The sequence below is a fragment of the Ambystoma mexicanum genome, chromosome 1p (assembly GCF_040938575.1).
Source record: "Ambystoma mexicanum isolate Mex_15411 chromosome 1p, UKY_AmexF1_1, whole genome shotgun sequence".
NCBI classification, from domain to species: Eukaryota; Metazoa; Chordata; class Amphibia; order Caudata; family Ambystomatidae; genus Ambystoma; species Ambystoma mexicanum.
In genome coordinates, this window is record NC_090921.1 from 195,295,515 (window position 1) to 195,439,693 (window position 144,179).

Genomic DNA, 144,179 nt, shown 5'->3' on the forward strand with positions numbered 1-144,179 from the left:
TTGTCAAACTCTTTTTTGTTCAGCATATATCTACTGATTATGTTTTACTGTTTGAATATTGCTCACAGGCCTTTAATGCGTTCCTCTCTTTACAATGCACTGCCCTGACATTCTCCTGCTCACCCCTGTTTCTTTCTTTCTCCAGGGTCATGTTGTGGGGGTTGGCACTTGCCCGGGTAACCTGATATGTGTCCTCGCTTCTCAGTCTTAGGTTTCTCGAGCGTTCCGTTCCTGGCATCTCTGTCAGCTGCTGTGGTTGAGGGATTCTGGTGGAAGGGAGCTGTCAGAGCTCCCTGCTGCAATACTCTATGCATTGTTAAACAGGGGTCTGGCACACCACGGGATGGGCGTGTTCATGCCACCATGTCAGAAAGATTTTCAAAGCCTGTCCTCACAATGGCTTTCCCGTTGTCTGCTTTGCTGGTCCTGCGGTGTCTTGAGTTGGCATTTTTCACTCTTCAAACTGCTACAGGTTTTGTTGCTTTCTCCAGCAAGGAATGCAGGGAAGCAGCCAGACCATGTTGCTCTAAATGGTCTTGTAAATTGGGCTAAAAAATTAGACAGCATGGCCTGAGGGGCCTAGCCACTTCCTCGGTTGGAGTCGGTCATGGTTACTGAATGTATGGGAAACCCGTCACCATGGCCAGGGTCTTTTCACCCCCGATGTCATTGTAGGTATACACATATCTTCCTTTTTATTATATGTAAAATATTGCAGGCTTTGAGAACTCACAATGTTTTTAGGCAATGCGTAGTGAGATAAAACCATTTGCCAAGGATCACACATTTTGGTTAAGCAGCGTGCTACAAGCCCTTGTTTTACGGCTGGCCTCTTGGTGAATGTTGTTATGTTATGTTACATGTATTTATACAGCTTACTTATGCCCGAAGGCATCTTGGTGGTAAACAGTCGATGTGAAGCAGTGATTAGGCAGAGTAGAACATAAAAAAGGATGATCTTCAAGAACCGCTGAAAAGCCAGATGGTCAGTAATAGCACGGAGAGGCCAGGGCAGCTGATTCGACGCCCTCGCGGCTACAACGAAAAAGGCACACCCACCAATCCGTGACCGTCGGACCAGAGGTACTGATAGTAGAAGGGAATACTGAGAATGGAGAGGGCAAGAAGGAACATAGTGGACACATTTTTCCTCAAGGTACTCTGCTCAGAACTTGTAGAAGGCTCGATGTACCAGGCACATTGATTAAACAAAATCAGTTTCTCAATCGGAAGCCAGTGCTGCTGTTTCAACAGAGGTGACATATGTGCACATGGAGGGGGGCGCAACGTTGCCCTGGCCACTGCATTTTGTCACATCTGGATGCGATTTACCAGGTAACATGGTTGTCCATAGTACAATGATTTGCAATAATCGGCTGTACTAAGAACAATTTCAGCTACTACTTGGGCATGGAGATTGCAGGGAATAAAAGGGAGAACCTTTTTTCAGATTGCGCAACTTGAAATGGCCAGATTTGCAGACTGCACCAACTTGCTCCACCATAGAAAGGGAAGCTGAAAACTTCATCCCCAAGTTTCTCACCAAGAGGGATGGAAGAGGGAACGGGCCAAGAGAGACCGACCAAAACTCTGGAGTCTAAAAGGAGAGAGGGCAAGTCGTCCCTACCACAAGGACCTCAGTCTTGCTGCCATTGAGTTTTAGCGAGTTACTAGCCATCCAGGTGCCCAGATCCTGTAAAACAGCTTCTAAGCTGGGAGGCAGTTTCAGGGCGTGAGAGATCAAGGGGAACCAGGATCTGCGTGTCGTCCACATAGGAATAGAAGTGGAAACCATGGAACAGGATAAGAAGCAAAAGTCAGCGAATGTAAATGTTAAACAGAATAGGCGACAGGGCAGAGCCCTGTGGGACTCTGCAGAACAGGGGGATAGATTTGAGCAAAAAGGAGGCAGAAAGACAAATTGAGACTGATCAGCCAGGAAGGCAGTAAACCAGTGCAGTACTTGGTCGCCCAGGCCAGCGCTCGTCAAATGTGTCGAACGCTGCCGACAGGTCTAGCAGGAGAAGAGCTCCCACCCCGCCCTGATCAACTAGGCGGGTGAAATCATCAAACACAGAGTTGAGTACTGACTCGGTTCCTCTCCCCGGCTGAAAGCCGGACTGAAATATGTCAAAGAACCTTGAAGTTTCCAAAAAGGTTGACAGAAGGGGAGAGACCAGAGCTTCGACAACTTCTTCAGAGAAGGGAGAAGAGAGATGGGCCGGATGTTAGCAGGTATGCCAAGGTCTAGGGAAGGCTTCTTCAGAAGGGGTAGCACACGGGCATGCTTCAGTGTGCTGGAATGAACCCCTCTTGGAAAGACAGATTCACTGCTGTGGTAATATGTGAAATATATTGTCGTGATACATCGCATGACCCAACTAACCACATTTAAGCAGCATGGAAAAGAGAACAAAATGACTGGCTGCAAGAATAACATATGCCCAAGTACTTTTGCCCCCATAGCAAAAAATCCAAAGCTGTCATCCATGAATACTAGTCAAGAACACTACACAAAGTCATGGCCATAACAATGCACACAGCGATACAATAATTCCATATTACCCACAATCAAAACACATCATGTGCAAACTCTTTTCCAGATATAATATGCAGCACCAACAGTTAAAAGAGAATCAGCAGCATAGATGGCAGCCCAAAATTGATCAGAGACATCCATAACTAGGTGGCAAGGACATGTTGTAAGTATGTGCCTAGCCGTTTCAATTTCATGTTTTTAGAAACGGCACGTTCTATCTTCATAAGGTATAACCAACCATGCCCCAACATAATCACTACAGGGTAAAATGTTGAAACAAAGGAATATAATAAATCGATAAAATCATAATTACAGGGTTTCAATAAATATTCTCGCAGTTTTCCTGTAACTATTCCCTGAGTGGTAGAAAGTGCAAAATGTGTCTTTGTACATAAACGTTATGATATGATATGATATGATAGTTTATTTATATAGTGCCTATACACAATGTGTTTCAAAGCGCTTCAAGGAGGGAGGGGACAAAGAAAAATACAGTTACATTCAGTAAAAGTCCTTGAAACAATACAGAATGTGAAAATAACTATCGTAATAGGCCTGTCGACATTTCTGATAGTGCAAGTGCATAGAACAAGTAAGGCAAGAAGTAATGGATAGGCAGGAGAACAAAGCAAGCAGTAACATTACTATGTCTGACAACAATTTACGCAGTGCAGGTGGTAACAAGAGGCGGGGTGGGAGGGGGGTGGAAGGGGACGGAGGGGGGAGGGAGAACAAGGCACGCTACTGAGCAAAAATGTCAGTGACAAATTTGAAAAGCAGGGGAGGGGGGGAGGGAGAGAACAAGGGGGGGCAGACAAGCTGCTATCAAGAGTCACGGAACAGATGATAGGAGTAAGTGCTAACAGGGGGAAGACTGAGAGGAGGGAAAATATAGAAGGGGGGGAGGAAGAAGGAAGTGGAAGAGGATGGAAGTGAGGAGGGGGAAGGGAAGGGGGCAGGAAGGGGGATGAAATGCAGAGCAAAAGAGGGGGGGCAAGCAGGGCGAGGGCACACAGACACTCAAGGAGGGGCGGGGGGCGCACAGACACTACGGCGGAGCGGGGGGGCACACAGGCACTCACGGCGGGGCGCGGGGGGCAACAGACCCTCAAGGAGGGGCAGGGGGGCACACAGACACTCACGGCGGGGCAGGGGGGCACACAGACACTCACGGAGGGGCGGGGGGCACACAGCCACTCAAGGCAGGGTAGGGGGGCACACAGACACTCAAGGCAGGGCAGGGGGGCACACAGACACTCACGGAGGGGCAGGGGGGCACACAGACACTACGGTGGGGCGGGGGGGCACACAGACACTACGGTGGGGTGGGGGGGCACACAGACACTACGGTGGGGCGGGGGGGCACACAGACACTACGGTGGGGCGGGGAGGCACACAGACACTACGGTGGGGCGGGGGGGCACACAGACACTACGGTGGGGCGGGGGGGCACACAGACACTATAGTGGGGTGGGGGGGCACACAGACACTACGGTGGGGCGGGGGGACACACAGACACTACGGTGGGGTGGGGGGGGCACACAGACACTACGGTGGGGCGGGGGGGCACACAGACACTACGGTGGGGCGGGGGGGCACACAGACACTCACGGAGGTGCCGGCAATCCGGCGTACCGCGGTGGACAGCGGTAGACAGGGCCTTAGGAGTGGGCCTTGTGAGGAGGGCCGGCCAAGCCTGCCGGCATCCTCATTGGCCCAGATGTAGTGGGCCAGGGCCAGTCCCAGGCCACCAGCAGCAGGATGGAAGGCACTCCGGTGCCCAACAAAGAAAGAAAGAGCCATCTTGGAATGGCCGTGCCTCGAGAACCCAGTGAGGCAAAAACACACAACAACAGACAAAGCATGCCAGCAATCTGCTATTTAAAGCCAAGAAAGTACATGTGGCTGATGGCAAAGTCACGTAGTCAAATTAGCAGAGTGCTATAAGTATGCTGTGGTGCCATCATGCGCCGATACAATAAGCCCACGGGGGCTTATCTGCAGTTCCGAAAATGCACCGTGTGCATTGCAGGGCCTCAGGATGGAAGAGCGGAGGCATCCAGGTCGCAGCTCCGGTCGCTGTAGATGGAAGAAGTGAGGGGAGAAGGCAGCAAGAGAGATTACAGGGCCAGGAGATGTAGTGGGCCAGGGCCAATCCAAATCATTGGATCGTATCCCATTCTACAGCTTTACTTTTCAATTGCCCATCATAGTCAGGAGGATGGGCTTCATTATTCTGAGGAATAGTTACATTAATATCCTGCAAAAAGTAATGTACATTGAATGTAAGACCAGCATCCAAGAGTTGTAATGGCCATCATGTTTAGCATTGTCTATAATACCAAACAGACATTGTTGAGAGGTTTGAGCATGCATGATTCTAGTGTATCATTTAGTGCAGCAAATCTTCCAAAGGGTCTCATAAGCAAGTAGTCTTAATACTGCTCTCCTTCATATTCACTAAACCATTACAAATATTAGAAATATTTCCCTTTAAGCGTTTCCAAGGCATATAGCACACCAGGGGTGTACTGCTTTTATAGATTTCAAGAAAACCCTCAATGGAATCTGCACCCCTTTTAGCTAAGTGCCTTTTTATCACATTCCATTTGCTGTTCATTTTCCCCAAACGTGCATTTTCACAGAAGGAGAGTACAGGTCTATTTACAATGGGAATACCCAAGCAAGAATAAATATCAACCACCTCCAAAAGTTCTTTATTAACCCTCCAACAGTATGACGATTATTTTTCTTTTTCTGTGAAAGTGCCACAGTTATCATTACCTTCATTGTGTTTATGCTAATGCTATGTTATTCTTAGTAGCATAACTTACAATGTGTCAAGTGACCTCTGTAGGCCTATAGGGGTCTTATCCATTACAACAGCAGCATCCGCATATAGAAGCCACCCATTCCTTATGCCAACAATCTTCAGAGGAAAACTTTGAGTGCCAAACATTGCACAATTCATATCCACCACATAGAGGTTATACAAGACAGGGTCAAACACATAGCCCAGGGACTGTAAGTGATCTACCCCTGTCTAAGCAATCGGAAACAGACGTGACAAATACCCCAGCTTTGGAGTTTCCCCTAGAGCCTTTCTCAGTCAATGCAATCAAAAGCACCAGAGTAATCTATATAACACAGATACAGATTATGCCCAGGGCAATGGAGAGTGTCTGCAATGATGTAATTTAATGTAAAGATATTGTCCAGAGTACTATATCCTGACTTGAAACTGGTCTGCTGATAAGGGAAAAGGATGTTAGTCTTAATGGTAGCCCATGATAATAAAGCTATGATTACTAAAGAGGCATTATTCAATGTTGAAATTTCAACGTTTAACTTTATTAACGAAAAATAACTTCATCGACTATATCATGCAATACAATGCATTCCCATTTCAACCACTGAAGGCATACGCACAGGTTCTTGATTCCGCACATTACAGTCCACCATTTTTAATCATCAGTGTATCCGGATCTGGCTGGATCAAGGAAAAGACATTTGCGTGTCTATCACGGTTTCAGAATTCTTTTTGAGGGGATCCATGGATTTATGATAACTTTTTATGGACATTGTTTGCGGATCGCTAGATTACTTTTTGGAACTTAATTCCATCATGCGTTTGGATGCTTTGTTTTTTGGGGATTCCTTCGATTTTGGAACGCTTTTTCTGGACACTGTTTTTGGATCACTGGATTTCTTTTGGGAACTTGGATTTCATTACGCCTTTGGATGCTATTTTATTTTTCAGGATTAATTGGTTTTGAGATCGTTTTTCGAGGACACTGTTTGAGGATCGCCTTATTTCCATTTTAAAACTACCAATACCGTGGAGGTCAACACGCCCTTGGATTTTCCTGGCCCTATAACTTGGATTATGGATTTTTTAGGGACATGGTTCTTGGGTCGCTGCTTTTATTTTTGGAGCTTTAAAAGCCAAGGATTACACCACACATTTGGATTTTCTGGGGGCAATATCTTGGATTTCCTATTGATTTTCCTAGACATGGCTCTTGGATTGGTGTATTTCTTAGTGCAAACTTTAAAACTCATAGATTTCATTGCATATTTGGATAGATTTTTTGGGATTTCGGAATGATTTTCAGGGACATGGTTCACGGATTGGTGTATTTCTTGGTGTATCATCAAGTATTTGAATCTTTTTTTTTGGGATTCTCTGGATTTCGCATCGATTTTCATGTACATTATTCTTGGATCACTGCATTTCTTCTTGGAAACCGAAAAAATCTTAACTTTTCTAAATGATGCAACACATAGATGTATTTATACAACTCGAATTTTTATGATATTTTAGCAGTTTTGTCTTTAACAACTGTGTTTGCTTGATATTGTAACAACTAGTAACAGACACTTTTTAATATATTTAATTGAACGCAATACTTTGTAGACATGTCAATATGTAGCTATGTCATCTCATAAGTCATTTAATCCATTTTCTGATAGTGTTGTACACATTCTCTAAGCCATCCGATGAATCTCTGTAATTATTTTTAGAAAATTGTACGTTTGCCCCTGGATATGGCCTGTGCAATTTTACCTTCCTGGAATGATTGTTCAATTTGTAATGTTGGATTTAATGTTATGAATGAGTGGTGTAGGCTCTTATGGCATCCGTCTAGAGTGTTATTAGTCTTGGGTGTACAAACAAAACGTGCACTGTCACAGTTCCATAGTTCTCTTGGGAATCTAGTGAGAAGTCTTGTGCCAATTCTATTAAAATGTCCCATCCATTTACTATCAAAGTAATCCAGCAATGGTGCTACTATTTGTTCATTTTTAGTGTATTAATCACTCTGGGTGATAACCTCATAGTAATGCTCAACCTCATCCATTGGTACACATGTCAATGCAACTAGCTGTTTTATATTGTATTCAACTCTGGATCATTAGCATATTTACTTTGAAGGTCAGTCGTTTGCCATTTTTGCAATATTGATTTTGTAAAGTGGAAGAAACACTCTTGTATCTTGATAGATGTTGATGTTCATTTTAACGCTTTCAATGCTTGTATTTCAAAATGTGTCCCTATTGTTTCTGTCTTCATTGGGTATACTGCAGTTAAAATGTAGGTGGAAAATTCTTTGTGCACCTCGCACGTTTTGGAAAGAACCAAAGCATAAATACAGGGTATTTTGGTTTCATTTATTTCTGCTTGCCATCTGTTGCAGTTTTTCATGTTGTCAATACCTTTTTCTGTGCCAAATATCATTATTCTTAGCTCATTTTTTACAATTGTCATGTAATAAAAATTGCTCTTTTTTGTCAGTTGTTTTTAGTTCATCTGGAATTTGCAATTTTCAAAAGACTGAGGGGGTGGCAGATCATTTTGCTTTTGTTGTCTTTTCTGACAAATTCGTGTTGAATTAGTTTTATACTTGGCATTCGGCCTGCAATTTGAAGTGGCATTTTTGGGAATATTTGTTTAGCTACGCTTCCACTTGACGTTTTTTTTTTCAGACAAAACTTTGAATTCTATTTTCTTTTTAATTTCGATTTTGGATTCCTCTGGCAAATGGTTGTGTTCTATCTCATGTAGTACATTTTCATTGTCTGTCATCAACCGTCCCTACATCCATGTGCACGATATTCTGTGCATTTCCAGTTAATCTGCTGTTTCTCTCACGTTCTTTATTAAAAAGTGAAATTTTGTAGACCAACTGTCTCTTACCCGTCTGAGACAGCAACAAATTCCATCTCTTGCTTGTCTGTCATGTAATCTGTAAAGATAACAGCACCCAATTACTATTCCATCTAGAGTTTAAAGTTCTAGAATATTACATTTTGCAGGTTTAAATCAATTTTTTATAGTATTCAAAATATGTGTCCTACCTTTTCGAATCACCTTTGTAATCCTCTTTCACGCAGAGGTCTCTTTTTGAAGAGCATTATCCTGTGACTGATCTATGACATTCACAAGAGAATTTGTAAACATGCTTCGGTTTCTTGGCGTTCTGATGACGGCAAGATTTATTTTGGAACAATATAATCACCTACTCAAGTGTTTGGGTAGGTGCTCTTTGAAAAGGTTACCTTTAATAGTGCACCACTATTGTGTGTTTTCTTTATTTATGCAATGATTAAATCACATATATGCATGTGCCAGTGTGCCTGAACCCTGTATTTAGCTGTCCCCCCTTTTTGTATGCATGTGCCTCATTATGCTCTCCTATTTTGTCTTCCAGCATCTTTGCGTTGCAGCCGCCTGGCAACATGGGATTAGGCTCCATGAATGTGCCCATCTGATTTACCTCACTGCATCTTTGTGTTGCAGTCACCCTGCAACATGGGGTTAGGCTCCAGGAATGTGCTCATCGAATTTGACTTTCTGCATTTTTGTGTCGTGGCCGCCATGCAACATGTGGTTAGGCTCCTTGAATGTGCCCACCTGATTGACTTTACTGCATCTGTGTCACAGCTGCCCTGCAACATGGGATTAGGCTCCATGAATATGCCATCTTGATAGACTTTAATGCATCTTTGCGTCGCAGCCGCCTTGCAACATGGGGTTAGGCTCCTTGAATGTGCCATCTGATTAACTTCACTGCATCGTTATGTTGCAGCCGCCCTGCAACATGTGGTTAGGCTCCAGGAATGTGCCCATCGAATTTGACTTTCTGCATTTTTGTGTCGTAGCCACCTTGCAACATGGGGCTAGGCTCCATGAATGTGCCCACCGGATTGACTTTATTGCATCTGTGTCGCACCCGCCCTGCAACATGGGTTTAGGCTCCATGAATATGCCATTTTGATTGACTTTACTGCATCTTTGTGTTGCAGCTGCCTTGCAACATGGGTTAGGCTCATTGAATGTGCCCATCTAATTAACTTCACTGCATCGTTGTGTTGCAGCCGCCCTGCAACATGGGGTTAGGCTCCATGAATGTGACCATCGCATTTGACTTTCTGTATTTTTTGTGTCGTAGCCACCTTGCAACATGGGGTTAGGCTCCATGATTGTGTCAACTTGAACTCTGGCACTTTTTCCTGTGATGTAACTACCTCTGTATCGCTTTCTATGAAGTAATTACTTCCATCACTTTCTATCCTGTAACCATAAGCACTGCAACCAAGCTCTTAATACCCATGGGTTTGGTGTGCTACAAATAAATAAATAAAGAAATAAATAACCACCATAACATAACATAAAAATGTTGCAGCATGAATCAGACATTGGCAGTAGCTGATAGTCAGAGGGTGAAGAGCGGTTACCTTTTTTAAAAAATAGGTATTAAAATAGACTTCAGCCAGCTACTGGGCATAACCCTACTTTCCCAAGTGGAAGTAAATAGTTTCAGCAGCAAAGTTACCAGTTTTTCAGGGTTGCGTTTAATAATCGGATTAGAAACCCCATTGGGCCCAGGGGCTGTAGTTGATTTAATATTAGCAATTCAAAGGGGGAGTAATCGCACGCCCAGCCATACAAGTGGTCGGGGTATGATGATCTATATTTCCACAAAGCAGACACGGCAAACATATTCTACCCAATCTGGCACAGAAATGGTTTTAACTTCTTTAAGGTCATCAGCAGTGAGATACTGCCTGTAAAGATACCAAAACCTCTTGGTGTCATTCACCCTAAATAACTTAAACATCATCCTTCACTTTGCATTATTAATATTTTGCCTGTATGAGCGATACCAGCTCCTAAAGTTATTTCGGGGAGTAGACACCATTCTTGTCATATCAGCCAAACTCAGATCAGAAAGTGAAATATACAAATGTCGTTCAATTGACGGCAAAAAGCATGAAACTTTAAAAAGAAAAAGTAAAGAACACCAGAAAACTAACCTGGAAGAGGAAATGTTCCAATAACTATGCTGACAAAGTATAAAAGGCGTGCACCTTTTAAACCCAGCAATCTGCTGTGGAATATTTCCTGGGAATCAAAATCCCAATAAGAAAGTGCTTGTGATCTTGTGGGTAAGTGTCTGCACTGTGAACATGACAACATGAGTAGAATACTGGTATTCAAATGCTTGACCTTCCTTGCCTTCCAAAAAAAAACAAAAACACTGGGTTTGCTTCCGCCCTATCAAACAAATGTATGTTGTCCACCCACATGTGTCCTTTACTTGTGCCCTGAAAAGCAGTTACAATCAGTGAAAAATAACTGCACTAGTGTCCGGGATTGCAAACTCACTTGTCACATCATGGGCAAATACCCATGCTTTACTTGCCCTCTCATCATTTCCCCTACTCACCCCCATGTATGGCTTTCAACAATACTGTGCTTTATAAAGAGAAGTTTAAAAACACATATACCACAGTTTCACTCAATTATATAAATCCTTATAGAATATGTTAGGCAGAAAGTGTACGATTGTGGCACTATCCCCCCATCTTGACTGGGAGAATACAAATACCATAATGCAATTCAGCAGAAGGCAAAACAATGGTTTCTGTGTGCAAAACTTTAAAGGACTGACAGTAGTATGGTTTAAAACAATATAATATGGATGCTGTATGTTTTCTTAGTGTGTTATGAATTAATTTAAACAAAAAAACACATAAGATCCGGGACTGTTGACAGTTGCCCATCCATGCAGTAACTGGGATGACCCAGCTTTGCTTGAAAGCGAGGAAGGGCGTTTACACCCTCATGATATGTTACTTTAAATGGTTTTGTAACTCGGGCTGGTTTATTTGGTAGCATGGCCTGAGAGGGCTGGCCTTTTCCTCACTTTGAAGCTAAGCAGGGTCGGTCTCAAATATTGCATGGATGGGAAACCTGTATACCTGTAAACAATATACTTAATGCCATGGGTACAGAACTACTGATACCCTTGGCTATCTGTAATCATTTTAAGACATGTCCCCTGCTCCCACCTGGTCTCTCCCACCCCCGCCTCCCGCTTCCTCTGATTGGGCCATGAGCCCCTGGATGTGATTGCAGCGGGATACACTTGATCGTGCATCTGCTGTTTGTAGGCATTTTGCATCTGTGCCTGAGGTCAGGTTTTGCCATCCTGCAGCCTGTAACCCCTGTTTCTTGCTTTTTCATGACCTTTTCACTCACCTATACTAGCAATGCTGTATTAATTGGCTTCTCTTTAAATCCAAATTCTCAGTACATATTACTCAAGGTACACCTAATAACAAATTTCTTTAAAATAAAACACAAAAAATTGCAGAATTTACAAAAGGTGTGAGAACAAAAGGTGTGAGCTCAAGTACTCTGTTCTATAGTATGTATTACACTCAGGAGGGTTTACAAAAACGTTTAGGCTCATTGCACCCTACACAAATGAGACAACATAGCTGTATGACATGCCAATCAACAGCTCTAACTTTCTCTTTCCTTGTTTATCTCTATCTCATTCTCTGATCTCACCAACACACTCAATGGCCCTCTCATTGGCTCTCTCTGTCCCTCTCTCTCACTCTATGGGGGTGAGAGAGGCATTGCCTGGTTCATGTTTGCTAGAGCTGCCACTGCAACTGCTGTCAGCAGTGTCAGCAGAGAACAAAGAAAGAGTGAAGCGGCTTTAGGGATCTGTGTTGCTTTATGATTTACAAAGTTAAACAATTAAATAATTCCCTTTCATTGTATGCCCTTTCTTCTTGGATAATGCAATCAACCATAATCCAAAAAAGAACATGCTTTACAGGAAATATATGAAGGAAATGCAAACATTAATCCTGCTGGAGATACTTTAGATGCATAAACCTGACTACTCCAGTTTTCTTCCTGCCAACTCAAAACATGTCATTCTGGGTTAAAATCTAGAACGAACTCCAACCTCTCCAGCAAATATCCCAAGCAAGATGAGAATGTGAGGGAAACTCAGGAACAAACGTTAATCCATAGCTTTTAGTAGAGACGTCAATTCACCAAAATGCCAGAGGTAGCGTAAGTGATGTCAAACACCCAATGACATCACACAAAATGATGGCATATTACCTTTGACTCTGATGACATCACATGAACAAACAACACATGAAATTTAACAACAATGCCATCACCTGAAGTGATTGACGGGTGTAAAACAAATACGTAAAATACCAAGTCGGTACTAAACTTGATAAAAGGCATTTGTAAATACCAACACAATTTTAACAAGGGTGGTTGATATGACATGGAGGCTGTCATGTTATGACAGGGTTAGTCACAGAAGAATCAGCATAGGTCAGGGGCACTGCCATGAATATGCCACCACAACCTTATATGCCAATTTACTGCTTTCAGGTCTAGCAATCATATGCAAAGTAAAGACCCACATTGTAAGGTGCTACCATACTACTGTACGGCTTATGTAGCCTCTGTTTTAGGACACTGACATGTCATGTTTGTTATACCCCTACAGCCAAGGCAGGGTTGAAATATGTAAGTTACAACTTTACATAACGAGTTCCTGCTTTCATATGCCAAGTGTATCCATTTTAACTTAAGGCCTCATAGAACAATTAGCAGATTAAGTCAATATCCATCGATTTTAATTCTAATGTTCATAGCAAACAAACTGAAAGGGTACACATGACTTGTTAATTCTTTTCGAAACATACATGGATCATCATCAGGAGGACCAAGAGGCTGATGCACAGAGTTGTGCTCATATATGCCGCTGATCATATATGCCATTGACCATACATGTCTGAAATATATAGTACTCTGATATCTTGCCAAGTTCTGAGAGCAAAACTGCCACTGAGCCCCAAAATCATCAAAACGCTAATAATACACTGAAGATGGCACCATTCAACACACAGTCTATAGTTAAACATGCCATATAGTTAAACATGCCAATAGTCACACATGAACTAGACATCATTTGTCTCACAGAAAAATGGCTTTCCACAACCACTAATCATGCTGCCCAGATGGCTACTCCACATGGGTATAAAATAATTAGATCTGACCGCACTGAGGGATGAGGGGAAGGGGAAGCATTCATTATTAAAGATCTCTTAAATATTCATACACTTTGAATATTCTATCCAATTGTGAATACTCACTGATTAAATAACAGATCAATTATAATAATTCTATTAGCCTATTGACTATATATCGTCAACCAGTTTCTCTACATATTCGAGGAACAATTCTGATCACTTATTGGTGATTGTATTAAGCCTACTACACGCATTATCATTATTGGAGATTTTTGGAAACACGACAAAACTGATTCTCATGTGATATCCTTACTTACTGTTCTCCAAGCCATTGGGTTCACTCAACGTATTGATGTACCCACACACACAGAAAAGGGCACGTTCTGGACTGGGTGTTGACCGCCAACCTCCAGACAACAACTCCAATAGTCATACCCAATGCTTGGACAGATCACTATTTGATCTCCATTAATATCACACTCCCAGCTACATATAGAAAGCCTAATGAATAACCACCACTGAAAATTACAGCAAGAAATCTGAGCAAGTCCTCCCCTGCAGCCTTCACAGATCTTGCCCTTGCATGAATGTTTCATATGACGCAAAGTAAGGAAACTGACATCTTAGTTTGGGACTTCTTGGATCTAACCTCCTAGAGTAGCCCCTATTTCAGGCAAGATAGTCAAGACTGAGGTCACTGGTAAGACTTGGTTCTCTCTTGAGATAATAGAATATAGACAAATGAAGACAACATCTGAGAAGCTATGGAGAAAAAGAACCTGCCCTGACATACTGGACAAATATTGAATACCTACAGTCGATTAATAAAATACAATTTTTTCTGCCAAGAAGAAACATTTCGACAAACGAATACATGAAGCAAAATCAAACAAAAAAGAGCTATTCTGCATCTTAAAAGAACTGGAAGGAAAATTGGGCCCCTTCTCTGTTGATCACAAAAGCAATGTCTGCTGCAAAAAAATCCAGGATGGCTTTTTTACTAAAATCAGAACCCATCAAGATGTGTGTTAGGAAAGGATATCTCCTCTTTGATTACACTCAATTCATTCATCTGTAACCTTTGCCTCCTAGATGACATAACTGTGTGTGACATCACACATCCAGAATCAGTGCTCTTAGAACATCCACTGCTGGTTACTGTCTCCATGTAAACTTGTTATTTGTATGGTTCAGGGTTGAGAGTGTGAAGGAGGTTGAGAAGCCCCAGCTATAGGGTGATGCCAGAAGCCACCTGAGGGTGGGGGTTGTCTTGAAGATGATACTGAATAAACTTTCCTTTCCAACGTTCACCAGGTGTGGTTCCTTTTACTATCAGATGATGAATGCCACCACACATAACAATGCGATTAAACTCTGCCACCATGGTTTGGTTGTGCGTATGGATTCTCCTCCCCTATGCCATGGAGACATCCACATCTAAACTTAGCACCTTCCCCAAATTTTGTCTCACTCCACTTATTGAGGTCAAGCTTCTTAATATTGTTGAGGGACTTAAACCTACAACCGACACTGGTGATGCATGTCCTGCCACCAATATTAAGGAGTCAATTCACTGACTCACGCCATTGATTACAGAGATCATTCATTCCTCTTTTGACTGTTCTAACATTCCTCAGTGTCTAAAGGAAGTATGGATTTCCCCCATACTAAAAAAACAAAATGCTTGATCCAGAAGACATAGGCAACTGTCGCCCAATTACTAATGTGCCTTTTTTTAATCATTATAGTTTTTATTGAAATTCATACATTTCATAAATCAGTGGCATACCTCCTCCTTCATCCACTGCTCCCCATTACCCTCACCCACCACTCCACGGTACGACGTCCTTTCCTCGCGGGATGTTTTTTCACTGGGTTTTTCACCGCAAAAACTCATCACATTTTTTGGGGGTGTTAGAAAAATATATAAATTGGGTATGGGTATTCGGGAATATATAAAAAATTAAAGGGGGTGGGAAGATTGGCGGGGAACCCCCCCAAAAATTAAAAATTAAAACATTTGATGAGTTTTTTCATAAAAACATATGCGGTATGTTAAGCGGCTTCACTTCAACACTACAGCTAAGTCAATGCCTAGTCTGGGATGCTGAGGGAAACCCTTATTGATATATTTTGAGGTCTAGTTCAGTACTCTGGATGACAACCCTTGTATAACACCCCCCTCTTAGAATCCCCCTGACCCCACTGAGCCAAGAAGTAGGTCTGTTTTGCAAATTTAAAAGGTTTATTTGGGAAAAACAACAATATATATCTATCACACTTTTATAATAAATTAATATTGGATATCACACTTAAAATATGACAGTGATCAACAATGGATAACGTTCTACTGGTAAACTGATTTGGGTTACTTAGAAGTAGTATAGAGGATGAGGTAGCTGAAATGCTTTATGGTTTCAAGGAAATGCAAGGTGGAATAAATGCAGTACAGAAAATAAACTGATATGGTTTCACAAGAGATAATATGTTCACTTTTCCCCTGGAGGAAATTCACCCCCCCCTATATGCAATGCAAGGAGATGGAAGTAACACACACAGTCTTCAGGAATACAATCAAATACAATACGGAATTCAGTTCCCCCCCAGCAAGCTTAGAGGAAACAGGTAGAAGTTTGAAACACAGGCCCAAAATGCTTTTAAATGTGATGGCAATGGATGGGAAAATGTGCTAACTGATTTTAATTCCCTCTAGAGATTCAGGGTGAGAGAGAGATGTTTGTTGGTATTAGTTCAGGCTCACTTTAGCAATGCTCACTGAGTTATTACCAGGTTGCAAACGGATTTTAACAAAGGAAAGAATGGAGCTGCTATTTTGACAAGTGGAGAAATTGATCAAAATCGTAAATCGCGATTGCGGTAAAAGTAGAAGGAAGTCGGTTCTAGGCTTGTTGGAAAGCTTAGATTCTAAGCTTTCAGAGGAAAGTTAAATCTTGTTCCTAGGACAAACGGTTCTAGAGATACGGACGATTTAATAAAGGTAGATTTTCAGATTTAAAGTAAAACTCAAAATGACAGGTGACAGCTTGCAGCTGGAGAATCGACAGGTGACAGTTGTGCAGCTTTAAAAAAGACAGATGACACGATTTCTAGGAGGCTGTTCTAATTAGGTTAAAATAGTTTGGATTAGATTATTCTAACTAAGAGATTGGTTCTGCACAGTTCTGCTAGGTGCTCACAATATAAATTTGAAATAGGCCTCGTCACAGATCTGGTCAACACGTCCGGCGGCGGTTCTCTCTGCTCGGCGGGTCAATCGGGCACCGGTTCTGCTCACAGCGATCCGGATCTCTGGTTCTGCTCACAGCGGTCTTGGTCTGGGTCTGGTCTGCGGTTCCGGAAAAAGTTCTTGGCAAAGAATTCAAACAGCTCGCCCGGCTGTTGAATAGTTTGGTTAGGTTTGCTGGATTCTGAAGGCCTGCTGAGAATACTTTTGCTTGCAGTGGGCCTTCTAGGTTCAAAGTTCTGCAGTCTATGTTTAGCTTGGAAGTCTAAGTGTTGGATCTCTGGATGTGAAGTCGTCGGTCCGCATGCTCCGCAGCAAATGGAATTGAATGCCTCTACCTGTCCCAGCAGTCTCTTTTTATGTGTTTAGGAAAGTGGGTGTGTGCATTGGTCATAACTAAAACTGCCCCTCTCACTTATCATTGGCCAATTCCTCCTCTCTCCCTTGATTGGGGGAAGGAAATGGATTGTCATCATGATGAGGTCATGATGAGGTCTGTTCATGGGTCAGAGGTCAGAGGATCCTCCCCTGGTCAATTTGCCCACAAATCTATATTTGATTCAAATACATATTTCCCAGATACACAATTTGTTGAAATTACATGTACACATTATATATTCCTTATGGTCCATGCTTGTCCGCCTCTGATCTTCCTGGGGGCTTGCATTCAAAAATGACAACATTTTGCGCTTTTTGACTGGTTTACCAATATCAGACATTTACCAAAAATTACACACATGTGCGCAAGGAGTATGGACATTAATTGATGAAGTTTCACATTTTTAACATGCAGACATTTGGAGTAAGACCCTATTTTCTGCTAGCAACCCCCCAGAATGCACCACAGGGTCCTAACACCTCTTAAAACGTGCACAGAAAAATCACAAGAATAATGATATTACTTATATAATTCTGACAAGTCAGTACTATGAATTATCCATCTTTTTTTTTTAATTATGCTCTGGCCCAGATGGGTGTGATTTAGGTTCCAAAGCACACATGGGGGAAGCTTCTGTCTGCCCCCGCCTCCAGCTCGGGTGGCTCCCAGAGGCACTTCTCCTCCCACTTCTCCCAAGAGGAAGCCACTTTACGCCCCCCCCAATATAACATTTGCCTGAGTCCAGGACAACCTCCAGCAAGTGCCCCTCCCCTAATCTAATCAGAGAGGTGTCAACTCCTTTTGGTGGGGAAGCAGGATGCAGCTAGGCCTGGGAAGAGTGGCTGAGCAGGTTTCTCCTGTCGGGGGTAGTTGTCAGGCAGAATTCAGCTAAATGTCACTTTAGTTCCCAGTTTAAATCAAACTTACAATTTTTACATATACCTTAAATAATTACTTCCTTCAAGTCATTTCAGAATATAGTTTTACATTGTGTCCACCTCTTAGCAAGTCTTTCCTTGGCCTGGTTTGGGTTCCTCTGTTCAGTTTTACACAAAAGTCTGGTGGTTTTAAAACGCCGGCTTTCTGATAGTGGTGAGTACCGGTATTGCATCCATTTTTGGGATCTGTCTTGAATTACTGCATTTCAATAGAGTGGTCTTTTGCTTGATAGTGTAGGACCCTTGCTTAACATTGTTTTGATGACATCCTTACAGTAGAGTGGTGATGTGGAACCCCCCACAAGAAGGTTGTATCTTTGGAGTGGTCTTGTGCAAACTGCGCAGTTCTCCTGGATTCTGGCGTGAATGTGGACGGCGACAGCTCATCCCCACATCCACCCAGTCTATTGGTTTAGTTTGTTCTGGGATAGAATAATGGGCGGCGACAGCTCATCCCCACATCTACCCAGTCTAAGGATTCAACATGGGTCAAAACCCTTGACAAAACCCCCCCGCCCGACTACGCTTTGATTCAAGTCGAGGGGAAGTCGGGTGCAAAGGAGGTTTTGAGCCCTTGCACTGGTATGTCCACATTATCTTCTTCCAATTCTGTAGATGGCACAGTTCAGCATCTTTTCCTCCACCCCGTTGGACCGATCGGTTCTCCTCGCCGGTCCTGATGGGAATATTGGGCGGTACCCCAGGCCCCTCGGGTCTCTGCTCCCGGTCCCAGGTCGACCACCTTGGTCAGTCTCCATGGTTTCCTCTCTCCTAGAATGATAAAGCAAAAGCGGCAATACACATTCCTAGACATTTTTCCACCACTATTAATGGTGTGGCGAACATGTACATTTTATACATCCGAATGCATTTTGCAGTCTGATTTTAAAAACAATATATAACAGGGAACATTTGCATTACGTTAATATATTTTTGATATGTGGAATATTTTACAGTTTGAACTGACTTACTCTGGAGCGGCCCCCTCTGGTATTGCAGAGGACTGCAACTTAGATCCAGTTGCTGCAGGGTGTGCCTGGGATGGCAACACTTTAACTGATTTATATGTACCCACTTGTCTTCCCCCTCTGCCGAACTGCCTTTGGGGATGCGGATATTGTACGCTACAGGGGAGATCTTGTCTATAATTTCAAACGGTCACTTCCATGTAGGCAAACATTTTCGCTGTTTGGCCTGGTTCCTTTGGAAATTGTATAGATAGACCCGGTCCCCCACAGTATATTCCTTCATGGTGGTCTTCAGGTCATAGTGGGTTTTAATGCTATCAGCTGATCTTTCAAGATTCCGCTGAGCATAGGCAAAAGCATGTAGAAGGTGTTTCCTTAAATTCTCCACATACTCATGAGTTGTGGAGGCATTTATCAGTGTCTGCTCTTGGGTCCTGTAGAGCAGATGCTGGGGAAGCACCATCTTGCGTCCGGTCATCAACTCAAATGGTGACATTTTAGTTGCAGATGAAGGGGTAGATCTGATGGCCATTAGGACCAGAGGTAATCGGATATCCCAACTTGGTCCAGAATCTGCCACAAACTTTTTTAATATGCTCACAATGGTTCGGTTGTATCTCTCCACTGCTCCAGAAGAAGCTGGCCTGTAAGCAATGTGTAGCTTCCTTTTAACCCCCAGTATCTCCCACATCTTTGTCATTACTTCACTGGTGAAGTGGCTACCCCTGTCTGACTCAATCCTTTGAGGTAGACCAAACCGAGAGAAGATGTGGTAAATCATCAGGGCAACTGCATTGCAGTTTGGGGCCGGGAGACATTCCACCCACTTGGTAAAAAAGCATGTAACGGTCAACATGTACTTTTTTCCTCTAGACCAGTGAATTACAGTGCCTACAAAGTCGATTTGCAAAACTGACCATGGCAGTGTCATCCCCCTCTTTTGGAGAGGCGCACGGTGTGTGAGGGATGATGGCTGAAACAGTGCACACACAAGACACCCCTTCAAGTATTGGTCGAGGTCCTTCCCCATGTGTAGCCAGTATGCAATCTCTCTTAAGATCTCAAGTGTTGTGTGAAACCCCCTATGACCGGCGGTGGCTGCATCATGGGCATGACTTAACATCAGGCTTCGGAATGAGGTAGGGACCACCCACTGATCATGGCCAGCTTGGGATTTCCTTACCAACAAACCGTCTTGGATTCGGAACATTTTTGGACATTTCATCAACACTCTTAGGTCCTCCTTCCCAATGTAATCGGTATCCGTCAGGGGAACGTTCTCAGGGTCCTCAATGTGTTGGTAAAACTTACCAATTATTGAATCCCCCTTCTGAGCTGTAATCAAATCAGCATCAGGGGTCTCCTTACTCCATTGTGCAGTTGAAAGATCATTGTGAGCATTTGTCTGGGACCTAGTGATAGCAGTGACCTGGATTTCCCCCAACAGGGACTCTATTTCTATTAGATCCCCTTGGATGGCCCCGGTTTTGGCCAGCTGATCAGCTAAGTCATTTCCAGTTTTGTCTGGTCCCTCTACTTTAGAATGCCCCTTGATCTTTTTCCAGTAGATGGTCATCCCATTCGATGTGACCAGATCATCAATATTTTGGATTAACTTCCCATGTTTCAGGGGTTTGTTATTAGCACATAACAAGCCTCTGGTTTTCCAGTTAACCAGGTGCACCACGAACCCGTTCCGTACATAATCCGAATCTGTGATTATGACCAGTTCATGGAGTTGATGTTGGACAGCAGTGAGGATGGCCTGATGCACAGCCATCAATTCTGCCACCTGACTACTTCGGGGACCAATTTTGTACCCAGCGGAGGGTTCAGGAAACTCCTTCACCCATGCATTCCCTACGCCGGCCACCTGTTCTTTCCCCCCGTTGTTGTCAACATGGTAAGAGCATCCATCCACATAGACAGTGGGCATTCCCTCACACTTGTCTTCTTCAAAGACTTTGTGGGGGGAATAAAGGAATGCCTCCATGTTGTCCTTTATTTTTAGACTTTCGTCCTCGAGACAGTTTTCTCTGGCACAATCATGCAAGTCAGCCAGACCTTGCACGAGGGGACTCTTCTTGTTTTGGCCATATCTGACCTCCACAGGAAAGCCTTGCATTGACAGAATCCAGGAAGTAATTCGGGAATTACTCACATTTCCGGCCCGGATTCTGTCACTGTGGAGATATTGGAGAGGCTGGTGTGGAGTCTCCACTATGATGTGTTCCCCCTGGATAAACAGGCGGTAATTCTTCAATGTGCACACCGTTGCCAGGAGTACCTTCTCACAATCGTTGAATTTTTCCTCCACAGAGGATGAAGTTTTTCTCGCATAGGAGATTACTTTATTGACCTTGTCATGCTTTTGGTATAATACTGCCGTCAAGCACGTATTAGAGAACCCTGTCTCCAGGAAGAACTCCATGTTTCTGACAGGGTAAGCTAGGCAAGTCGCTTGTGAGAGGCTTCTCTTGAGTTGTTTTACTGCCTCGGATTGTTTTGGACCCCATTTACACTTGACCCCCCCCTTCAAGAGATGAATCAGGGGTCTAATGTTCTCTGCGTAGCCTTCAATGAACTTTCTGCTGTAATTAGTCAGTCCAAGGAGGCTCCTTAGTTCCCGCAGAGTTGTGGGGTCTTTCAGTTTCTGAAGTGCTTCCACTTTCTTTTCCTGGGGACAGAGACCCTGAGGAGTAATCTCATGCCCCAAGAAATTAACACGGGTTCTACACCACTGTGCTTTCTGAAAGGAAAGTTTTGCTCCGGTGGCCCTCAACTGCATCAGAACATAACGGATCTCTGCTATGTGTTCCTCCACAGATGAACTTTTGATGAGGACATCATCTACATAAGCCAGGTTACCCCTCGCACCCAGGTCGGGCATGGCCTTATGTAAGAAAATGTTGAATTCATTGCCGGAGTTGAGGTATCCGAAGGGAGTCCGGGTCCAGGTGGACTGCTGGCCCCCAAAGGTAAAAGCCAGTTTGCATTGGTCCTCCCTACTGACAGGCACAGTCCAGTATCCATTGGTCAGGTCTATTGCAGTGAATACTTGTGACCCCTGAATCTGGGCCAGCCCTTGGTCAATGTAGGGCAGAGGCCATCGGGAAGTATGGACCCATTTGTTGAGCTCCCTAAGGTCGGCGCAGAGTCTCCACTGGCCGTTTGGCTTCAATATTCCCAGCACCGGATTATTGAAGGTGCTGTGTACTGGACGGATTATTCCCCGGGACTCAAGGTTCTTAATTATTTCAGTAAGGGACTCCATGGATGCGAGAGGCAAACGATATTGCTTCACAAACACTGGAGTCATCCCAGGGTCCGTGGGAATTGTTGTGGTGTGGATGTCGGTGCGACCACAGTCATATGAGTCTACCGCAAAGAGATCTTGGAAATCCAAGAAAAATTGTTTCAACTTTTGCTTCTGTTCCAGAGTCACGCAGGCATCAGCTAGGTTGACCCTCTCTTCCACCATCTGCCTGAAGCCGGGAAAGACTTCTGGTTTGGCTATCTCAGCGGCCTCCTCCAGCTGGGTGGAGAAGTCCCTGGTCAGAGTGCTGATTTGGACTGGAGGCTTCAGGTGGGAAAGGCAGCCCTCATGGACCTGGAAAATCACCTCATCCCTCCTGAAGTCACAAGTCACATCTTCCTTACCATAAGGGCAGAAGTGTACACCAGGAAGTTCCCCCAATGCAGGGTGAAAATCCTCTCTGGTGTTGTGTTGTCATCACTGTCACTGTCGAAACAGTCCTTTCGGATTGGTCCTAACAGTTCATTTCCTAGATCAATGGAAAAATGTCGGTCATCAACCGCCATTCCAATAATGGTGCCTGCGGCTAGAGTAATACTCTTTAAGTCGCTGTTATCCACCTCTATTGGAATGGTGTCATGTTCTATATTGACTAATGGAGTTGGGTTTACCCCCAACGCTTGCTGTTGGAGAGAAGCATTTAGATGTATGTAAGCATCAGGGTTTTTCAATTTTTGCCTTCTTTTAACTTTCACTTCCAGGGAGAATTGTCGGGTCCTTTCTGGGATGGTGGCTTCCTCTTTGATCTGAATTTCAACTGCATAAGGTAGCAATTGAGCTGACCTTAATGCATTTTCTGGATCATCAAAGCCCATGGGATTATCCGTTAATCGGGACCAAGCTTTGAAGTTTGAAGTCCAAACTAATGGCAAAGGGATTGAGAATGTCACTTCCTAAGTAAATGGCGGCAGTGACGTCTTGCACGACCCAACAATTATGGACTATGCTCTTGTTGCCAATGGAGATTTTGAGCATACACCTGCTTGGCAGGAGATGTTTGGAATTAGGTACTTCCAGGTCCATTTCCCATTTGTCTAGCAGTTTGAATGTGGGAATGGCTGGATCTTTTGGGAGTTGGCGGAACATGGCTTCGCTGATGAAGCTCTTACCGTTGTTTACACACACTCGAGCGAGAACAGAGTCCTTCCCATCATTTAACTGAACAGGGATGAACAACTGCTCTCCAATTTGCTGAATATCAGCCAGGCTCCGAGCTGATTTCACATCTTTCTGGACTATCGGAGGGGGAGTTTCTGATTGTGGATTAGTAAAGAATTTCAGGGTGTTTCCTTCCAGTGTGGAATACCACCTTAAACTGGAAGGAAGGTTGATTTTCAGAAAACGAGAGGACCCCCCATCACCAGTCTGTTGTCCTACTGCTATTACTGTCACGTCTGGAATTTGGTTGTTCTGGAAGTGAAATTCTACTTGGTCAGATTTTTGTTCAACCATGTGGCAGGTGCCGTTTAAACTAACATGGTTGACACTCTGTTTTAATTTTATTGGTCGGCTAATCTGGGTCCAGAGGACCTTGTTTACGCAATCTATTAGGGGTGACAACCTTCTCAGGAGGTCATTCCCTAGTAAACAAGGGGTGCCCTCTGGAGTCACTACTATGACCGGGTGTTTCACCTTGTGCCGCCCAATTTTGATGTCCAAATCTGCAGTCCCCTCGACAGGAATTTTCTTCCCGTCAAAGTTCTGCAGTTGTCCAGGAAGAGAGGTGAGAGGAATACGGTAATTCTCCCCCCTTCCTGCATTTAGTTCATCAAAGGCCCTTTTGGACAGAAGGGTAGCTTGGGATCCAGTGTCCACCAGTGCCAAAATTGTACCCTGCCCCTGTACTTGTACCGGGGCATAATATCTTCCCTCCTTCTCCTCAAGGGGGCACAGATAATGCACATTTTTGGACAACTGGTGGGCTAACTTTCTGGTTTTGGACATTGCTAGCGAAGAGATTTGGGCAGAATTCTGTGGAGAGCCTGGGGAATCTGAAAGAAAAAGTTGGCAACTGGAGATCAGAGCCATTGTGGGTTCCCCTGGTTCCGGTTCTGGGCCGCCCCCCCCTTTTTGGAGGCAGTCACCAGGATGGGTTTGAACCAGGGGATTTCGGTATTGTGGGTTCTGGGATGAGATGATGAGCGGCGGTAGCTCAGTCTCCATATCTCCCCAGTCGGAATTGGCATCCCTTGCGACCCATTTTTCCTTGGGAGGAGTTCCCCCATCTCTGAAGGAGAACATCCTTTTCCCAGGATCTTCTGAGGATCCCTCTCCCTCAAATTGGAAGACCTGTACCTCCTCCACAAAGTGGGTGTGTTTGGGTCCTTTGTTTCTCCTACCCCCCTCCGCCCCTTGGGAGGCAGGCTTTCAGGGGCAGGAGATTTTGTTTCCGGTTCCTGGTTTTCCAGGGGCTGTTTACAAGTTGGGAAGGAAGATTCCTCCAAGGCTTTACACCCCCCTTCCCCTTGTGCCTCCTCCCTGGGAACCGGTGGGTTATTGGGGTGCTGCCCCCGTCATTGTTCTGGAGCACCAGGTCCAGAGTTTTGGGGCATTCTGCGGTGGCATGCTCATCTGAGGGTTCTGTTGAGCCCTCAGTATGTGACCCAGAGCCCGTGCCATATTTTGGACTTGGCGCTCAAGTTGTGAAACCCGCTCAGGCTGATACGGGGCTCTATTTTCTCCCCTGGGCTGATCCCGGGAAGGGTAGCTATCCCTTCTCTGTTAATAACACGGATTGGGAAGATTTGGGTACCCCCCCACTCTTGGCCTCCCCACTCCCGGATTAGGTTGTCTGGGCTCAGGGAATTGGGGAAAGAAGGATGGATGATTTTGGGGCTGGAAATTGGGCCGATACCTGGGGAAAAAGTTCTGCCCAGGATTTGGAGAATTTCTGCCCTCCTGGGGGAAGTTAGGAGGGAAGTTCCCCGGGTCAGGTGCTTGGCTGGATCCCCCCCCTTGGGCTGGAGGAGTCCACACATAACCCACGATTGGTCGGTTTCCCTTGTAGCGGGGACTTACATAGTCAGGGGAGCGGGGGACCCCATTTGTGGGACTACCTCCTCGACTCCCTGTCTGTGACTGGCCCGAGGGCCTTCTGGGCTGTGAATTATTTGGTGCAGGCAGGTTTTTAGGCCCCCCCATCTCCAAATCTAAAACGGAGGGAACCTTTACCTCCGCCACCTTGGCAGCAGCAGGGTTGCTGTTGGTTTTGGGGTTTTTCTGCGCATTATTTTTATTTTCGATGGGCTTATGCACCTCATAGATCCGGGTAGCCTGTTCAATGACCCAGTCTAAAGATCTTTTCTCATGAAAATCTCTCACAAGCTGGGTCATTATGTATTTGGGTAAGGCATGGAAAAACGTATTGATAAATTCTCTGCTATCCGTGCGCACCCTTCTGGTGGTCTGCGCAAAAGCACGCTTTAATTCTTGTACAAACTCTTGTGTGGCCTGATCCTCCCCACATTGCAAATTGTAGGCTGCCTTGCGAGCCTCTTGAGGATTTCTGTGCACATAAAAATGTTTCAAGATGGCCGCCCTGTATGTGGACCACCTTGAATGGTTTTGATCCTCCAGCCCTGCAAAGAAACTGGAGTATTCTGGTGAGAAGGTCCATTTGACGTACTGGATGCAGCTACTGCTGTCCTTCAACTGGAAAGTCTCCATCATTTGCTCATAGAGCTCCAAGTGTTCCCAAACAGAATACTTGGCGTTCTTATGATAAGGCGTGATGACACTCCTTATTGCCTTTATTTGTTTCAATGGGTCCTTAAGCAAGGCCCTTTTTGCCTTAGTGGCCTTTTTGGTTCGGGTAACCCTGGTCCATTCATCCTCTGACTCAGAAGCACTGCTCCCAGAGGTTCCCATCTGATCTTCCAGGTTTTCCTGGATTCTGCGAGCCTGGGAATGGCTGGCAGAATGTGGGGACCTGGTCTCCTGTGTCCTGTACCGCTCAGAGGAGTCTTCAGATCCCTCCTTGCTGCCAGGATTGGATGGGTACCCCCCCCACTGACCTAACTGGGCATAGGTTTTCAGGATGCCCTTAATGTGCCTACTCTCCTGGGGTTCCCCACTAAATTGCACTGTGCTTGGGTGCCCATACCCGGATACCCGCCCATCCATTCCTGGGAGGTACTGGCCTATGAGCCCCATACTTCTAGCTGGATAGTAATCTGCCATCCACGTGGCCCTGGGCTCATGTGCGCAAGGAGACATGGGGGTGGCAGAGTCCAGGGACTGGGAGAGATGAAGGCCTCTGGTACTAGGGCTCCTGAGGTTATGCTCAGGAGTTTCACTTTGCCAGCAAACCTCATCTCTATCCGCCCCTGCTTCCTGTTGCAATGCAAGAGCCTGTGCTTTCAGTTCCTCAGTTAAGGCCTTACTAGACTCTATCAGTCTCTCCTGCATCGCTTCTTGTTGCTGGAGCCTATCATTGTGCTGGCAGAGAGCCTCATTCTCTCTCTGTGCCTCCTGATTGGTCCTGGTGTACTGGGCCAGTCTTTGCTGCAGGGGGGTTACCTCCTGAGCTGTGTCCCTATTGGCCTGCTCCTTTCTTGCCAGAGCATCCTCCACCCTCCTGGTGTGCTCTAACAAGTTCTGGTGTTCTTTCTGGAGGTCACCCAGTCCCTGGAAGGCCAGGTGATTTTCTTCCATTTTCCTTTTTAAGTGGCAGACTTCCTGGCCTAAGGTATCCCTTTCCTGACTAAGAGCCTGCATCTGTGCCACCAGGTCGTCCCTTTGCCTTTGGAAGGCACCAGCTTTCTGGCGCTCCTAGTCAAACTCTGCCTGGGTATCCAGGTCTTTCAAAATCAGTTTATTGCTCTCTGCCTTCTCCCTATCTAGGTGGCTTTGCAGGGTGACTACCTGCTCAGCACATGCCCTATTGAAGTCTAACTGTTGCTCCAGCTTTTTCTGGCTCTGCAATAGGGAGTCCAAACCTTCTTGGTACTCCTTCTGCAAGGCCAGAAATCTGGTATCCTGGTCAGCCTTTTCCTGTTGCAGCACATCCATATTCTCCTTTATTTTAGTGATGTACTGTCTGCTGTCCTTTTCTGACTCCTGGCTCCTGAGCAGCCTCTCGGAGCCAGAGATATGGACGATTTAATAAAGGCAGATTTTCAGATTTAAAGTAAAACTCAAAATGACAGGTGACAGCTTGCAGCTGCAGAATCGACAGGTGACAGTTGTGCAGCTTTGAAAATGACAGATGACACAATTTCTAGGAGGCTGTTCTAATTAGGTTAAAATAGTTTGGATTAGATTATTCTAACTAAGTGATTGGTTCTGCACAGTTCTGCTAGGTACTCACAATATAAATTTGAAATAGGCCTCGTCACGGATCTGGTCAACACGTCAACACGTCCGTTGGCGGTTCTCTCTGCTCGGCGGGTCAATCGGGCACCGGTTCTGCTCACAGCGATCCGGATCTCTGGTTCTGCTCACAGCGGTCTGGGTCTGGTCTGCGGTTCCGGAAAAAGTTTTTGGCAAAGAATTCAAACAGCTCGCCCGGCTGTTGAATAGTTTGGTTAGGTTTGTTGGATTCTGAAGGCCTGCTGAGAATACTTTTGCTTGCAGTGGGCCTTCTAGGTTCAAAGTTCTGTAGTCTATATTTAGCTTGGAAGTCTAAGTGTTGGATCTCTGGATGTGAAGTCGTCGGTCAGCATGCTCTGCAGCAAATGGAATTGAATGTCTCTACCTGTCCCAGCAGTCTCTTTTTATGTGTTTAGGAAAGTGGGTGTGTGCGTTGGTCATAACTAAACCTGCCCCTCTCACTTATCATTGGCCAATTCCTCCTCTCTCCCTTGATTGGGGGAAGGAAATGGATTGTCATCATGATGAGGTCTGTTTATGGGTCAGAGGATCCTCACAGAGCCACTGAGGAGTGATCTGCTGCAATTTTCTGGAGCGCGGACCGATGTCTCAGCTTGCTCCACTGCGAATATCAGCCACCACAGCCCACTCCTCATACCCGGGTGCATATCCAGATACTGCCCTGCTCTTCCAGCGCCAGGTACATATTGTGAGTAGTTGGTCAAGGGGGTTAGGAGGTCTCTTTTCAAGTGGCCATCTTTGCAGGCAGCTTGCCAAGCCCCCTAATGTGCATTTTTAATTTAGGTATTAGATAAGGTAGCTTACCTTCAAGAACATATGGAAAAATCATGTCTATTAGGGCCATGCATGGCACAGAGACTGCCATGCTCACTCTGTGAACTAACCTGACTGTGATCGTAGATGGTGGTAAGGTTGCACTACTTGTGTTGCTGGACCTCTCAGCAGCATTTGATTTGGTTGACCACTTTAAGTTCCAATAAAATGAATGAATCAATAAAAGATTACAAGATGCAAAACCACAAAATCTCAGACTGGATCTTTCTTTGATGCTGCTCCTAGGGCTTGGAACGCCCTGCCGGCAGACCTGAGAGACATAAGGCCTCATTACGAGTTTGTTTGTAGCCATGCCACTTTTAGCGGCATGGCTACCCCCAAACTGGGTATCGGGTCCGGGTTCGAGGAATAGGGAATTACTGGGCCATTCTGACCTTGGAGGGCCCGGTAATTCCCTTTCCCGGGACCCGGACCCAGTACATCCCCATACCCATTGAGAATGGGGAGGATGCTAACAACGGGCCCATTAATGACGCGCCTGTTGTTAGCATCCTGGTTGGCAGACCAACAACAGGCGCGTCATTAACAGGCGCGTCATTAACACTAAGGACGTCTCGTCTGGCCAGGCGTCCTCAGTGGGACCCACTGCAGACCTCGCAATGAGGCGGCCCGGAATGAACGGTTGCTGCGGAGCATGCTGACCGACGACTTCACATCCAGAGATCCAGACTTCAAATCCATCAATCTCCAGAACCTGTAGCAGAAATTAACTCCAGAATTTGTAGCAGAGAGGCCTGAATCCACCAGCTGAATCCTCTTCAGCAGGCCTCAAAACTAACCAAACTAACCAAACTATTTAACAGCCGGGCGAGCTGTTTGAAGTTTTGCCGAGAATTTTTGCAAGAACCTGTAGCAGTACCCAGAAAGCAGTGTTACATCCAGAATCCTGAGAGGCTAGACCAGCAGAGCAGAGCTGACCCAGATCGCTGTGAGCAGAACCGGTGCCTGATTGACCCGCCGAGCAGACAGAACTGCAGCCGGACGTGTTGACCAGATCCGTGACGAGGCCTAGTTCAAATTTATATTGTGAGTACCTAGAAGAACTGTGCAGAACCAATCTCTTAGTTAAAATAATCTAATCAAAACTATTTTAACCTAAGTAGAACTGCCTCCTAGAAATCGTGTCATCTGTCATTTTCAAAGCTGCACAACTGTCACCTGTCAATTCTGCAGCTGCAAGCTGTCACCTGTCATTTTGAGTTACTTTAAATCCGAAAAACGACCTTTATTTAATCGTCCGTATCTCTGGAACCGTTAGGAACGAGATGTAACTTTCCTCTGAAAGCTTAGAATCTAAGCTTCCCAACAAGCCTAGAACCAACTTCCTACTCCTTATACTTTTACCGCAATCACGATTTACGCACTCGCGAAATTTACCGCGATTTGCGATTTTGGCTCAATTTCTCCACTTGAACTAATACCAACACGCATCTCCCACTCACCCTGAATCTCTAGAGGGAATTAAAATCAGTTGGCACATTTTCCCATCCATTGCCATCACATTTAAAAAGCATTTTGGGCCTGTGTTTCAAACTCCTACCTGTTTCCTCTAAGCTTGCTGGGGGGGAACTGAATTTCGTATTGTATTTGATTGCATTCCTGAGAACTGTGTGCTCCTCTTTCCACCTCCTTCCATTTCTTACATTGCATAGGGGAGGGGGGTGAATTGCCAGAGAAAAAGTGATTATCTTATCTTTTGCTAAAATCATATCAAGTAATTCTGTACTGCATTTTATTCCTCATTGCTTTTCCCTTGAAACCATAAAAGTATTTTTGCTACTTTATCCATCCTATACTAACTCCTCATTGATTGTAAAGAAGTGTGCTAGTGCCAGATTACCCATGGTTGATCAACATCATATGTCTAAGTGTACTATCAGATATTAATTTATTATAAAAGTGTGATATATATATATTGTTTAATTTTTCAAATGAACCTTTTAATTTGCAAAACAAACCTACTTTTTGGCTCAGTGGGGTCAGGGGGATTCTAAGAGGGGGGTGTTATACAAGGGTTGTCATCCAGAGTACTGAACTGGATATAAAAGTACATCAATAAGGGTTTTCCTCAGCATCCCAGACTAGGCATTGACTTAGCTGTAGTGTTGATTGAATATCGCTTACAGTGTGCAGCCGACTACAAGCAACTCAAGTGCTGATACATCAACCAGTTCGCTGGTAGGGCCTGACCGACCAATGACAAAATAAAGCTTATCCGCAGCAGCATCAACACAAATACATAACAATGTGTTGGCTGCCTCATCCTTGGCTATGATCTCTTTTGTAAAGTTGTATGAATCTCTCAATGAAACGATTAGTGATCAAGCTGCCATATTGAAAAATGTTATGCAAAAAATGGAAAAAATTGATTCTTTCACAGCATTTCTACACAAACAGATCAAAACGGATCTGACAATTTGTTGGCAGAAGCGCTTGGGAGATTTGGCTGCACGACATCACTGCCAAAATGACAGCCTATCTGAAGGTTTACTGGAAGCCGTAAAATGGATGAGACACAATACCGGGCCTCTGGCGAAATTGAGTAATGGTGATTTCGACATCCAAGATATTGTTTCTAAATCGAAGGCGATGATAAACCACGGAAGCCCAATGACAGGAATAACCCAATTGAAAGCGAGCATAAGACAAATTGGTAATGTAACAACAGTCATAGTGCAAATCGCAGTCACAAAGGCCACAGGTTTATGTGCGAAAACACCTAAACCGGGTCTTACTCATCTTGAAGTAAACGAAGATGTTGGCTCGGCTCTCCAGCAAACATCTGACAATGATCAACCTATCGCGCCAGATGGCAGTCATGATGTGACATCAGACGGCAGTTTACGACACGCCTCGTTTGGCATATTCATAGGATCGGCAAAAGTGGGCCTGGTAAACAGGAAGGCATGATCTGGTGAGGCAGGAGCAAAAACCAGTGCAAACCACCAAGAAGAAGCAAAGTCGCCCGACATAAAAAAATTCATCAGGAATGTATCACTGCCTCCGAAACCTGCCATGTTCAATCATCTTGAACGCAAGGAATCACTGAAGCAAAATTGGGTCTCCAATAAGGCCACAATTGCCTCTGACAAAGCGGCAATAAGGAAACAAGCCAACAAACGGATGTGATTATCTTCTGATGAGACAAGCATTTCGTCTGTAGCAGCCTCTTCAGAAATTGATTTGTGTGATTTATTCACATACTCACACAATGATGAAGTAGCTAGTGATGATGCGTCAGGTGGCGACGATTCTTGTCTACTACAGTCGGATGATAACGAGGTGAACTTAAATAGCACGAATATGCTGAAATTATTTGAATGTGTCCCGTCATTACGAACAATACATTCCGAAGATATCAAGATTGTGGAATATCCTACTGAGAAGACATCTGATCAAGTCCTTCTGCACATCGTTGCAGCCGCAGTACGTAATACTCTCTTGAAAGCAGCCAACAAACTGCTTGCTTTTGGATCTGACCTGACCTTGATACAAGGCAAAACTGTTGAAAGAGCTTCGGCACAAAAATCCAAGAAGTCAGATGAAAGGAACCTGGAATCTCGAGAAGCAAAAAAGTGAAGGTCGAGTTGAAACTCGACGTGGACAGCAAACAACTCAGGACATTCAACGCTATCGCCATTAGCCATAATTGGAAGCTAAGGAGCATACATATGTAATTTTGTCATGGAACACAAGAGGCTTTGGTCATCTGTTCAGTGATTTTGACGTATCTTTGGACAACACATTTGCCATTTGTCTACAAGAAACATGGCTAGTGAGAAACCAACACGATATCGCTTTACTACATTCCAAAATCCTGCCGTGAAAAATCTGTAAGGATGTCCGTATTCAGGATTAATAACTATGATAAAGATCAACAAAGGATGGCTACCTTTGGAGTCCTTCAATCCCAATTCATATGTGCAAGCCACAGTCTTCCAAACCACTGATGGGACAAAGACAAATCGCATATATCTTCTCCTAATAAATGGATATTGGAATCCGACAAAGATAAGTACAAAGAACTTTGTAAACTCAATCACCCAGCTTATGGACAATTCCATATTAGCTTATAACAACCTTTCAATCATATGCTGTGGTGATCTGAACTGCGTATGGTTTGAATACGATGAAAAAGCAAAATCAACACACGTTTATCTGAACAAGAAATAAGTAGCAAAAGACGAATCTGGCAAACAGCAATGACAACAACAAATTGTGCAATACTGAATGGCAATGTAAAGGGGGATCAGCCTCCTCAATCCATGTGGCAATGTGCCCAAACCCAGAAAATACTAGATTATATCTGGGCATCACGTAATGTAGTCGAAAGGACTATTTACATGCAAGTCATTCCGATGTTAAACAGTGACCATGACCTCTTGTGTCTCTGCTTCTTAATGGAGCGGGTGCGTCTCCTCAGAGATGTGAATTGCCAGTCACTGTAAATAATGGCAGTAATCGTCTACAGATAAATGGATCCCAAATAAATCTGCTGACACTAACATTTGCTAATGCAGATCATCATCAGGTGGTCGATTATGCTCCTCTGGTGACACACCTTACACAGACACCTGCTGCTTTGAATCTAGCAAATTATCTTCATAAACACATGTTCAGCAGCATCATTCAAAGCGCAAAGAAAAATCTAAGGCGCGACTTGAGACAGCTGAAATAAACACTATTGACTGCCACCTCAGTGGTTAAACGAAGGCAGCAGCAGTATAGAAATTGGGCAAAATCGCAGGCCATGATAATTGACCAGAATTGAGCGGAACTAATGATGACGCTATTGGTAAAGAAAAACATCAGAGACATCTGGGCCATTCTCAATGGAGGCCATTTAAAATGCTCAACTACCATCTCTAATGAAATCACAGGCATTGCATGGGAAAATCACTTTGCAGCAGTCTATAAAAAGCCAGTATGGGAACCTCTGGTCAAGACCAGCAATCACGACGCCCCATGGGGAATGAAGGGGAATGAAGATCACTCAGGACGATATCGAAATGGCAATTAAAAGACTAAAAAACTCAGGAGAGGCTGGCCCCGACTTAATCTCCCATGTAATGCTCCAAAAGCATACATCACAGTGGGCACAATTCATCGAATTACTGTTCTCTCGAGTAATGACATCTAAAGTGATACCAGAATCATGGCTGACGGCTGTTGTTGTTCCGATTTACAAAAAGGGCAAATGGGACAATCCAGCAAACTAACGCCCGATTGCCCTTCTCGATACTATTGTTAAGATTTTTGTCTCTTTTCATCGGCAGAGTTGGCTGTGTGGGTACAGTCTGCCAAGACTGTCGATGTTCACCAAACAGGCTTTACAGAGGGAGTTGGTGTTGATGTAAATCTCTTGGTCTTAAATATACTGAAACTGGAGGCATTGAAAGCTTGAAAAAAACGATACCTTGCCTTTATCGATATGAGACGGGCCTTCGATAGTATCAACTGTGGAAAGATCTGGTCTAAACTATAATACTGGAAATGCCCTGCAGCCCTGTTAGATCCTGTAATGGCCTTGCATACGAACACGTCTGTACGAATAAGACTCAACAATACGGGCAACTTGTCAGACATCATAAAAACCAAAAAAGGTGTAAAGCAAGGTTGTCCCTTAGCCGCAGAACTATTCAAGATGTTCATATCGGACTTACCAACTGGCCTGGCTCAAGTACAATGCTTTTCGCCAAAAATTAACAAATTACCAATAACATGTATAACATATGCAGACTACTTGGTTTTAATGAATTGTACTCAGGTTGGCTTACAACGATTGATGACCAAACATTATGAGTATTTGAGAGACAATGACCTAGAAGTAGAAGTAAACACAACAAAAACCAAGATAATGGCCATTGGGCCTCCAGGAAACGAAAAAGACAAATCATTCCGATGGCAAATTACGGGTGAAAATCTGAGCAATGTGACATCAATACACTACTTAGGAACTTGTTTAACAACACAATCTGCGAAGGCCCATGGATCCAAGATTTAAAAAACAAGATGACAAACTTTGGACTGCAAGGTGCCAAACTATATAAAGAATTTGTAAAGTTCACGTTAGCACCAGTATTAACCTTTTATTGGCAAAAGGTTGTACCTGCAATTGCATTTGGTGCTGAAGCAGGTTGGAACATCCTCGAGACCACCTGGCATATGTTAGAGGGTCGCTTCTGGTGCTGTGTGTACCAAAACTACCTCAACACATCTCAATGACAGCAATCAGATATGAATTGTCTGTAAACTCACTGCTTTCTAGGGTCATGTGGAAGTCGCTGACGACAATGAGAAACATGCTCTTGAGCCATTCCATTCCAGCATATCAGATATTTAAAACCCAAAATGAACACCCAGTGACTGGCCTTTTAAATGCCTGGATGTCGTGTCTGTATGAGATCTTGACAGCCGCCGATACAAAGAGAAACGATCTGTTAAAATGCCTGCAAATTGCCAAAAAGAAATTTGAGTCCTGGAACTGGATAACCAATCTGGAGAAATGCTGAAATCTCAAGTCTGCATTGTCTCTAGGAATTGGTGAAAACAAACTAAATGTGCCTCCTAGATACTTGTTACACTGCCCCTCAAGACATCATCGTGAACAATTCTTAAGACTTACATTGAACGCTCTCGAAACAAATGAAATGTTATGGTTAAGAAGAGACAAAGACACGGCAGACAATCAATGTCGTTTCTGCAAATCTGCAATTGAATCCTCGAAACATCTATTGATTGCCTGCACAGGAACAAGAAATCTACGAACACCCCATCTTGGAAGATTTGCTCTAATTAATAAAGATATGGACACGGGGTGGACCCACATTATTTCAGGGAACAACATAAAGTTGTGTTACGCAGTGATTGACTATATGGACATGATTCTAGCAAATGGAAACCATGAAATGCACAATGATGCAGAAGTGTCAATAGTAAATAGCCAATCCGTTGAAGGACTTTAATTAACTAAATGAAAGAGGTTCCCTGACCTTACTCTCACTATCCTATCATTGTGGTTGTGCTCTATTTTTCTTTTCTTTCTTGTTTTGCCAAATCTCGAAAAAGAAAAAAAAGATATTAGATGAATTGTTGAAACAAAAGTTAAACTCTTTGTATTTAAACTGAAGATGTTACCATAAAAAAAGAAAAAACATATAACACTTATTATCACAGTAATTATATGCAGGAGGAATATGTCATTACACAATGGTAAACCTAATAAGAGAAGTGATATATTGTGTTTAAAAAAATACTGGAGGGGACAGAAGAAGGTTGTGGGATGCACAATTGATTAAACAGCATAGTGAGTTGTTATTGCAAAGTTTAAATCTCAACTATGACAAGTTCAGATTTCAGACCTTCATCGATCTAACATTGATAGATTAAGTACTATTACATTCCATAGTAATAGCACCTATTTTTACAGAGCTTTGAAACAGGAAAAATGAGGAGTCAGACATGAAGTTATACATACAAATATGATATAAAAACCAGTTTACCTGGATACAGGAAAATCTAGGCCAAAGTAACACACACCATGGAATATATTTGCACAAAATCACAGGCCTCTGAAACATACAACAATCAAGTTGTCTCCAAATAATAAACACTGCCTTTGTGGCATCCCGCATATCATACATAATCTACAGCTACACCTTTGAAAATAAAGCACATGAGAAGGTCAAACTTCATAGGGCGAATTACGAAAATAAAAAGGGCTCTAAGAATTAGCTTCATGTCTTTTTTCACACTGCCTCTGCATACCTAAACCTAAAGTAGTAGAGGTAATTCCAGGGGTGACAGGGAAGCAAGCCGGGGTTGCAGCTGCTACCCCTGGTGACCCTCAAATGACGTTCCTAGGTTGGAGGAGAGACAAAATGTTCACAAAGTAGACATGCATTGATTTCACGTGGTCGTGTATATCAATACCAGAGTTTACAGACATTCATTTACATGCAGATAGTAACAAAGATTTGAAACAGCTGGGGTTTTTACAATAGCCCCTGGACTAGATGTGTGCAAAAGGAAATATCATGATGAGAAGATAAAGAGAAAGTGACATTCAACTGAGTTGGGGCAATGGTAAAATCGCGGGTTGCCCAGAACACTTTCCCATTAAATATTCTTTGGTATTTCTCTTCGGCTGGAAAATAATGATGTAACATTTAGGGAAAAATATACAGACCACCAAAGCTAAACTGGAAGTCAATATAGCAAATATTTCCATGGCCACCATGTACTTGCCACGAGTGCTGAGGTAGGCAGGAATAAATGAGAGCCAGACACTGAGGAAGGCGAGCATGCTGAAGGTGATGAACTTTGCCTCGTTGAAGCTGCCAGGCAAATTTCTGGCCAGGAAGGCCACTAAAAAGCTGATGGTGGCCAGAAGTCCAAGATATCCCAGCATGCACCAGAAAATAATGGGAGATCCCTCATTACATTCCACTATGATCATACCAGGCTGAGCATGGGTATTATATTCAGAGAAAGGTGGAGCGACAACCAACCAAAAAACACACAGAAGAAATTGAATCAGTGTACTAGCGCTGATGATTGTGTAGGACAGCTGAGGACCAATCCATTTCCTTAAATCACTGTTGGGCTTTGTGGCATTGAAGGCGATGACCACCATGATAGTTTTAGCTAAGATGCAAGAGACACAAAGAGTAAAAGTGATGCCGAAAGCCGGCTGTCGGAGAAGGCATTTTTCTGACGTCGGATAACCAATAAAAGCCAAAGAGCAGAGAACGCAGAGGGTGAGGGACACGAGCAGAAGGTAGCTGAGATAGGAATTACTTGCTTTAATGATGGGAGTGCTTTTGTGATGAATGAAGATGCTCAAGATGACAACAGGGATTGTGGAGTACAAAATGGTGGTTGCTGTCAATATGGCTCCAAAGGTTTCATTATAAGAGAGGAACACTGTGATCTTTGGGATGCACCAATCTTGTTGCTGGTTAGGCCATTGATCCCAAGGGCATTTTATGCATTCAATGGAATCTAAGAATTGAACATAATAGAACAAAATAAGCTGTCTTTACTTTTCATCATGAAGAACATTTAAGTATGTTCTTGCGCTCGTTCTCTTACCCGTTTGGTTAGAGATCTCTCCCAATAAGCAGCGGACACAATGGAAGCAGCAAACTGGCTGCCCCGGTTTGGCAGCTCTTCTGAATCCCGAGGTGCAGCTGGGACTGCACAGTGAGGTAGGGACCTAAAGAGAGAAAACACGGCCACATTCAGTTAGTGATGAAGACATACATAATGGTTTTAGATGAGGCAGCTTTTCAAAATAGACGATATGTATTCAGTGAACAAATAGACTCCCTCCGTGGTTGGATGCTAGTCTCCAATATAATTGGAAGGATTCTGGTAATGAGAGAGATGTTTTGCTCAAAATTACAAGAGCATCTTCCAATGATTTACAAAACATTATGGTGCAGAGAACTACTCCACCTTGGTGGAAACACTTCTGCTTGCACCCTCCAAAGTCAATGCCATGAACAGAGGGAAATTAGCTGGTTGTGTGTAGATCACACCCATCTGGCGGGTACTCCATTGACTAGGTTGTTTGAATGTTTGGTATGCAAATGCCTACTGGACCACAATACTTCTCTTACCATTGTCACTATTTGCAGGCCAGCAAGGGCATTTGCTTGCTCCAAAGTTAATGATTGCATTTTATGACCACCTTACACACTACAGCAAAGACAATCCTTGACAGGAGGACTTTAAGATTTGGCTAGACTTTTCCACTGCCCTGAAACTGTGTGAAGCTTTGGCAATCTCCATATATTCTTCATCCCAATCTCATTCAGGAGCTCATATTCATGGTACTTGACATACCTGGGTGGACCATGCTTTGGACAGATTCTGTTATATTGTTAGATTATCCTCTGTGTAGGTCAGAAATATTGGAACACATGGCCTTCTTGTATCAGATATACCAAGTCCCTCCCAACCTTCCTTTAAGTAATAATTGATGTAGTGTTTGTACTCTGTGCAACACTACTTATTCTCCAGCACCTAGGATCCATGTCACTAAAGAGAACCCTATAATAATGCTCAATATTGATCTGATCACACTCACTCACTCACTTGCGATGGGCACATAACCTCACTTTGTCTTTCTGGTACACTACCATGAATGCCCCTTGTTTCAAATATTACACACTGCCAACAGGAGGAAGTACTGCCAAAGTTTGCAGGATGGGGTAGAGTGATGCCGGATGCGTTGGTAATAAGTGAAAAGTATGCCCAATAGTGTATTGTATCCAGAAAACCAAAACAATAAACTCCATAGCAAGATAACTCAATACATTAATATGCCTGCTGCTGTAATATGTGTGAAAACTGCAGGTCATACGATTGAATCTGTGCAGGAATGATTCAGTCTTTTGTCCTCCAAAAGTTTATAAAATAGTTAGAGTTGATGGGCTTCATTAAGAGATTTCATAGCGAATGTGCAGCATCTATACCACGCCAAACAAACATAGGCTTTTCATATTTATAAAATTGGAAAAAAGAGTACCCTTGTGGTTTAAAATACATCACTATACCCCATTGTGGTTTGCAATAAGCCAATGGAAGGGGTTGTGTGGGGGAGGGTAAAGTCAGCCACCGAGATTAGTAATTTTAGAATCAGGCAGGAATTTTGTAACTGTAAGTCTGGGACACACTGACATATGTGTTAATCATATACAATGAAACAACAGATCCTTCAGATAGTGCTTATTAGACTATTGTGTGTTATTTGTTATTTGTTCAGTGCAGTCATATACCTGTGTAATACATACACGTTTGTTTGTTTGTTTATTGCCTTTATAAGGTGCACCAGACCAGAGAGTATAAGGGCGCAACAAGGATATGCAAAGCTTACAAGGTTACATAATGTACAGGCGATATACAAATAGTCACGTTACACATGGAGAAAAAGCAAAATACAATATACAAATCAAGTTGCACAGAGAGGCAGAGTTATTTACATCTTAGTCTAGGGATGTACAAAATTTACAATCGATCGTGCCAGAATTTCAAGGAGACTGGTTCTCAGTCAGATTGAGGTGAGTGATAAGGTTCTTTCTGAAGAAAGAGTAGGGTAGGTCAGCTCTCAACTGATGAGGCAGGGAATTCAAAGGTTTAGCGGCCTTCACAGGGAAGCTATTGCTGCCAATCCTAGAGGATTTGAATCTGGGTACTACCAGACAATGAGTGTTGACAGTTCTGGAGGGTCTAATGGAAGTTCTTCTGGATATTCTGTCAATTATGTAGCTTGGTGCAGCATTGTGTAGTGCTTTATGTGTCAGGTAGGTAATTTTTAGTTGTATTTTGTTGTGGGTAGATAGCCATTTGTGATGGCGTCTGATTGCAGAGATGTGCACTCTTTTGTTAATGCATAGTGCAGCTCTGATGGCATTGTTCTGTAATATTTGGAGTTTTTGAATAATGGTTTTATTAGCACTGCTATAGAGGGCGTTGCAATAGTCTAACCTTGATAGAATTAATGCTCTGGCCAGTATCAGGCAGCTGTCATTAGAGAAGAAGGGCCTGCCTGCTCTAATCAGCTTACATGTGTAGGCTGTGGTAGAAGCAGGGAATTAATTTGTTTATTGAAGGACATCGTTGCGTCAAGGTAGAAACCACAAGTTTTTACCTCTTTGGAGACAGTGGTGCTGTTGCCGTCAATGATGAAGGAAGCATATTCATGACCTAGTTTGGAGATGTTAGAGGGGGAGCCGAGGATTATCAGCTCTGTCTTGTCATCATATAGGCATAGGCCATGAGTGGCCATCCATGCCTGAATGATGAGATAGATTCTATTCACCAACGCCAAGACCTTGCCGTGATCCCCAGAAAGAGGGAGGAGAATCTGAGTGTCATCTGCATAATTAGTGTAGGTGACACCCAGAAGGTACAGATCATCGAACAGTGGCTTGGTGAATATATTGTAGAGAGTGGGGGACACACAGGAACCCTAAGGGACCCTGCACATGATAGGGGCGGGATCCGCAGCTGCGTAGGGTGAGAATACTCTGCTGGTTCTGTTGCTCAAGAAGGATTCTATCCACTTAACAGCGCCTATGGAGAAATGGGCTGCTGTGTCAAGGTGCCTACAGAGGACCTTATGATCGACCAGGTTGAATGCAGCTGAGAGATCAAGTAGCAATATTAATGCTGTTTTCCCTTGATCTCTCAACTCATTGATCTGTGTCTTCAGATCTATCAGGGCAGTTTCCATCCAGTGTAGAGGTCGGAATACTGATTGTCGGACCCCTAGGAGTTTGTGCTGTTCGAGGTGTTTTTGGATCTGCACATATGCAATTTTGTCTAGGATTTTGAGTAAGAATGGTACCGTTGTGAAGGGGCGGTAATTGGTAGCGATAAGTGGGTCTAAGGTTTGCTTCTTCAGAAGCGGGCGCACCCATGATTGTTTGAGATTAGCTGGGACGGTGCCGGAGGCAAAGGAGGTGTTAATTAGTTTGGAAATAAAAGGGGAGAGGTCTCTAGCAGCCTCTTTTATGATATGAGCTGGGCATATATCTCCTTTACAATTAGATGGTTTGAAAGAGAGGATGGTTTTTTCCACTTCGAGGATAGTTATTTTAGTGAAGCGGAATGTGACAGTTGGATCGGAAATATTTGCATTTGGTGGGGAGTAGTGAGTTGGTTGAGATAAGTTCAGAGAGTCTTTCTTATTTTTTATTTTAGTTTGGAGAGTATTGAATTTGTTGGTTAGTGCTTGTTGTATCTCTCAACACCAGTTCTTATTTTTAATGCAGATATCTGGTGGAGAGGTAGGGGACTCTAGTTCTTTTAGAATTGTGAATAATTCTTTCATACTATAGTTGGAATTAGCTATACGTTCATTGTAGGAGTTTCTTTTTGCCTGGCAAATTTCTTTTTTATACTGTGATGCAGTGGACGCTAGCTTCTTTTTGTTCTCATGGGAGGGGCAAAGGCGCCTGTCGGTTTCACATTTTCTTTTTAATAGTCGCAGGTCCTTTAATTGTGGAGTGAACCACTTGCTAAGGTGTAGTCTGGCTTTACTAGCTCTCAATTTGAGAGGGGTGACTTTGTCTAGAGTGGAGAGCATGATCTTGTTATACTCTTGCACCAGAGTGCTTGGGTCCATGCTATCTGGCAAAGAATCTAGGGTGGGTAGAATATTAGGGATCACACTATCCACTGTTATATCTCTTTTAACCTGGTTGGGCATGGTGGTGCTACTTGGGGAGCTCTGAGTCTCTTGTTAGTAGAGAGTGTCAAGGATACGAGATAATGTTCAGTCCAAGATAGGGGAGAAATGGAAGTAATAGTAGCTGTACAATTGTGATTGGCTACCCAATCCAAGGTTCTACCCTTGATATGGGTGGGGGCGCTTACCTTTTGTGTTAATACTAATGCATTGAGGGAGTTTATTATTTGCGGTGCCTGTTTGTCCAAAGGATCGTTTAGGCCTAAGTTAAAATCACCAAGCAACAGTACTTGGGAGGTGGGTTTGAGATTATTTGCAATTAAGTTGTGTTGGTCCTCTTCAAAAGAGCCAGTAGGCCCCGGGGGTCTGTAAAATACGTGCATGGTAAGTGATTGGGAATTCTTTAGTGGTAGCTTGATGGAGAGAGATTTGCATGATTACAGGTCATGAGGGGCTACTATTCTCATAGATAGGCTCTCTCTGGATATGATGGCTATTCCACCACCTCAGGATCCATCTCTGTCTTGTCTGAGGATGGTATATCCTTCTGGGATGGCTAGTGAGAGTGCAGATCCTGCGGCACTATGTAACCATGATTCAGTTATGGCTAAGAAGTCTAGACTGTCTACTGTGATTAAGTCAGCTATGTCGATGGTGTGAGCCACCAGGGATCTTGCGTTAAGGAGTGCTCCCTTGAGGGGTTGATTATCTTCTTTGGTTGTAATAAGGCCAGGGGTAAGGCTAATGGGGGCCAATGCCTTAGAAATTAGAGTGGGAGTCTGAGTCTCGGGTGTACTACAAATGGGTAGGGTGATGTGCAGTTAGACACTAGTAAGTGACGAGATATGGTAGCAGTTAGTTTTCTTATTGGAGGGTGGTAGCGATCTTGTGAGAGGCTTGTAGTTTTTGGGGAGTCTACTACGTAGTTTTAGAGTTCTAGTGTACGTGAAATATATTTACCTGAGGACTGGAAGTTAGGAACGGCAAGACTAGTGGGCTTGGGTGCCATGCTAGGGGAGGTAGGAAGAGGTGATTTCATCTCCACTAGAAGAGTAGCTGCTAGACTGGTGAGCAGTTGAAGAGTGATAAGTATCATGAAGGAATATAGGGTGCAATGGCCTGGCATATTAGCAGTGAGAGGTGGGTCGCAGTAAACAGGTTCAATTTTAGCTGGGTGTGCCTAGCGAAGATCACAGTGGGCAGATTCGACTTTAGTTAGGTGTGCCTGAAACACAGTATACAAGGTACACAGAAGCTCTAGCACAGATCACAGTGGGCAGATTTGACTTTAGCTAGGTGTGCCTGAAGCACAGTATACAAGGTGCACAGAAGCTCTAACACAGATCGAAGGGCAGATTCGACTACAGCTAGGAGAGCCTGGAACAGAGTATGCACAGAGCGCAGAATACTTTGAAACAAGCCAAATACTGTCAGGGCAGCATCAGCATAAGCTCTAAGTACTAGGCAGGGGCGGTTCATTAGCATACTATGGTAGGCTAACTATGAGCGACAGTGACTAAGGATAATAGGCAAGGGCCTGGGGGTCCGCAGGAGTGTATGGACCATAACAGGTGCAGTGACAACAAAAGCATTTTTATAATGTCGTTACTGTAACAGTGTGAGTGTAATAGCCGAGTACTGGTCACGTAATATAGAATATGTAAATACCAAAGCAGGTTTAATGCCGGCTGGAGGCAGGATGTAGTATAGACCTGCAAGCCCAGGTATGCTGAGACAGATAATGATCATAAGAGAACAGTAATAGGCTCAGTAATACATCAAGCAGAGCGCAACGGGATCGTAGCAAAGTTCAGAGTCAATGTCAATAAAGGCATAGAGGCCCCTTATGTGTACGCCACAGTCTTTGTCTTTTAAAGATGTGTTTCAGATGTTCATTTTACTTTCTCTTTGAACAAACTGTCATTTAAAAGATATTACTCCTTCAATCATAGGCTATGTTCATTTACATATCCTCTGACAAGTAAGGCTGTGACCACCTTAACAGATTTTTTACATAAACCTTGATTACCCTGACACTGACATCAACTTAACATGAACACATTCTAAAACTTTGAGATGTTCAATATACTCTCAATACCCTAGGTTTTCAAATGATTCTGGGTTTGCACAAATGTATTCCTCCAGCTATCTTTCCATTGACTGCTTGTTATGGTCCTGACCTCTGCAATTATGCTGAAACTACTACAAGTATTTTGATTCATTCCGGAATTGATGGCAACCCGTTGGCCCTCATTATGAATTTTCCGGTAACTTGCTGGTGCTACCGGCGGGTTGTCGGGAACTTCATATTACCGTTACTGCCACCTGACATTGCGGTGCTTTCGGGATATCAAAGGCGGGGGTACAGACTCCATGGGCATGGAAACCTTGAGACACCATTAGTAACAGTGCTGGTGCATCAGGGAAAATCCTGTTGGTAGGGGCCTGAAATACTGGCAGGTCAGCCTGCTGGTTGTTCAGTGCCCATTCCGGTAGACTGTAAATGAACCGGTCCAGGAAAGTTGCTGTATTTTAGCAGCACCTTTATTTCTGGCCTGGTTTACGTATAATGAGGCCATTAGTCTGTTCCAACTTCTTGGAGTACCTCCCTCTTACAATGGAAAGACAGAGTACAGTGTCTTTGTAGCATAATGTTCTCTCAATGGTTGTAGTTTTTCTCAGCATTTTTCGAGTGCAAGTAATAGCTTTGCTGTCTCAGGTTGATACCTGCCTGATGTATGATTTCCTTGTTATGCCATTTGTGTTTCTTTGTCTGGTATATGCAACCTTTACTTTACTTTGCCTTGCCACAATCCCTAAGCACAAGTCAATTTTTCCCTTTAGCTAATGTTTCACTCCACTCTTCAATAGAGCCAAACTCCCAGTACATCTTTTCCTTAAAGCCCTTTAATAGATACATTACCCATGTTCCCCGGCTTTATTGTGACAAATTGAATTCTCCTTCGCAGGTGTTATGTTCAGGGGGTTGCCTTGGAGTTCACTCGTAAAAATTGCAAAAGTATTCAAAAAGAAATGTACATAAAACAAGAAGTAACGCAACTTTAATATGGGCCCAGTCTCAGCCAGGAAAGTGAAATTCAAACAGAATGCGGAAGAGAACTGAATAAAATGTGCTGTCAAAAATATATGCCCCAAAAACAAAAGCCTTTATAACTTTAAGGTATAATTAGCACCAACCATTTTGCAACATTAAAATATTTCTCCACAAGAAGCTGATTGGTGTGATCATTTCATACCCCTAGAAAAGGGCATACAGTATCTTCTAGGATTGGTTCCCACAAACCTCACCATACCACTCTATTTTCCCATTGTGAGGTCACAATCCAACCCCAAATTCCTGCATCATAGTGCCAACTCACTCAAACATTTCAGATGACCAGCAGATATTTATTCAACTGCCCTGGTCATCTCCATCTGTGTTCTCATGAGAACATCTTCTACCATGACACAGCCATGAACCAAGTACAAGTTGCTGCTTTAGTATTGCATATTACTAACTCTTCAAACTTCTTCCTAGGCAGAGATGTACTTAGGGGAAATTTGAAACTGCCATGGGTATTCTGAAACCTTCAGTAGATCAGGCGTCGTAAAATAAAATGCTGCATTATAATACGATTTTGCATTTATTGTCTTTCCGCGGCACCCATGAGCTCTGTTTTATGGCCTTGAAAGTAACAAACATTGTTCAATTCCTACTGTGAGATCCTGGGAACGTGAGATTTGCAATGTGCTACCAGCCTCTGCAGCTACTAAGTAAATTAATGAAATGAGCACTTGTTTCCAAAGAGCATGCTCTGAGGCCTATTGGCTGCAGTGCCTTAGCCTAATGCTAAACCGTATATACTTAACTGTGACACATCTTTATTATCTATGTTTTATTAACTTAATAAAACTCTTATTTGGGGCACTCTTCAGCCTGGTGCAAATTACTGTGTTTCTATCAAGGAAGGCCCCTCCCTGTTCAAAGTGCTACTCCTGCAGCTGATACGTTTGCACCTTTTTACTGCACTGAATTTGCAATTTTATCATACTATTCCCCCTTTTATTGATCTATCAATAACTAAATCCATACCTCCCTTCAGTCCCCATTCTGCCATTTGTTCTTAACTTACCCACACCTTTTGTGTTCCATGCATGCACCCTGTCCTCTTCCCAGTTTTCTATTGGCCAATTTATCAACATACAGCTTTCCCCATCCATATTCACTTGACATTCAGTAGGCCTCTTAGTTTTCAACATCCTCAGTTTGTACTGTGACCCAATATACCTAATTATTGTTATCACCCTTTGTTAGCTTGTTACTTGGCATATTTCTAGCATTTCCCCATCAACATTCAGGGGAAACATGAGTTTTCTTCCTTTTTTGTTAGTATAGAGTGTAAATAAAGTTTTGCCAATGCAGAAGGTGATGTGCATGAGGACCAATGTGGGTACAGTCACTCGAAATACTCCCGAAAGCCATATGGGCACCCATGTGAAATACCTGTCCAGTCAAATATTTTACTGCGCTCCACTAGCTTCACTTGTCATCCTTTTGTGGAGTGTCTGTATTTCACTGATAGCTGCGTTCAATGTTTAATTCGAAAGCCTCTCCATCAGGAATCACGCTACAATAGCTACTCACAAACTAAGCACACACTCCTCCTTCTATAGCAGTTAGAAGTTCCAGAACATAACGATATTGGAGAGCCACTAAATGAAGTGCCCTCAACCTTTCCTTGCATTTAGGCCTTTTGCTTTTGAATTGGCCAATTGCAGCAACTCATAATATGTCAGCTGAAGCCATTTTGCATTGGCTGCAGCCTGCACTCCTGGAAGCAGATAGGATGTAAAGAATGTGGTCACCTTTGAAAACAGCCGAAATTCATCACGGATAGTGACTACATTTTCAGCACTTTATTGTTGCTGTTCACTTGGCTGCACAACTCTCTCATTTAGATCAAATTCCATGGAAGTGCTGTTTCAAGGTGACACTGAGGAAGGGCTGTGCAGAGTAACCATTGCACAGTACCCACTCCAATAAGGTAGAAACTGGGCATAGGCCTTATATCCACAGGCCCACCACATGTCCATTATGGCTGCTGTCCCCTGCATCAGCGACACACTCTTCATCACCTTGGCAAAGCCGATATTAGTCACCAGATGGATAGACCCACTGGCCCTGAAACACAGAAGGAATACTGTAAAGCTCTTTATGTCAACTTGTTGGTGTTTCTCATTTAACCAGGTCAATGTATGTCCATATTTTCCACAAATTACCTTACAATTGCCATGCACTTTGGCTGCTACTCTTTGTTCTTATCCCAGCAACACTTCAGCACAACATCACAACATCACATTATTCCCCCTTTCCATTTGCCACCATACCACACTGCCCCTATTATTCTCAATACTGGTCCTATGCGATACCAGGGAATGCTTTTGTCCTCCTTATTTATGCACTGCAATCTTTGGTGTTCACTCATTTTCAGCTCCCCACTTTTGTTATATATTCAACTATCATATTTATGTCTCTCTTTTTTGAGCATTCTGTTTCATTTCACATAATTATTGGCATAGACATTTTTCCTGTTCATCCACACACTGAACTGTGACATTTGCTCTGCGGATAGGTGTATTAGGCATCCTGCTTCCTCATAAGACACACCCTGAGGCAGGAAGAGCTTGGGCACCCCTATTACATGTGGGATGAGTGAGCAGAGGAAGCATGTGCCTTTAGCCCTTTCTTTTCCCACATGTAACATTTCATCATACCAGACGTTTCCAGGTGATAAAAATTGCCCTTTTTCATTGTCACGACGTAAAGCCTCTTCATCAATTAAGATAATTTTCCCTCTATTCACATTGTCATTTAACTGTATACCACTCTATTTGTTCAAAACCCAAACCAATTAAATACACAAATGCATGTTAATATCATTATACTCCAAATAACTAAAATGTTTGCCATCTACTCATAACAACACTGTCCTTAAAAATACTCTCTCCTTCCTCCTTTGCTGGTCTTTTATAAAGTCTTATTGCTGAAAAAAATGTAATGAAAATTCATAAATACTCCCCATTATGCAGCTCTGTGCTACTCTTCTCAGAGGAAGGTGGTGCTCTTGTCCATGCATATGTCGGTGATGTGAACCCATCCCCGGCGACCTTCAATTCTCACTGCAGTGGGTGCTGCCTAACTCACTTTATGAGGACCTGTGAAGAGCTCCTCTTTCTACTTCTTGACAAGGTTTTTATGTGCACATTCTCCTCTGGATAGAGAAGTTCTGCTTATGGAAACTGTCCTCCTTGATCACTTGTTTGCTCTGGCTGAGCTGTCTGCCTTGTCTGCAGGAATATATATTGAAGAGATTTTGAAGGTTCTGTGGGATACATATGGAACATTCCCCCTAGAATGTATGAAGAACAATTTACTTCAGTTATTGTATGTGACAGAGGTATAGATGCATGCATTTGTTAAACTGCAACAATCTTGTGTGGAGTGAGATTGTGATCTCCTCCAGGCAAGTTGCGCAAGGCGAAAAGTGCAAGTGATAATCAAGGCAAACAATGTTGTCCAAGCGTTTGCATGAGCTTTGCTAAGTGCTGTTTTAATAAGCCATTCATCTTCTCAACCAAACCGTTAGCTTGTGGGTGATAGACCTGTTCTGATCTTGATGGTCGTGCAGATTAATGAATACCTCCGTCCCCAAGTACCACACAGGCAGAATGGCCAATCACTGTCTGTGCAATCTTTGAGGCCACAGGTGAAGTGAGCCGTCAATCTGGAACCAGGAACGCCGGAAGGACCCCCTGAGCGCTGTAATGCAATAGATGGTTATCAAACAAGGTGCAATGATGATAATGTCATATGAAAACAAGTTGTAATAAGGTTTACCCAAGTGTAATGTAAACAAGGCCGCAAATGATGGGATGTATCAGGGGATCAACAGCAGAGTAAATGGGTCGGTATCCATTGAGGCTTGGATGACAGTTCAACACCTGGGTCAAGATGAATCTGCACAAGAGTCCAGAATCCAAAAACAAGATCAAAAACCAGTGGTTACAAGGCCAGAAAGTTCCAGGCAAATGGCAGTCCTTTATGCAGTCCGTTGAGAGTGTCCGGGGTCAATACCAGTAGAAATAGATCCAGGGCAATGGTAACAGATGCAAGGAGAGCGACGAAGAAAAATCCTTGAAGCAGTGCGTGGTCGTAGTGGCTAAGTATCCAATGAGATTCAAAACGGCAAACAGTCCTTAAGAGGCAGCAGAGAAGCACTGACTTCGTGGCTTCTGATGCTTTTAACTGCTAACAACAGTCACATGATGCACATAACGGAAGCGTGAGGAAAATCACGTGCTAACAAATGATGAATGTGATTGGTAGTCATTCACCTCACGTGACGCTTGAATCTACGTGTTCCTCAGCAGCAATGCAGAAGTTTCCATGGAAGTTGCCAACAGTATGAGTGCTGGTAATAGTTGGGACTGATTCTTCCAAATGGGAAGAGGCCATGGCCCCAAGAATACTGGCAGGAGAGGAGAAAGTATCAGGTGCTGTAAGACAGAAATGTTGGCACCCCTCGGATTCAAAAGTGACCTGACCAGTTCCCCAATTGATCAAAGGGTTATTTTGTCTCAACCAAGGGATGCCCAGAATGATACCGAATTGTGGGGTAGTGATAAGATCAAACAACATTGTTTCCCTATGAGTGTCCTGGATTACCACCTCCATAGGGGCAGTTTGATGCATGAAAGGGCCAGAAGCAAGGGAAGTGCCATCAACTGCCTGTACCGGTTCTGGGTGTTCCTTCATAATCAAGGGTAAGTTGAGATCATGAGCTAACTTAATGTCGATGAAGCAGCCAGTAGCTCTGGAATCAATCACTATGTGTACAGGGTGTGTAAGCTCCCTAGTAGGTCTCAATGAGGCCTGGACCACAATAGGTCTGATGGGACCGAAAACGGGTTATGTGGGGGTCATGGAAGTGCTCGCCCGTACCCCCGATCTCAAGGGCGAGCCTTCTGAAAACCCAAATTCTTGTTCTTTGGCCGACAGGGACATTCTTTCACATAATGCCCATTGATACCACAGTAATAACAGGCATTATCTGTTCTTCTGCGTTCCCATTCAGCCTGAGTGATGGGACTCTGAATCCTACCGATTTGTATGGGTTCAGGATTAGTGGTCGCCAAAGCTGGGGATGACTGACTGGAAAAACCAGATTCTGCCTTACGCTCAGATCGGCGAGCATCTAACTGCAGCGTGAGGTCCACTAGATCCCAAAAAACAGAGGGAAGGGCCGGAACTACTGAGAGGGCATCTTTCATAGCATTAGATAGACCTCTGTAAAACACAATGACCTTTTTCTCTACCAGCCATGAGGTCTCTGCAGCTAGTTGGTTGAAGCGAGTTATATATTCGATGATCGTTTGCCTGCCTTGTGTGAGATCTAATAGTTCCAGGTCTCGAGATTGTGCCTTATACCTAGTATCAAATACCTTAGCCATTTCTGTTGGAAGATCGAAGTCATATAAGGTCGATGGTCATTTTCCAATAATGGATTCACCCAGATAGCTGCCACACCTGATAAATGGGAAAAAAGAAAAGCAGCCTTGGTGATGGAATCAGGGAAAGCCTGGGGTCGACATAAAAAAGTGCAGCTTACACTGATTCAAGAATGTGCAGTACTTTCTGGGATCACCCTGAAATCTTTCTGGGGCAGCAAGAGGAAATGAGGTTGGGAGTACCAAAGGAGTCATGGGTGGAGCGGGAGGTGGCTGGGCTGGAGGAGTGGTTCTCCGAACTCGGCATCAGTGGGTAAGGGGTGGCGTGAGCTTTGTAAGGCAATGAGACGATGGTGGATTGCCGTGGTAGCTGCGGCCATGTCGGCCCTAAGGTCCGCAACTGCCTACATTAAGGCGGTCACAGGGTCACCGGTGGAGGCATTCATAATCAGGACGACCAGTAGGCTTCTAAGTCTGTTCTGATCTTGATGGTCGTGCAGATTAATGAATACCTCCATCCCCAAGTACCACACAGGCAGAATGGCCAATCACTGTCTGTGCAATCTTTGAGGCCACAGGTGAAGTGAGCCGTCAATCTGGAACCAGCAACGCCGGAAGACCCCCTGAGTGCTGTAATGCAATAGATGGTTATCAAACAAGGTGCAGTGATGATAATGTAATATGAAAACAAGTTGTAATAAGGCTTACCTAAGTGTAATGTAAACAAGGCCGCAAATGATGGGATGTATCAGGGGACCAACAGCAGAGTGAATGGGTCGGTATCCAGTGAGGCTTGGATGACAGTTCAACACCTGGGTCAAGATGAATCTGCACAAGAGTCCACAATCCAAAAACAAGATAAAAAATCAGTGGTTACAAGGCCAAAAAGTTCCAGGCAAATGGCAGTTCTTCATGCAGTCCGTTGAGAGTGTCCAGGGTCAATACCAGTAGAAACAGATCCAGGGCAATGGTAACAGATGCAAGGAGAGCGACAAAGACAAATCCGTGAAGCAGTGCGTGGTTGTAGTGCCTAAGTATCCAATGAGATTCAAAACGGCAAACAGTCCTTAAGAGGCAGCTGAGAAACACTGACTTCGTGGCTTCCGATGCTTTTAACTGCTAACAACAGTCACATGATGCACATCACGGAAGCGTGAGGAAAATCACGTGCTAACAGATGATGAATGTGATTGGTAGTCATTCACCTCACGTGACGCTTGAATCTCCGTGTTCCTCGGCGGCAATGCAGAAGTTTCCATGGAAGTTGCCACAGCACTGAGGGTCGAAAAAGTGATGTAATATAATGTAATTTAATGTAATGCCACATCAGTTGTGGCTTGCATCAAGGCCTCCCTTAACTCAGTAATGTACAGAGAGAACAAGACAGGATTCATTACACATCCCTGTCATACTCCCGCCTGGACCAGAAAGGAATTATTACAATGGCCAGAGGAACCACTTATAACACAGGCCTGGCTTCTTTTCTACAAACCAATCAACAAGTCAATTATCCCCACCAGGCACCCCTGTAAACCAAGCACAGCCCACACGTTTTTCCTATTAACCTTGTCGAAGGCTGTGCTTCGGTCCATGAATGCAAGCTATAGGTTTGCTTCTCAGATAGAGTGAATTGGACTAAGAAAATTGAGGTTTAGGATTTGCTCACTTGTCCCTAGTCCTGGACAAAAACCTAATTGTATCTCATCGAGAGTACCGCTGGTGTTGATCCAAGATTCGATTTTGCCCAGCAGCACTCTTCCAAAGATCTTAAACAGAGAGTCAAGGAGTGCATGTCCTTGTACTTGTGCAACAGAGCTGGGCATTGGTTTACCAGAATCAATGGAATCAAATGTGGTAGAGGCATTACCCCGCTCACAATCAATTCAGTCACCCCATCCATCACCATTACATTGTTCTGGCAGGAGGCAAGACTCAGAACCTTCTTGCTTCTAGCCACCAAGTCAATTTTCACAGGTCGTGTGATTGAGGCTCCTCCCTTCTTTGTGATGATCTTACCTACTTTGAGTTTTGGCACTATGCTGCGTCTCTATTTAGTAGTATCCACCCTCTAACCACTGCCATTTTTCCAGCTACCAACACAGCACAGCACAAGACATGTCACCATTCACCAAACTAATTTTGGGTGGGGGGGAGTAGTGGTGATAGGAAAGTTGAGAAATGAGGAATGATGAAAAATGGGAGTAGGGAAGAAAACAGCCTGTGGCTACCTCTGGCTGTGAGTTTATCACTAGTTGAAAGTTTTATCCCTCAGGGTGCAGCTCGCACTCACTGAGAGTCACCAGAACCAACTCTCCATTGCCCCTCTATTTTACCACTACTTCACCACAGCAGCAGCACCGAGACAGCTCCAGTCCCCTGAGCCACTCCTCTTCTCAAGGATCTCGGGACTGCAGGACCAATGTGGGACAAATACGGGTGTAGTTGAGGCCGATACAGCACCCCAAAATCCGCCAACAACCTCGATGTCTTCTGGCCCGGCCAAGCCTCTTTGTCTACGAGCAGCAGCTCCAGTAAACCAGTGAGGGAGCTATAAGAAAGGCTGTCAAGCCGCGTCAAGCTGCACTGCAGCGGGAGAGATTGCAAGAAAACTAGGCAGCCACTTCCAACACTTACTATTGCAAGATCTAATTAGCATCAATCATTTAGCAACATTAAAATGTCTCTACACAAGATGCTGATAGGATCATATCATATCCATATAGAAGGGGATACATTATCTTCTATGATTGGGTCCTGCAAACCTTACCACACAACCCTAGTCTCCCATTGTGATGTCACAATCCAACCCCCAATTCCCACATCATAGTGCCAATTCATTGAAACATTTGAGATGACCAGCAGATCTTTATTCAACTGCCCTGGTCCTCTCCATCTACGTTCTCATGAGAACATCTACCATAACACCGTCAGAGCCTTGAACCAAGAACAAGTTGCCACTTTATTGTTGCATATTAGGAACTCTTCGACATTCTTCCCAGGCAGAGATGTACTCAGGGGCAATTTGAAACTGCCATGCGTTTTCTGAAACCGACAGTAGATTGCCGCTTTGTAAAATAATATACTGATTTATAATATGATTCTGCATTCATTGTTTTCCTGTGGCACCCATGAGCTCTGTTTTATGATCTTGAAAGTAACAAAGATTGTTCACTTCCGACCATGCAATTCTGTGAACGTGAGATTTGCAATGTGTTACCAGCCTCTGCTGCTATATGTAAATTAATGAAATGAGCACTTGTTTCTAAAGAACATGCTCTTAGGCCTATTCACAGTGCATCAGCCTAATGCTAAACCTTATTTACTTTTTTATCACATTTGATTATGCACCCAAACCCAGGGGTATCACAGCATAAGTTACAAGATTGCAGTAATGCTAACTGGGTACAGGGCACAAGGTATCAGGTGATAAGGACAATGGGATGGTAGTTACAGAGAAAGGTTGTTTGACAACCTGTGTACAATTACTTTTAATCAGCAAAAACATAAGGTTGTAAACAGGGCTTATGAGACAGTCAGGTTAGAATTTGTTGAATCACCTGGTTTTTAGAAGTTTCTTAATGTGAGTGTGGGAAGGTGTGTTGCTTATGATCGAGGGGAGTGAGTTCCAGATTCTGGGAACTGCCACAGGGAAGCTGGTCGCTCCTGTTCTTGAGTTCTTGAAATGGGGGATGAGTAAGTGAGTGCTAGAATTGGATCTGAGAGATCTGGTTGGCATTTTCCGAGTGAGACATTGATTCAGATAGGCGGGGGCATTTTGGGTGATGCATTTATGTGTGGTGGTAAGTGTTTTGTGGAGTATACTGGCTTGTATAGGTAACAGTGTACCTCTCTCCTGGGCTGTGATATGTGATCCCTTTATTGATTCCAAGTGCTGCTCTTAATGCTTTATTTTGCAATAAGTGGTGCCTAGCAATAGTATATTGCAATAGCCTAACTTAGACAGAATAAGGGCTCTTGCTAATGTGTTACAGTTCTGTGGAGTGAGAAATTGTCAACTAAGGGCAATGATATTGGCTGTGTGGGCTGTAGATGAGGCGAGTGAGTTGATATTTTTGCTCATGGTGACGCTTGAGTCTAAGTATACCCCTAGTGTTTTGACTTGGTTGGAGAAGGGAATAGGAGTACCATCTATGTCAATAGAGGTATAGTCCTGATGTAATTTTTTCATTCGGGCTGGGGAACCAACTATGAGGATCTCAGTCTTTTTGCCATTAAGGCAAAGACTGTTTGTTGCCATCCAGTTCTGCATGAGAGAGTAGATTTTGTTTATGAGAATAGAGTCATGTTCTTTATTGCCAGTGATTGGGATGAGTATCTGTGTATCATCTGCAAAATTAGTATATAATACTCCCATGGTATCTAATGCTGCGAAAAGAAGTTTCATATAAGCATTGTAGAGAGTGGGGGAAAGGCACATTCCTCGCAGTATGCCTATAGGGACTTATCTGCCACCTCCCTCTTATTTAGGGCATTATCCAGCCTAGTGCAAATTACTGTGTTGCTATGAAGGAAATCCACTCCTCGTTCAAAGTGCTACTCTCACAGCTGATAGGTTTGCGCCTTTTCACCGCACTGAACTTGCATTTCTACCACAAGTACATGGATGACTAGGGGTAACATGATCATCTCAGTCCTGTCATGTGACTTCAATTCAGAAATCCCACTAAGTCAGTGCCTCGTCTGGGACGCCCAAGGGAAGCCCTTCTTTATATATTTTTATGACAAGTTATACTCTGGATGATAAATCCTTATATAACGCCTCTCTCTTTGAATCCCCCTGACCTTACTGAGCCAAGAAGTAGGTTTGTTTTGCAATTTAAAAGATTTATTGGAAAACTTAAACAATATAAACAATATATATATATATATCACACTTTTATAATAAATTAATATTTGATATCACACTTAGGCATATGACAGTGATCAACAATGGGTGATGTTACACTAGCACACTGATTTAATTACTTAAGAGTTAGTACAGGGAGGATAGGGTAGCTGAGAATACTTTGATGATTTCAAGGAAAAACAATGATGGAAACAATGCAGTACAGAAATAACTGATAGGGTTTCACAAGAGATAATATGTTCCCTTTTCCCCTTGTGGCAATTCACTCCCCCCCTATGCAATAGAAGAAGATGGAAGGGGAGCACACAATTTTCAGGAACACAAACAAAATGCAATACAAAGTTCCAGTTCCCCCCAGCGAGCCTAGAGGAAAACAGGTATGATTTTAAAGCAGGCAAATCCATTTAAATGTGGTGGCAATGAAGTAAAACATGCTAAAAAATGCTTTTAATTCCCTATAGGAGGTTGAGGGTAGGTGATAGCTATTTAAGTTAATTCAAGTCACACTTGCGATGCTCAATGAGGGATTAGCAGGTTGAAAATGAATTTTAGCAGTTCATGCAAAAGCGGCTATTTTGAAAGGAGCTAATTTTTCAATTTGCGGCAATTTTTCCGAATGCGTCGAGCGCGATTACGGAAAAACTATAAGGAATAGAAGGTTTTAGGCTTGTTGTAAAGCTTAGAATCTTAGATTTCAAATGAAAGTTAAATCTCGTTCCTAGCACAGAGATACGAACGATTTTGTGGAGATAGTTTCTCGAAATGAAAGTAAACTTCAGAATGACAAAATGACACTTTTACTGCTTTGAAATAACAGAATGAACACACGATTCCTATGATGCAGTTCTGGACAGGTTCAAATGTTTTGAATCAGATTATTTTAAACTAAGAGATGGGTTCTGCACAGTTCTAGCTGAGTACTCACACTATAAATTTGAAATAGGCCATTAAGGCATGGTCAGGTTGGCTGGTTCTCTCGCCACGGACGGTCTTTAGTACCGGTTCTGCTCACAGCGATCTGGTCTGGGTCTGGTCTGCGGATCTGGATCTCTGGTTCTGGTCTCGGCACTGCACAGCGGTCTGGTCTGGGTCTCTTGAATTGGATCTGACGGTTCAGGATACACAGGATTCTTAGCAAGCAGCAAACAGCGCAGCCCGGCGGCTGAATAGTTTGCAAAGGATTTTGAGGCCTGCTGAAGAGAACTCAGCTTGTGGGTTAGGCCTTTGCTTTAAGTTCTGGAGTCTGAGTTCTAAGTGCTGGTCTCTGTCTGGATTTGAGTTCTGGATTTTGAAGTCGTCCAGCAAAATGCGCAAGAAAATGGAAAGTGAGTCCTGCCTGTCCAAAGCAGTCTCTTTTTATGTGTTTTGAAAGTGGGTGGGTCGGCTCATTCTGCAAGCCCAACCCTCTCATGATTTGATAGGTCAAGGATTCTCTGTGACCTGATTTGAGAATGGATAGTGTGTGAGTGATCATTTTACAATCTATTGAAGAAACGCCCCTTTGCTTTTACTTAGAAAATACATTTTTCATAACTAACAGGTTACCCAGGTACATACGTCATTGAAATTACATACACATATCACAAATTAATTTAAGATACACTCTTGCCCAACTCTGATCTTTCAAAGAGCTTGGATTAAGAAATGACAACCTTTTGTGCTTTTTAGTGACTTTCGCCATATTGGTTTTTCCTCAAAATGTACACAGACCTGCACCCCTTCCCTGAGCATATTACTGGAAATGACTATGTCTCTATCCTAAACACAGTGTCTGCAATATTAATAAATAGCAGGGTTCGGTCCCAGAACACCGCACAAAGTGGAGTTTGGTCTCAAATCGTGAGGGCATTACCATTTTAAGGACCCCCAAATTGTACATTTCTGTGAGCTTAATACAAGATTTCAGAAGCATTTAACTTAAACATATATTTGCTGCAATATGAATCCACAATCCAGACTGGCCTGCCCCCAGAAGCTTGGTGAGTCAGAGATCACAGGCCTCTCCTTTCTCCAGAAGACTGTTTACAGTCCACACCCAAGATCAGCATACCCCATTCATTTGAAAGGGTCTATCGTGTTGTGTCCTGCAGGCTGCAGGGGAAACTCCTCACTCTCAATCAACAGGGCCATGTCATATCCTGGGCTGCTGTGTGTGTCTCTGAGGTGTTAATGGCTCTCAGGAAAAGCAAGTCTTTTGAACTTTTAATTACATAAGACCCCCTTCTGTTCACTGCACAGTTCTGCAAGACAGCTCTCCTGTCAGGATTTATAGAGCGCCAGCGCCGGTCAGTGTCCAATGCCGGTACTGCACCTATTTTTGACAGCTGTCTTGAATTAATACATTTAAAAAAAGAAAGGATTTTACTTGATAGTATATGATCCTTGCTTGACATGGCATTGATGTGAATCTGCAGTAGAGTAAAGTAAAACACTCAACCAGAGTTGTATTTTTGTTTGGTGGTTCCGGGCCCATGATCTTAGCAGTTTTTGACATTAATAAAACAGATTTTGAACAGAACCATCTTTCTTTGCACTGGTGGGTGGCAGGTCAGGGGACCATTTTTGTGTGCGCAAAACGGCGCGGTTTCCCCGAATTCTGGTGCAAATGTGGGCTTTTCCACCATCTTGGATTTTCTAAGCCCACAGCACCAAATGTTGCAGCATAATAGTTCAAACGTGGGTCAAGACACCCAACAAGCCCCCCGCCCGACTGCACTTTGATTTCGAGTCGAGGGGGAGTCGGGTGCAAAGGATGTTTTGATCCACGCTTGGGATGTCTGCATCATCTTCTTCCGATTCCGCAGATGACAAAGTTCAGCATCTTTTCCCCCATCAGGGTGGATCGATCGGTTCTCCTTGCCAGTGCTGATGGGAGTATTGGGCGGTACCCCGGGGTCCCTCGGATCTTTTCTCCCGGTCCCCAGGTCGCATTCCGTGGTCAGTCTCCAGGTTTTCTTTCTCCTAGGATTGCAAAGCAGCAATACCTATTTATAGACCTTTCTCCCCCACTATTGATATAGTGGGGTGGCATATACATTTTATAAATCAATAGACACTTACATTCTTATTTTTTAAAAAAAACAAGATATAATCAGAAGACATTTTCATTCAAGGATCATAATATTTTAGAGAGTATATGTGGGATATTTTAGGGTTGGAACTGAATTACTCTGGAGCGGCCCCCTCTGGTATTGCAGAGGACTCCTCCAGTTGCTGCAGAGCGTGCCTGGGATGGCAACACTTTAACTGATTTATATGGACACACTTGTCTTCCCCTACTGCCAAACTACCTTTGGGGATGTGGATCTTGTAGGCAACTGGGGAGATCTTGTCTATAATTTCAAAAGGTCCCTACCACTCTTTCATGGTAGTTTTCAAATCGTAATGGGTCTTCATGCTATCAGCTGATCTTTCTAGATTCCGCTGAGCATAGGCAAAAGCATGTTGGAGGTGTTTCCTCAAATTCTCCACATACTCATGAGTTGTGGAGGCATTGATCAATGTCTGCTCCTGGGTCCTGTAGAGCAAATGCTGGGGAAGCACCATCTTGCGTCCAGTCATCAGCTCAAACGGTGACATTTTAGTTGCAGATGAAGGGGTAGATCTGATGGCCATTAGGACCAGAGGTAATGGGATATCCCAACTTGGCCCAGAATCTGCCACAAATGTCTTTAAGATGCTCACTATGTTTCTGTTGTATCTCTCCACTGCACCAGAAGAGGCTGGCCGGTAAGCAATATGTAGCTTCCTTTTAACCCCCAGTATCTCCCACATCTTAATCATTACTTCGCTGGTAAAATGGCTACCTCTGTCTGACTCAATCCTTTGAGGTAGACCAAAACGGGAAAAGATGTGGTTGATCATCAGGGCAGCTGCTGTTTCTGCCTTGCAGTTTGGGGCCGGGAGACATTCCAACCATTTAGTAAATAAGCATGTCACCGTCAACATGTACTTATTTCCCCTAGAGGAGTGAATCACGGGGCCTATGAAGTCGATTTGCAAATCTGACCATGGCAGTGTCATCCCCCTCTTTTGGAGAGGCGCACGGTGTCTGAAGGATGTTGGCTGAAATTGTGCACACACAAGACACCCCTTCAAGTATTGGTTGAGGTCCTGCCCCATGTGTGGCCAGTAAGCAACCTCCCTTAAGATATCAAGTGTTGTATGAAACCCCCTATGAACGGCGGTGGCCGCATCATAGGTGTGACTCAACATCAGGCTTCGGAATGAGGTAGGGACCACCCACTGATCATGGCCAGCTTGTGATTTCCTTACCAGCAAACCTTCTTGGATTCGGAACATTTTTGGACATTTCATCAACACTCTAAGGTCCTCTTTCCCAATGGAATCGGTATCCGTGAGGGGAAAGTTCTCAGGGTCCTCAATGTGATGGTAAAACTTACCAATTATTGGATCCCCCTTCTGAGCCGTAATCAAATCAGCATCTGGGGTCTCCTTAATCCATTGTGCAGTTGAAAGATCATTGTGAGCATTTGTCTGGGACCTAGTGATAGCAGTGACCTGGATTTCCCCCAACAGGGACTCAATCTCTATTATATCCCCTTGGATGGCCCCGGTTTTGGCCAGCTGATCAGCTAAGTCATTTCCAGTTTTGTCTGGTCCCTCTACTTTGGAATGACCCTTGATCTTTTTCCAGTAGATGGTCATCCCGTTCAAGGTGACCAGATCATCAATGTTTTGAATTAACTTCCCATGTTTCAAGGGTTTGTTATTAGCACATAACATGCCTCTGGTTTTCCAATTAACCAGGTGCGCCACGAACCCGTTCCGTACATAATCTGAATCTGTGATTATGACCAGTTTGTGGAGTTGATGTTGGACAGCAGTGAGGATGGCTTGATGCACAGCCATCAACTCTGCCACCTGACTACTTCAGGGACCAATTTTGTACCCAGTGGAGGGTTCTGGGGACTCATTCACCCATGCATTCCCTACGCCGGCCACCAGCTCTTTTTCCCGTTGTTGTCAACATGGTAAGAGCATCCATCCACATAGACAGTGGGCATTCCCTCAAACTTGTCTTCTTCAAAGACTTTGTGTGGGGAATTAAGGTATGCCTCCATGTTGTCCTTGATTTTTAGACTTTTGTCCTTGAGACAGTTTTCTCTGGCACAATCATGCAAGTCAGCCAGACATAACGCGAGGGGGCTCTTCTTGTTTTGGCCATATCTGACCTCCACAGGAAAGCCTTGCATTGACAGAATCCAGGAAGTAATTTGGTTCCGGATTCTGTCACTTTGGAGATATTGCAGAGGCTGGTGTGGAGTCTCCACTATGATGTGTTCCCCCTGGATGAACGGGCGGTAATTCTTCAATGACCACACCGTTGCCCGGAGTGCCTTCTCACAATCGTTGAATTTTTCCTCCACAGAGGATAAAGTTTTTCTCGCATAGGAGATTACTTTATTGACCTTGACATGCTTTTGGTATAATACTGCCTTCAAGCTCATATCAGAGAACCCTGTCTCCAGGAAAAACTCCTTGTTTCTGACAGGGTAAGCTAGGCAGGGCGCTTGTGAGAGGCTTCTTTTGAGCTGTCTTACTGCCTCGGATTGTTCTGGACCCCATTCCCACTTGACCCCCCCTTCAAGAGATGAATCAGGGGTCTGGTGATCTCTCCATAGCCCTCAATGAACTTTCTGCTGTAATTAGTCAGTCCAAGGAGGCTCCTTAGTTCCCGCAGAGTTGTGGGGTCTTTCAGTTTCTGGAGTGCTTCCACTTTCTTTTCCTGGGGACAGGGACTCTGAGGAGTAATCTCATGCCCCAAGAAATTAACACGGGTTCTACACCACTGTGCTTTCGGAAAGCAAAGTTTTGCTTCTGCGGCCCTCAACTGTGTCAGAACATAACGGATCTCCACTATGTGTTCCTCCACAGATGAACTTTTGATGAGGACATCATCTACATAAGCCAGGTTGCCCCTTGCACCCAGGTCGGGCATGGCCTTGTGAAGGAAAATGTTGAACTCATTGCCAGAGTTGAGGTATCCGAAGGGAGTCTGGGTCCATGTGTACTGCTGGCCCTCAAAGGTAAAAGCCAGTTTGTATTGGTCCTCCCTACTGACAGGCACGGTCCAGTATCCATTGGTCAGGTCTATTGCAGTGAATACCTGTGACCCCTGAATCTGGGCCAGCCCTTGGTCAATGTAGGGCAAAGGCCATCGGGAAGTATGGACCCATTTGTTGAGCTCCCTAAGGTCGGCGCAGAGTCTCCACTGACCGTTTGGCTTCAATATTCCCAGCACCGGATTATTGAAGGTGCTGTGTACTGGACGGATTATCCCCCGGGACTCAAGGTTCTTAATTATTTCAGTAAGGGACTCCATGGATGCGAGAGGCAAGCGATATTGCTTCACAAACACTGGAGTCATGCCAGGGTCCATGAGAATTGTTGTTGTGTGGATGTCGGTGCGACCACAGTCATATGAGTCTACTGCAAAGAGATCTTGGAAATCCAAGAAAACTTGTTTCAACTTTTGCTTCTGTTCCAGAGTCACACAGGCATCAGCTCGGTTGACTCTCTCTTACACCATCTGCCTGAAGCCTGGAAAGACTTCTGTTTTTGCTATCTAAGCGGCCTCCTCCAGCTGGGTGGAGAAGTCCCTGGTCAGAGTGCTGATTTGGACTGGAGGCTTCAGGTAGGAAAGGCAGCCCTCATGGACCTGGAAAATCACCTCATCCCTCCTGAAGTCACAAGTCACGTCTTCCTTACCATAAGGGCAGGAAGTGTACACCAGGAAGTTCCCCCCATGCCGGGTAAAGATCCTGTCTGGTGTTGTATTGTCATTACTGTCACTGTCAAAACAGTCCTTGGGGATTGGTCCTAACAGTTCATTTCCTAAATCAATGGAGAAATGTCGTCATCAACCGCCATTCCAATAATGGTGCCTGCGGCTAGAGTAATACTCTTTAAGTCGCTGTTATCCACCTCTATTGGAATGGTGTCATGTTCTATATTGACTAATGGTGTTGGGTTTACCCCCAACCCTTGATGTTGGAGAGAAGCATTTAGATTAATATAAGCATCAGGGATTTTCAATTTTTTTTTTTTTTTAACTTTCACTTCCAGGGAGAATTGTCAGGTCCTTTCTGGGATGGTGACTTCCTCTTTAACCTGAATTTCGACTGCATTAAAGGAGAGTTCCGGGACTTTTTTTTTATTGTCCCTACGGTTCGGCCATGTGTTTTTAAGCATAACTCGGTAGATCGTAGAAAACTTTCCTATGGACCTTACCCGACTTTTCGTCCATTAACGCACTCGAAATCAGCCGCCATTTTCTGATAATCCTATCATTTCCCCCCATCGCCCTGGCTCACCTGCTTTTGCGGCACTAAATCAAATCCCCCGCCCCTGAAACAGACTTTATCAAAACATTCATATTCCCCGCCTCTATCCGTGACATGACTGTGCTGCGTAGGCAAACGCGCCCAAGCGTCTTCTACGCGACTCCACACAGAACCCGGAAACCAACACAGATCAGCTCACAACACAGCACGCCACAATTCGCAATATGAAACTGTACTTTTAAATCAAACCGCAAGATTGTAAATTTGGTAAAGTACATTTATTTGACATCAAATGTTTAGAGAATATTCAGCGATTTTCATTTTTATTTGCTCACGTTCCAAAAAGTTTGTTTTGAGGCACGCGATGTTCCTTTGCTGTACACAGGGTCTTAGATCATCTCACAATACAGCGCCACAATTCGGAATATGAAACTGTGGTTTAAAAGCAAACTGCAAGATTGTACATTTGGCAAAGTACATTTATTGGACATCAAATGTTTAGAGAATATTCAGCGATTTTCATTTTTCTTTGCTCTCGATCCAAAATAGTTCGTCTTGAGGCAAGCGATGTTCGTGTGCAGTACACAGGGTGTTGGTTTACGATAAAATAAGCTCTTCGGTCGCACTGATAATCGCATGGCTGTTCCAACAACGAGGCACTAGGCCACCACAACGGTCTGTATGTTGCATCTAGCCGTTAGTACCGCGTAAGGGCATACTTGTACTTGGCGATCGTCCCATAAAATGGTCAGGGTGGTAACGTTGTTCACTCGGAGAAGCAACTGGCGGTTATAAAAGCCATCCGCCGGTGTCTGGTACTCGTGACACAGACAATAATGGGTGAAGTACCTGTTTGAAAAACATAAAAAATGAAATTAGTCTCACCATCAGATCTTTATTAAAATTATTCATTTTATATATTCGGTCGGTAAATTATTTCATAGCTAGGACAGTGCAACTGGGTTTTAAACGTCAAGGGGGGGCTGTAGGATACTGAGACAGTCCCCCAGTGCAGGGGTTGACAGGGAGTGCAGGTGGAGAGTGGAAGGGCCCAGGACCGAGATCGCAGACAGTTGTCAAGTTGTAGCAGGGGAGAGGGAGAGAGAAAGCAGAAGCAAAGAGGAAGGTTTTGAGGTGCTTCCGTAAAAGGAGACGGTTCTCCCCAAGATAGTGCGCGGTACAAAACAATATGCCACATAGAACGAACAAGTCCAACTTAACCCGTCTTTAAAGCTACTGTATAGTAATTAAATTGCGGTATAAACTCATCTAAAGAGTTACTTACATTATATTTGCATTTTCCATTGTGTCTGTGCGTAGGGCAGCCCCGAAATACCACTCCTTCTATGCAGACGTTATTCCTTCTAATGAACGAACATGAAATGGCTTTCGTTTCTGAAATTATATTCATTATCGTTTCTTACGTGGTCCCGGCCTGTCAAGGTCAAATAACAATAGAACCTTATACTGAGTCGTGGGCCATTCTGGCACCCTAGAAAAAATCAAAGCAGCTGACCTTCACTTTGAACGAGCACACATTCCTAGTTAGCTACATTCAGTGTAAGGCCGTCTCACAGGACTTGAAATTTACACTCCATCTTTGCATTTTGTCTGCGTGCTTTGCAGCCCCACAGAACCATAAATTCGGAGACATTCTATATTTTTTGAAAAATGATTTATATTACTGTTTGGTTTAATTTAATGCGCAAATGAACAAGGGTGCAGAGACACATTGCATGTACACTGAGCAATCACTTTTATTTACACAATACATAGCTACACATATTCAATTGGCCTGCGACATGAGGAGACTCCAGAGCAAAGTCACAGGTGACACCCGGGTGGTTCGCACTACTGCACAGTGAAGGGAGGGGCAAGGGTGGAGAGACACATTGCATGTACACTGAGCAATCACTTTTATTTACACAATACATAGCTACACATATTCAATGGGCCTGCGACATGAGGAGACTCGAGAGAACAGACAATCAAATTACAATCATTTAAACCGTGATGTGTATTTCTCAATGAGTTCTTCTTTAGGTGGACATGGAACAGAGGCAATGTTGGGTGGCAATGCAGTTGTCCCCTGCACAGGTTCGTTCACAACTCCATTTATGGGCCTATCTAGGACGTCAACAATAAGTTTCTCAATAAACTCATATTGCATATCCTCAAACACTGGTTTGATCACCCATTGTTTACTTCTTTTAGTGAAGGCCTTATTGTAGCGAAGCGTCCCTAAAGTTCCGGTCGTCCTACTTTGTTGACGGCCAACATTATGGTTATGTGCCAAGACCGCTAAAAGAGTCCGATTTATCATGCCCTCCATGCCAAAATGCAATCGTTTTGGCCTGTACTTTAGGCACATATTGTGGAACACCTCCAAATCTCCTGTGTGGCAGAATTCCGTGAGTCCCCTCAAAGCTTTTGTTATAGTTTTATCAAATACAATCTTTTCAATGGCTTTGTGAGTGGGTGATGAAGGAATCAACCACTTCTTCTTCCGTGCCTCCTCTGTGGACAAATGGCCATGTTCACAATTGTGGAAATGTTGGTTCGTGTTCCATCGGTGAACGTTTGTACAGTGTGGCATTACTGACCGCCATTTTTCCAGTAGAATTTCCAACGACCCTCCACATGTTTTTGAGCTCCACCAAAGATGGTTGCTGATTGACTTGGACCACTGTGAAATACCTTGCAATTCTTTTTTTTTACCTGCAGCCGACAATTTTTTATTGATTGATTTTGCAAGATGCCAAACGTCAAATTGGTGATTTATATTTTTGTACTGTTCTCTCATTGCCTTGGCAATTGAAACGTGTCTGTCCGTGGCTATCAGGTCGATCACCATTCCCCGCGATTGTAGTTCTTGCAATGATGCTACAAAGCCAACTTTCTCCATGGCCACTGAGGATGAACTTTGTGACACCTGCACGACCACCGAACTCACAATTTTCTTACTTTCCATGTCCTGAAAGTGGTAGGTGCAGTACTTGGCTGAAAATCCTGGGCTGTCGCACTGTCCATCACCGGCTAGCCTGAACCGTTTGCCCGTGAATGTACTATCAATAGACATTTTTTCCATTCTCCAAGCTTCGCTAATGGCTGGAAATAGATAATCGGTTTGGTATTTGTAGAACTGAGTTTTCGCAATGAAATGGATTCCCACAAACTGAAAGAAAGACTCTAATTTTTTAAAACTTGAACCACTAAAAAGTGCAGCCGCTGCACAAAGTAGATTGCCTGCTGGCAGTTGTCCCAGCATAGGTTGTGCAGACCATGTGAAAGGATGATATTTTGTACAGGTGGAATGTATTTTAAGGTTAGTGCCTCGAATTGCACGAGTCACATTAATCAATGGCTCCCCACATACTTCCCCACCAACCGAATGCCCACATTTCATCCGAATAATAAGATCAATCAAACAACTATCGAATACAATGAATTTGGCCTCTTTCCTTATACTGTCACTCTGCATCCCAGCTGGTTCGGCCTGTAACGTTGAGGACATGTCACTCACATGAAAGGTAGAATCTCTGATATCGTCTTCCGCTATGTTCAGTGATATTGATGGTGTTTCATTGTCGTCCACTTCATTCTCTTCCATTGCAACATCTGTTCCTTCTCCGGCGATGGGTGAATAAAACAATTTCTTCAACTTTCTCGCGGTCTTAGTTTTTGCGGGTGTGGATTCTGTGAATTGATCTCCGACTGCATCCGAACTACCAGGAGGACATTCACTATCAATGGCTGGTGGTGGTATAGCTCCGTTGTCAATCACTTCATATTCTTCCCATTGGCACGATGCATCTCCAGTCTCAAGTCCCTGCCAAAAGGTTTGACAAGCAACATCTCTCGTTCGCTTCACTGTCTGTGTAGATCTAGTTCGTACACCCACTCGCAACTAGAGGACAGATTGGAAAAGGGATGTTCAGTTTAAACACAACTTACAGTATTGAACTATTAACAGTGAAAAACAACATAATATAGTGACCAGGACACTAACCTTCTTTTGCTTTCTTTTCTTTGAAACTTTCTTGCCTCGAACTTCAACATCAGGACGCTGTTGCTCCGACTCGTGTGTGCATGTCTCCACTTCCTCTTGTGCTGCAACGACTATGTTTTCCTGATAAGCACATCCATCACGCACTGACGCTCCATCGACTCCCTGAAACATAGAACTTTCATTAGTATGTATAATAATATCGAAAACACAAAATGTACTTGGGGACCAATACCCACGTACATCTCAATAGCAAAACACGAATGAACGCTTTGTGTAGAACATTCAAACGACAATTATTCACGCATTGTTGATCTAGTTAGATGGAACTGTCAAGATCCATACCTCGGGCTCCTCATAGACTTCCATTGATGATATTATTGAAGATGATGCTTCAGTGACTCCCTGAAACACAGTAATTGCATTAGTATGGTTTTCTATTTTGATAAAAAGAACAGAAACTTTGTGCAGGCGTGAACGGCTCATCTAAATAGACCTGCACAAATGATCAGTTGTCTAAAATAAATAATGGATATGTAAATATGATTCGATTTGCTCGATCGTTGGAAGTGTCACCACCCAGAGATCTGCATCAACTACTAGGGGTGATGTTCTTGTAGAAGAAGCTCTGTCATCTCCCTGAAACATAGTACTTGCGTTAATAAAGAAGGAAGTATAGCGGATGTAATCACGTCATATGATTTCGCTTGATTGAACTGTCAGTATCCATACCTCGAAATGCATAAGAACATCAAGGGACGATGTAACTGCGGCGCACACTTCTGCAAGCTGTTGCGCCGACCCGTAACTGCACGCTCCCCCTTCTTCTTGGACTAATGCTCCATCGACTCCCTGAAACATAGGACTTTCATTAGTAATGAACACAATATTGAAAAAAGAAGACACATAGGAGGGCGACGACAGAAGGACATATCAATGGCTAAAAACGAAAGAAACATTGTGTGTAACAATCACGCTACAAGAATGCAAGATCTGATGATCTCCATCGATGGAACTGTCCTGAAACGTACCTCGAGCATCTGAGTGACATCAACGGTAGTCGTCAATACGTTGGACTCCTCAGCATCTCCCTGAAAGACAGTACTTGAATTATTTTGGATAACAATAATTATAACTGAAAACAAAGACTAGAGGACGAGTACAAGGGTCTACCATTAGGTAAAATAATTACACGATAAATTAAAACTATTGATTTACATGCCTAAAACAAGTTAGTGGCAGAATAGCCAAGTAAGATTACCCGATAGGCGCTTGAAGTGGCTGATGACTGCAATAACGACACGGATGGAGAATCTTCCGCCTTCATATTGAGTGGATACATAAATGGGGAAATTATTGTTAGCTAATGCTACACACTACCGCAAGGCCGAGAGATAAATACGTAAACTTGACTCACCAGTGGAGGGATGTGGACGAATAGAGTGGGAATAGCGGTTGAGAGCAATTTTCGCCTCGCTCGCGGTGTGTTCTTCTTTATTAGCAATGATGTGGAGTACATGTCAGAGGTAAAGTGCCTGCTGCAGATGCGGTATCGATCACCCCTCTTGTCCGCAAAGACTTCTAGGACTCTACTTTCAAGCTCAGAGGGTGGATATCCGCAATATCGGACCCATTCTCTTATCTGATCTATTGTCTTAGGGAAAACATGCATTATAGTACCTTCAGATTTATTATGGGTCTTCGAAGGGCAACCGCCAATGGAACAGGCAGGCATTGTGGAAAGTTCTGAAAAGTAAAGATCAACAATTCTCTATGAATATCAATGTGTTAAAAAATTAAATGACACATAAAAGGTTCAATGCAAGGTATGTTTTGGTTCTTGGAACTATACACGTTATTCACATGCGGATAAGTATTTGAATAACTTTAAAAAAATAGAAAAATAATTTGACTAAACTCAGAACATGTGACTAGTTCCTTGCATGTACTGTCTTGAACGAAAAGAAATTGGACGCAAAATGAGTATGGTACATGGCCTTACCTTGACGAGCAAACAGTTAGATGCAGGGATCAGAGTAGTTTCTTGTCGTAGAACAGGGAGCAGTTCACAGGTTGCCAACTGACGAGTTTCCTCGAAGTGGTCACGGAAGTTCACAGAGACGAAGAGCAGATAACCAGCACCTTCACGGGTTGACTAGCAAAGTGCAAAGAAGTTCTCATTAGAAATATGAAGTGGGTTATAAAGAATTCGAAACAGGGGTGTGTTTGTGAATGAATGACTTGTATATGTCGTGGCATTATGCGGTTTGCAGGGGGCCGTCCAGCGTGAGGGGGGATGCTTGGCAGGAGACACGGGGTCTGGCGCTAGACATGGGAACAACAACCCATGCTCTATAGACCACTTTGAAGTGTACATGGTCTTTGGCACCTCTTGGCCTTTATCGCTCCCTGACAACTCCACTTGCCAGCACAAGTACCCCGTGCGAACTGCCTTTGATAGGGCGGGGGGTGGATTGGGGCGGTGGTCGTGCAGACAAGACACAGGAAGACTCGTGAATGGAGACACACTTATGTGGATTGCAGGGGGCCGTCCAGCGTGAGGGGGGATGCTTGGCAGGAGACACGGGGTCTGGCGGTAGACATGGGAACAACAACCCATGCTCTATAGACCACTTTGAAGTGTACATGGTCTTTGGCACCTCTTGGCCTTTATCGCTCCCTGACAGCTCCACTTGCCAGCACAAGTACCCCGGTGCGAACTGCCTTTGATAGGGCGGGGGGTGGATTGGGGCGGTGGTCGTGCAGACAAGACACAGGAAGACTCGTGAATGGAGACACACTTATGTGGATTGCAGGGGGCCGTCCAGCGTGAGGGGGGATGCTTGGCAGGAGACACGGGGTCTGGCGGTAGACATGGGAACAACAACCCATGCTCTATAGACCACTTTGAAGTGTACATGGTCTTTGGCACCTCTTGGCCTTTATCGCTCCCTGACAGCTCCACTTGCCAGCACAAGTACCCCGGTGCGAACTGCCTTTGATAGGGCGGGGGGTGGATTGGGGCGGTGGTCGTGCAGACAAGACTCGTTTGCCGCAGGGCCTCACCAAGGAGAGGCCATCTAACTGCATGTAAGAGGCAGGCTGCAGGATCTAGTACATGGAAGGCAGGGGGGTGAGTTTATAAATACCTCTCCCTCCCAGGAGAATATATGGGTGCAGTTCACCCTGGAGACCCTGGATGCCTTGGCAGTTAGTCAGCAGCAGGCTGGCCTGTGGTGGCAAGGCGGCACGGGCCAGAGGGGGTCATCTCTGTACCCGGTGCCCAAAAGGATGATTTATTATGATCAACCATATTGATTATTTACCTATAACCATGTTTTGTATCAATAAAATCCAACGGCCTTCCTTTTATTGCCAACGCTTGAACAAAGTGGTGTGGTAAGTATTTTTGGGGTCGGAGGCAAGGCCGGGAGGCTTGATGCCAACACGCAAAATAACATATGTATGTCTGCTGCATATGGGTTCAACGGTTATGTGGATTGAAGGTGGGCGGCCAGCGTGAGGGAGGATGCTGGCCGGAGACATGTGGTGTGACAAGACAAGGCACAGGAAGACTATTCAATGGAGACACACTAGATTCATTTAAAAAATCAAAACAACCATTGTTAAAATATATGTTGGGTTTTATTTTAGATCTTAATTTCAATTGAACATAAATAATAAACATTACACATTGTAAAGTTGCGGTTGCAGCACATCCAGGGAAAATCCGCGGTATTGTCCACTGTCGCTGGGGAAATGTTGTCTAATGGCAAGTACCGCACAGGCAGGTATTACTCTCCGAACACGGTGTCCGAGCCTCCCGTGAAGCCACCAAGTGAAGCAACGATAGGCCACCAGCCTGTACCACCTGTGAAAATGAAAGATGCAAACTGTATTAAAATGACAACTTTCTTATCACTGTCGATTCAGGTAAAAAATGTCATTCTGCTTTGAAAAAAATTCTATCTAGAAAATGCACAACATGGAACCAATTTACATGCATTCGAATGATGAGACGACCATGAAATAGTAGTGGCATCACTGACATCACAACCAGAGTATACTTACTCGTTACTCGGATTACGCGGACGAACAGTGCCGCAAAGTTCGTGCATAAGCACCATCATCATCCTCAACACGGTCCGTGAGAGGCAGGCTTCCCTGAACTCTGGCAGCTCGGTGATGCATTGCGGACTTGGCTCGCCTTCCGAAATGTAGGCCAAGCACCCGGAATTTTCACGGCAGCAGCAGTTCTCCTCCTCAGTTGGCATTAGCTCGCACCGATTGCACGTGCACCAGGTGGAGACGCCGTCCATGCGACATGGTCCAGGCTCTTCATCCGTTGACTGGTCCTCCCAACTGCCGTCCGAATCCCCATCGTTTTCGCGTGCTTGCCTTTCCAGTAGTTCTTCCTCGGTGTACTCGGGCTCGTACATATACGGCATTATTGTAGCCATTGTGTGGTAAAGAAAGTAAAATAATTTATAGCGGTGGTACTGGTATCTGTTCACACGGGCTACAATCAATGAAGGTAGCTGACCAGAGCACAGAAACGAGTCACAGAATACTCAAAGTAACACAGAGAGAGTAATGGAATCGAAAATCTGCTGCTGTGTGTTGTGAAACGGTGTGTTTATACTTATTGAGGAAAGAGGCGTCCTGCCATTTCCATGGCGACACGTCATTAGCTGAGGCGCAGCGATTGTTGACACGAAACGTGCTTTGGCGTTGGGAAATGGGCGGTACGCGTCCGCTGATGTCAGGCTCAGGGGCGGGGGATTTGATTTAGTGCCGCAAAAGCAGGTGAGCCAGGGCGATGGGGGGAAATGATAGGATTATCAGAAAATGGCGGCTGATTTCGAGTGCGTTAATGGACGAAAAGTCGGGTAAGGTCCATAGGAAAGTTTTCTACGATCTACCGAGTTATGCTTAAAAACACATGGCCGAACCGTAGGGACAATAAAAAAAAAGTCCCGGAACTCTCCCTTAAGTAGCAATTGAGCTGACCAAAATGCTTTTTCTGGATCATCAAAGCCCATGGGATTATCCACTAATCGGGACCAAGCTTTGAAGTTTATTAGGTCCAAACTAATGGCAAAGCGTTTGAGAATATCACTGCCTAAGTAAAAGGCAGCAGTGACGTCTCGCACGACCCAACAATTATGGACTATGCTCTTTTTGCCAATGGAGATTTTGAGCATACAACTGCTTGGCAGGAGATGTTTGGAATTGGGTGTTTCCAGATCCATTTCCCATTTGTCTATCAGTTTGAATGTGTCAATGGCTGGATCTTTTGGGAGTTGGCGGAACATGGCTTTGCTGATGAAGCTCTTACCGTTGTTCACACACACTCGGGCGAGAACAGAGTCCTTCCTATCATTTAACTGAACAGGGATGAACAACTGCACTCCAATTTACTGTATATCAGCCAGGCTCTGAGCTGATTTCACATCTTTCTGGACTATCAGAGTGGGAATGTCTGATTGTGGATTAGTAAAGAATTTCAGAGTGAAGGTTGATTTTCAGAAATAGAGAGGACCCCCCATCACCAGTCTGTTCTCCTACTGCTATTACTGTCACGTCTGGAATCTGGTTGTTCTGGAAGTGAAATTCTTCTTGGTCAGATTTTTGTTCAACCATGTGGCAGGTGCCGTTAAAACTAACATGGTTGACGCTCTGTTTTAATTTTATTGGTCGGCTAGTCTGGGTACAGAGGACCTTGTTTACGCAATCTATTAGGGGTGACAACCTTCTCAGGAGGTCATTCCCTAGTAAACAATGGGTGCCCTCTGGAGTCACTACTATGACAGGGTGTTTCACCTTGTGTCGCCCAATTTTGATGTTCAAATCCGCAGTCCCCTCGACGGGAATTTCCTTCCCGTCAAAGTTCTGAAGTTGTCCAGGAAGAGAGTTGAGAGGAATACGGTAATTCTCCGCCCTTCCTGCATTTAGTTCATCAAAGACCCTTTTGGACAGAAGAGTAGATTGGGATCCAGTGTCCACCAGAGCAAAAATTGCACCCTGCCCCTGTACTTGTAGTGGGGCATTGTATCTTCCCTCCTTCTCCTCAAGGGGGCACAGATAATGCACATTTTCGGACAACTGGTGGGCTAATTTTCTGGTTTTGGACATTGAGAGAGAAGAGATTTGGGCAAAATTCTGTGGAGAGTCTCGGGAATCTGAAAGAAAAAGTTGGCAACTGGATATTGTTTTGGGTTCCCCTGGTTCCGGTTGTGGGATGCCCCCCCCCCACCTTTTTGGAGGCAGTCACCAGGAAGGTTTTGGACCAGGGTTTTTTTTATTGTTGGTTCTGGGATAGGATGATGGGCGGCGACAGCTCGATCCCCTCATCTACCCAGTCTATTGATTCGGTTTTAGGTTCCCCTGGTTCTGGTTCTGGGCCGCTCCCCCCCTTTTTGGAGGCAGTCTCCAGGATGGGTTTGAACCAGGGGTTTTCGGTATTGTTGGTTCTGGGATACAATGATGGGTGGCGACAGCTCGATCCCCACATCTACCCAGTCTATTGATTTGGTTTTAGGTTCCCGTGGTTCCGGTTCTGGGCCGCCCCCCCCTTTTTGGAGGCAGTCACCTGGATGGGTTTCAACCAGGGGTTTTCGGTATTGTTGGTTCTGGGATAGGATTATGGGCTGCGACGGCTCAATCACCACATCTACCCAGTCTGGATTTGAATCCCTTGGGACCCATTTTTCCTTGGGAGGAGTTCCCCCATCTCTGAAGGAAAAGATACTTTCCCCAGGATCCTCTTGGGATCCCTCTCCCTCAAATTGGAAGATCTCTACCTCCTCCTCAAAGTGGGTCCGTTTGGGTACTTTGTTTCTCCTACCCCCCCTCTGCTCCTTGGGATGCAAACTTTCAGGGGCAGGAGATTTTGTTTCTGGTTCCTGGGTTTCCAGGGGCTGTTTACAAGTGGGGAAGGAAGCTTCCTCCAAGGCTTTACATCTCCCTTCCCCTTGTGCCTCCTCCCTCGGAACCGGTGGGTTATAGGGGTGCTGCCCCCGTCATTGTTCTGGAGCACCAGGCCCAGGGTTTGGTGCATACTGTGCAGGCATGCCCATCTGAGGGTTCTGCTGAGCCCTTAGCATGTGACCCAGCTCCTGTGCCATATTTTGGACCTGGCGCTCAAGTGGGGAAACCCGCTCAGGCTGATACGGGGTTCTGTTTTCTCCCCTGGGCTAATCCCAGGAAGGGTAGCGATCCCTTCTCTGGTAGTACCCTGGGTTGGGAAGATTTGGGTACCCCTCCACCCTTGGCCTCCCCTCTCCCGGATTCAGTTGTCTGGGCTCAGGGAATTGGGGAAAGAAGGATGGATGATTTTGGGGCTGGAAGTTGGGTGGATATTAGGCGAACAAGTTCTGGCCAGGATTTGGTGAATTTCTGCCCTCCTGGGGGAAGTGCGGAGGGAAGTTCCCTGGGTTGAGCGCTTGATTGGATCCCCCCCTTGGGCTGGATGAGTCCACACATAACCCAGGACATAGTCAGGGGAGCGAGGGACCCCATTTGTGGGCCTACCTCCTTGACTCCCTGTCTGTGACTGGCCCGAGGGCCTTCTGGGCTTAGAATTATTTGGTGCCGGTAGGTTTTTAGGTCCCTCATCTCCAAATCTAAAACGGGGCAACCTTTACCTCTGCCAACTTGGCAGCAGCAGGGGTGCTGTTGGTTTTGGGGTTTTTGGGCTGATTCTTATTTTCCACTGGTTTCTGCACCTCATAGATGCGGGTGGCTTGCTCAATGACCCAGTCTAAAGATCTTTTCTCGTGAAAATCTCTCACGAGCTGGGTCATTATGTATTTGGGTAAGGCATGGAAAAACGTCTTAACAAATTCTTTACTGTCCGTGCGTACCCTTTTTGTAGTCTGTGCAAACGCACGCTTTAACTCCTGCACAAATTCTTGTGGGGCCTGATCCTCCCCACATTTCAAATTGTAGGCTGCCTTGCGAGCCTTTTGGGGATTTCTGTGAACCGAAAAATGTTTCAAGATGGCCGCCCTGTAGGTGGACCATCTTGAATGATTTTGGGCCTCCAGCCCGGCAAAGAAACTGGAGTATTCTGGGGAGAATGTCCATTTGACATACTGAATGCAGCTACTGCTGTCTTTCAACCGGAAAGTCTCCATCATTTGCTCATAAAGCTCCAAGTGTTCCCAAACACAATACTTGGCGTTCTTGTGGTAAGGCGTGATGACACTCCTTATTGCCTTGATCTGCTTTAAGGGGTCCTTAAGCAAGGCCCTTTTTGCCTTATTGGCCTTTTTGGTTCGGGTAACCCTGGTCCACTCATCCTCTGACTCAGAGGCACTGCTCCCAGAGGTGCCCATCTGATCTTCCAGGTTTTCCCAGATTCTGCGAGCCTGGGAATGGCTGGCAGAATGTGGGGACCTAGTCTCCTTTGTCCTGGGATGCTCAGAGGAGTCTTCTGATTCCTCCTTGCTGCCAGGATTTGATGGGTACCCCCCTCACTGACCTAACTGGGCATAGGTTTTCAGGATGCCCTTAGTGGGCCTACTCTCCTGGGGTTCTCCACTAAATTGCACTGTACTTAGGTGCCCATACCCGGATACCCGCCCATCCATTCCTGGGTGGTACTGGCCTATGAGCCCCATACTTTTGGCTGGATAGTAATCTGCCATCCCTGTTGCCCTGTGCTCATGTGCTCCAGGGGCCATGGGGGAGGCAGAGTCCAGGGACTGGGAGAGATGAAGGCATCTTGTACTAGGGCTCCTGAGGTTATGCTCAGGTGTTTCCCTTTCCCAGCGAACTTCATCTCTATCAGCCCCTGCTCCCTGTTGCAATGCAAGAGCCTGCGCTTTCAGTTCCTCAGTTAAGGCCTTACTAGACTCTATCAGTCTCTCCTGCATGGCTACCTGTTGCTGGAGCCTATCATTGTGCTGACAGAGAGCCTCAATTTCTCTCTGCGCCTCCTGATTGGTCCTGGAATACTGGGCCAGTCTTTGCTGCAGGAGGGTTACCTCCTGAGTCCCATCCCTACTGGCCTGTTCCTTTCTTGCCAGAGCATCTTCCACCCTCCTGGTGTGCTCTAACAAGTTCTGATGCTCTTTTTGGAGCTCACCCAGTCCCTGGAGGGCCAAGTGATTTTCTTCAATTTCTTCTTTTAATTGGCAGACTTCCTGGCCTAAGGTGTCCCTTTCCTGACTAGGAGCCTGCATCTGTGCCACCAGGTCGTCCCTCTGCCTTTGAAAGGACTTTGAAACGCTTTCTGGTGTTCTTGATCAAACTCTGCCTGGGTATCCAGGTCTTTCAAAATCAGTTTAATGCTCTCTGCCTTTTCCCTATCTAGATGACTTTGCAGGGTGGCTACCTGCTCTGTGCATTCCCTGTTAAAGTCTAGTGGTTGCTCCAGCTTTTTCTGGCTCTGCAGTAGGGAGTCCAAACCTTCTTGGTACTCTTTTTGCAAGGCCAGAAATCTGGTATCCTGGTCAGACTTTTCCTGTTGCAGGATACCCATATCCTCTTTTATTTTAATGATATACTGCCTACTATCATTTTCTGACTCCTGGCGCCTCTGCAGCCTCTGCTCGGAAGAGACCGGGTCGGATTGGGCCTTCTCTAATGCCATCAGTTGCCTAGTTACCAGATCTTGGCCTTCGGTACATTTGTCCTGTATGGCTCCCATATATAAATATAAATATGCCGCTACCCTGGCAATCTTGTTGTGCTCATCCTTGGCCTTAGGGGCCATAAATAGTTCACTCAGGGACCCTGATCTCTCCATTTTTCTGACCCTGTTTCAGTGATCTGGGGTGCGATTGCCTGCAACCAGACTGCCTGGTCCTGATGAGCCCACTCACCTCTCACAAATAGCTCGTGTAAGAGGTGTTCTCTGGCTATCTTGATATCTACCAAGGTCATCATTCTGGAAATTGATTTTCTTCCTGACTTACAGAAGTTTGTATTTTATTTTGCAAAACAGACCGTTTCCTTAGAGCGTTCCTTTGAGGGGTGCTTTTACAGTGTAACACGGCGTGGTGATCCAACAGGATTATGTATCCTGTCAGTTACCACACCGTATTAATCTGCACAAGTGATAGATCTAATACAGAATCCCGGACGAGCCCCCAATCTGTCAAGTGACTTCAATTCAGCAATCCCACTAAGTCAGTGCCTCGTCTGGGACGCCCAAGGGAAGCCCTTATTTATATATTTTTATGACAAGTTATAATCTGGATGATAAACCCTTATATAATGCCCCTCTCTTTGAATCACCCTGACCTCACTGAGCCAAGAATTAGGTTTGTTTTGCAATTTAAAAGATTTATTGGAAAACTTAATCAATATATATGTATCTATCTTTTATAATAAATTAATATTTGATATCACACTTAGGCATATGACAGTGATCAACTATGGATGATGTTACACTAGCACACTGATTTAATTACTTAAGAGCTAGCATAGGGAAGGTAAGGTAGCTGAGATTACTTTGATGATTTCAAGGAAAAACAGTGATGGAAAGAATGCAGTACAGAAATAACTGATAGGGTTTCACAAGAGATAATATGTTCACTTTTCCCCTTGTGGCAATTCACTCCCCTCCCTATGCAATAGAAGGAGATGGAAGGGGAGCACACAATTTTCAGAAACACAAACAAAATGCAATACAAAGTTACGGTTCCCCCCAGCGAGCTTAGAGGAAAACAGGTATGATTTTAAAGCAGGCAAATCCATTTAAATGTGGTGGCAATGAAGTAAAATATGCTAAAAAATGCTTTTAATTCCCTATAGGAGGTTCAGGGTAGGTGATAGCTATTTAAGATTAATTCAAGTCACACTTGTGATGCTCAATGAGGGAAACGCAGGTTGAAAACGGATATTTTGACAGGAGCTAATTTTTCAATTCGCGGCAATTTTTCCGAATGCGTCAAGCGCGATTACGCAACAACTATAAGGAATAGAAAGTTTTAGGCTTGTTGGAAAGCTTAGAATCTTAGATTTCAAATGAAAGTTAAATCTCGTTCCTAGCACACGTGGTCCCAGAGATACGAGCAATTTTGTGGAGATATTTTCTCGAAATGAAAGTAAACTTCAGAATGACAAAATGACACTTTTACAGCTTTGAAATGACAGAATGAACACACGATTCCTATGATGCAGTTCTGGACAGGTTCAAATGTTATGAATCAGATTATTTTAAACTAAGAGATGGGTTCTGCACAGTTCTAGCTGAGTACTCACACTATAAATTTGAAATAGGCTGTCAAGGTCTGGTCAGGTTGGCTGGTTCTCTCGCCACGGACGGTCTTTAGTACCGGTTCTGCCCACAGCGATTTGGTCTGGGTCTGGTCTACGGATCTGGATCTCTGGTTCTGGTCTCGGCACTGCACAGCGGTCTTGTCTGGGGGTCTTTAATTGGATCTGACGGTTCTGGATACACAGGATTCTTAGCAAGCAGCAAACTGCGCAGCCCGGCGGTTGAATAGTTTGCAAAGGATTTTGAGGCCTGCTGAAGAGAACTCAGCTTGTGGGTTAGGCCTTTGCTTTAAGTACTGGAGTCTGAGTTCTAAGTTCTGGTCTCTGTCTGGATTTGAGTTCTGGATTTTGAAGTCGTCCGGCAAAATGCTTTGCAAGAAAATGGAAAGTGAGTCCTGCCTGTCCAAAGCAGTCTCTTTTTATGTGTTTTGAAAGTGGGTGGGTCGGCTCATTCTGCATGCCCAACCCTCTCATGATTTGATAGGTCAAGGATTCTCTGTGACCTGATTTGAGAATGAATAGTGTGTCAGAGTGAGTGATCATTTTACAATCTATTGAAGAAACGCCCATTTGCTTTTACTTAGAAAATACATTTTTCATAACTAACAGGTTTCTCAGGTACACACATTGTTGAAATTACATACACATATCACAGATTAATTTAAGATACACTCTTGCCCAACTCTGATCTTTCTAAGAGCTTGGGTTAAGAAATGAAAACATTTTGTGCTTTTTAGTGACTTTCGCCATATTGGTTTTTCCTCAAAATTTACACAGACCTGCACCCCTTCCCTGAGCATATTACTGGAAATTACTATGTCTCTATCCTAAACATAGTGTCTGCAATATTAATAAATAGCGGGGTTCGGTCCCAGAACACCGGACAAAGTGGAGTTTGGTCTCAAATCGTGAGGGCATTGTCCAATTTAAGGACCCCCAAATTGTACATTTCTGTGAGCTTAATACAAGATTTCAGAAGCATTTAACTTAAGCATATATTTTCTGCAATATGAATCCACAATCCAGTATGGCCCGCCCCCAGAAGCTTGGTGAGTCAGAGATCACAGGCCTCTCCTTTCTCCAGAAGACTGTTTACAGTCCACACCCAAGATCAGCATAACCCATTCAATTGAAAGGGTCTATTGTGTTGTGTCCTGCAGGCTGCAGGGGAAACTCCTCCCTCTCAATCAACAGGGCCATGTGATATCCTGGTCTGTTGTGTGTGTCTCTGAGGTGTTAATGGTTCTCAGGAAAAGCAAGTCTTTTGAACTTTTAATTACATAAGACCCCCTTCTGTTCACTGCACAGTTCTGCAAGACAGCTCTCCTGTCAGGATTTATAGAGCGCCAGCGCCGGTCAGTGTCCAATGCCGGTACTGCACCTATTTTTGACAGCTGTCTTGAATTAATACATTTCAAAAAGAAAGGATTTTACTTGATAGTATATGATCCTTGCTTGACATGGCATTCATGTGGATCTGCAGTAGAGTAAAGTAAAACACTCAACCAGAGTTGGATTTTTGTTTGGTGGTTCCGGGCCCATGATTTTAGCAGTTTTTGACATTAATAAAACGGATTTTGAACAGAACCATCTTTCTTTGCACTGGTGGGTGGCAGGTCAGGGGACCATTTTTGTGTGCGCAAAACGCCTCTGTAACTTCCACCCCTGTACAGCTACCATCTGAATACCAAGAATTCCAAGACGTTTTTCAAAAAGAGCAGGCTAACACCTTACCTCCCCATCGGTCTTACGATTGCCAAATCGACTTGGTACCCAATGCACAACTACCTTGTAGTAGGATTTATGCTCTTACTGAACCTGAGAACCTGCATTTGCGCCAGTATTTGGATCAATACCTGGCCAATGGTTTCATTCGCCCATCAAAGTCACCAGTCTCTTCCGCTTTGTTCTTCGTACCTAAAAAGGAAGGAGACCTTAGGGCCTGTATTGACTACCGCGCCCTAAATCAGATAACGATTAAGAATCGTTACCCTTTGCCCCTGATACCTGAGCTTATCGACCAAGTAAAAGATGCTCGTGTGTACACCAAGCTAGATCTCCGAGGAGCTTACCACCTGGTACGTATAAAAGAGGGCGACGAGTGGAAGACTGCATTCCGCACCAAATTTGGGCTCTTCGAATATCAAGTAATGCCCTTCGGTTTGTGCAACGCACCTGCCGCCTTTCAGTACTTCATGAATGATGTTCTTCGGGAACTTATCGATGTTTGTGTCATCGTTTATATTGACGACATCCTGGTGTATTCCTCCTCAGAATCTGATCACAGAAACCATGTTAGGGCAGTTCTTGAGAAATTGCGCCAGCACAAATTATTTGCCAAGCTCGAAAAATGCGCTTTTCATACCACAGAAGTGGAGTTTCTCGGATTCATCCTGACACCTCAAGGAATCCGAATGGACTCGCGGAAAGTGGACGCCATTCTCAAATGGCCATCTCCTAGCTCTGTGAAGGGAGTGCAAAGCATGCTTGGCTTTGCCAATTTCTATCGAAGGTTCATCCCGGAATTTTCTCGAACTGTTCAACCCATCACAGCTCTCCTAAAGAAAAACAAACGCTTTCAATGGACTCTTGAGGCTGAACAAGCCTTTCAGGACCTGAAAACCAAATTCACCTCTGCACCTGTATTGAAGCACCCGCGCCCAGATCTCCCTTACATCGTGGAAACCGATGCATCCAGTTCGGCCATGGGAGCTGTCCTGTCTCAAAGAGACCCAGAAACTAACCAACTACACCCTGTAGCCTTTTGGTCCAGAAAATTCTCTCCACCTGAACTCAATTACGCAATTACCGACAAAGAACTACTGGCTATTAAATCAGCTTTCAAGGCTTGGCGTCACTATCTTCTCGGTGCAAGACACACCATCACCGTAATTACGGACCACAGAAATTTGCAGTATTTAAAGACGGCCAAAGCTCAATCTTCGCGACAACTCCGATGGGCTTTATTCTTTGCGGAATTTGATTTTGTAATTACCTATCGCCCTGGCTGCAAGAATGGTAAGGCAGATGCCTTATCCCGGATAGGCATGGAAGAACCCAATTCGAGTTTAGAACCTGTGCCAATCATACCGGAACAAAGAATTCTGGGCTTGACTTCATTGCAAACCATTGAGGACATACAAGCTCAAGTAAAACAGCTTTTTGACTCTTCTGCCTTACTGGAATGGAGTCAAAAGGGTCCTCACTACACCGTTAAGGATGATTTACCCTACTTCCAAGAGCGGTTATTTCTGCCAAGTAAAGAATTGCAGGAACTTGTCATTACCCGTCATCATGAATCATTAATGGAAGGACACCCCGGTATCGGGAAAACAGAAGAAAAGATCAAACGAAACTTCTGGTGGCCTTCTTGGAGAAAAGACATAAAGTCATTTGTGTTGTCTTGCGGAATCTGTGCCCAAAATAAGAGTCAAAAGAAAAGGCCAGCCGGCCTACTTCAACCTTTGGACATTCCACCAGCACCTTGGCACACCTTGTCAATGGACTTTATAACTGACCTGCCTCCTTGTGGTGGTTACAACACAATTCTCGTAATAGTGGATCTATTCTCCAAAATGGCCCATTTTATCCCTTTAAAAGGATTGCCGTCAGCTTCCACCTTGGCCAAGGAATTTATGGAAAATATAGTGCGGTTACATGGTTTCCCTTCCATATTAGTCTCAGACCGTGGAAGTCAATTTATCTCCCACTTTTGGAAGAAATGTTGCCAACTAGCACAAATAGACGTGCGGTTATCCACCAGCCACCACCCCCAGACCGACGGACAAACCGAGAGAACCAATCAGACTCTCGAGCAATATCTGCGGTGCATGTTACACCAATCCGAGTTGAATTGGAAGGACATCCTTTGGATTGCAGAATATGCATCCAACAATTCAGTGCATTCTGGAACCGGACAGACTCCTTTTTATACCCTGTATGGTCACCATCCTCGGACCTCTGACCTAGATCCACCTCTGACCCTGGAGATGCCTGCAGTAAATCACCTACATTCCACAATAACCCAAGCCTTCAAAGAAGCTACAACCCACTTACAGCAAGCCAAGAAAAAGTATAAAGAAAACGCTGATTTGCACCGAAGTAAAACTCCTCCTTACCAAGTAGGAGATCAGGTATGGCTAGCAACTAAACATCTACCCCTCAAGGGTCAGCGAACTTTTAATCCCAGATTCATTGGGCCTTACCCCATCAAAGCTATTATCAACCCAGTGGCCTTTAAACTCGATTTACCATCCAACATGCGGATTCATCCCGTTTTTCACGCATCTCTTCTAAAACCAGTACAACCTGGAACCAGACTGTCTGAGCCCCCAGGCCCTGTCCAAATTGATGGAGAATTAGAATTCGAAGTGAAAGACATTTTAGATTCCAAGATAGTTAAGTCGAAACTCTTCTATCTTGTTGATTGGAAAGGATATGGACCTCAGGAAAGATCTTGGGAACCCAGTAACTATGTTCACGCACCACGATTAATTCAAAGATTCCATCGAAGATTCCCGCACAAACCAAAACCCCCTGGAGGAAAAGACCTTGGGAGGGGCCTTGAGGGGGGGTACTGTCATGATGCCTACCTCTAAGGAGCCAGGCCGGGCCCAGCAACCCCAGAGGCAGACATCATTTTCCCCAGGGAAGTCTCAGCGGGCCCAAGTCGGGGCCCTTTGGACTCAGTCCTGGCGCCTTAGGCGCCAGGCTCATAGCGGACCCCAGTCCTGGCGCCTTAGGCGCCAGGCTCATAGAAGAGGATATGTGTTTAAGTGCTTGGGTGCACACTTACCTGATGCAGACCTTGCTGCTTCATCCAGGCCCTCTTGAGGCCTGAATGGGACTACTTAACCTGTAGGACTACTTCACCACCCGGGTGTGGTCGGGGAAGGATACATACCTGATTGGTGGAAGGATACATACCAGGAACTTCTTCCAAGGCTATTTAAACCCCACCCGAACAGCCACACATGCTTCGCGTTGTTCTGCACCTAGCAGCTGGACGCTCACCGTGTCAGCTCCTGCATCCTGACTTCAGCCACGCCTGCCAGCACCCTGGAACACCTGCAAGGGGAGAAAGGAAGAGAATAGGAGAAGAAAAGCCCTTACCTGCTAAATCTGCATCCCGGAGTCATTTCTCCAACGGCCCTGAAAAGGAAGACATCATTTTAAAGGCATTTCGTTTCGATCGCTGCAGCACTGCATTTTACTCACCTTTGCAAGGCGCTTCCATTTTCAGCAGCGATCTTCCGGATTCAGCTACGCCCCGGCGCCTAGAGGAAAAAAGACAAGAACAAAGGTGAGAGGGAGAAAAGGAATAAGGAAAGCTCAGTTTCCTTTTAAGTCTTACCTGTTGGATTATTCCCACTGCATTTCGGGTCCTGCCGCTTCCTGGCATCTCCGGACCCCGGCCCCTATGGGGAAAAAAGACAAAGACATTAAATGAGCGAATGCAAAGACATTACCTGAGCGCTCATCCAGAACTGTTTCACTTCGGGTCGGCGCCATATCTCCGGCACTCCGAACCCCGGCCCCTAAGGGGAAAAAGACATAAGCATTAGCGCTTGCTGCAATTAGACAACGAACATTATTATTAAGCTTGAACTTTTGAACAGAACTTTTACAGCACCTTACCTGAACAGTCAAGCTTACCTGAACTCCCATCAATCCTCAATCCAGTGAAGTAACTGGGTTTCAACGCGCCCCTGCATCAGAAGCATGATGGAGAGCTCATCCTTCCAAACCCTAAGGTGAGGCTTCACGGGGAATCGTGGAGGAGGTATCGTGGAGGGTTGGAAGGGAGTAGGAGGCTTGAGCATTGTTCCACAGTTGGTAATACTCCCTTTTCACGCACAGGAGGGTATCCAACGAGCCAGGGAAGCCAGAATAGAGGGGCCCTTCCTGTCCATCTTCAGAGTTCTGCGCCTTCGACGCCGCGCCTCCGTGGGAACCAGGTGAGCGTTACATAGTGACCCAAACAACACAGTTTCACAGTCCAAAATAAAGGGAATGTCCAATTAAGGTTCTATAAATATAAATAAAACACACCATCTACAAGTAGAACGAAAAGTGATTACGATAAAAAAAAACCTACCCCAAAGGAAAGATCAGAAGAGAAGTGATGGACTGGAGAAAATAATAAGAGTAGTTCCCAGGGTGGTAGGTAAGGTACCACCATAAAAAGGATATTGGGTTAAAAACAGGAGTGATCATGGCCTAGGGTCTCAGTGGACCGGGGGTGCAGTTCCGTGTCCCAGTTCCTAGATACAGTTCTTGGGGGGCTGATGCATCAGACACAGATTGGAACGTTGATGCAAGCTGATCAGGCTCAGTCAGGCATGTAGGATCATGGAGGCAGCAGGTGGGAATCGAGTAGGGGTGAATGCATGTGCTCTGTGCAGTCGTATGGTGGCGGCTCAAATGATGCTGTTCAAGGTGATCCCAAGAACACTTTACAGTTGGCTAGGCCGAGTCGGGTGTAAGCCGCTGGGAGAGGCAAGTAATGCTTCAGTGGTTCGAGTCAGTGGGTGATCGAGGTTGCATTGAAGTGGTGATCTTGGTTGCCTTGATGTGCAATCAATGAGGTAGCTGTTCTCTGGATAGTGGGCCGTGGTTATAACCCCTGGTTAGCATTGCAAGTGACCCTCCAGCGATTCATTCAGGTTCTCGCATTGAGCAGACACTCATGCCTTGCAAGTGACGTGCTTCGCTAAGATGCTATGCAGCGTTGAGCTGGTTAAGTCAATAGTTTGGCTGGTTGGAGGAACACAGACACAATCGCCAGCACCAGCACCTTCCTTATTGTTGAGGAAGGAAGGGGCACACATTGACAGGTTTGGTGGGGAGAGCAGGGAGCTTCAGCTGGTCTCGCCTCCCAGTTGCTGTGAGGCCTTCTCAAAGGATTTGAGGACAGGATACTCCAGTTCAGGGTCTTATCTTCTAACACTGAAATTCTGTTGCATAATGTTTGGTCCTGGTCTACAGCACTGGTTACTACCAATGTTCTCTGGAAGTGGTTAGGGGACAGATCTTCCTTCTTTCTTGGACGGGTCCTCCTTCACCTCTGGTGGAGGGCTTGTCCAAAGGAAATCCAACAAGAATGTTCAGAATGTCTTTTAAGGGCACATGTCCCCTGGTGATTGGTATACAGCTAGCCTGCTTTAGGGGACCAATCCCTGCGCCTGGCTAGAGTGGACTTCACAATGTGTATTTATTTATTGTTTATTTATTTATTATATTTGTTGGTAGCACCCAGACCCAGAGGTATCACAGCGCTAAGGTACAGAGTTAGGACTCAATGGCATACAGTATGGTAATCACATTACATCATAAACTGGAGTCAAACAAGATAGAGTGCTTACGTTGCATCTTGGGAAGATTGTTTACATTGTGTCTTGGGAAACAGTCATTAAGGTACTTTCATTACATCATAGATAGTGAGTCCATTTCAGAATAGGCGGGTCAATCCATAAATGTACATATATTTGTTGAACAGTGCAGTTTTTAATTTTTTACGGAAGAGTGCATGGGTAGGTTCATCTTGGATATGCTGAGGGAGGGCGATCCAAAGTGTGGGGGCGATAGTGGTGAAGCAGGAGCCTCTGGCTCTCTTTCTAGCAAATCTAGGAATGTTAAGCGCTGATGTGGTGGAGGAGTGGAGATTGCGCCTATTGTGTTTCTTGGTAATGCGATTGGTAAGGTGGGGGGGCCATGTTGTGAAGACAGCAGAAGGTGATGACAAGGAGTTTACACCCGATGCAGTCTTTGATGGGAAGCCAGTGTGCCTCCCGTCTGATCTCAGAGATGTGGTTAGAACGTTTCAAGCTCCATACTTCTCTGAGGGCTTTATTTTGAAGCAGTTGTAGATTATTGATGTTTTTGGAGGATGTCCCTGCTAGGATAACATTGCAATAGTCTAGTTTGCTCCCTATGATGGCTATGACTAAGGTAAGACAGTTGCTGGAGGTGAGGAATGTCCTAGAAAGGTTTATAAACTTGGTATAGTAGGCTGCAGAAGAAGCAACAGCTTTGACATGTTTTTGCATATGTAATTCAGCGTCCAGGTAGACGCCTAGTATTTTTACATGGGCGAATACAGGGATGGTGTTATCATTTATGCAAAAGGAGAAGGTGGGGCTGAGGAGTTTTAGGCAATGTGGGGAACCCACAATGAGCAGCTTTGTCCGTCATTTGATGGAAATATTGATATTGATGTTACACCTAAAGTGATTTGCTCCAAAGGAAGAGGAGGAGACACGAAAGAGGGAGAGCGAGCATCAAGATGGTTGACGGCTGCTTCCAGTGTCCAGAGAACTCCTGTCTATCGTACTCCTGCCCCTTTCCCTCCAACTGACAACAAATACCTAAAGACATGCAACACTCTGGTGTGAGGCTACTCCTTCTGAATGGGTGTGCCCCTTTGACACGTGGGCCCAGGACAGTTGCCTGTTCTCTGGCTGTCTCTGGAGCAGGGAGTTACCAGCCATCCGAAAGCGCATCAAAGAGAGGGTGGGTCCTCTGGGTTTCTGTCCTGACCTGTGGCAGTATCCACCCATCTGACCCCAATTAACATTACCTTCCACAGCAGAGCTGAATCACAGCAGCCGACACATGAACGATATCAAATTGGGATGCGCATCCATGCTCATAAGTATCGCCACGCACTATGCCTAAACTCAGGCATAGCTTTTTCTTAGAGATTACCCCTTTGAAAAGGCATCAACCATATAATTTTATGTACTAATAATCAAAAAAGCCAGGGCTTTGCACCTTTGTCAGATGGCAATTCCACACATTTACACAGCAGCTAAAAAATGAACTTAGGAAAAACATTTCACTGTTTATATAACTGGTATGCCCTGTTTAAAGCACAGACCTAGCTTGAGAGCAGCTGAGTGCTGTACAGAGTTTGGGAAGCCAGCATTTAGGCTATGCACCCATCGGTCCATTCATCCACCCATCCATACATCCCATTTCCACGTCAGCTATCCAGCAATTCCACAACTCATTTCCCTTCCATAACGCAATCCAGTCTTACTGTATCAACACAATGGGCCTCATTACAACTGTTTCCATGCCGCAACATCACGAGTTTGCTCGCTGGGGCCGCTCTACACGCCTGGTCAGACCAGGCGTGCAGAGCGGCACCACAAGCAGGCCAGGATGGTAGCAACAGTACCGTTATGAACGGTACCGCTGCTATCATCCTCCCCATTCCCATTGAGCCCTATGGGGGTTCAAATGGGAATAGGGATGTACCGGCTCCGCGTCCCGCGAAAGGGAATTACCGGGCTCTCCAAGGTCGGAATGGCCCAGTAAGTCTCCTTTTGCGTGACCCGGACCCGAGTTTGGAGGTAGACATGCCCTTGTTAAGGGCATGGCTACCTCCAAACTCGTAATGAGACCCATTCTCCCTTTAACTATTGTCTTTACCTGTTGTCTTTTTTATCAGTCCATACATTGTACCTTTATCCATCGATCTGTTGGTCCATTATCTATCAATCCAATTTGCTTTTTCCTTCCTTACTTGTCATATTCCTTTAATCTATCCCACCTTCTTTCTCTATTTATCTATTCTTCTGCAATACTCTTTTCTGGTTCATAGTGATTGCATCCATACCAGAGAAAAAAAAGCATCGAAAAAAAACATCAAATGCATTTTTTTTTATATTTTTTTTTAACTCTGGATGTCACCCCTCCCTACCCACTTTTTTTAAACTTTAAAACCCATTTTAATTAAACTAAACCCTTTACCTTTAAAAAAAAACATTCAATGCTTTCTTTTTCGATGCTTTTCTTTCTCTGATATGGCATTCAATGCTATTTCATTAAATGCAATGATCAGATACCCTATTTTTTCACTTCCATGCATCAAATCTCTCTCCTTTCATTTTCCTGCATATTTTTCCTTACTCCAGGTTTCTTCGTCGTTCACTATTATCTTTTTCTCTGTTACAATAGCTCTCCTTGTCACCTCTCTCCATCTTTCTCTCCATCTCTCTCTCTCTCTCTCTCTCTCTCTCTCTCTCTCTCTCCATCACTCTCTGCTTTTCCTCAACCCCAGTTGCTCCACCGAATTCATTAATAGGATCCTTATTTACTTATTTACATATTTAATGTGCACTATGATTCTGATGTGAAAATTAAAGGAAGCATTCAGAACGCTTCACAGATTTCTTTAAAATAAAGTTGCTAACTTCTGAGCTACTTCAATATGTTACATAATGATTAAGCAGTACTGCCGACCCTCTGGCTGGACCAAACCAGGCACTTGCCTAAGCACGCCTGTTTAAATGTTTGGCCCTGGACATTTCCCCTGTTCTTAATCTAGGTTTACAAAAGGGAGGGCTGTTGCTAAACTGTATTGACTACTGGTTGTAGGCAATAGTAGCTCATTCTGTGATACAGTGCAGAGGGATGCAGATAGCATGTGTCCTACTGATGGCACTTGCTGGAATGCCAATCCAGTGATCTTTTCGTGTGCACTGCATTCCATGTTCCCCAGCTGAAGGAGGGTATACCAGAAGACAGAGCATTGGTTTTGAGTTCTTTACATTCTGCTGCTATGATGGATTGGATTTGCCACTCAAACAGTATCTTGTCATACTGCATCCATGATAATGAAGTGCTCCGTTCAATTAGATCCCAGGCAACATAATACAGGTTCCTATGTTCTCTGAAATAATTGCACTTTAGCCTGTCCTAAACTATGGCAACCTCCTTCCTTAAAGGGACGTCATCCTACCTGTGTGTTCCCTGCTGCCCATCGGATGGCGCTGGCATTGATGATGAGTGTCCTCCCTGAAGGTGCACTGGAGTCATAGCTGCCCACTTTCACCTGCCTGATGGTGCTCTCTGGGTCTCGCTGCCAGTTTACAATGTCGTATCGTGCTGGCGGATTGCCATATCTATCAAAGAAGGGCTCTGCGTCACCCCTCCGGAAGCGCATTTTCTTTAGGTGATTAATGAGCTGGAGACAAAGAAGGGTTAGAGTCACTCCTGATAACAAGGCACATTTTTTTGAGGTGTACAATTTGTGCATGGAAACTATTTCCATCAATAAGCCCACTTTGATAGGCCTCCAAAAGACAATGTAGGCAATGTAGTCAGATGCAACATTTCGCCACTCATTCCCCATTTTTATGGCCTTCCTTATAGCATAAGAACGTATTATCAATCATCAACAAATGCACAACATATATTTGAATCTCCCGCGCCAAAATGTGCAGGATATTTAGCCTGCATATGGACACTTTCACAAATGATTCCTATTGCAACATGGAGTACAGCTAACTGTATTCTATACTTGACTTCCTACTGCGTGATAAGTGATGATTTGCAAAAGTATACATACAAAGATTCCATGACCGTTGGTGAGAGGGCATCCGGCTGGTGAGGAGCTGTCATGCTGTGTTTTTTAGGGGATGCTAAGCCTGGCACCTTTCTGCTGTGGCCATTTTGCCCACTGTTTAAATTGACTGAATCAACATCAATGTTTTATGTCGGCTATGCACAGCTCAACGTTTCTGCAGCAGAGAGGGAGTAACCACATTGACAATCGTCTGTGTACATTATTCAGCCAGCCCTAAACACACCTGAAATTGTATCTCTTTAGCTCTTCTACATTCACTTCTTCAGCCATTTATTTCTTCTTGCTTTAACTTGGTTTATATTGTCACATCATCAAACTTAAATTTAGGATTATGGTTAGGATCAGTGTCAGAGTAAGGTTCAGAGTTAGGTAAGCGTTTAGGCAAGGGCTAAATGTAAACGTAGGGTCAAGAAAACTCTTAGGGGTAGGTGGTTTGGGTTAGGGGATAATATGGCTAAGGAAGGAAGTGAGGGTACAGGGGGTCACCTACTCTAATGATAATATGCATCTTACCAGGGATTTTGGCAGAATCTGGGTTAGAATTAGGAACAGGGTTTAGCTAATATTTTTGTTTGGAGTTAGTTTGTTTTCGGGCTAGGATAAGGGAGAGAGTTAGGATTGTTGTTGGTGGGAAGGTTTAGATTGTGGTTAGATTTAAGGATAGCTGTTAGGAAAAGATTAAGGGAATCAGGGTTTTCATGGGCAGAAGGTAGCGATAGGAGTAAGCATAGGGCACGGCGTATGGTTATGGGCAGCTGTAAAGTTTAAGTTGGGGTTAGGAGGGAGGTGTCTGAAGAATATCGGTTAGAAAAGAAGGGGCGGGGCTTATAGAAGATACCCCCCTTCATATAGAAGTGAATTTAAGGAAACAAGAAAGACAGAACATGTGAAAGTAAGAAGAGGTAAAACAGACACATTTTGCATTAGTCAAAGTGAATGCAGAAAATATAAAGGTATACATCCCTTGAAATGGAGTTTGCAAGGCAATGTTGGGATGTACTTACAGCGTCCCAACCCAGCAAAAGGGTTCAGACTGAGAAAATATTAGTACGTACCATCATGGCAGCAGACTGAGGTTTGTGCGGCAGAAGGTGCATGTATTGGTTTTAGTAAGGTTTGACACATATTAGACAATCACATATAGCAACACTGAAAGAACAACATATGTATTAATGGTGTGGATGCAGATATTATAGATAGGACAGTATTATAGGCCCTGTATTTAGTTGTTGAATCTAAAGTTATGGTCTGTATTGAGGTATGCAGGAAGAGCTGTAACAGTTAGAAGATGGAGTCAGAAAGGTACTGGGCAGAAGCCTGGGCAGTGTGTTCACATGGCAGGAGTTACGCCATATTGGATGTTAATGCACAGTAAACCATGAACAGAATTTACCACAGGCCCTAGTTTGGAGCTGCAGCTCTGGTTAGTTCAGCTCCAAAAACAAATCCCCTTCCCCAGGAGAGAAGCCAGGTCCCAGGCACCCACAGTGCACAGATATAATGCTAATTGTATCCAGCATGGCGGAGACTGAATGTTTACTGTACAAGAGCAGAAAGGGGTGTGCAGTTTGAAGGACACATTCAGGAGAATAGTGCATAAGGTTATCTGATGCCAATGGGCAAGGAGAATATTTACAGCACTACTGCCCTCACCCAACAGTGGCCGTTCCATTTGAATTAGGAGCACAGGTGTAACCGAAAACAAAAGAAATCCCTGAAATTCCGACTCAAGAACCATGTCACAGTAACAACACTACTGGGCACCGGGGGTTTGAAGGAGACAAGGGGGGAGCATTGTCTGGTATAATGATAAGGCCTACTGTCTTATCAACACAGAGTTGCCCTGACCAGTTTACTGGATTGGAGGGGTGCAAATCACGTGACTGTCACCATTTATTATTGTGCCAATATATTCAAACCACCAATCCCATACCTCTATTCAATAGTAACAATGTAGTAGACCAAGTAATTACAGGAATGGGTTTAGATAAGGTGTGGCAATTGGTCCAGGGATTTTAGGGGGGGTAATTTGCATTTACTAGCGGTGGAAGCCAATGATAGTGGTGGGATAAGATTGTAAACTTTGTATTCAGTTTTTGCAGTTTACAGCTATATGACTTGTACATTCTTGGGAAGTGACGAGCTCCATGTCACTTTGGTTCTACGGGACGTTTTGAGACCGTTTTGCACGAAACAAACCTTATTTTCCCTTGCAAAGAGGTGCAGTGATTATTTGGCTCTTTGGATTATTTTTACCGTTCAGGTTGCGGGTTGCTGTTCTCTATATAGCTCCCAGCGCTTTGCAATGCTCTAAGCAGAAATATCTAATGAAGGGTGGCTCAGTGAAGGGACATGCCTTGGATATTAGAATGCACATGTCATGGAGCATAGCACATATTGTCTGAAATCCTACTGGAGTAGTTAATTGCGCCAATGACAGATATATTGTTAGAGGGGATATAACAGCTGAAGCATAACTTCCTCATAGCTTTCTAAATAATATTTGGTGCCAATCAGGAACTTGTAGATATCTTCAGGCAAGTACAATTCGTTTTGACAACATCAGGTTTGGAATTCGGGAGTATTTGCACACATTCTGCTCCTACTGCTTCAATCCTACACTATTCCAAGCCACACAGGCTAGTCTCACCAAACCTAACTTGCTTCCTCCAGCCTGGTGACTGAGCCGGGTCATGAATAGTAAAAGGACAGTTTAAAGAGTCTCATCCTTTAGTCACTGATGTAAAGGGCAGACATACTACCCCAGTAAACATACAACTCGTGCATGTCTGGGATGCCTGACCACCATTATCAAGAGTTCTGGCATTTTGAAAGATGATATAAAGCTAAGTTTGCAGTCAAGCCAGGTGGTGAGTTTATGGCCAGCATTTCTTGGACAGTTATTGTGATATTTGTTCCTACTCTTTTGGTACTGCTTACCTTTTTTATGAACTCAAGCCAAATTGTTCTACATCTTGATACATTGGCACAAAGTGTACACACTTTAGATTTGCTTTTTACTGCGGATGCCCTGCGCTGCATGGTATACACCTGATTTCTTCTGCATTTATTCGGGTGTGTTGCAATTATTCTACACTCTATAAATGTCCATATGCAAAGGGAAGGGCAGGAATGTGCTTTGTCTTAAGAGTGTACATGTCGTCCATTAGAAACCGGTGTGGGGGCACTCGACAACAATTATTCCTTAATTAACAATACAGGATGTTTAGGATTAGGCATCTGTTATACAGGTTATAACAATGCGTCTACCACCCAATGAAGAATGACAACCCCTAGTTGTTCGCCGCAGTAGGAACATTCACCTGCTAGGGGGCCAAAAGGGCAGCTACACTGGGGGAAGACTGGTTAATTATGTACATTGCAGTTTTCTAAAACACACATTACTTGCCCTGAAAACCTTTTCCTACTGGGCCCTTAATATTGAATGAGTCTTGAATGAGTGAAATGAACCTTTGTGGAAGTCCCTTTCATCTGTTGCCTAGATTCTGGATTAAGTAGTAATGTGTTTTGTATAGTTGTTTGAGAATGTCCTAGTGGGCGCATCTGGTGTCATCATACTCGAGAATATGTGCGCGCGCCTAGTTCCACTTCCAAGCCCCCACCAGCATAGGACAGCCTGGCAGCCAGGGCCATTGCGTCTATGATCATGAGGGCAGGTCCATGTAACCATACATCAGAAAGGATTTGCCACATTTGATCAAATACTTGAACGCACATTTTACAGTGGATATTTTCTAGTCTAGCACAATCAAGTTGCTCAACCGTGTGTGTCGCGAGTCAATATTTCTGCATTTCTGAACATGAGGAAGACACTTCGATCCCTTCACTGTGGCCAAAGAGTATTCTCATAAAGAGAGGGTATGGTTCCATATCACACAACATTCTTGCCCAACAATACTGCAATGTACCGCTTCACACCATTCAGTTGCCAAATATACTGGTGAATGTGTGTGTGTGCTTACATTAAGAAACCAATGCTTCTTCACTACACAATGTATAACTTTCCTAGCAACTGTTTATGTTTTACTTTCTGCCCCAGACCATCAGAAACATCCATCACCACTAAGCTTTCTGTGGGGTTATTATTTCGCCTTTTTGTCCTAATAAGAAGTAACCAATTCAGTAGTATATGATGCAAATCTATAAATGTTCAAATACGTCAAATTAAAAGATACACATGCTTTAGCGAAATACATACTTGCCACGGATGAAAGTTTGAGATATTTCTACATGTTTCTTGAAGGAAAGGACTTCCGCCTGGAAGGCATGACAGAAGATCCCTTAAAGCCAGTGCGGTGGCATAGACTGCATTGTAGACATTGAAGGTGATTCTGAAGTCCATCATGCTTTTGATGGGAAGACTGTTCAGTTTTTCCTCCCCTGTGCACAGCCTAGACTCATTATCCTTGATTTTTAGGGAGGTGTCATGGTCCAACCATTGACATCCAAAGGTTTCCTCCCAGAACCTTCTCACAAAGGCATCATCTCCAGATGCTGAAGGGTGAATCTTGCTAAAATACTCTTGGAAGTCCACCATCTCTCCACTGTAGATCGAAAACCCGATAGTGCCAGACAGGGTTTCGGCATATTTCTCGTTGGACAGTAGCGATTCTGTGGACCAAGCCTCACTAGCAATCCATGTCCTTCCAGTCACGTTCTGCCTCATTATTTCATCTAGCAGAGGGACCAGCTCAGCATTAGAAGAGAAGACCACAATGGCCTGGGCTGTTGAGTTTTTGATCACTTCAACAATACGGACAGCGTTCCTTTCAGCTCGGTTGAGGAGGAGGTTTTCAGTGAAGGCCACACACGCTCCGGCCGTGATAAGCTCTTGCCGTACTATGGCAGCGCCCTGTTGCCCATATTCGTTATTCGCAGCCAGAATGCCCACCCAGGTCCATCCAAAGTGCATCACTAACTGGGCCAGTCCATGGGACTGGAAGTCATCACTGGGGATGGTGCGGAAGAAGGACGGGAATTGGTTCCGGTCACTCAGGAGTGGACTTGTGGAATGATAGCTGATCTATTGCAAAATTTAAAAAAAAAGTAAATCTATTACCAAGTGACTAGTTTACTTGCTACACTTTTGAAGTTGTAGCTCTGTTCTTGCTCCTTGAAACTCCTCGAGCATTATTCTTTTAAACAATTTTAATTTCATGTTTCAATTGGAAAAAAATACATGCATCAAACGGGGAGCAAACGCATAATTACAGGATCCTTATCAAAGAACGTTTAGACATTTTTGGGCTGTGACTGAAGGACATACATCTCTATTTAAATGTCTTTGTCAACGAAGCAGGATCGATATACGTCCTAATTTTCATAAAAGGTTAGCACTCAAACAAATGTTAAGAGGCAGCTCAACAAATAAGGTTCAGGTTGCTAAGAGAAAACTGACCAATTTAATAGCTCACATTCTTAGCACTCTAAATATATAAATACACTTGTATGGTTTGTTTGTGCACAATGGGGTATTTGTCAATGAACAGGAGGCAACATGTGTTTGAGGCCGTCAGCTTCTTTTGGGGTGAATAGTCTTATTATACAATGAGGATTAACAAAATATATAAAAGAAAAATAAAATGAAAAAGACTAATATATTTTTTTCAATGTGATTGACATTTCCCAACACACTAACATTGCTCATACAATCTTAATTGTTAAATTACTTTCCGAAATAAAATTATAAAAAGGAAAAACCTCACCCTGAGCGCCCACTTTTGTGGCAATAAGACCCGAGGCGGCGGGCCAATACCGCCCCAGGTAATGCCCGGGGCTGTAGTTACGCTTGGGCCTTAACAAAGCCCCCGGGCATTACCTGCGGCGGTATTGGCCCGCCGCCGAGGGTCTTATTGCCATTAGTACCCTGGCCCGTTGGATCGGGGTGCTAATGGCATTTTTTTCTGTTCCGAAACACGTTTCGGAACAAAAAAAACGGTAAAAAAATGGCTGCCGCCATGGAAAGGGAAAACGAAGTTCGTTTTCCCTTTCCATGGTGGCCATCGGGAGCGGACGCGCGTTCCCTTCCAAGACCAGAAGAAAAAAGAAGGTAAGTGGGGTTGGGAGGGCGGAAGGGAGGGGATGGGGAGGAAGAAAAAAAAATGTACCGCGGCCTCTGGCGGGGAACGATGGAAGCCTCCAGCCGTATGGAGGCTTGGAGCGGGGATGGACCCGCTCCGAGTCTCAACACGGCTGGAGGTATCCATCGTCCCCCGCCGGAGACCGCGAGATAGAAGGTAAGTGGGGTGGGGAGGGGGGAGGGAGGAGGGAGGAAAGGCTTGGGGAAAAAAAATCTTACCTGAGTCCCCGGCGGGGGACGAAGGAAGCCTCCAGCCATGGGGAGGCTCGGAGCGGGGATTGCCACGTTTCGAGCCTCCTCATTGGCTGAGGGGCTGCCACGCCCCTCGCCGGGAACAGAGTAGCTGGCACACACAGCGTGGATGGGAATACCGTGTGGTATGGCTCGCAAATGAGCCAATCGCCACACAGTATTCATGTTCAGCCGTGCGTGCCAGGTACTAATGATGGATGAATCCTGCAGCAGTGATGTCAGTAGCAGTTTAACTCACACGTTTACAGCAGTGACTGGTTTTGATTATCCACACCACAAAGTACCTTTAAAGTACTGGCAAAGCGGCAGAATTCACAGAAATCTGCTATGTGTTGTGGCAAATTTTGCAAGAGGGCTGGTCTACGGTGTCTTGTGTGATAACAGTCGAGATGTCATCTCATGAGCTATGCATTGGTCTATAACACAGTCCAGTGCACACTTTGGAAGTCTTCATCCAGAGACAGGATGACGTAGTCAATATCCTCCCAAGGTCGCTAAATTAAGTATGAATGAATACATTGGGTAATGATAAGACCTTCAATCACAGTGATCAGAAACGGGTGGAATCTGGCATGAAACGCTTGCCAGGCTATTATGCAAGTCTGTGCATTCTCGTCCTTGGCACTTAAGGGGTTAAAACCACATTATGCTCATTATTATTAGTATTATTATTAACAGTATCAGCTGGTGTTCCGCAACACTTTAATGCTTCACTGGGAATTTGCTCACCTTTCCTTCTGTAAAATGCCAGAGCAATGGCGGAGTTGTATGCCAGTACTGTGCAGCAGTATCGGGGGTGGGGACCTTCTGTGGTGTCTGATTTGCATGTGCTCAGTAGAGGAGTTGCATTGCCTGTGCTGGCGAGAGAGGGCCATCCAGTGCAGTCCATTGTATCTGTATGCTGGGGGGACATGCTGAAAGAGCAATATTGTGTAGGGGGGATGGTTCTTGCCGTTGTGACTTGTATGTTCAATGGGCGGGTGGTATACCGAAGGGGCGTGAGTGTACTTGTCCTTGGGGCATGCAGCAGGGGCTTGAGTGATGGCTTTGTGAAGGGGTTCTTCTGCCATGTAATCCCTGTTGCTCATGTCAGCATTTCCAACTATACACACTATGTTCCTTGATGCTTTCTCTGCAACTCAGCGGATGTGAGAGCAGAATTAAAGTGTCTTGCTGCCACGAAACCCACAGGGAAAATACACAGCATACTCTTCCCATTTCATGGAGCTGGTTATGCCTGTCAACCATGTGGTCATAGGCCTCTTCTTTTGGAAAATCTAACCCATTACCCTAGAAGACAGCATAGCATGAGGGCACACAGAGTGAGAGAATGACCATTTAAGAACTTGCGCTTGCTTTATTTACCAAGCCCGGTGGTGCAGGAATTTACTGGATGAGCAAGTGCCCTTAAAGATAATCAATTTGAGACCAGTGGTTATTTATTAGCCAGGTGTTTTATTAGCTGATTGCCCCTATATCAACACATTTGCTGATCTCCATGGTCCTCACCAAGGTAGTAATCCATCATTTCACATTACATGTAATACATACATATTATACCAACCATGTGGCATTCCATTCATAATAGTCATTGGTAACATCATCATCAAAACATAATCAAGATATTCAATTTAATTACAGTCAATTAGACATAAACACATGGGTAGGCAATGGGGAGGATCAGAGAGGAAAGAGAGATGGGGATATAGATCTAACCTTAGTTCAGTAGATACATTAAACTCTGCACATTGAATACCACACTTGCTTATGCTAAGCGCTGCTATAGAGGTGGGATACACCCTTATCGTTCTGAATCCCTTCCTTCATAACTGTAAATGCTCAATTTCCATTCGAAACACGTGTTGACATAGAGGGTAATAAAACACCTGTCAAGATATAACCAGTGGTCTCAAATTGATTACCTTTAAGGACAGGCACATGACAAAGGGGTGACTTACTTAATAATATTAATAATTTAGCATTTATATAGTGCTACGAACCCTCCCGTATCTGAGCGCTGCTTATTATTATCCACGATGTGTGGTGCTCATTTATCGACCCCGGAAGGATGAAAAGCTGAGTTTGGTTCTGCTGGGATTCGAACCTGCATCAGCAGGCTCTGCACAGATGTCAGAGCGAGCGCTCTACTCGCTGTATCGGACTGGCTTATGTATGTAAGTATGTTATAACACAGTTTGTTTAATTACTATAACAGTGACCATCACATTAGGAAAACTTGTGTATTTTGGAGGGAAGTTATCATTTGCAAAGAATACCAATTGAAAAAATGGTTAAAGTCAAATACATCTACCAGACATCACTGTTGGCGAGAAGGTGTCTATTAACCAGACATTTCCTTCTTTCATGTTCTCTAACATTAATCTAATGGGACAAGAATTAGAATATTAGCATTGTAAATGCATGTAAGACATGAGTACAGGCCCAATTGAAAGAGCAGAGCTTGCAAACCTTTAAGAGATTTGCAAGCAATAATAATCTATGTTGTTTTTTGATGTCTGTCTCATTTTTGTTTTTTTTACACAGGAAACCTCATTCATCTAAAATTAGTTTATTTATGAGTGACTTTATGTTCTTCGATAAGGAGATATGTCTAGCCTCTGAAGTAGGTCGGTGGAAGGGGCAGTAACTGAAGCCTTCTCAAAGTGAAACACGTGTTAGGCAAATGAAATTAGATTGAGGCATCTGTATCAACATGTTGACGTGTGTTGTGTTTATTTATTTGATACCAGATGTGAATTGACATGCACATTGGAATCATTTGCTGAGATATGTTAGGGCAGTCAAATCATAAACCATTGTTTTTTTTTTTTACCATTGTAAACTAAATTAAAACGACATTGGACAGTTATTCATAGCATTTGCACATGTTCTACTTATGCATTTCTAATGGGGCGCAGAACAGAATTGGTGATTTAGTTTGTAGGGCTCTGCTTTGTTGATAAAACTAAATTCAGTAAAATTCTTTTAACCATGATCATTATTTTAAAGGATTAACATCACTAAAATACAAGGATCCTGGAGTGATTCCTATCATAGCTTACCTGCGGATATCTGTACAGGCCAAGGATGCGAGCAAGAGCAATTGAGCGTGTGGATCCGGCATCCCCTATGATGGCAGCTGGTGGCAAAGTTCTTTGGCACCGGTAGCTAGGAATTGGCTTCTCTTGTCCTGAAAGGATCCACAATATTCCGGTGAGTGCCTTCTGGAGCACTTTACAGGAGTCGTAGATCTGGAAGCCCAGGCTGATGTTGGGCAGAAGTTCAGGGTTGTTGTTAATCTCTTCAATGGCAAACACCATGCCCTGGACGCACTGGTAATTTTGGAACCCAAACCTTCGATACATATAGATACAGTTCAGATACATACATACCACTATAGGTTAACATGTGCATACTGATCAGATAGGATGAGGAATTTGGAAAATAATCGGAAAGAGATCAACCTTTAACAATTTAATTTATGTAGTGCTGTGTTTATAAGAATCAATACTTAAAAGTACTATTTGCTAATAAGTCTTTATCCTTAAAAAAACCTATACATCAACCCTATGGAGTCCTACAAGATTCTTATAAACTTGACAATTTTAATGTCTATCTGAAACCTTTACCAGACCTCATAGCTCTGCACAACCCCATCTTCCAAACGGAAGCAGAAGATACACAGATCACCTTCATTCTTTCTGACCCTGCTTGACTCTTAAGTACAGGTCTAAATGCCTGACCCGAGTCAGCACTGCATGATCGAAAACACTCTGCGCCTACTCAGCTCTCACACTTCTACACACCAAGAGTCAGCAGAATCACAGGCACAGTCAAGAGATATACCTCCTGCACCTTTTGTGGTAACATGCACAGAGAGAAGGTTATACTCTCTAGAGGGGTAGCAACCAAAATAAAGGAATGTCCAAACAAGGTTCTATAAATATATATATATATATATATATATATATATATATATATATATATATATATATAAAATTGAAAGGTAAACACAGACCGCGAGGTCGAGTTCCTTTTGAAGTTGCACTCCCTTTTGGTAAACGAAATCCATCAATGTTCAGCAACAAATGCACGCCGAAAAATAAATCACTGCATTGCCAAAAGTTTTTTTTTTTTAAAGTTATAAATTTTAATTCAAAAAGTAATATGCAGTAGAAAAACGGCTTCCCGGTAGCAGAGAGAAGGCTACCTGACGCGTTTCGCCACACTCCAGTGGCTTGTTCACAGTAGCTCCACCCTGTTGTTGGAGCTCTTTTAACCCATGGCATACCTCATGAACATAGAAAAGGTGACTAACAAAGATGACGTTTTTACATTCGGCCATCTTGCACAATGCAAAATGCAATTCGAAAACCAAGTCTGCATATAGACAATGTTGCTCAAGGCCTGACAAATTATACATTTTAAGATTTTTCCAGTCCCTGTATAGATATACATTCCATATTAGTTTCAAAAATAATTCGGAAAAACTTGTTAAGGTGGAATACACCTAGTCAGATTCGAGCATTCAATGTTAAATAAGCATCGTAGTGACGTTGTTAATAGGACATATGCAGGTATGGTATGGTATTTCAAGCTCTTTTACAAAAAGTTACATAACAAAGAAATTTTTTATACAGAATAATGGTGTGGCATTATGTAGGTTCATATGCATAAAAGACAATTTATAATTAAAGTGCGAGTGCATAGCAGCTTTTTAGTATTAAAGTGCTAGTGCATAGTGCAATCTTTTAGCAGCATACTTCGATGACCATACATTGTCTTGTAACCATCAATTAAAGTGCAAGTGCTTTACTTAAAATCAATGCTCCTACATAGCACAACATACTCTTAATTCATAAATGCTCGGAAGACCTTATATACCTGGAATCTAATCTATATATATATACTTTAATTAATCACAACATATACAGAAATCACTAAATAGAAAACCCTACAAAAGTCACCTCTGTAGAATGGACACAGCATACACAGGCTAGCAAGATGCAGAACTTTGGCTAATGAGACACGGTGAGAAAAAGTCTTAAAAACCTAAATGTTTAACAATGATATGTTCTTGATTTGCAAAAAGGGATTGATGTGACCAAGTCATTCTCTAGATCTCTAGCTTCCTGTGTAAAGTTTGTAATACATATAACCAAAAACAAATAAAACAATTAAAGCAACTCTAATACAAAAATATAATATGTCTCCAATGGAAAATATGTTTTCTGACATAGGAGTGCTCAGTCCATCGTATGAGTGAACACATGTGTGACAGTAGTTTTTATTTTCAAGCTGAGGTTAATAATGGAATTTCACAAATACAACAATTTTGTGTGATCTTGCAGTGGAACAATTCAGCAAATCCACATTTCGATTCTTTAACACATCAATGCCTTTCCACCAAACACAGTTCTCTCGAAATATCAAATTCTCTCCACTTTCTTAATCTGTCTGAAATGGGGCCATACTCTAATGCTCAATGATTAAAAACAAATTCAGTAGAGCGCCTTTGCCTGAAAACCGAACAGCACAACAGTTGTCTTCTTGATGATGTCATCGCTTGTTTTCCCATTAGGGGCCCATTACAAGCAACATTTTCAATCATAGGCTAATGCATGTCTAATTTGAGATCATAGTAGACAAACTGTCTGCAAGAATATGACAAAACAATGCACATTTTTTTCCATCCCAGTTCTATGGAGTTATTAACCTCAGTGATTTGATCTCCATCTGTCTGTCCAATAAACTGCACAGACTAACCCAATTCCATCTTCGTTATCAATACTCTCTAATTCTACCCAATCCACTCCCTAAATACAGCCAACTGCAGCCAATCACAGTGAGCAATATCTGCCTCTCCATTTTCAATGAATCCTGTTTCTCAAATGCTCCTTTGTGGACTCGTTTGTGGACAGGTTCAGGAGAAACAGAGCACGAGGCATCTCCTTCAGATTGGGAATGGTCAGAGGTTACCAGCTGCTTATGCAGGTTTGGCATGAACTGAAAAAGAATTGACCCATGTCTACAAGCAGAGAGTGTGCTGGTCCATCAGGAGTCTGATGCGGGGCGGTGAATGGTATTTATGTCAATGCAGAGGGTGGGAGAGAAAGGCAGGAATTCTGCACAGGGCCATTTTCTTAACCCCGCATGCCTACTTGCTCACACAGCCGCTGGATTGGCAGCCTCAGCATGCCAAGACATTTGTGTGAATTGTCTCACCTCAAATGACCAGCCTCTGAATAATCATTGCATTTCCATAACATGTTTACAAACCTTTCTGCCATAGCAGACTGGGACCATCACTGGGAAGAACGTCAAAGGTAAAGCATGGCGGCCTCATCGAATAGGATCCACGGAACGGAAGAACACTTTCACAGGAATATAAGGAAAGGAAGGTTGGGTTACAGCATCACAAGGAACACAGATACTATCACTGGAGAAAGGGAAAGGCTAGTGGGGGGAGAGTACCTGGGCAGTTGTAGAGGTCGAAAAACATGCTTTGATATATACTCCTGCACTACAGAGACTGACAGGTTTACAATCCAGGATGATGTCTTCACCATATTGCACCCCTGTGTCCTCCCTGTGGGACTTTTTTACAACTTTCAACACTTTTGACAAAGTCCACCCTCATGTGCACATACACATCTGCGTTCTCAATTTGTTTTTACAGACCACATCTCAGTGTGCCTGATTCATAAACACCTGCACCTGAGTAATTTTAGGAGATGGCCATGAGTATCCCAGATCTGGCCATGCTGCCTCAATTCTCATTCACAAAGCCTAAAACTCGCGCAAATATGAAGATGTCTGGAGAAATTCCAAAATGCCCTTGAACCGGGCTCTAGACTGGATCTGGAGATGGAAGTACTTTACTTCCTGGTGTTGAAAAGTGGGAGAAAAATACTTTTTCTGAAGGGAAAAAACGAGTTCTTATTGTCGTTTTTATTTTTAAGCAATTACACATGCATTTTAATGTTAGTAATGAAGGCATTTTTTTTTCTTAAACATAGTTTCTTTTTACCCATTTATTACCATAAATAAAAAGACATATGTTTCATTCTTAAAGGCTTTCTTTACATAATAGAGCACTGCAGCAGAGCTCCTCTGTGCTGCATGACATGCTGTCTCGGTGCTGAACCCATCTACACAGTAAGCAGGAGGCAACCAGGAGCAGGCACCTGCCTATTCATTACTCCCTGGGGTTTGCGTTTGCCAGTATTACCCTACTTTTGCAATGTGAAACCTGGAGGAAATCCTCGTGAATTCAGTGTGAACATGAGCCTCTCAGTGATGCTCCAGATGTAGGTCTGTGCCGCGGTACAAGGAAGCAGATGCAAATGAGAGATACTCATCAGCATCACCTCTTTCACTTCAGTGCAAACCTTTGTGAATCACGCCACCCGTGTTCCCATTGCTCTCTGTTCCCCCATTTCCCTACGTTATACCCAACTAGTGTAGGTGCATGAATCCATCATTAATCCATCAGCAGTTCTATGTGCATTCATATAGCTATTATACATTATTTTCAGATTGAAAGGCCAACATTAAATTGCGAGGCAAATAGCGCCATGGTTACCTCCAAACTCGGAATGAGGCCCATTGAATTTTCACAGAAGAAACACTATGAAAACCTACATTAATAGTATGAAAAAGCACTCAACTTCTGCCTTCCCAAACCAGACAGTCCATATCATCCTAGCCTTTGCCTTTGTTAAGAATGGCGGCACCTGACTTAATGATCCATCCTTACTACCTGTGCAGTCTTCAGGGCCACTTAACATACCTTGCATTACAGTGAGGCCCTACTGACCAGCTAATATGGGGCAAAAAGGGTCCCACGCCAAAAACAGCCTCCATTGTAGAAATGATCACTTGCACGCTAAAAAAACCGCCTGTAAACCCTTCGAGAGAGACTCATGTTCAAGTCATCTCCAGGCCAGACTTTGAAACAGCCTCTCAATTGTCCCCAAATAAGCATCTAATCTCCTCAAATTGAGAACGTACCTGCACAAGGTTTCTCCGATCACCTTGTACCTCTGGAACCTCTCACATGAGCGGATCCTCTCCTCCAATCTGCACATGTCTCGCAATGTGACCATAACCTGACTGTTTACTTCATCGTGTAACTGTGTCTAAAGCTTTACCTTAGTTAAATGCTGATGCTCATAGACAGGGGATAGGAAAGATAAATAACACAGAATGATATTCCAGATCCATATACTATTAGTTTTGGCAGAAATTGATAAGGTGTATCCACAAATGATTAAGGATTTTGTTTTTGTGTTATTCATCTGACATTGATGAGGAGGATCTGCGTGGTCTGCCCGTGAAGTATTTGTTTGTGGGCGGACTCCCCTCAGTAAATCTGCTCCGGCCCTGTTTTGACTGTTCATTGAAAACGGGGGCCAGAGCAATTTTTGTCTCCCGCCTCCATTGTTAAGGATTCAATGGACACCCCCGCAAACCCCAGAGGCCACAGATATTGAACATGGGGAGCGGTGGACACCCCCGCAACCCCCACTTCTCATATTGAGACCCAAATTGTTTGAAAAAATTCAAACTAATGGTAGTGACCAAATTCGGTCAAATCTGCCATGCGTTTACATTTTTTCAAACAATTTGGGTAATACGTGATGATACAGAACAGGTGAATTAATCCATATACACACACATTAATTTCTCACTGGATATCTCCTATAAGTATGATCTTTTTGGATACATTGATGTGTGTGGCTCCGCGCATTGATAAGTATCCACATACCAAGCATGCTGGTACTGACCAATGCCATGTAGCTAGTGCTGCAAACCTGCCTTCATCGTTACACTAAACCTACCTGCTGATCTTAGGAACATATCTTCTCATTGACAGGGCAGGACACATATTGGCCAAATGGACCTGAAAACTGACCCTCTGAACTGATTGTGCTCTTAATTTGATAGTTCAAGGAGTTCTCCAACAAACCTCAGCATAGGCATTACCAGGATTGCCTAACAAGTGGGGAAAAAAACTAATGTACGTTGTTCCCCCCGAGCTGACATTAACATCTGTTAATGACCACACAGAGCAGCACTTACAGATTCTGTGTGGGTGTTGCCTGCTCAGGCCCTATCCTGTGTTTACTAAGGGCCCTCAGCATTAATCTTCAGAACGTTGTGCTATCTCAGAGGAAGGAAATTAAATAGACATCTGCCCCAGTACAATGGCTCGATTACCTGTTTGCTCTTTCTTTGGGCAAACATAACAGGTGTCTTCCAGTGCACCACAGTGTTGACTTACAGATCTACTAGGTATCGCAATCTTAGGGCTTGATGTAGCTGCCAACACACCTCAATAATGTTGTGCTGAATGGCTTGGCATTTTGCTGGTGGGCATGATGCTACACTGGTTGCTATTTTAGTGGTGAGGAATGACATGTTTTTTCTGAAGAACCTTCATCTAACTTGAGTGCTAATCTGATAGATAAACTGCCTATACATTGAGTGGTAGGGCATTGCTGGCTTCTTCTAGGACATGTACTGCACTGCCTGTTATCTCAGTGCAGGTTGCAAAAGCAGTCTACCAACAAACCATAGTGAACTTGATGAAATGTTTTCAATATGAGTGTTGGGTTTCAGAATGTCGAACAAACTATAAGTTTCCCTCTATAGCCAAACACATTTGGAGGGATGTAGGTCAGCAACTGCAACCTCTCAAAGAAATACATCAAACCACTGTATGTCATAGAGTCAATCACCACCTCCAGACCAAGGTGGAACCGAGGCACAGGTGCTACAAGATCACTCGGTTGCCTGATACCATAACTCATAATATTGTGCACTTGAGACTTGCTGAGGCAGGCTGCAGGCAAGGCTGGGAAATGGATACTTGCTCGCAAACCAAGAGCAGATGTTTATACTATTTCCTTAAATTCTGAAACCTGCCTTTTAGAGTGTGGGGTCTCTTGGGTCTTAGACCTATCACCACTCTATTTAATATCTGTGTAATTCATCTGGTAAAATGTATTACATCAGTTCGCTGATAACAAGCAACTTGTATTTAAACTAAGTAAGGCCAACAACAAAACTCCCTTCTGTCCATTGGCCGTGCATGTTTGGGTGCAAGGGAACAGCTCAAAGATGCACCCTACCAAAACAGAGATCATAGAATTGGTCACCTGTCCCAAACCAAAATTAGGATGAAGAATTTGGGAGTTTCTCTGTGTGTAAAGTTCACTATTGTTCCCCTCCGTCAGTGGGATTTTTAAGAAGGGCTTTTAGATCTCAAAACTTCTAAGGAGAGTGGGCTTCATTACGAGTCCAGTGGTGACCCTGCGGTGCTACCAGCGGGTTCCTGCCAGACTCGTAATAGATTACTTGCGCCTGACTTCCAGTTGCCACCGGGCTATTACAAATCCGGCGGCCTGGGAAGTCAGGTGCCGGTAAAATGTAAATCCCTCTTCCCATGGAGTGCTACTCTATGGGAGTGGGCACTCGGAAGCAGCAGCACTGTTGCTAACAGTGCCGGTGCTTCCATGAACAGTCTGCCGGCTGCCGGTGACCTTAAGGGCACCCGGTGAGCTTAAGGGCACCCTTGTTTCCGGAAAGGCAAACTTGGAATGTGTCCCTTTTTAAAATTGCCAAGCACAGTTCAGGACTGATTGGAACATTCATCCTTTCTCTGGAAATAGCATGTATTTGGCACTGCTAAAATAGTTTCTATACTGTCTGCAGACACTGCAGAATGTTGCTGCCTGCCTGTTACACAGGTTGCATCGATTTAGCCATGTCATGCCCACACTCAGGCAGCTATGCTAGCCCACGGCTGAATGCTGTGCCATGTTTAAATCTTAGTGTCTCCCCCACAGATGACTGTGCAGCCTCGTGCCTCGTCGCCTCGAGCATTAATTTTTAAACATGGGTGTATTCTCACTCAATAAGAACATCTGCGTCTGCCTTAACTTCCCCTTTCTTTACAACCAGACAAATTCAAACACTTAATAGAATTTACTTCCACCACAACTCACATACACATATTAACCCTTCCATTTCAGAAGTTCTCTGAATACCTAACCTTTGTCCACTCAAATGTATCTACCAATGCTTGCAAAGTGCTTTTTTGCTGGTAGTTTGATTCCAAAATGAATAAGAACCACATTAACCGTTGTGATGACCCACAGAAATGAATTGCTATAATGATATTTTTCTGCCAATTGCTCAACATTGCAGTACATTATGATCAGTGCCATTATACATAATTTACAATACTCTAATAATTCACCTGTACAATCACCTGACATATCAATGCACAAAATGGGCCGCTCCTTGTTATACACCTTTACACATAGTTGGTTGACAGTAGTTAATATTTAGTGGTGATTTTCTTACGTCTGGCATATGGCGGGCACAGGTTCTTCTCTGAATGTGATGTCCTGCTGCACGCTGTCATCATGTACTGGGAAGATTCCACCAATCAGAACATCTCCAGCTCTAGAATATCCACTAGCCTTGATTGCATGAAGGTGGCATGGAGGGGTCATGCCAACAGACACTGGCATCAAACAGCCACACAGCAGGAAAGCAATGGCTCTCAGGAAGCTAAGAAGTTGGATTAAGGTTTTTAATGACATGTTTCTGATGGCTCTGGATCCTATCTATTGACTTGTCTTGGCACGGTTGACACGGTTATCCCTTTATATGTCATGTATGAGGGTTGAGAAATTAGGTATTGGTTTGAGTTCACCAATCGGATTTCCTCTTATTTAATGTGTCTTTGTCGAGGGTCCCTCAGTGCAATTCCACGCACATCACTACTCCTTCTCTCAAGAGATCATCAATGTACTATGCATAAGACTTCTAAATTAATTTAAAACGTGGTCTCAAAGCAGATGAATAACATCATGACAATATTAAAGACCAATTGTATTAGTGACGCTGCCTCAATTAACTCAATCATTAATGAGAAGTAGTGCCAAAACACACCATAATTTAATAATATTATTTGATGCCAACATTGAAATATTATTCCTAGGCTAAACAAAAACTATATGCATATATATACAAATGCACTGTTCTATCATCTATACATATTTGACATTATTTGGTAGCTGTCTTTCACAGTTTCTTGCCTTGATTTTAGGACTATAAGTCTATCTATTATTTTGGTTTCCAGATAGTGGTCTTTATTTGATCCACCTTAGCAAACATTCTATTGGTCTCTGATGTCAACACAATGTGTGTATGTTTTCCTGGAGTCATGTAGGCCTGTGGACTTCAAAGAAGAAACAGTGGCACCAGAGATTCCGGTGGGAACGTAATCATGTGCCATGTGGACTATTGTGAGACAGAAGCGTCCAGAGGCGCTAGAAACACTTTTTTTGCGGATGTCTGCATGTGCCTGGTTGTGCCAAGGAAAGGATGACAGCAGTATAATCTAACTATGTTTTCAATCCTAAATTGAAATGGCTGCATTTGTTACCAGTGTTGCAGTCAAATGGAAACTCCAAACCTTTCCTTTGTTACCGAAATCTGGTAAATTCTGATGTCACCGCGTTCTGAAAATCCTTGAGCATTCACAACCCTGTGGCTGCTTTTACTCTCAGCCGGCTTCAAATGCCTGTGCAAGTATCCCAGCCACTTATGTAAGGTGTTGGAATCCCCAGGTGAGGCAAGGACACGAGCGCAGAGATGTGCAGAAATTGATGTCTGTCGAACTGCGATCCCAGGTGGAGGAACATATGTTCAATGCACAGAACACTCATCTGCCCCAGAAGACTAGGAAAATGCAGGGGCACCAGCAACCCCTCCCACCCTGAATGTAAGGAGCTCAACAAGACAGAGGAGCAAACACTGTCGAAATGTTGTGGGGAACAGGCATAGATCGACATGTTTATGGATTTCCGATAAGCCAATATTTGATTGAAATAAATCTTAAATTCAATCCACAAAGCATCAACATACTTTACGAATCACATATTTCCTAAAAGCATATATAGTGTTTCCCTAAAGTCCTCTTATAGTCTCATAAAAATAAAAACAACTATTTAAAGATCAGGTTTCAGGAGATACTACATTTTAAATGTGTCCCTAATGTTAATTTAATTCTACATTATCTGGAATGCCAACCAAAATGTCCCTCCACTTTACCTATTCCAAAATCACTTGAGTGTTTGCCTCTTTTCTCATTTGACAATTTTGAAAATTACTTTACTACAGCAGTGGCATTCTTTGCTTAATTACAGAGTAACCAGCTCATCTGTAGATATATATGTTGGGAAAATGTGCCTTTCATATAAATATAAATAAATATATTTGTAATATATTGCCCCTTTAACTGGCATCAAATTCATTTTCGTTATCAGGAAATAAGCACCTGAAATACTACTATCTGGATTAATTCTCCTGTGGGATCTAAGCAGAGCCCCGACTTCCCATTCCATGGCTGCCATCTTTGAACAGTTGTTTCCTTCACTGAATGGGATGCTGCGAGATGACCCATTGACGGAACGAAAATACTTTAAATTAGCCCCATCCCAGCCCATAGAACGGGTGCTAATAGCCCTAATTACTGGTTCCAAGAGCTGGAGCAGGTGGCAACGTCCCAGGGCCCTTGTTAAACGCCCTTGCTTCGCTTGGGCCTTGAACTCGATTGTTGACCCATATTGCTGCAACCTCCTGTCTATGTGTGTATCGTTCTCCAACCAGAAACCTTAGCTGACCTACTCAATAACTTTCTGCACAGAACATTTCTGAAAATCACTTTTGAAAACCAAGTGGCAGAACATGTTCTACATCACTCAAATGAACTATTCAGATGCCCTGATCATTTGCCACTGCTCACGCCCGTGTCAGATCCCAGTATACTATCTACTTGTGGAGTTATGCTAATTGGTCCTGTGTGCTTGTTCATCCTATGTTCTCAGAGCCTTACAAGTCCTCATTTGAGAGATCGCCCCCCTCGCTTTCTGAAGCATCACATGCAACCCCCACCCTCTCTTTAAAATCTTCAATGTGGCTTACTGGCTTGTCTGTGAGTGCCCCTAACACTCCCTATAGTCCTTTTCATGACCCTGACTCTATTCTCTTCCTGTCAAGATGAAGAATACAGCTTCTACTTCTGGGCTTTGCTGGGAATGATCTTGATTCCCCGCCCAACTCTTCTCAACCCTCCTCCTCTATCTTCTTGAGTGCCAGATTCTGCATGACTCTGTCTCTCCTCTCCTGCCATATGTCTTACAGACTCCCCTTACCTAATGCGGCCTAGAAGACATGGCTGTGAATGCACCGTACTCACTCCTCTGCTCATATGCCCCGTTGCACTTTGAAATTATCTTGCTGGCTACAATGCAGCTTTTTTCTCACATAAAATAAATTAACAAATGGTCATTGGTACTGAAAACAACATCTGCCCATAAACCCCTATAAGTTGTGTGAGTTACGAATATAAACAATATGCTTTCAATACTCTCAATGTTGTGTTGATGAACCTGCAGTTAGAACTCTCTCCAAGTCCCTCAATATTGACCTTCCCATGCACTAATATCCTGTTACTCAGACATCCATGAAGCTCTTAGAAGGGACTTCTATTTCGAGATACTTAGACATTTCCGCATTCCTTACACTACACATCTATAGAGGCTTACATGTTGTACTGAGACATCCTTTACGTTCCTGCACAGCACCCCTTTCTTTATCTGCACAGTATATTAATATCCCAGTAGTAGGACATCCATCGAGCTCTCACAGCGCACATGCAGCTGTCATTCTGGCACCCTTTCGTGCTCCAGTATTGGACAACCATTGAGGATATTTACCATCTAGTGCCTCCTTTTCGTACTTCATTGAGCACTTGTATCACAGTTCCTGGGGGTGCGACTTTATTTTGAGGATTGCGCTCCTCACTTCTGTTTGGGCATGGTGAACAAGACTGTTAAAGCTGCGGGTGCTTAGGACACGTAAGAACAGACACATGGCCTCCTGGAGCATACCAACTTGCCCTCACTGTGCCGCATGCCACTGTATCAAATTGGGGAGCGACGCATAGCGCTCCCATGAGAAGGCCTCATTAGGGTTGGGGCAACCAACGCAGCCACTCCACAGCCCTATTCTCGTGTGTTCTTTCTCGCATTCACCTGTGGGAATGCTGTCCTTAATCGCATGTGAGTGGAAGCAGGTGTGAGCAGAAGCAGCTGGGGGATTTGCACATCTTGTTTCACATGAGCATGTTTAGAACCTCCATCTAGCTTACTCTATGACTCTAGGCCTACTTTCTGACTTCCTGGTTCTGATCTGCATCATTTCTGCGCCTCTTATTTCTACTCCTAGCCCTGACTTCCTCCTTCCACCATTCTAGTCCACAGTCCCCTGCCCTGCGTTTTAAACCACATCTTCCTCCTCCTCGGTCAGCCTAGATGCTTCGTCCTTGCGGTGGCCTTTCTCATCTGGCTAAGCCTGACCTGGGGCTCTTTGATGTTCTTAGGATCTTGGTGCTATTAGGGAATAGGACAAGCAGGCAAAGCTTTTTCTTCTTATTCTTCAGTGGTGGTTGGGGTCACAGTAAAGTTAATCAACGAAGGAGGTAGCCACTATGATACCACGATGCTAGGGCTCGGTCTCTGTGTCCTCTGCAAGCAATTTATGCCTACAACTGTGCTATGGGATCCCATAGATTCTTCTGACTTTACCACAGATCCTAAATCTGCACGGGTACACAACAGCGAATGGAGTGTTAAGGCGGGGGATGAGGTGCCCCTTCCACAAACTTGAACAGATGCACTGTATCGAAATTGGTGTGGCATTCCAGCCCCCAATACTACAACCTCCGGGTCTCGGCTCCAAAGCCTCTTCAGATCGTGGACCTCCTCACTTGAGTCTCGGTTGAGAGCCTCTCAACATGATATGATATGATGTGGCACTTATAATGCGCCCGTGCACAAGTGTTTCTAGGCGCGACAAGACAAGAAGGGGGAAAAAAGGGAGGACAAAAATCGATCTTAGTAGACCTTATGTCATTCAGATTGCGCAAGTGTGAGGACGAGGGAAGGGGAGAAGTGCCAGGGGGACATGCCTATGGGGTTTCTTTCTCTTTCTTCTTAGGCCGATTCCATGATCGTTCGCTGCTACTTTCTCCCTGTACATGAACTCTACTGCGGTTGGGGCTGCAGGTGCCTGGGCTGTTTCCTATAATCCTTGTTGCATCCATCATCCTGCTGACTGAGTGTCTAGCAATTTCACTCTTCCACTGTGGTCTCCCTTGCTCTATTTTGGATCTGTGCATGTGCCTCTGGGTGGTAATTTCCTGTTTGCTCCTTGTCAGCTGGTGTGTTCTTTTCATTGCCCTTTAGGAGACTTTATCAACTCTTCTGGAACTTTCCTTGAACTCTGCCAGTTTGTTGTTTTCTGGCTGTGCGCAGCCCTTAGGCAAACCACGCTGCTTTTCACTCGCTGGCACTTTCCTCTGGGTAAGTGACCATTTTAGAGGTTGCATTTTACTTTCACTCTTGTATTTGTATTTGTATTTATTTTATTTATAAAGCGCAGCCAGGCCCAGGGGCATACGGGCGCATAAGTTAGATCTGGTTACAGTTGCAATTGGAAGCAGTCAATAAGGGTTACGTTACATTGCAGTTACAGGTGGGTACAAACTTAGTCATGCAAATGCATATATACATAGTCTAGTATAAGTACATACATTACAAAAGTGTGCCAGTGACAGTCGATCATGCTGGGATCAGGCGGTTAAGCTGTCATAGAGTCCATGTTGTGAAGCCAACACTTTGTGTTATGTTTAAATAGGTTAAATGAAGGTTCTGCTCGCAAAAGCGCAGGTATTGTGTTCCATAATTTGGAGGCTTGTACAGGGAAGCTAGCACCACCCGAGTTATGAAGTTTAAATCTCGGTATGGACATAGTGTTAGCTTGTGCTGCTCTAAGAGGTCTTGAAGAAGTGTGAGGTGTAAGTTGGTTGGTGAGGTAGGCTGGTGCAAGGTTGGCCCTGGCTTTATGTGTAAGGGCCAGGGTTTTAAGGGATATTCTGTGCTTGACTGGAAGCCAACGTAGTTTGCGTCTGCTCTCCGAGATGTGCATCTTTTTGGGGATGTTGAGGGCAGCTCTGATGGCATTATTTTGAATTACTTGCAGTTTGTTGATATTTTTGTAGCTAGTGCCTAAGTAAGGGGCATTACAATAGTCTATCTTGGATAGGACTAATGCTCTAGCAAGAGTAATGCAATTGGGTGAGGAGATGAACGGCCTACATGCAGTGATCAGCTTGCAGGTGTAAGCGGCTGATGATGCTACTGCATTAGTTTGTTTGGAGAAGGATAAGGTGGCATCGATGTAAACCCCAAGGGTTTTGGTGTTATTTGACACGGGAATGAGATTGCCATCTATGGTGAAGGATTTAAATGCGGGATTGAGATTTTTGAGTTTGGCGTGAGTGCCAAGGATGATCAACTCGGTTTTTTCGTCATTGAGACAGAGTCCATGATGTGCCATCCATGCTTGAATTACTGAGTAGATTTCATTAAGGGTTTTGCTGTCTGTTTCATAGTTCCCCGAGATAGGAATGAGTATCTGGGTGTCGTCCGCGTAATTGGTATACGTGACACCCAGATAGTCAAGGATATCAAAGAGGGGCTTTGTGAATATATTATAGAGTGTCGGGGACACGCAAGAGCCTTGCGGGACTCCACAGGGTACTGGTGAAGGTTCAGCAGAATCAGTGGGAGAGAAGACCCTCATGGTTCTGTTCGCCAAGAAGGAACTGATCCAGGCCGTGGCTGCGTCTGAGAAGTGTGCTGCAGTTTTCAAGTGGTGACAGAGCAATAAGAGGAGTGCAAGTTTACCATTGTCTTTCAGGATTTGGATCTGGGTAGTGAGATCTATTAATGCAGTTTCCGTACCGTGTCTCGGTTGGAAACCTGACTGCCTAAATCCTAGGAGGTTGTTTGATTCTAAGTAGGCCTGTATTTGTAAATAGGCTGCTCTATCCAGTATTTTTAATAAGAAAGGTACAGTTGTTATCGGTCTATAGTTAGACGGGTTGGCTGGATCAAGAGTAGGTTTTTTAAGGAGTGGGATGACCCACGCATCTTTTAGGTTATCAGGCACTACTCCAGTTTTGAAGGAGGCATTGATGAGGTTGGTTATGAATGGTGCCAGGTCGTGCGCAGCAGCTTTGATGATCGGGGCAGGGCAGGCATCACCTTGGCAATTTGAAGGTTTAAGTTTCCTGATGATGTTTTCTACTTCCCAGATTGAGAGGGGTGAGAAGCTGAAAGGTTTACAAGTTGACTTAAAGGTAGGTGATTTGTTAGGTAATTGTTTGTAGTCCGGGTCAGCAAGTAGCAGGGATTTTTTTGCGTTGATTTTAGATTGTAGGTGAGCTATTTTATCTAATAAAGCCTTCTGAATATTACTACACCATAGTGCATCTGTAACACATTTGTCTATGGGGTCAATGGGGGATTCTAGTTCTTTCAAAATCTTAAAGAGTTCCTTTCTGTTGGATTCCGCTTGTGTAATCCTTTTGTTATATGTGTCCTTTTTAGCAATAAAGATGGCTTCTTTGTAACTAGAGGAGGCTAGGGTTAGCTCAGTCTTATTGGATGCTGTGGGATGTTTTTTCCAATGTGACTCTGCGGTCCTCTTAGCTTTGCGTAATTCTCTTAGCTGCGGCGTGAACCAAGTGTTAAGGTGACGCTGTGGTTTAGGTTTCCGCAATTTTAGGGAGGCAATGGTGTTCAGTGCTTTAAGTATAGCCCGGTTGTAGATATCCACTGAGACTGTGGGATCAGCCTCTGAGTCGATATTGTTCAGGATGGGGAGTAGTATGGGTAAGAGTTTGTCAGGTGTAATATCTTTCTTGTTTCTCGTGCTGGTGGCTGGGGCGATGATAGGCGCCAGGTGAGGTGTACTGGCTTTGATAGAGAAGGTTATTATGTGATGATCCGACCAAATGCATGGGTCATTGGATAGAAGGTCAATAGAGCAATTGAGGTGAGTGATCCAGTCCAGTGTTCTGCCTTTGATATGAGTGGGCTCGTGAATAATGTGCGTGTGACCCAAATCTGATAAGGTGTTAGCTAGGTCATGGGCGTTAGTGTTCTTAGGGTCGTTAAAACCAAGATTAAAGTCCCCAAGTAAGATCGTTTGAGAGTTGGGTTTGGTATCTGTGGTAATGAGTGATGCAATGTCCTCTATAAAGGAGGAGATGGGACCTGGTGGTCGGTAAATAAGGTGTAAAGTTGCCGTGTGGTTAGGTGATAGAGGTAGCTTAATCGACAAGGATTCAGCAGAGGGGATTTGAGCGTCCTGGATGATTTTGATGTCGAATGTATTTCTGAATATGATGGCGAGTCCACCTCCCTTCGTTTGAGTGGTGTTTCTGTCGCATCTAATAATAGCATAATCATTAGGTATAGCAAGGGCCAGAGATGGACCGGAGGCAGCATTAAGCCAAGTTTCCGTGACTGCGAGGAGATCGAGCTTTTCGTGAGATATAAAGTCAGCGATGTCGAGAGCATGGGCAGGAAGAGACCTAGCATTCACCAAGGCTGCTTTAATGAGTTTGTTTTTTTGGGAAGATTTTTCAGATGGTATAGGTAGGTCGTGCAAATGGGTATGTGCTAACTTGACTGAGTCAGTGGTCGAATTGGCAGGGTTGTGGTCAGTATGCGAATGTTTCATGCTGCGGACTCTTAATCTAAAGTTTCTGGTTAAGATGCTAGGGTGGGAAGAGCATGGAAAGGTAGGTGGGCTTGTTCTAGAATTCAATCTAGTGTTTCTAATAGCCGTAGTACAAGGTTGGTTAGGTGTTGGTCTGGTAGCAAAGTGGCGTATCCAGAGTGCTGGATCATCCAAATACGGGTTCGCAGGTGTCATGGTGCTAGGCCATGAGGTGAGGGTGGTGGTTAACATGCGTGTGCAGGTGTAAGTGTCTTGACTAGGAAATGGATTAGGTTGACTAGTCCAACGTTTAGTGTAGATATACAGTAGGTGGATGCGAGTAGATAGGCACCAATACATGATGTGGGCAGTGTTGCTAGTAAGCAGGGGTTGCAAATGTGGTCTATTGGCGACCATAGGCACAACACAAAACAATCAAATGTGGTCTGTAGGCGACAATAAGGCACAACACAAATCAATCAAATGTGGTCTGTAGGCGACCATAAGGCACAACACAAATCAATCAAATGTGGTCTGTAGGCGACCATAAGGCACAACACAAATCAATCAAATGTGGTCTGTAGGCGACCATAAGGCACAACACAAATCAATCAAATGTGGTCTTGTAGGCGACCATAAGGCACAACACAAATCAATCAAGTGTGGTCTGTAGGCGACCATAAGGCACAACCCAAATCAATCAAATGTAGTCTGTAGGCGACCATAAGGCACAACACAAATCAATCAAATGTGGTCTGTAGGCGACCATAAGGCACAACACAAATCAATCAAATGTGGTCTGTAGGCGACCATAAGGCACAACACAAATCAATCAAATGTGGTCTGTAGGCGACCATAAGGCACAACACAAATCAATCAAATGTGGTCTGTAGGCGACCATAAGGCACAACACAAATCAATCAAATGTGGTCTTGTAGGCGACCATAAGGCACAACACAAATCAATCAAATGTGGTCTGTAGGCGACCATAAGGCACAACACAAATCAATCAAGTTTGGTCTGTAGGCGACCATAAGGCACAACACCTGATGCAGTGTGGCAGCATCTAAGTCCACAATAGTACATAAGCTGAAGAGGAGTTAGGCATCGCCTGGGTTCGGGTAGGACACTTAAGCTAATAGTGCAGTAGGGCAGTAACTGAGTTCCGAGTCGTGCCTAAAGCTACAAAGCTAAAGTGTTGTGTGCGAAGACAGCAGTAGTGTGTCAGAGCGCAAATTTAGAAGGCACAAGCTGTTGGGTTAGAATGCTAGGGTACAATTACCAAATGTGGCGGACAAAACAATCATGCTGCCGAAATCTGGAGTGCAGCTGAGAGAGGCATATGGCCTACCTTGCATCTGACAAGGCACGCGGGCCTCGATCCTGTATCCTGCTGCTCCTGCAGTGGATGGAGGGAGCTCCTGCTCCTCCAGGGTTCAGGTGGAGATGCTGGTCCAGTGAACATACTTTGTGTAAAGGGGAGCAGAGTAAGGCGCTCCGTCGCGCCCCAGGACGCGAACAGGGTGCAAACAGGAGCCTTTATGTGGGCCTTCGTGTGGCCGGCGCTTCCACCTGCCGGCGGATGTGAGGGGAACAAGTTGCTGCTAGTATCCTAGCAACGAGGCCTCAGCCTCAGTTTCATGCCGCGCTGCGCCCGGCATTGTGAGGTCAGGTGGGAAGGGTCAGGCAGTACGGGATCGAGGAAGCCTACCCGTTGGCGCGAAAATTTCAGGGTTGCAGGTGGAGGCAGCGTGACGTTGCGGGATTTAGACCTTACCCCAAGCAGAGCGCTCTTCTGTGGCTCTCGATGCTGCACGGTGCCGTGGGTATAAGGGCCGATGCATGTGGTGTGTTTCTGGATGCTGCTGTGCATGAGGAGGGGCTCCTGCCCTCTCCTCACGATGACTCCTGACAAAGATGACTCTTATTTGTTTTTCAGTGATCTTTGCTACTTAACCGTCAAATTACACTTCTGCACCATGCTCTCATTTCCCATGCCACAGATTACAGCTCTGAATTAAAGTAACAATAGTATATCCTCTGGTGTCTGGAGTAAAATTGCATTAAAAGTCAACAACAGTGTTTCTGATTCTGATTCTAGAGTAACTAAGAAAGGTACTCCACTGACTTCCACATCAGCTACACTGGCTCGCTTTTATAGGACTGATGCACTTAGCACAGCCTGCTCAGCAATCGATAATGCTTCAGTATTTCCCGATTGTATTAAGGATCACTTGCATTAACTACCCGATTTAGGGGCTAATTCATGGAATTATGTGCGCTGAAAAACGGGGATTTGTGCGCCATTCTGCCCGCAAATCCTTATTTCACAAATGGGGATTTGCAAGCAGAATGGCGCACAAAGCCCGTTTTTCGGCGCACATTATTCCATGAATCAGCCCCTAAATACGGTTGGAGTGGAATTGCACCCATTTTTAGATGTATCACTAATATTGTGATCTTTCCTTTTGCTTCTTGAGATGACACCTCTGGTTTGATGGTATTATGCCAACATCTTTGTAATTCTACTATGCCGAAAATACCACTACCATACTCCATCAACCCAAATCATTTTTGGATGGCCTAGATGTTATTCCTGTCTCAAAAAGCAGTTGATTTGAAACAAGTTCTGCTTTTAGGGGATTGTTAACAGGGATCTGGGGCTGTTAACGACCCAAATACAAACTGATTTAAAGATCAGATCATCTCTCCTGGTCTTTGTAATCTGACTGATGATCCATTACATGCTGAAGGCCTTTGCCCCTAACGATCAAGTCTTGGGAATGTGCAAGTTCATCATTACAACTCTCCCATGTGTACCAGAATATCACCCAATAGATCCTGGGAAGACAAATGAAGGAATTCTTTACAATTTCGGAATGTGTCATCTGAGTGCACAATTGGGCATGAACTACCTGCCTGTCGATTTTTACTTGTTGCAAATGTCTCTTCACACATATTTTAATTCTACGCTTCCTCTTCAGGTTAATAGAGCAAAACAATTCTCTGGTTCTTGGTTTTCTCTATTGTTTAAAAAACATTGCACTTGTAAGTTGGAACAATCTAAGTCCCACAAGCTTTGTTAAGGAAAACCTTACAATTTATAAAACAGTGATTTTCAAAGCTAAAAATACACTGCATCACAAAGACATGTAATAAGCAAATAACAACCCCAGGAAACAATTTGGGATTGTACAATCTTTTGTAAACCCTCCCTATTCTTTCTTTGAGCTTGTCAAAGCTTTGAGCTTCATTGGTAAAATATCGCTCATCATAGATGATGATTTCACCACTAAATAAACCATTGATCCATTATATCTCTCTCCATCCATTCATAGATTAGCTTCCTCTAGTATGTATTCTCATTTGAAGGCCTTACACTCTACCTGACGACCTGATGATGCTGAGCCTGTTTTGCCAAAAAAGCCACTATACTCATTTCTTGTCCAGTCCCAGTAAAGATTTTGTTAATAAATCACTGCAAGAGAATACTTTCCCCTAAATACCATCCCACTGCTGGTCTTCCTTGACCATAAAACATTCTTACAAAAGCTCCAACTTCAGCACTGTGTGGATAATCATGGAGTCATAAATGCATATCAGTCAGGTTTCTGGCCTAGGAAAGGCAAGGAAACTGTTTCCTGTCTCTTTGGACGGTATCTTCACAGATTCTGACCAGGTGCATGTCACTTTATTGGCATTGCATGACCTATCTGCAGCAATCGCTAGAGTTATGTTATGTTATGTTCATAGAATTTATATAGCGCTTTACGCCAAAGCGCTTTACCTATTAACAACAAGATAATCTGTAAAGCGCTTTGATCATAATGTTCTTCTGTCTCACTTATCACAAATTGTGTCTCAGCTGAACCATCAAATGATTTCAGTCATATCTTGATAATCATTCGTAGGTGCGCCTAAGGCCTTTTTGTCATCCTCTCTTTTGATTAAGTGTACAAAGAATACATCAGTTCTCCCCATTGTCTCCATTATTGTTAAATATTTAAATTCCCCTTTGCCTCCCGTTCGTTAAGCACTCCACTCCATGTCTACAAGTGCAAGGCAAGGGCTTGTGTGGTGTGAGAGTGTGTGAAATAGCATGTGCTGTAAGGTGTGTGAAGTAAGAGGACGTGGCATAAGAGTACATGGTGTAAAACATGCGATGTAACAGCATGTGGTGTAAGAACATGTGTCATAACAGCATATGGCATAAGAATGTGTGTTGTAATAGTCTGTGTCATAAGAGTGTGTGTTGTATGTGTGTGTTTCACAAGTGTGTGTCATAAGTGCATATGTCATACGTATTTGTTGTAATAGAATGTGGCATAAAAGCATGGACATAAGAGTATGTGACGAAATAGCGTGAGCCGTAAGATTGTGTGCCGCAAGAGCACAAGGCATAGGAATGCATGGTATTAGACTATGAGGCATGAGAGCATGTTGGATTAGAGTTTGTGGAGTAAGTTTGTGTTACATACCTTGCATCGAAAGTGTGTGCCATAGGTGTTTGTGTCATAGGTGCATGTGTCATAAGAGTGTATGTTGTTAGAGCATGTGGACTAAGTGCGTGAGTCAGAAAAGTGTGTTGTAAGAGAGTATATCTTAAGGGTGTGTTGTGTAAGAAATGTGAGTCTTTGATGTGTAAGTGTCTGGCATGTGGGTTTTTGGAGTACACAGTGAAAATACATCAGCAATGCACATTTTGTATACTCCTATATAAATGAAAACTTGCATCAAAGTGAGGTCTATGCATGTAGGAGGCATATGAGAGTTTAACAGTTCGTACATGTACATGTACATGATTTTACATCTCCTATAGGTCTCACATCAAACAACAAAGTCAATCCTGACTTTTATGTGAGTTTTCATATGTATAGTTGTGCACGTATATGAAATGAGAAGGTGTGAGAGGACAGAGTTATCTGGAGGAGCTGCGTAGCCAAGACAGACTATCAGAGCCTTGCAGCTCCACCCTGCAGCTTCTACACCCACACAACTACATAGTAAGCAGACAGATAGCTTGGTCAGGGAGCCAGAGCGGTCTGCAGTGCCTTTGTGACATGTATTCCCGGGACTGGAGTCTGAGCAGTAACTCTACCACTGCTGCTGTTGCGGAGGTGGATCAACTATCGTGCAGCACACATCCTTGTTTGCCACGAGGAGCGCCATGCAGAGTGGGAGCCTGAGGGGTATGCATTTGTCAGCGGAGGTGCCAATAAGCACTTACACACTAGCTGTGAATACATACTGCAGTGACTGCCTGTGGTAAGGTTTTGGTGCTCTATATCCTCCTTCAAGCCAAATAAATAAATAAAACTGAAAACGGGATTCAGAAGCCTCCATTACCATGGCTATATGCTTTACACAGCCAAGGTAAAAGGGCGCATATGAGCCTGTCTAAACAGAAACCCTGGTCATTGCGGGTGGTGTAGGACACTATGCTGAGCTTGAGTGAGATTGTGCTATCACCTGATTCAAGAATGGACAAGATTATACATCCTACACTTACTGAAGTAAGTTCATCAGTGCGAAGCTTGAAAATTGTGAAAAGATCCACATTTTTGTCACCCGGCACCATTGCTAATGTTTGTTTGTTTTATTATTTATAAGGCGCGCCAGACCCAGAGGTATCGGGGTGCAGGAGCAACAAGACAACTTACAGCTTGGTGTAAGTGATTTCAATCCGGCACTTCACCTAAGTCAACGCCAAGCGTGTAATGCACACTGAAATCCTTATTTATTTGTGTCTAAAAGTTCTTTTATTCTAAACTTTTATTCTGAACGATGTATGATGTACCACTCATATCACCCCACCCCCCCTCCTGGAACCTTCCCGTCACACAGAACCAGGAATCAGGCTGGTTTGCAAAGTTAAAATATTTATTTATGTATTCACAATTTAATCACACTATGTTTAATGGGTATACAATAATCACCAATGGGGTAATGTAACACTAAGCAATCTCTTTAATGCACAAGGAGCAATAGTGAGCAAACAATACAGCACAGAAATAATACTTTTGTGTTGGTGTTCAAATCAAATAGCAGTGTGATTACTATTTCCCTCTGCACACCCCTCAATCCCCCAATAAGCAATGTAAAGGGAGGAGAGAGAGCAGGTATTCAGGAATGGCAGAATTCAAACAAAATATCAATCCCAATTTCCCCCCAGCAACACAAGAGAAAAACAGAATTGATTGGCAAGCTGTCAAAATGGTTTTAAAAGTTATCGTATAATGGAATGTGCAAAACCATGAAATATGGTTTAAATTGCTGAAATTGTTTAAATTCTTATGGGAGTCGCTTTAGACATAACACTAGCACATAAACACTAGCAATGATTTTATACTAAGGAACAATATGAAATCTTAAAATTAAGGTCAGAAGCAATCAAAAGCTGTTTTACACGTGTCAGAATTTCCCTAAATGAAAATTTGCGGCAAACTTTTCCATGCGCGATAATCACGATTACGGGATAACTATATGGATTTTGAATGCGGTTTTGGATGTGAAAAACTGAAGAAGTTATGGACGTTTTAGTGGAGGTTGTTTTTCTGAGATAGGCGCAAGAATGGGAAGCAGGAATGCACTTTAAAATGACAAAAAGGATTTCTTACATAGAGGATGGCTATGAATAAACGAATACCACACAAGAACACAGTCACTTGATCAAGGCGACTGCTTGCAGTGGAGCTCGCCTATTTCAGATGAGAGATAGTTTTAACAATACTAACACAGGAGGAAAGATAGAAGGGATAGGATAGAGAGTTCAGGCAATTAAAAAGATTTCTAACAATGCAGGTTCTGAAGACAAAGTAGGATGGATTTCTTTTGGACTAAGCCAGGTACATAGGCTAGTGACACAGTTCTATTCTATAGATACTCACTAGGTATGTTTTAAAACAGAACCGTCAGGATTCTGGTCAGGGATTCTGGTCAGGGGTTCTGGTCAGGGATTCTGGCCAGGACAGACTGCTTTGCTCACCGGACTGGACTGGGTCTGTTCACAGCTCGGCACACGACTGGATTGGATCTCTTGGTTCTGATGATAATTATTTTCAGCAGGCAAGCAGTACAGCACAGCCCGGCTGTATTTTTGATTCCCCTTAACTTTCTGGGATTCTGGAATTTTAAGGCCTAGCTGAGAATGGTTCAGCTATGGAATGGGCCTTTCTGCTTTTCCAAGTTTCTGGAGTCTGGAGCAATAGATGGATGGTCTGCTGCAGGGTGCTCCGCCAGCAATCGGTTAGTGGGTGAATCTGTGTGTGTTCCTTTCAGAGTGCTGAGCTGTCTCTATTTATGCTTATGATAAAGGGGTGTGTGTGTGCTGGTTTATCCTAAGCGCGTCATTTTGCCAGGGATTGGTCAGAGTCTCCTCTCTTCCTTGATAGGATAACAATACTAACACAGGAGGAAAGATAGAAGGGATAGGATAGAGAGTTCAGGCAATTAAAAAGATTTCTAACAAAGCAGGTTCTGAAGACAAAGTAGGATGGATTTCATATAGGGATTGGACTAAGCCAGGTACATAGACTAGTGACACAGTTCTATTCTATAGATACTCACTAGGTATGTTTTAAAACAGAACCGTCAGGATTCTGGTCAGATATTCTGGTCAGGGATTCTGGTCAGGGGTTCTGGTCAGAGATTCTGGCCTGGACAGACTGCTGGGCACACTGGACTGGACTGGATCTGTTCACAGCATGGCACCGGACTGGATTGGGTCTGCAATGGCTCTGGTCACAGCTCGGCAGACGACTGGATTGGATCTCTTGGTTCTGATGATAATTATTTTCATCAGGCAAGCAGTACAGCACAGCCCAGCTGCATTTTTGATTCCCCTTAAGTTTCTGGGGTTCTGGTTCTGGAATTTCAAGGCGTAGCTGAGAATGGCTCAGCTATGGAATGGGCCTTTCTGATTTTCCAAGTTTCTGGAGTCTGGAGCAATAGATGGATGGTCTGCTGCAAGGTGCTCTGCCAGCAATCGGTTAGTGGGTGAATCTGTGTGTGTCCCTTTCTGAGTGCTGAGCTGTCGCTATTTATGCTTATGATAAAGGGGTGTGTGTTTGCTTGCTTATCCTGAGCGCGTCCTTTAGCCAGGGATTGGTCAGAGTCTCCTCTCTTCCTTGATAGGAGGAGAAAAACAGGGTGTCATCTTTATGATGTGGGCTTACGAGGCCTAGAGTCCACCCCTAGCCTCTTGAACACAAAATCTACTTTTGGTATATTACATATTTCCATGTGTAGAACCTCTATAACAATCATATATACAGACTACATCTTTTGTGTAGCAGATACTCCTCCAAACCCTGTTGCTGTAAGATCTTGTGTCTGCTTTTTACAGAATTTTGCCCTTTTTATCTGGAACACAATGTCCAATTTAGGAGCAAATTTCTACAAATGTGCACATTCAACATGGGCATAAGTGTATGAAGTTTCATGCTTCTATCAAAAATACATTTTGTGTAATATCACATTTTCTGCCGTTTCTTCCTAGAACATGTCACAGAGTTCTGGCGCCTTTTAAAATGTGCAGCCAATATTTACATTAACAATGCTGTTTTTTTGTGTTCATGACAATTTTACACAGTAAGTTATCAGTCTTTTTAAAATGTGTCTTTGGTCCTTGTTAAGCAACAGATGTTTGTTTTTCTCCACCTCCTTCTATCTCCCTGCAGTTCAGAATCAGTCTCCTCCCAGTTCCTCCTGGGCCCGGGCCATTTTACGACCCTTCACACTTGTCAGTTCCTTGTAGCTGGAGGATGTCCATTGTCTCCTTCCCATAGCAGACCAAATTCTCCTCCCACCCTATAATCATCACTTAAGTGTGATTTCCTGGTGGAGGGAAGCAGAAGGGATAGGCCCTGCCTCTGTGGGAGAAGCTGTTATACTGGTTTGGTTGCTTTTAGTCAGGCTTAAATTCAAATGTTAATTATGTTGCATTTTTTTCTTTGCTTAAACAAACTTGTAATTTCAAAACAAGCAGTTAGAACACTTATTCTAGATTCTAAACCATGGGATTAAACATTTGCAACATAGGTTACTCTCAGTAACAGGCCACTGAGTCTTCACCCATTTGATTTCAGTTTGTACAAGTTTACAGTTTCTCATGCAGGCTTCTGACAGCTGTCATTCAGGCGGACAAGGGTACTGCGCCCAGATTTTGACAGATTCCACAGGCAGGCAACTTTTGCTGTGGATGTTTCTTTGACAAATTCAACTTTTCAGGACATTGTAAGTTCCCAATTATTTCTTGAACTAAGTGAATTGTAGCACACAGAAAGAATATTGGTGCAATGGTGTGTCAAGCTGAAACAAAATGTCTGGCAACAGGGGATTTCTTGTTTTTGCATCGGATGTTGGATTTGTGTTTGGTCCACCTCTCCCGGGCTGATTTAGATGTTTGCCCAATATAAAAAAGATCCATGTTGCCAGACATTTTGTTTCAGCTTGATACACCATTGCACAGATACGGTTTTACATTTTGTAAGTGGTTAAGTGACCCCCGAGGGATGGTGACTATAACAAGTTATTATCACAAAGAGAGATGTTTTGGATTGATTTTCTTGACACAATATCCCCTAAAGGTTTAAATGAGGAGTTCTCCCTCAATTGTTTTATTTGAATTTATTAGCAGATTTAGTTTGGGATTTTTCGTTCCTCCACTCTATTTTTTAGATGAGTCCTTAGTCGTTTGTTCATTTTTATTTAACTGGGTCTTGCAATACATTGGGTGTCATTATGAGTTGGGCCCTTACCGGGTGTGGTCTGACCACACGTCCTTTACGGTCCCGCTAAGGTACCAGTGTGCTAATAACGGGCCTGCTATTCGTGGGCTGGTTATTAGCGCCTTCCCCATTCCCATTGAGCCCTATGTGGGCTCAAATGGGAATGGGGAATGGTTGGTTGAATGGGGGCTTACCGGGTCCGCACAGGCGGGAATGTCCCGCTAAGTCCCCATTCAACCAGACCGGTGCCGGACCCAGTATACGAGGCAGCCATGGCGCAAATAGCACCATGGCTACCTTTAATCTCGGAATGTGGGCCATTGTCACTTTTATTGATGTACGTGTGAGTTATCTATTCAGTTATTTGACCCTATTGATTTTTAATTAGATATTTTTCTCTTTCTGTGGGTTCTGGTGCGCCACCCTCTTTATATCTGTTATTGAATATAGTGGTATGCAGTACAGACTGTGTCTGTAGCCACTTATAGGTTGCCCCCTTTCTCCTGTTTTTGTTTTTACCTTCTGACTACAGTTTCAGGTTGTAAACTTTTAGCCTGCCTCTTTCTGCACTGTTTTCTCCAGCAATTTCAATCTAGTCCTCTTTCTACTTCTATCTATTTTTACGTAGGCACCGTCATTATTCTGCCTGTAACTCTTTACTTTATTGATTCACTTACATTCAATATTTTTTGTATCTTTCCTCTAGTTGCGGTCCGGCGCAGGGAATGTTCAGCACAGCATGTTGTCCGTGTTTTAGACGCCCTTGCTCCATGAATTCATGTCGCTTTGTTACGTGATTTATCACATGGCTGTTATCGTGCAGCGAGTTTCCCTTCCTGTATGCACCCGCTCAGTTGTTTCCCTTCGCTTTAGGACAGCGCAATGGATGCGTTTGTGGAAGTTTATGGATTACATTTGTTATGACCTTTTGAACACCCCTGACGAGGTAATTCAGCATCTTTATGGACATTTGCTTATTGCAGATACCTAAGAGTTACAAATTGAACTCGTGTTTTGTTTGAGCATTCTTTCCATGTCGTGACTCATGTGGGGCCTCCTCTGTTTTACTTTCTCTTCAAGACTGTGCCCACTGATCCATTCACTTGGCACATAATTATAGTGCAGACATTGATTTAGGACTTGGTTTCAAAAGTTCTGTTACATTCGTTTGAGACACGGAGCGTTTTTTGGCTGGCTTTACTTTGATAGACGTTCAGTCTATATACACTGGCTTGAATTCTGCATTACCTTTTACAAGAAGGAATTCCTGGGCCTTGGCGCAAGTCTTACCGTCCCAGATATTGGGTAAGCAACTTTTCTGTTGTGTTATATTCCTTTCACGAGTATTAGGGTATAGGCATCACTACTTTTCTAATTGTATTTATTATTTCTTTATAGATTACATGTGGAATTGATTGTGGTTGTCTAAGTGACTTTCGCTGGATGAAATTACTTCTTCAAACCTTACAATCAAAAGGCTTGTCCCTGCAGTTCAACCCAGTTCTTTTAACTCCTTCTGTTTATCACGCCATCTCTTCAGACGATCATGATACAGGTACACCTAGTGTCTGAACTCTTTACTCTACTTTCAGCTTCACCTTTGGAGTCACACTATTTATAATTCTGGATATACTTTTAAGGGATGATAAAGTTTGTTTTTGAGTTAAGTCCACTGAAAATGTTTATGATGTGTCATTGTCTAATTATGATGATGTTGATTTATAAATTGTTGGATTATTGTTCATACATGTGATTTCAGATTTCCTTGCTCCTGAAGAAGGGGTTGGAACCCCAAAATGCGTAGAGCTAGAATTTCGTTTCATCACAAGACTATTTCCTATGTCCGTCTTTTTCATGATGGCCGCTACATTGAAGTAACGGTATGTTTCTTTTGAATTATGTGTAAATCACTATTTGTCAGCTTTGAAGGTGTGCAGGGGACAGCAGTGTCTTTAGTTATAGACCCTTTTTCCTTTTCATATATTACACAGGCTCAGTGTCAGGGCCAGTATTCCTCCCCAGCACCCAGAATATATTTACATTGATTGTACTACTTTATTGAATTCATGTACTTTTGGTGTGCTCCTATTGAGAACCTTTACTTTTTGAGAGAAGCCGAGTACAGGGAGAGTGTCAGCAATTATAGTTGCTTGCTGGTCTTTAGGGTCTATAAATCCCAAGTTAAAGTCCATTAGTAAGAGTAGTTACGAAGAGTTTTTTAGGTTATCAGATAGAATGGTGGTTAAATCCTCCTCAAAGGACTCGATGGGGCCTGGAGTTCTATATATTAAGTTGATAGTTAGTGTTTGGCATCCGGCTGAGGGTAGTTTAACAGTCAAGGCTTTGCAAGATTTGATATTGGGTGACTGGGCTGGTCTCATGGAGAGGGTATACTTCCCTATGAGAGCTATTCCGCCTCCATGAGCCTCGGTGCTGTCTGCTCTGAGTATAGCGTAGTCATTGGGGACTGCAAGCATGAGTGACGGGCCAGCTGCGGTATGCAACCAGGATTCGGTGATGGCTCGAAAGTCAAACCTTTCCACCTGTATAAGGGTGGCTATCTCAGTGGCATGTGCCACTAGGGATCAGGCGTTTATTCGAGCCCCCTTGAGATGAGGTGCGTTGCTATTTGTCAAAAGTTTTCGAGGGGTTTGGGAATTTATTTCATCAGATGGAGTGGTGCAGTGTTTATTCTGCTGGTGGTTGTCCTTCAGTGGTGTTGAAGTGAGTGAGGAGGTTGGAGCTTGTGGGTTTGTTGGGTTGTTTAGGTAGTAGGTAATTTTTCATGGCATTTGTAGAGGTCATTGATCTAGCGAGTGGTTCGAATATTTTAGGCAGTCTGGAATGAAGTCTGAATTTTCTAACGGTGGTACTACATGGTGTGTTAGTTAAGGGAAGACAGTGAGTGCAGCCATCGAACATTGGCAATTAATTAGTGATGTCAGTAGGAGCTCCATGAGCGCTGATAGATTAGCTTTAGGGGAGAAGTTTGGTATAGGCCGGTGTATAGGTCTACAATTCTAGACATTGAGATAAGTGTTAAAATAGCTCGCAGCAAGACTGTGTAAATGGTAGTTACAAGCATAGTGCTCTTTGTGTCAGCTCCTTTGTAATGTAAACGGGTAAGGTGTAATATAGCTCATCAGTAGGTAACTGGTGGTATTCAGTAAAGTTCAACTAAGCGGGCAGAGGTAATCTAAATTGTCTACGCTAGTGGTTAGTTCGAATTTGCTAGCTTGAGTGAGGCATCACAAACTATTTATTTATTACATTTATATAGCGCGCAAGCAGCCCACGGGCAGTGAGGTGCTGTTACTTGCAAGAGCTTAGTTACAGAGTTACAGAGGTGATAACAGTAATAGGACACATTTTCAAATCAGTACATAGAATAACATTAGTACAGTTTCATGCAATGGGTAAGGGGTTAGTCATTACAAGCTGATAGATGGGACCTTATGTAAAGAGAATGGTTATGATAGACTAGTTCGAATTTACTAACATTGGGTAATTTAGCACAGTCTTGTGAGTTAGGCTAGTTTGAGTTTACCAATAAAGCGTAATGTAGCATAAGCATAGTCTACTGACTTGTTTTAGGCTGGTTCACGTTTGCTAACAATAGAATGTTCTGGGTGAGGCTAGACCAATTTACTAACAGTAAGTGCAAGCATCACAGTGTGCTAAGGAAACAGATCCAAGTGGGATTAGCTAGCAGTGGGATAAGGCAACACAGTCTACAAGATAGGCTAGTGCGAGCTTGCCAGAATGGTAGTAACATGCAGGTGACCACGGGCTAATTTACCTTAGGTATTCGTTATGACACATATACTTAGGCACAAACAAGTCCGTTTTCTAGGCTCACAGTATCATGTTAAGCAGGTAAATGTAGGGCTAGTTGTTTTCTAAACAAGTAATGAGCAAGTGGCAGTGCACGTTGTATAGCGTGTGATGTGCACTGGTTAGCCTGACGATCTGTAGACTAATTACTAGGGAGGCAGTAGGCTACAGCACTAATGAGCTAACGGTGTGCTAAGGCAAGCTAAGTTGCAGGAGGTGTGTTAAGTATTTAGGTTATAGAATAAACAGTTGCATACAAGGAGACAGAGTCACATACTAATCATACTAGGTTCAGGTAATGCAATTGGCAGTGTTTACAGATGATACTGTGCAAATATTAATAGGCATAAGCATAAACAGAGGGGGCTGGTGGTTCAGGTAATGCAGATTAGCACAGACAATAGCACAGGCACTACTTACAAATGATATGTGGCGAACATTACTTAGTCATAATAAGCATAAGCAGTGGGTCAACATATGGTGCTCTCCTAGACTAGAGGGCTAGCGACAGAGATTAGCAGGTCTGGTGGGAAGGACCAGTTCATCATTGGAGGACATGCTAATCACCAGAGGGGTGGCATAGCTGAATGATTTAGTACGCTCGCCATGCGCAAACCTTCAGAAATGGTATTGGAGTGACTGTAATTGTTGGTCTGACTGAGCAATCTACAAAAGCACAATACAAATTAAAGCAAATGCAGGTATGACTACCAAGCATGTCAGGTATAATTATCATCCCAATTGAATACAGATAAAATACGCGTGTGATGAACGCTAATGACCACTCCGAATTGGGCACAGTGCGAGTTAGCTGCAGGTGTGCCTATCTGTACCAAGTAGGGCGCGGATAGCGTTACAAACAGTATTAGTCAAGAACGTAGGCAGAATCAGGAGTGATACCTGGGCCCAATAGGCATGGCCAGTAGAGTCTTATGAATGCAATGTGCGCGGCACGTGAGAAAAGAACAACAAAGTTAAGTACTTGTGTACGCGTGTTAACATTGGGCTGGGGTTATACGTGGATCACAACATGCTTACTCCTCTGCTGGGTGATGATCCTGAGATGACGCGCGGCTGTATATAAGAGTTTTGTGGTTCCAACCATAAGCCTTGGGGTTAGTTGGGTGGAAATGGACAGAGTGCCTTGCTCCTGCGACTGGCGACTCTGGACAGGCTCAGGACAGGCAGCAGAGCCTTTGCAGACGTTCCTTAGAGGGTGGGCCGGCTTTTTGCCTGCCGGCGAATCAGCCAAGAGGAAATGGGAGGGCTCCAGCTAATCCTGACTGGACTTGCTGAAGCTGACTGGAAACAACAATGAAGGCACCTTACAGTGATGGTGCAGCCATCTTGGATTCACCGACTGCATTCTCTACAACTGCACCATCAGCGGTCAGCTCTCTGATGTCGAATAAGACTATTGACAATGATAATTAATTGCTAAACTTGTGCTTTAATTTGACAAGAAATTGTCTTGGAGGTGAGGGCTTACCAGCAGAGATGTTGGTATCACCACCTGGTACTAACTTATCAGCCAGCCCTGATTTGGATGCAATAGCAGGCAGGACACACAACAACACTCACTCCTTTAGCACAGAGTCCAGTGAGAGACTAGGGCAAAATAGTATGATCATTAAGGACTCAGATCAAGCACCTACTTTGAATGCAATCGCTTTTACAGTGGAAGCTATTTTGGGTTTGTGCGCCAAACCGGCCAACGAAAAAAGGGCCATTAAAAACATATTGGCCAGGGTGCTAGACATTATTTTACTTAATAGTGCCCCTAAAGAATCAAATATGGATATACTAGCGGAGGAGGGAGAGGGAGAGTTAGAGCAAGTCCTTTTTCTTAGTGACTCAAGCATGATGAATACCCCTCCTTTGTTTATACGATCGCCAGGGGTGTAGAGTGATACCATACATTCACCAATAGGAGGGGCCTGTGTTGTTCTCAGCTATCACAAACAGGCACACGAAAGTATAAGAGAAAGAAAACCAACAGCTCTGACATGCCTATTAATACAATGTTGACAAATACAGGAGACACTCTGGGTGAAAGATTTCTGCTAAATAGGCAGGAAATGGTTGAACATGCTATTGGAATATCAACTGGAACCCCACAGTGTAGTCCTGGAATTGCTCCTAGTGTAATTGATACACTGGTTGGAGCTACAACCAGGCACAGTGGAGAAAGCTCTTCTTGCTTAGATAGCAATTCTGTCACTAGAATGTTACAGACTATGATGGTAAACTCTGATATTAAGGAGACCACACTTAGTGATTACTCGTAGTTGTGTGGTTCATTCAATATAAAGGTACTGATTAAAAGACATCCTTTTAAAAAGCTAAATGCCCCATTGGAACTCCAAAGAAGTTCAATCTGAACAACATGACCGGGTTAAAGAAGTTAATTGTGCCCACTTGGAACTAGTAAATACTGTAGGGGAACACCTGGAGGCAATTGGAGGCCATTGGAGGCCATTGGTCTGCCTGAGAATGTATTGGAAAATCCAGATTGTTTTCTAAAAAAGATTATGGGCCTCATTATGACCCTGGCGGTAGGAGGTTAATGACGCCGGTAGAGCTGCTGGTGCTTTTAACCCCCTACCGCCTCATTACGAGGACTGCACTCGGGACCCGATCAGGACGCCTGGTTTTACCAGTCGTCATTAGGGGTGCCGCGAGCGGCCCAGCATGCTAACAACAGGCATGTCATTAACGGGCCTGTTGTTAGCATGCTTCCCATTCCCTTTGAGCCCTTTGGGGGCTCAATGGGAATGGGGATGGACCGGGTCAGGGTTCCTTAAATGGGGAAATACCAGGCCCTCCAAGGTCGGAATGGCCCGGTATTTCCCCATTCAGGGAACCCGGACCCAGGTTTGGAATGGCCCGGTATTTCCCCATTCAGGGAACCCGGACCCTTATTAAGGGCATGGCTACCTCCAAACTCGTAATGATGCCCTAAATACTAAATCAACGGCATGGAACGGCAATGCATAGGGGATCATTACAAGTTGGGCGGTAAGGGATACCGGGCACCGGTAAGGAGACCGGTGCCAGTAATCCCTTATCGCCCAATTCCAAGGTCCCTTAGCGGGATCTGTAAAGGACGTGTGGTCTGACCACACATCCTTTACGGGTCCCGCTAAGGGACCAGGGCGCTAATAACGGGCCTGCTATTCACAAGCCTGTTACTAGCGCCCTCCCCATTCCCATTGAGCCCTATGGGGGCTCAAATGGGAATGGGGAATGGTTGGTTCAATGGGGACTTACCGGTCCCTCCAGGGTCGGAATGCACCGGTAAGTCCCCATTGAACCAGACCGGTGCCGGACCTGGTATTGGAGGCAGTCATGGCGCAAATAGCGCCATGGCTACCTCCAATCTCGGAATGAGGCCCATAGATTGATGAGTTTATCAAGAAACAAAAATATCACAAGATTATTCGTCAGGGTTTTGAACCTGGCATGCCATGTAGCTACTTCATAAGGATGTGTCGACTGGACTTAATGACAGTTTATTCTGCAATTGAGGGTACATCTCCTCCCAGTTTTTGAAATAACAGGAGCCAAGGCAAAAAATCCCTTTGAATGATAGAATTTGCAGGCTTTGCCAGAGGCAATCCGAGACCAGCAGGCACATTTTGACAGGTTGCAGATGTCTCACAGAATTTTACGAAAAAGGATATGCAAGATTCTGTTCGAACTATCAGGGGTATCATGTTGAACAATTTTGGTCGAATCTGCATGCCGCAGAATCGCTGGTAATAAGGGCTGCAGGATTCCATGTGTGGGAAAAGTAGTGTCATTGATGCAGAGTTTTGGGCATATAGAAGCTATAGAGAAATAAACAACGTGTCTTATTTTCTGGGCATGTGGGTTTAGATTTTTACTTTCATGTAGGACAGGATAGGACTGCAGCACTTGCATGTGTGCAGTGTACCGTGTGGAATAATCACGAAACGCAGTTTTTGATTGATTGTATTGTATTGGTGGAAATCACTGTATTTAATAATTTCTTTTATTTTAAATGCTAAGATAATTATGAAGCCTGGCTAATGTATTGTTTTATAACTTGTTGTTTTATAACTTGTTTTAAAGAAAAAAACTATATGAAATGTAGTGTTTGTATATTTAATACATATGTGAAAGGGTAGGTAGCTAGCCATATACATTTTAAATTAAAATAAAACATGTATGAAATCTACATCTGCATCTACTACCAGCACATGCTCAGTGTGCATATACGGTGCAAATTCATTCTGTGCATGTATGGTGTATGGATAAATCTACAAAGATACAGATATTGTATCTAGAAGAGACCAGCAGCTGTCAAGAAACCCAGAGCGGACGAGTCAACATTTGCCTACTAGATGTCCATGGATAACTAGAAGGAATGACCCTGTTGCCTTTCTCGAGTAAAGTGTGTCTGAGCTACTCTTCACATACTTAGGCTCCCCACGGGAAGTAAAGAGCGAGCAAAGAACCAGGCTGAGAAATCCCACAGCACAATCAGTGCTGCCCCTTGTCATCGTGTGGCTCCTGCGCCACAAATATGCACGTGCAATTTTCCCGCTACATAAAAAAGCAACCCATGTTTATACATTGGTCAAATGATCTTCATAACTGCCGGCTATTCCAAGCACACTCTTGATACACCGAAATAGTGCCTGGTTCTGCAACCAGCCCTAAAAAAACAAGACCTCTGATATGGGCTGCTAGACCCAGCAAAAATGATCATTTTTTTAATTTTTTTATTGTGGTTTAGTTATTTATCTCAGTTACTAAAACTCATCGATATCCTGTTATCTAGTTCATTGTCTATTTCAAGTTCACCAATCGTTCTTATTACATTTTAGACATTATTTTTTCTAGCAAGTTTATTCCTCCACAAGTTAATCTTGTGTTTTTCCCATGTAGAAATTCTCTCCACCAGTCTTCCTTTGTTTTTGTTGTGTATTGTTACTAAACACTTTGTCTCTCTTCTTAATTATTGCTTTGCTTACTAGCAATACATGTTTCACTGTTTCCATTGTTTCTTTTGTGTTACAAAGACTGCAAACCCCCTCGTTAATTCCTCAACATTCTCTCGTATACAGTAATCTGTTTGCCGGAAATACGTCCATTCTTATTTGTAGAAGCTTGTCTCTGTGGAATGTACTCGGGAATCACATCAGATAATCAGGCCTTGTGTCTCTTTTTCTATTGGTATGATATTTAATTTCTCTCGTATTTATCCAATCAAAATGTTTTAATTTTCCTTTTACTCTTTCAAGGTTCTCAATTAACTCCGTTATGTTTGAATCGATCCGGGTGAGATAGTTAAAATGACCATTACAAAAGATGGCAAGACCACGGAATACTCAGATCAAGAAAAATTAAAAGTGTTTCTTGAATCCCTAGATCAAAAATTAATGGACATCTCCTCAGCAGACACGCCAGCCCCAAACCCTGAAAGAACAATAACAGCTGAAACCAATAGAGGACAATTGGGAATGTTTCCAATATAACAGAACCTCAAAGATATAAAAGCCAGCCTCTTTGCTTACAGCTGCCTTGCAGCCCACTTCAAACACTGAAAGGAATCTAAAAGACAATCTAACAACGTGAAGACAGAGGGAAACTGGAAAGGGGAGGCCACCAACCCCACACATCATCAACCAATTGAAAGGAGAAACCACAATCACAAATCTTGCAGAAGGTAACTGCTCCACCCTAATACCAATATCCCCAACCTACCAAGCACCTTCAAGTAACCCATACAGCCCTCCCCTTTTTCTTCCTGCACTTATCAGACCTGCCCTGTCTGCTGCCCTAAACCTAACACTTGCAAATTGCTGGTTGCACTACCACTGTTTGTTGCCTTTATTATTTGTTTATTGGTGTTTATCTGTTTCTCCTCTGCTTCACACTTTCCACTTCTCCCCCCTTCCATGCACTTTTCCTCCTCGTGTATTACACAGGCTCAGTGTCAGGGCCAGTATTCCTCCCCAGCACCCAGAATATATTTACATTGATTGTACTACTTTATTGAATTCATGTAATTTTGGTGTGCTCCTATTGAGAACCTTTACTTTTTGAGAGAAGCCGAGTACAGGGAGAGTGTCAGCAATTATAGTTGCTTGCTGGTCTTTAGGGTCTATGAATCCCAAGTTAAAGCGCCCTAGTAAGAGTAGTTACGAGGAGTTTTTTATGTTATCAGATAGAATGGTGGTTAAATCCTCCTCAAAGGACTCGATGGGGCCTGGAGTTCTATATATTAAGTTGATAGTTAGTGTTTGGCATCCGGCTGAGGGTAGTTTAACAGTCAAGGCTTTGCAAGATTTGATATTGGGTGACTGGGCTGGTCTCATGGAGAGGGTATACTTCCCTATGAGAGCTATTCCGCCTCCATGAGCCTCGGTGCTGTCTGCTCTGAGTATAGCGTAGTCATTGGGGACTGCGAGCATGAGTGCCGGGCCAGCTGCGGTATGCAACGAGGATTCGGTGATGGCTCGAAAGTCAAACCTTTCCACCTGTATAAGGGTGGCTATCTCAGTGGCATGTGCCACTAGGGATCAGGCGTTTATTAGAGCCCCCATGAGATGAGGTGCATTGCTATTTATCAAATGTTTTCGAGGGGTTTGGGAATTTGTTTCATCAGATGGAGTGGTGCAGTGTTTATTCTGCTGGTGGTTGTCCTTCAGTGGTGTTTAAGTGATTGAGGATGTTGGAGCTTGTGGGTTTGTTGGGTTGTTTAGGTAGTAGGTAATTTTTCATGGCATTTGTAGAGGTCATTGATCTAGCGAGTGGTTCGAATATTTTAGGCAGTCTGGAATGAAGTCTGAATTTTCTAACGGTGGTACTACATGGTGTGTTCGTTAAGGGAAGACAGTGAGTGCAGCCATCGAACATTGGCAATTAATTAGTGATGTCAGTAGGAGCTCCATGAGCGCTGATAGATTAGCTTTAGGGGAGAAGTTTGGTATAGGCCGGTGTATAGGTCTACGATTCTAGACATTGAGATAAGTGTTAAAATAGCTTGCAGCAAGACTGTGTAAATGCCAGTTACAAGCATAGTGCTCTTTGTGTCAGCTCCTTTGTAATGTAAACGGGTAAGGTGTAATATAGCTCATCAGTAGGTAACTGGTGGTATTCAGTAAAGTTCAAATAAGCGGGCAGAGGTAATCTAAATTGTCTACGCTAGTGGTTAGTTCGAATTTGCTAGCTTGAGTGAGGCATCACAAACTATTTATTTATTTATTACATTTATATAGCGCGCAAGCAGCTCACGGGCAGTGAGGTGCTGTTACTTGCAAGAGCTTAGTTACAGAGTTACAGAGGTGATAACAGTAATAGGACACATTTGCAAATCAGTACATAGAATAACATTAGTACAGTTTTATGCAATGGGTAAGGGGTTAGTCATTACAAGCTGATAGATGGGACCTTATGTAAAGAGAATGGTTATGATAGACTAGTTCGAATTTACTAACATTGGGTAATTTAGCACAGTCTTGTGAGTTAGGCTAGTTTGAGTTTACCAATAAAGCGTAATGTAGCATAAGCATAGTCTACTGACTTGTCTTAGGCTGGTTCACGTTTGCTAACAATAGAATGTTCTGGGTGAGGCTAGACCAATTTACTAACAGTAAGTTCAAGCATCACAGTGTGCTAAGGAAACAGATCCAAGTGGGATTAGCTAGCAGTGGGATAAGGCAACACAGTCTACAAGATAGGCTAGTGCGAGCTTGCCAGAATGGTAGTAACATGCAGGTGACCACGGGCTAATTTACCTTAGGTATTCGTTATGACACATATACTTAGGCACAAACAAGTCAGTTTTCTAGGCTCACAGTATCATGTTAAGCAGGTAAATGTAAGGCTAGTTGTTTTCTAAACAAGTAATGAGCAAGTGGCAGGGCACGTTGTATAGTGTGTGATGTGCACTGGTTAGCCTGACGATCTATAGACTCATTACTACGGAGGCAGTAGGCTACAGCACTAATGAGCTAGCGGTGTGCTAAGACAAGCTAAGTTGCAGGAAGGTTATAGAATAAACAGTTGCATACAAGGAGACAGAGTCACATACTAATCATACTAGGTTCAGGTAATGCAATTGGCACTGGCAGTGTTTACAGATGATACTGTGCAAATATTAATAGGCATAATTATAAACAGAGGGGGCTGGTGGTTCAGGTAATGCAGATTAGCACAGACAATAGCACAGGCACTACTTACAAATGATATGGTGCGAACATTACTTAGTCATAATAGGCATAAGCAGTGGGTCAACATATGGTGCTCTCCTAGACTAGAGGGCTAGCGACAGAGATTAGCAGGTCTGGTGGGAAGGACCAGTTCATCATTGGAGGACATGCTAATCAACAGAGGGGTGGCATAGCTGAATGATTTAGTACGCTCGCCATGCGCAAACCTTCAGAAATGGTATTGGAGTGACTGTAATTGTTGGTCTGACTGAGCAATCTACAAAAGCACAATACAAATTAAAGCAAATGCAGGTATGACTACCAAGCATGTCAGGTATAATTATCATCCCAATTGAATACAGATAAGATACACGTGTGATGAACGCTAATGACCATTCCGAATTGGGCACAGTGCGAGCTAGCTGCAGGTGTGCTTATCTGTACCAAGTAGGGCGCGGATAGTGTTACAAACGGTATTAGTCAAGAACGTAGGCAGAATCAGGAGTGATACCTGGGCCCAACAGGCATGGTCAATAGAGTCTGATGAATGCAATGTGCGCGGCACGTGAGAAAAGAACAAAGTTAAGTACTTGTGTATGAGTGTTAACATTGGGCTGGGGTTATAAGTGGATCACAACATGCTTACTCCTCTTCTGGGTGATGATCCTGAGATGACGCGCGGCTGTATATAAGAGTTTTGTGGTTCCGACCATAACCCTTGGTGTTAGTTGGGTGGAAATGGGCAGAGTGCCTTGCTCCTGCGACTGGCGACTCTGGACAGGCTCAGGACAGGCAGCAGAGCCTTGGCAGACGTGCCTTAGAAAGGCGGACAGCTATTCGGCTGCCGGCGAATCAGGAAAGAGGAAATGGAAGGGCTCCAGCTAATCCTGACTGGACTTGCTGAAGCTGACTGGAAACAACAATGAAGGCACCTTACAATTATGGAGCAGCCATCTTGGATTCACCGACTGCATTCTCTACAACTGCACCATCAGCGGTCAGCTCTCTGATGTCGAATAAGACTATTGACAATGATAATTAATTGCTAAACTTGTGCTTTAATTTGACAAGAAATTGTCTTGGAGGCAAGGGCTTACCAGCAGAGATGTTGGTATCACCACCTGGTACTAACTTATCAGCTAGCCCTGATTTGGATGCCATAGCAGGCAGGACACACAAAAACACTAACTCCTTTAGCACAGAGTCCAGTGAGAGACTAGGGCAAAATAGTATGATCATTAACGACTCAGCTCAAGCACCTACTTTGAATGCAATCGCATTTACAGTGGAAGCTATTTTTGGGCCATTAAAAACATATTGGCCAGGGTGCTAGACATTATTTTACTTAATAGTGCCCCTAAAGAATCAAATATGGATATACTAGCGGAGGAGGGAGAGGGAGAGTTAGAGCAAGTCCTTTTTCTTAGTCAAGCATGATGAATACCCCTCCTTTGTTTACACGATCGCCAGGGGTGTAGAGTGACACCATACATTCACCAATAGGAGGGGGCCTGTGTTGTTCTCAGCTATCACAAACAGGCACACGAAAGTATAAGAGAAAGAAAACCAACAGCGGTAGCTGTATCCAAGAAAGGTGGCAATCAGCCTGATATCCTTCCTATACTCCTAGCTTTGAACAATAGCAACACGAGTGAATGCTGTCCAGTCATTTGGTCGACAGACAAATGGTCGACAGACAAATGGTCGACGCAATTTGGTCGAAAGACAAACGGTCGAATTCTTTTTTTATTTATATATATATTTTTCAGGTTTTCGTTTAGGAAAAAAAAGGGTTTTTTAGCAAAAAAAGGGGGTAGGGGCACCCCCCCAAAAAAGAAGAAAAAAAGGTGAAAATACAACAAAAAAAAATTCGACCATTTGTCTTTCGACTAAATTGCGTAGACCATTTGTCTGTCGACCAAATTGCGTCGACCATTTGTCTGTCGACCATTTGTCTGTCGACCAAATGACTGGACAGCATTCACTTTCTCTTTCTCTCTCTGTTTCTCTCTCTGTTTCTCTCTCTCTCTCCCCATCTCTTTCTCTCTCACACACACACTAATACACACACACACACACACACACACACACACACACACGCACACACACACACACACACACACATCATTCCTTCCATGGTCCACTGCTTTGTGTTTTCCTATGAAACACCACCATGAATCCATGGGTTAGTTAATGTTAATGTTAAAGATCATTTATACTGCTCACTATCACGACCTGAGCGGTCCCCTTTCACTCTGTTGGATCTGGAAAGGATGGAGTGTTGGGTGGGTTAGTAGGGCATAGCGGGAAGAGGTAGAGCGAGAGTTGTGATATCCTGTTGACAGCTTCAGGTCGGTTTGCACAAATCGCTGAGTTTGGGTTGCAATTTACGGCTCGGTAGATTACCATGTGCTGGACTATGTGTGGTTTGTATTGTTGTTGCAGTATAGTGCATGTGGCTTGCTGTGCAGAGAAGGGGTTGTTTTTGTTTAGTGTTTAAGAGGTGTATGTGGAACATGTGTTTTTAGGGTCGGGTTACTGGGGCTTTTCTTACCTCGTTGGTTCTGACTTCTCCCCGTGTCTGCCTGTGCGGTGTGTTTATAGCAGTACATTAGCTGGTTTCTGCCCATGGTTGTAGTTTTCCTCTCTGTCTAGCGGTCTATTGTAATGAGGTGGTGAAGGCCTCCCTCATCACTGGGCAGAGATGGACATGGTTGAAGGGTTTGCTGGCTGTCAATGGTGTGCCTACTCTTGCCTCTCCCCAGCCCTTGGTGCGGGGTCCCCACTCCCGCAGGAAGGTCCTTTAGGGCCTCTAAGGATTCCAGTTAATGGGGTAATGCTCCTCCCTCTGGAGCTATGTTGCATGTCTCTGGGTTGATGTCTAGCGTGAGGTTATTGTTTGGGGGTGGCTCTTTTTTAGTGTCCCTCCCTGGCTTCTTCCTTCTATGTGTGCTTGCTGGGGTATGTTCTGTTTCCAGTGGTGTCTTCATCTCTTTGTCATTCCTAGTCGTTCCTGTCTGATTCTGTGGTGAAAAGGCAGGTTTTAAGCAGTTTTCAGAACTTTGGGTGATCCTTCTTATTGCATATTTCTATCGGGAGGGTGTTCCAAGTTTTTTCTGCCAGGTGGGAGAAAGATGACCCACAAGTTATTTTCTTTTGTAAGGTTTTGGTTCCAGGCGAATGTCGTTGCTTCATCTGAGTGGTCTTGTCAGTCGGTAGATCGTTATTTTCTTTTGTAGGAATTCTACTACTTGGCGATGGATTTCTCTGTGCATTATGCACATTGATATGAACATGATTTGTTGTTTGATCGGTAGCCAATGTCGCATTTTGTAGCACTGGTGTGGTGTGTTTCCTTAGCAGTAGTCTGCAAAGTCTAGATACGAATTTGGGATACGTTGCAGTTTCTTTAGCAGGCGTTCCAAGGTGTAGGCTATTGGCATATTCTATTCTGGACATGATGAGGGAGATGATGGTGAGTGTTTTATGAGTGAAGGATAGGATTACTACGATCCTGTTTACCATGTGCAGGATGAAGAAGTGTTTTTGATTATTGCATTTATGTGTGGTTCTAGTGTTAGTTCGTTGTCCATTAGGACCCCAAGGTTTTTGACTGTTTTGGATGGCATTGGTGCTGTTCCTAGTTCTATGGGCCATGGGATGTAGTGGTTGATTTCCTGGTTTTTGAGTATAACCATTATTTCTGTTTTGCCTGGGTTGAGTTTGAGGCTGGTTGTGTTCATCCATTCATAGATTTCTTGTAGACAATTTTCTTCTTGTGCGTCTTTGATTGTGTTCATGATTTGCATGTCGTCTATATAATTGTAGCACATAACGCAGTGTCTTTTTATGAACTTGATTCATGGGGTCAGTTAGATATTGAACAGCAGCGGGAATAGGGATGATCCCTGTGGTACTCCACACTTGGTTTTCCTTGGAGTGGATATAAAATGTTTATCGGTTAGGAATGATTTAATCCAGAGAAGGGGTGAATCAGTGATTCCTATTTCTTATAACCTTATCATGGGGATGCCGTGGCTGACTGTGTCAAAAGCTGCAGAGAGGTCCAGCAGTATCAGAGCTGAGTTTTTGTCAGAGTCTGTGTTTGGCTTTAAAAAGCTCCAGTTTGAGAGGAGCGCCATCAATGTCCCTCTCGTAGGCATAAAGCCGACTTCTGCCTGGTCTAGCTTTTGGTGTTGTTCTATGTGTTCCTGTTCTTGTCCGTAGAGTTAGGTTTTGGGTAGTTTTGCTGGGTGGAGAATTTTTGAGATAGGTCTGTATTTAGAAAGATCTTACACGGTGCATGCCGTGTCCTTGAGGAGTGTTATGATATACACTGATTTGAACACTTGCAATACTTTCCCTGATGTGAGTGATAGGTTAACGAGGTTTCTGTAGCATTCCAGAGGTGTCTCCTGTGCAAGGATTGTCTCATAGATAGATGGAGGGCAGGGGTCCACAGGGGAGCCTGCTTTGTTGCAATTTCTTACCAGCTTGACGAATGTCTCTACTAGTATTTGGGGGAAGCTTTGGAGTTTGTATTGACATTCCATGGTTGGGGTTGGGGGTTGAGTGTTTTAGTTGACTCGTCTGTTTTGTATGATTGGGACAATGCTGCTGATTTTATTTTTGAAGTGGTCTGCAAGTTTGTTGCATAGTTTGAGTGAGTGAGGGAACCTGAGTGTTGTTGCAACCAAGTTCATTATTTAGTATGCTGGCATTTTCGAGCTTTCTTTTTCTACTTTGAAATATGACACCATTTACATAGTGTTTGATCAGTGCATGCATGTTATTTTGCAGTCATGCCTGTATTGCGCAGTGCTTTCTCACTCTGCGTTATCCTATCACAATTTTTTTTATGCCCCATGCTCAGTATCTGGGCCATTGTTCTCTCTTTCTCAAATCAGTTCTTCGGTGACCCACTGATATGTGTTTTTCTATGAAAGAGTACTCTGACTCCTTGGGTTAGTTTATGATTTATTATACTGTAATTGTATGGTTTTCTTTTACTTGCTATGAAAGATATTGGTGTTTACATAGTTTTTGATTAGTGGATTTTCTTGTGCAACTGTTAGCCTAGTTCTTTCTTAGCGCTGCTTTCTGCTCACACCATTGTGTCTTGCACAGTGCTCACTAGCTGCACTATTTTCTCTCTCTTTCACCAATCATTCTTTCTGTGATCCATCCCTATGTGTTTTCCTATGAAAGAGTAATCTGGCCTCCTGGGTTAGTTCAACATGTAGTATACTGGAATGATTTGTCTTTCTATTTCTACTATGAAGGATGCCAGCATTGACAGAATTGACAGTTTGATCATTCGATTTTCTTGTGCAGCAGTTACTGTATGTCATAGTACTTTCTTTACATGTACGCATTCTCACTCTGCTTTTCTGCTGCTATTCTTTTCACTGGTGCAATGCTCACTCTCGTGCAATTGCTTTGTCTATTGAAAATGTATTTATTTATTGTATTTATTTAATGAAAATTACAGGAAAAGCAATGCATTTTTGGCACAAAATACTTACACAATATCTTAATGAGTTACAGAGTAGTGAACCAGCATCCTTAACAATTGGTGAGAGGTTGTGGAAATAAGACCTGATGATGCAGGGGAGGTAACAACATGAACCAGGTACAAGCAATAGAGCATGATATAAGAACAGCATAGTGTAGGAGGTGTCACATTTAAGGATGAGGGGGTGAGGGATAAGTGCAGTGGGGTTGACAACGAGAAGTTGGTGGAGGAGAACATGGGGATGTGGTGGCGTAGAAGCCTATGCAACTGATTCGTCGGATATGAGGGGAGCTAGGATGTTGGTTTTAAATAGAGATTGAGTGGCAGTGTGCAGAGTGCGAGAGGGAGGTCATTCAAGAGTAAGGGTGTGAGGCTAGGAACAGAGCAGACATGCTAAGGAGCTCAAGGGGCATTCAAGGTGGCAAAGTGTTGAGCCGAGGATGATTGTTGGGCACAACGAGGAGAGTAGGGAGTGAAATTGGCTTACAGTCAGAGTTGGGCAAGTCTGTCTATAGTTGTGAAGATGAGAATGAGTTTATACTTTGCCCTCTGTCTCATAGATAACCAGCCTAACTGATGACTGGCTGGGGAGGTGGAGGTGAAGCAGTGAAGGTTGACTTGAGGACTTTGCCAAGAGATGAAAAGCAAAGGCAATAGCGTAGACTATCACAGTAGTCTCATTGAGAGAGTACTAAAGATGAAGGGAAGAATATGTTTATTTTTCTGATGTTGAGGGGATTAAGTCTGGCGGCAGTGGCAGATTGGGAGAATGAGAAATTGTGAGATGGGTCAAAGATAACACCAAGGATACGAGCAGAAGCAGAGTAGGAAAGGTAGTCCAGAGAAAATATTACAGAGAGGGAGAGGACGGGATTGCCTGTTCGGATTGGAAGTTGAGAACTTCAATCTAAGTGGAGTTCAGCATCAGTGAGTGAGATGGCGGAGAGACAGCTAGACATATTTTACATTAGCTTGTCCGATAATGAGGGCGGCGAGAAGAAGATCCATAGCAAAGTGTTGATATTAGAAGCCATAAGAGGAGAGAAAAGTGCCAAGAGCAGACGTATATAAATAGAAAGGGAAGTGGAACCAGGACCGACCCATGGGGAACATCAACAGAAAGGAGGTTGATTGGGGAGGGAAGGCTGTTCCAGGACACCTTTAAGACACCAGGACATTTCTGGGGGTGAGATATGCAGCAAACCAAGCAAGGGCCTTGTCCAAGATGCCTATGAGAGATAGTTGTGAGAGAAGGTCAGAATAGTTGACGATATCGAAGATAGCAGAGAGGTCAAGAAGAATGAAAATAGAAGAATGCCTAACAAGAAGAGCAGATGAGATGTAGTTGATGAAATTGAGGAGATCAGATTAAGTACAGAGGTCAGAAGCCAGATTGAAGGGGATCCAGGAGGTTATGTGTGTCAAGGAACACAGGCATATTGAGGTAGAAAAGAGACTGAACAAAAGATGGCAAAACAGGATCTAGGCCAGGTTTGTCAGGGATAGGGGTGAACGTAGCCAACTTGTAGGACAATGGAAACGTGGCACTGTCTAGAGAGCAGTTGAAGAGGGAAGTAAGACACAGAGCAACACTGGGAGCTATCTCTCTCCCCATCTTGTGTTTCACCAAGTGGGGGGGTTAGAGGGTTGATGGGGGCACATAACGGGTTAGCCCTGAGCAGAAGATCAATAATCTCATCAGGGTTAGAGGGGGAAAAAGGAAGACATTATTGCATGAGAGCAGGTTAGAAATTGTGGAGGAAAGTGAGCAGGTTGGGGATAGAAGGTGCATTTGCAATGGTATTTTGAATGTTGGACATTTTTTAAGCTAAGTAGATATCTAGATCATGAGCATAAATGAGTTTAGGAAATGGGGGAGGATTTAGGAGGTGAGAGAATTGAGATGAGAGATTTTAGAGGTGCATAGGTAGAGAGGATTTTGATACATTGAGAGATAGAATTTATGCTTCACAGAGATGAGAGCTGAGGAGTAGTTTTGAAGAACATTGAGGTAGA

The 144,179-nt window shown here is 43.8% G+C and overlaps 1 protein-coding gene across 1 annotated transcript; it reads right to left on the reverse strand.

Annotated features, from left to right (window-relative positions):
• Window positions 1–36,474: 36,474 nt before the first annotated feature.
• Window positions 36,475–98,615, reverse strand: LOC138465258 (extracellular calcium-sensing receptor-like). Its single transcript, XM_069607221.1, has 5 exons — window positions 98,313–98,615; window positions 93,118–93,942; window positions 88,272–88,496; window positions 37,503–37,626; window positions 36,475–37,412 (listed from the first exon to the last, which is right to left on the reverse strand). The coding sequence occupies exons 1-5, from the start codon at window positions 98,613–98,615 to the stop codon at window positions 36,475–36,477; spliced, it is 2,415 nt and encodes an 804-aa protein (XP_069463322.1).
• Window positions 98,616–144,179: the final 45,564 nt, after the last annotated feature.

What these genes read in the sequence shown, in the direction of transcription:
- LOC138465258 (XM_069607221.1), bottom strand. Translation starts at nt 98,615, where the DNA reads ATGTATCGAAGGTTTGGGTTCCAAAATTACCAGTGCGTCCAGGGCATG. An exon ending in GCCTGTACAGATATCCGCAG is followed by an intron (nt 93,943 to 98,312) that starts GTAAGCTATGAT and finishes ATTTTGCAATAG; the next exon opens with ATCAGCTATCATTCCACAAG. An exon ending in AGAGATCTCTAACCAAACGG is followed by an intron (nt 37,413 to 37,502) that starts GTAAGAGAACGA and finishes TTCAATTCTTAG; the next exon opens with ATTCCATTGAATGCATAAAA.